The 139,685-nt window shown below is 48.8% G+C and overlaps 6 protein-coding genes and 1 long non-coding RNA gene across 10 annotated transcripts in view; 5 read left to right on the top strand and 2 right to left on the bottom strand.

Moving 5' to 3' along the window:
* The window catches only part of ZNF853 (zinc finger protein 853), a 5,542-nt gene extending 3,241 nt beyond the window's left edge, over positions 1–2,301 (top strand). Inside the window, exon 3 of the mRNA XM_047089534.1 lies at positions 425–2,301. Within this exon, the coding sequence (XP_046945490.1) occupies positions 425–2,301 (1,877 nt within the window). The remainder of the gene's footprint in view (positions 1–424) is intronic.
* Positions 2,302–20,511: 18,210 nt separating this feature from the next.
* ZNF316 (zinc finger protein 316) lies at positions 20,512–37,548 on the top strand. The gene is made up of 5 exons (XM_047089429.1): positions 20,512–24,624; positions 24,837–24,961; positions 25,781–25,907; positions 26,464–26,577; positions 33,649–37,548. Exons 1-5 carry the CDS (start codon positions 24,279–24,281, stop codon positions 35,970–35,972), a joined length of 3,036 nt encoding a protein of 1,011 aa, XP_046945385.1. The 5' UTR covers positions 20,512–24,278; the 3' UTR covers positions 35,973–37,548.
* Positions 37,549–53,058: 15,510 nt separating this feature from the next.
* LOC124519349 (zinc finger protein 25-like) lies at positions 53,059–81,678 on the top strand. Its single transcript, XM_047089533.1, has 8 exons — positions 53,059–53,182; positions 54,852–54,910; positions 65,947–66,088; positions 66,377–66,472; positions 70,590–70,721; positions 70,971–71,210; positions 71,295–72,277; positions 81,529–81,678. The coding sequence occupies exons 1-8, from the start codon at positions 53,059–53,061 to the stop codon at positions 81,676–81,678; spliced, it is 1,926 nt and encodes a 641-aa protein (XP_046945489.1).
* A 1,437-nt stretch (positions 81,679–83,115) lies between these two features.
* Positions 83,116–98,781, bottom strand: ZNF12 (zinc finger protein 12). Of its 2 annotated transcripts, none has more exons than XM_047089095.1 (5): positions 98,352–98,781; positions 97,348–97,412; positions 91,335–91,461; positions 90,989–91,084; positions 83,116–87,246 (listed from the first exon to the last, which is right to left on the bottom strand). In XM_047089095.1, the coding sequence occupies exons 2-5, from the start codon at positions 97,384–97,386 to the stop codon at positions 85,397–85,399; spliced, it is 2,112 nt and encodes a 703-aa protein (XP_046945051.1). In that variant the 5' UTR covers positions 97,387–97,412; positions 98,352–98,781; the 3' UTR covers positions 83,116–85,396. The 2 variants fall into 2 exon arrangements, with proteins under 2 accessions (XP_046945051.1, XP_046945052.1); XM_047089096.1 differs by having other exon boundaries at positions 83,116–87,243.
* A 5,224-nt stretch (positions 98,782–104,005) lies between these two features.
* LOC124519114 (uncharacterized) lies at positions 104,006–112,537 on the top strand. Of its 2 annotated transcripts, XR_006964031.1 has the most exons (4): positions 104,006–104,131; positions 106,763–106,860; positions 108,923–109,396; positions 111,772–112,537. It is a non-coding gene; the product is annotated as an uncharacterized LOC124519114 (long non-coding RNA). The 2 variants fall into 2 exon arrangements; XR_006964030.1 differs by lacking the exon at positions 111,772–112,537 and having other exon boundaries at positions 108,923–110,047.
* Positions 104,034–108,891, bottom strand: LOC124519113 (speedy protein E4-like). Its single transcript, XM_047089098.1, has 6 exons — positions 108,783–108,891; positions 108,098–108,295; positions 107,391–107,449; positions 106,802–106,887; positions 104,254–104,422; positions 104,034–104,093 (listed from the first exon to the last, which is right to left on the bottom strand). Exons 1-6 carry the CDS (start codon positions 108,889–108,891, stop codon positions 104,034–104,036), a joined length of 681 nt encoding a protein of 226 aa, XP_046945054.1.
* A 5,345-nt stretch (positions 112,538–117,882) lies between the features above and the next one.
* On the top strand, positions 117,883–138,043 carry RBAK (RB associated KRAB zinc finger). 2 transcript variants are annotated; one of them, XM_047089094.1, is made up of 5 exons: positions 117,883–118,050; positions 119,237–119,295; positions 130,454–130,580; positions 130,868–130,963; positions 134,412–138,043. In XM_047089094.1, exons 2-5 carry the CDS (start codon positions 119,281–119,283, stop codon positions 136,325–136,327), a joined length of 2,154 nt encoding a protein of 717 aa, XP_046945050.1. In that variant the 5' UTR covers positions 117,883–118,050; positions 119,237–119,280; the 3' UTR covers positions 136,328–138,043. The 2 variants fall into 2 exon arrangements, with proteins under 2 accessions (XP_046945050.1, XP_046945049.1); XM_047089093.1 differs by lacking the exons at positions 117,883–118,050; positions 119,237–119,295 and having other exon boundaries at positions 130,286–130,580.
* Positions 138,044–139,685: the final 1,642 nt, after the last annotated feature.

Raw genomic sequence — 139,685 nt, 5'->3', positions numbered from 1 at the left:
GCTTAGCTGTCCGAACGGCTTGTACGTGGATTCCCACTGGATGGCGGTGAAGCACGAGAGACTTCTCAGGGAACGGTGCTGGGGAGCCCCAGGCACCCAGGCTCTTGTCACTGCCAAGATCTAAGCGTGGAGCCTGGTGTGGAGGGAGGCGCGGGGGAGAGGTGGAACAGCCAGGGTGCAGAAGTGACGTGACCAGCAGTCCTGCGGGCGCATTTCTAAGCCAACCCCACACCTCTGGGCAATTCAGTTCCTGCCACGCTGCCATTGTCAACCGAGCCGGTGCTTTTGGGTCCCTGATGGGAGCTCACAGTGTGTCCTAGCGTGGCTGTCCATGGGGCCGGGTGAGCGGGGAGGTCCAGGGGGTCTGCACCTGAGAGCTGCCCGCAGATTTTTCTCTCCTGGCTTCCTGCCATTTCCACTACAGGTGGCAGCGGTGGGAGTGAGAGTCAGGAGGAAGAAGAGGCTCAGGAGAACGGCAGCCCACCGCGGCCAGCAAGCTCAGCCCCGACGGGGGCCGGTGAAATGGCTGAGGAAGCACAGCAGGGGCAGCCGGAGTTGCAACCACAACAGTCACAACAGCAACCAGCGCTGCAACAACAGCCACGGCAGGAGCGGCGACCGCAAAGCCGAGCCCCAGGACCGCAGCAACAGCGGCAAGCTGACCGAGAATGGCTGCCTCGACAAGAGAAGCACCTGCAGGAAAACCCCCCACCTGCGCCACCTCAGCAGCTGAAAGCACAGCTGCCGCCGATGCCGCCGCAGGAACAATCAGGGGAGCAGCAAGTGCCAGAGCAACACGTGTCGCAGCCACAGCAGAAACCGTTGCAGAAGCAGCAGCCACAGAAGCAGTTAAGGCAGCGGGAACCGTGGCAGCAGGAGCAGCAGCAGCAGGGACAGTCAGGGCAGCAGCAGGAGGAGGAACAATTCCAGCAGCAACAGCAGCAGGAACTGTTACAACAGCAGCACCTGCAGCAGCAACAGTTACAGCAGCAGCAGAAGGCGGAACAGTTACAGCAGCAGCACCTGCAGCAGCAACAGTTACAGCAGCAGGAACAGTTACAGCAGCAGGAACAGTTACAGCAGCAGGAACAGTTACAGCGGCAGCAGCAACAGCAGCAGGAACTGTTACAACAGCAGCACCTGCAGCAGCAACAGTTACAGCAGCAGCAGCAGGAACTGTTACAGCAGCAGCTGTTGCAGCAGCAACAGTTACAGCAGCAGCAGCAGCCGCAACAGCTGCAGCAACAGGAACAGCTACAACAGCAGCAGCAGCCCCCTCTGCTGGAGCCAGACGAGGAGGAAGAGGTAGAGCTGGAGCTCATGCCAGTTGACCTGGGGTCGGATCAGGAACTGGAGAGGCAGCGGCAGGAGCTGGAGAGACAACAGGAACAGCGGCAGCTGCAGCTCAAACTGCAGGAGCAGCTGCAGCAGCTGGAGCAGCAGCTGGAGCAGCAGCAGCAGCAGCTGGAGCAGCAGCAGGAGGTGCGGCTGGAGCTGACCCCGGTGGAGCTGGGAGCCCAGCAGCAGGAGGTGCGGCTGGAGCTGACCCCCGTGCAGCCGGAGCTGCAGCTGGAGCTGGTGCCCGCCGCAGGGGGCGGCGGGGCTTCGGCCCCGGGGGCTCCAGCCGCCGTCGTGGTGGCCCCCCCGGGCTACGTGGTGCTGCAGGAGCTCATGGTGCTGCCGGCCGTGGCGGCGCCGGCGGTGGTGGCCATCCCGGGCCCCGCGGGCAGCGCCGCCCTGACCCCGGCCAGGCAGCGGCGGCGGCGGCGCGCCCGGGACCGGCCGACCATCTGCGGGGAGTGCGGCAAGGGCTTCAGCCGCAGCACGGACCTGGTGCGGCACCAGGCCACGCACACGGGCGAGCGGCCGCACCGCTGCGGCGAGTGCGGGAAGGGCTTCTCGCAGCACTCCAACCTGGTGACGCACCAGCGCATCCACACGGGCGAGAAGCCCTACGCCTGCTCCTACTGCGCCAAGCGCTTCAGCGAGAGCTCGGCGCTCGTGCAGCACCAGCGCACGCACACGGGCGAGCGGCCCTACGCCTGCGGCGACTGCGGCAAGCGCTTCAGCGTCTCGTCCAACCTGCTGCGCCACCGGCGCACGCACTCGGGCGAGCGGCCCTACGTCTGCGAGGACTGCGGCGAGCGCTTCCGGCACAAGGTGCAGATCCGCCGCCACGAGCGCCAGCTGCACGGCGCCGGCCGATCGCGGGGCCTGGGCCTGCTCCGCAGCACGCGCGCGGCCACCGGCGGCCCCGCGCGCCCCGAGCAGGCGGCGGGGGCCGCGGACAAGGCGCCGTGACCGTGGCCGGCGGGGAGGGGGTGGGTGACGGGGGGGGGGGGGAGCCGGGGTCGGTGAGGGCGCAGGTTCTTCCCGCCCTGTCCCGTGGTGTGCGCGCACCTCCTGGAAGCCGGCTGCGGAAGGGCTCCCGGCTCTGTCCCTGGTTAGCTGAGGGTAGGCCACGGTTACGCACGGACCCTCGGAAAGGCTCCTCGAGAAAAGCCGCTGGGGCCAAAGGGCACAGGTGTGGCACGCCAGGACAGACAGCACGCCGCACAAATTCGTTGTTGGGTACCGGTCCGTGAGGAGTCCGCTAGAGCCCTTCCCCCAGAAAACCGGACTTTCTTGAAGTGACAGCCACAGGAAAAAAAAAAAAAAACTGCCAGTGACACGTGTGACAGTTGGTGACATTTGACACGCATCGAACACTAACCCGGGAGTCGGATACCTGTGGCGAAACGCACACGAATAGGATTTGATCCTGGTGAAAATGACTTCGAGGAAAAGAAATGGGGGAGAAAGGAAAGTTATCTGCACTTTGTAGAAGACCATCAAGGCATTAGATCGTCCTCAATGGCGTTTGCCTTGAAAGTACTTTCTAGAATGAAAATTCGTCAGGGTGGATGTAATCCTGATGAAAATGTTTGTGTTCATAAGCACAGGGTCAGAGTGTCCACTGGGTTAGTGCACAAATGCCAGGAAGCCCTTCTCTGGGCGGAAGGTAAAACCTCCCTCCAGGTTAACCCAGGGTTCCAGCAAGCGGCAGCCCTCCATGCTGCCAAGTCCCCATGCCCACGGTGGCCTGTCAGTGACCTCTTGAAGCGGCTGAAGCAGAGGGCATTCTGGGAATGCTCTCCAAGGTCCAGGGGAGTGTTCCCCTTGGGGAAAGAGCTCCAAGGTATCCCCACCCTGACCTCCCTGGGATCCAGCCGCTTTAGGCTTCTCAGATGCTGGCCCAGGGACTGAGGCTATGGGGTTGGGGCCCTGAGACCCAGGGGCAGGGTTTTCCTGGGCCCGGCTATGCAGGGGGCTGGCTCGAGAAGACCCTGCCTCGTGGCTGCAGTGGTGGGGATGGCTGGGGGGGTGGGGGGCAGGGGGAGTCAGAGGGAGAAGTTGGGGGACGAAGTTCGGAAGCAACAGAAGTGCTCTCTACAACGTTTACAAAACCATCTGGGGGTCTGTAAGAGCATCGGCGATGCCTACGCCTGTGGGAAGGCGGACGGTGGAGGCGCCCCACCCCTTCTGCCCCCACGTGCTTCCTGCTCTTGACCACCACCTTCCCCACCCCCATGTGCAGCTGCTTAGATCCCGCACCTCTCTTTGCTCCCTGCTTCTCCTTTACTAACACAGCCTGCTACATTTTACGAATGTGTTGGTAAGTGAGAAACAAAAATTGAAAAATAAATTAAAATGAAGAAATGCATTGTCTCGTCTCTGTTTTCCCTGCTGGATTTTGCATCTGGCCCCCGGTTTCATCTCTACAAAGCATTTTCCTGGTTGCTCTAGAGCAAGGGACGGCTTATTAAGTCCCATACTCAGCGCCCTCACCCCAGACTCTTCTTTCTAACCTGAACCCCTTGGCCTCGGAGGAGCTGATTCCGTATAACCTTGCTGGGAGGGATGGGGGCCAGAGGACAGACGCTCGGGGAGGCCAGTTTTGGCATCTCCTAAGGACAAGCTTCAAATCGATTCAGAAGTGGCCCGTCTCCCCTCGCTCCGCCTCTGTTTACAGTGAGTGATTTCCTCTGTCTTTACACCGACAGACCCATTTCCCCCAGTAACCATTCGCTGAGGGGATGGGGCATTAGATCTTTCAACTGGGGCTCTGACCCCTCCGGGGTGAAGGTCTGAGTCATCCTGTCAGACGGGCCCCCTCGACCAGCAGAGATGCTGAAGGCAAGGGATCTGCGGATAAGAGGCATCAGCTAGGGCCTCAAACCCAACCGCGGCATCAGGGGCGATAAGGTGATACCCCCAGGTCTCTGTCATCCGTGTTCTTTCCCGAGTAGAATCCACGTGGGGGGTGAGTGGATCTGTGTGAGGCAGGGAGAGGCCTGGGCGGATGTTGATTCTCTGCCCACCTGTCCTTGGGCAGATGGTTCTACAGACGTGTGGGCTCCTGCCATCCTGGCTGGCTGGCTTCCCCCACAAGCGCCAGTGGCTCTCCCATCATCCACCGTCTCAGAGAAGGTGAAGTGTCCCCTAAGCCGACTCAGAAGACTTGTGGAAGCCCCGCTCCCTTCCTCACATTTGGACAACGCTGGAGCCCCAGGGGGAGGTGGAAGCTTCCTCGCCTCTGTGGAGCTTTGCCTGAGACCTCTCCTTCCACCCCCCTCCTGTGCTGCTCGCCCGCCACCGGCCTCCCCAGCCCTCTCCTTGAGTGACCACTGGCACATACCTGCTCTTCTGCAGTCGCCTCTGGGGAACGGAAGACCGGGGCCCGAGTGGGAAGACAGGCCAAGCCTGTTGGTAGGCGGAGGCCATGTCTTGGGAGGGGCCTGGTCGGAGTGCAGGACAGGCAGGCACCAGGTGTTGAGAGGCATTGCTGAAGAGCTCACAGCCCAGTAGGAGAGGGACACACACCTAAATGGTCACACATGGGGGGTGAGGGGACAGAGCAACGGACTCCAACATGGGGAGCCAAGTGGCCTCCCAGAAGTCTTGCTGAGTCAGCAGGCATCTGCCCGGACGTGAGGCCTGGAGACACTAGAGGGGAAGGTGGTCAGGATGGAAGTCACACTGCGTGATAGATCAGAGCCAGAGGGGACCTGTTGTGATTAGGAACAGTGAGTCTGGGAATCGCTGGGAGGTAGGTGCTACGGGAGACGGGTGGTGGAATGAGAGAGAGAGCTTAGGGACTGGATTTTGTGGAATCCATTGGCCCCAGACTCCCAGATTCTTCCTGTGTACAGCCTTGACTTCTCCCCAGGACTTTTCAGCACCTCTGTCACCTCTACCTGACTTGTCCATTCCAATAGGCATCTAAGCCCAGCCAAATATAGCTCCTGGAAAGCCCCATGAGTCAGGCCCTGTCCCCCGGGAGGCCTGCCCACCCCAATCCCTGCCCTCATCACCCGGCTCTCCCCCACCTTGCTTTTGCCACCTAACCACAAGCCAGCCCGGTCCCAGTCCTCGCTACCGCCCGCCTCCACCCCTACCAGCAGTCTGAGCAGCAGCGAAAGGAATAGACACCCTCCTCAACGCCCCAGGGGGACAGGAGCCATGGCGCCTGAGCCGTCTCTCACCCCTGTACTTTTACCTGAAACAAATGTCACGCGCAGATCCTCGGTGGGGGCCATGGGCTGGCCTGGTCCGGAAGCAGCGCTGTCCACCCACCCGCCCTACCCAGAATTCCTAGGGCCCCTGGCTGCCACGCCCACTCCAGCGTCCCCACATCCTGAGCCCCTGTCTGTGGAGCTAGGAAGCCACCCTCAGCTCATCCCCATTCACAGCTCCCAGGGCTGCGTCCCACACTTGGATTCCTGTGTCAGGAGTCGGGGGGGGGGGTCCCAGTTGCAGAGACACATGATACGCCAGGGCCCAGGGTTGTATGTAGCAGGGAGGGAGGCTCATCTCCTCGGCCCTGGCAAGGGCTCCCCTCCACCTGCTACCTGTTATTTCTGCCATGTCCATTGGTTCTTCGACTTGAGTCAGTGGTCGCCATATTCACTTTAGCTGGGCCCTCACTCACTGTGGGAGGCTGCTTTTCAGTGTTGAGATCACTCTTCTTCCCTTCTGTGCTGGCAACCAGGTAGGCCTAAGTCACTTGTGTTGGGAGACGTGAAAGGAAAATGCAGAGACATGACCGTGAAGAAAAGAAATTTCTTGGGGCACCTGGGTGGCTCCGTCGGTTAAGCCTCTGATTCTTGATTTCAGCTCAGGTCATGATCTCACGGTTTGTGAAATCGAGCCCGGAGTTAGGCTCTGTGCTGACAGCATGGAGCCTGCTTGGGATTCTCTTTCTCTCTCTCTCCCTCTCTCTCTCTTTGCCCCTCCCCATTGTGCTGTCTCCCTCTCTCTTTCTCTCAACATAAATAAACTTAAAAACAAAAAGAAATTTCTTAATGCATGGGAATCTTGTAAAGGGGTCCAGACTCAAGGCTGGCATATCAAGTGAAAAAACACAATGTGAATTAAAAAAATAAATAAATAAAATAAAACCTCACAAGATTATCAAGAATACGACTAGTTTTCATTTTTCATATGATGACCTTATCTGCAAGGGTTTGCAAAAGGTAGGGATCAGGTTTTTTTTGTGAGGGAGTCAGTAGAGGGCTCCTTGTCTCCTGTATTTTAGGGACTATTGCTAGACAGAGGGACCCTGGTGTGAAATCCTTCCTGTCCCTTTGTGATGTGTTAGTCACAATCACAACAGTACAGCAGGGTGTCATTTTGCGTTTTTAGCAATTAGGTAAATATCTCCTTTGGACTGACCCTTGGGCTATATCTGTGCTATATCAAGAGCTGGAAAGAGAATACTAAGCCCAGAAGTCCCTAAAATGGAAAATCTCCAGGGAATATGATAAAATCAAATGTATAAAACAGAACAGAGCCTGATGCTGATTCTCGGTCTTTGCCTCCTTTGAGTCAGGCATCTTTTACGAAATAGTGATGTTCCTCCAGGGAGGACTTGGGGATTGGAATTCCGGCCACCAATTGCTATGTGACAACTTTCCTTGCCTGTAAGATGAGAGCCAGAGTGTCTATGGTTCTGAGCTATTGTGTGTCCAATACAATAGGCGAGATAATATGTGCAAACAGGCGCAGTGCATGTTAGGCCCCTGGAATATGTTGCATCTAAAGCAAGGAAGATTTGGGGCATCTGGGTGGCTCAGTCTGGTTTCAGCTCAGGTCATGATCTTATGGTTCAGGAGTTCAAGCCCTGTGTCGGACTCTGTGCTGACAGCTCAGAGCCTGGAGTCTGTTTGGGATTGTGTGTCGTTCTCTCTCTCTCTCTTCCCCTCCCCTGCTCACTCTCTGTCTCTGTCTCTGTCTCTCAAAAATAAATAAACATTAATTTAAAAAAAAATAAAGCAAGGAAGATTTGAATGCAAGCTCTTCTCTGGTTGGACGTTCTGTGAGATAAGGCTTTCTAATATTTCAATGTTAAAAAATTTAGACATCGTAGAAATAAAGATTGTGAGGCCCCCAGATGGTAGAAGGGCCTAGTTATGCCCTTAGGATCCTTCCTTGCAGGTGGGATGTGGTAGGGTCCCAGCCAACTCCATCGCAGCCTATAACATTAGTCCCCATGTAGGCATCTCTCTCAGACCTGAGAACCCATTGGTCTCCGAGATTTGGAGCACCAACTACCTGGAGGCATTGAGACACAAACCCGGGAGCCCTTCTAGATGCCCCTTGCTTTTCCTAATGCCCTTTGTTTCAGTTAACTATTGTGCAATATTCCACCCCGAAACAGTGGCTAAAAACAAAAGATGCTTTGTTATTTCTCACAGTTCACAGGTTGCCTGGGCTCAGCTGGGTGCCTCTTCTGTTCTGTATGATGACATCTGATGGCCCAGTGGGGCTGAGGCACAGGTTCATCATGAGGCTGGTGGTTGATACTGGTGATCAGCTGGGAGCTCAGTGGGGCTGTCCCCCGGAGCACCTACACATAACCTCTCCATGTGACCCGGTGTCTCTCAGCAGAGGGTCTGGGTCCCAAGAGACCAGAGCTTGGGATCTACTAGGCTTCTTATGATGGAGCTTAGAAGTTGTGCAATGTTATTTATTGCAGATACCACTCATCAGACCAAGTCTCAATCCCCACCCAGGTCAAGGGGAAGGAAATAGGTCCTGCCACACCATGGGAAGGGCTGCAAACAATTTCCAGCCATCTTTTATCTCCCATACACTCGTTTAATTGTGCACCAAGTTTTGCTTTGAAATTAAGGCCCCAATTTTCATCCCAACTCCTTCCTGGCTTCTTCAGTATTCAAGAATCATTGATAGTTGTGCTAAAAGCAATAACCACAGGCCTCTGCTTCTCTGTGGGTATCTGGGGTCCCTGTCCCACGGCCGCTCCGGTGGGTCAGGCCACACTTCTCACCTCTGTCTGCCACCCATGTGCTGGAACTGCTCATCCACTGATGGTTCCTTCTGGTTGTCTTTGTCCTTGTGGATGTCTATCCTTTCCTCCTCTTCAGGGGCATTCTGGGAGGGAAATGTTATAAATGCATGACGTCAGTCCCCTGTGTTCAATCGGACATACCTGCCTTCAGCTTCTGGCCCCTTCCAATCCATCTTCTCAAACATTGTTGTGACGATGGTCCTAAAATGCTAATCCAATGTTTCCCCCTCTGGTTAAGCCCGGTCTGTGGCCCCTGGACCAATGCTTTGTGACACATGTTTGCCATATGGACCTACTACGTGTACTACCAATTACTTAGCAATTTTCTTTAAATCTGATCACTACATATTTAAAGATGTTATTTTTAAGTAATCTCTACACCCAATGTGGGGCTTGAACTCACAACCCCAAGATCAAGAGTTGCATTCTCTACCGACTGAGCCAGCTAGGAATCCCAAATCTGGTCTCTTTTTAGCTGAAATAAATTTATTTTATTTTATTTTAAAGTTTATTTATTTATTTATTTATTTATTTAGGAGAGGCAGAGAGAAGGAGAGAGAGAGAATCCCAAGTAGGCTCCACACTGTCAGCACAGTGCCTGATGTGGGGCTTGAACTCACAAACTGTGAGATCATGACCTGAGCAGAAACCAAGAGTCGAAGGCATAACTGACTGAGCCACCCAGGTGCCCCAAAATAAATTTATTTTATTTTTTTTTAATGTTTATTTATTTTTGAGACAGAGAGAGACAGAGCATGAATGGGGGAGGGGCAGAGAGAGAGGGAGACACAGAATCGGAAGCAGGCTCCAGGCTCTGAGCCATCAGCCCAGAGCCTGACGTGGGGCTCGAACTCACGAACCGTGAGATCGTGACCTGAGCCGAAGTCGGACGCTCAACCGACTGAGCCACCCAGGCGCCCCCAAAATAAATTTATTTTAAAGGGACTATTGATATCGTTGGATTAATAGCTACTACATTCACTACTGTTTTCTATGTTTTGCCTTTGTTCTTTGAATTTTTTTGTTTCCCACTCTTTTTCTGCACTCACTGGTGTTTACTTAAGCATTTTGTGTTATTTCATTATTTCTCCTCTTTTGGTATATCAAATATACTTAAAAAAATTTTAATGGGTGCCCTGACTTTACAATATAGGCCCATCCAGGTCTATTTTCTTTTTTAACATATTTTTTAATGTTTATTTATTTTAGTGAGAGAGGGGCAGAGCACAAGCCATGGGATGGGGCAGAGAGAGAGGAAGACACAGAGTCCGAAGCAGGTGCCAGGCTCTAAGCTGTCAGCACAGAGCCCAATGTGGGGCTTGAACTCACAAACGGTAAGATCATGAACTGAGCTGGAATTGGACGCTTAACCGACTGAGCCATTCAGGTGCCCCTCCTTTTGATACTTTCTTAGTTTCCATCTGTCTGCTGACATTACTCATCTGTTTTTTAATGTTGGCTACTTTTTCCATTATTGTCCTTAACATATTCACCATAGTTGTCTTAAATTTCTATCCTGATTATTCTAACCTCTCTACTGTATTTGGATCTGCTTCTTCAAACTGTGCTTTTGTTTTGTAGTACGCCTTGTAATTTTGCTGTTGTTGTTAAGAAGTGAACATGATGTCCTAGGTAAAAGGAACTGAGTTAAGTAGGTCTTTGGTGTGAGGCTTTATGCTTAGCTGGCTAGGAGCCAGGCTTTTTTTACTGTTGCCGTTGCTGTAGGCATTAGAGGAGAAAATTTCCTCTGGTCTCCTTGTTTTGTCTCCCCTGTTGTCTTTGGATTTTTCTGGAGACTTCATTTATTTATTTATTTACTTACTTACTTACTAAAAATTTTTTTTGAACATTTATTCATTTTTGAGAGATAGAGAGACAGATCGTGAGCAGGGGAGGGGCAGAAAGAGAGGGAGACACAGAATCTGAAGCAGGCTCCAGGCTCTGAGCTGTTAGCACAGAGCCCGATGTGGGACTGGAACCCAAGGAACCGAACTGTGAGATCATGACCTGAACCTGATGCTCAACTGATTGAGCCACCCAGGCACCCCCTAGAAACTTCTTTTAATTTTTTTAATGTTTATTTATTTTTGAGAGAGAGGGAGAGACAGAGCATGAGCAGGGGAGGGGCAGAGAGACAGGGAGACACAGAATCCGAAACAGGCTCCAGGCTCTGAGCTGTCAGCACAGAGCCCGACACGGGGCTCGAACTCACAAACCGTGAGATCATGACCTGAGCCTAAGTCGGACACTCAGCCGACTGAGCCACCCAAGTGCCCCCTAGAGACTTCTTTTCGAATAAGGTCTGAGACGTGTGGTTCTCCATTGTATTCCCAAGTTATCATAGAGAATCTCTACTGATGTGAAGGTGCGGTGTCAGGGAGAGGAAGTGTTCTATATCCTGACCATTAGGTCGCAGGCTTGTAGTGAACCTGTGCCTGTGGGCTGTGAACTTGACAAACCTCTCTCAGGTTCCCTCTCCTGGAATACAAAGGCTAGAGGAGGCTGGAGTTGGGTATTTTCCTCTTCCACTTGTTTGCTTAGGCTCTAGTAAAATAGTTTCCCTCAAGAGCAGACTCTGTTAAGAAGAACAGAGTGCAAGGCACCTGCATGGCTCTGTCAGTTAGGCACCTGACTTCGGCTCAGGTCATGATCTCACAGTTTGTGAGTTCAAGCCCCACATTAGGCTCCGCGCTGATGGTACGGAACCTGCTTGGGATTCTCTCTCCTTCCCTCTCTCTCTGTCGCTTCTGTGCTCTCTCTCTCTCTCTGTCAGAAATGCCCCAAAAAACCCCAAACAAACAAACAACAACAACAACAAAACAGGGTGCTCTGGATGTATTTAAAAACATCTCCACAGCTCCAGGTGGGTCAGCTCATTGAGAGTCCAACTCTTGATTTCGGCTCAGGTCATGATCCCAGGGTCATGGGATCCAGCCCTGCCTCGGGTTCCTCGCTGAGCCTGGAGCCTGCTTGAGATTCTCTGTCTCTTGCCCCTCTCCCCCACTCCCTCTCTCTCTCTGAAAGAAAAAAAGTAAGACTAAATAAAGTGAGAATAAGTAAATACATAAATAAACATGGCGCCATCTCCCCTCCCCCTGCTGGGAATCTGAGATGTTTCTTTGATCTTCACTGTGAGAACCTGGTCGGGCTCCAGGAGGTAAAGCTTATCTTCTTTTTATTTTTTTATTTTTTATTTTTTTTAAACGTTTATTTATTTTTGAGACAGAGAGAGAGACAGAGCATGAACGGGGGAGAGTCAGAGAGGGAGACACAGAATCTGAAACAGGCTCCAGGCTCTGAGCGGTCAGCACAGAGCCCGACGTGGGTCTCGAACTCCCGGACTGTGAGATCATGACTTGAGCCGAAGTCGGACGCTTAACCGACTGAGCTACCCAGGCTCCCCAAAGCTTATCTTCTAAGAGGACCACCACCACCCCCCTTCCACCTCCGTCCCCCGGGCGGAGGTTTTAAGCATCAGCTGAGCCCTCTTGACCTTCCAGCCATTGATCACGAAGAGTTTAAGTCTCCCTGTCCAGGCGCTGGCTCCAGGGCCGTTTCTGCTCCTGGAAGCTGAGATTTTCTGTGTCTGCCGTCTGTCTCTCTGATTTTAGGGGCAGCAGTTTGAGCTGTGACCTTGATTCTCTGAAGGATCTGAGATGGATCGTTGATTTCCACTTTTTTTCTTGTTGTGAGGACAGAGCAGTGGCCTGCAAGCCCCTTTACAGGCTGGCCCGGAACCCGGAAGTGCGGGTAGTGAATTTTAAAAAGATGAACACCGCAGGCTGAAAGCCTCGTCAGTTTGACACCAGTGGAAAGCAGCCGTCAACATAAATACTGTTGTCACCTTCAGGGGAGACCCCGGTGCCCGGCGGAAGCTGTGAATGGGAGGCCTGCTCTGTCCTTGTTGAAAGGGCGGCGAGCAAGTGCGGGATCTGTGTTGGAGGCCTGCAGCCTGCAGAGAGAACTTCTCGATGCCATCAGAGCACGCGGAGGAGAAGCCGAAGCCGTGGGAAGAGCCACCAGGTAACAACTGCCCAGAACGGATGCGCAGTTACAGGAGGTCCTTCCCCAGCACCCCCTTAAACCACCTCTGTCCCGCGTGACCTACAGGAGCCATGTGAATCCCTTACCTCAGAACAAAAGGCTTTTCACATTCTCTTTGGCCTTTAAAAAAATTTTTTTTTTCAACATTTATTTATTTTTGGGACAGAGAGAGACAGAGCATGAACGGGGGAGGGGCAGAGAGAGAGGGAGACACAGAATCGGAAACAGGCTCCAGGCTCTGAGCCATCAGCCCAGAGCCCGACGCGGGGCTCGAACTCCCGGACCGCGAGATCGTGACCTGGCTGAAGTCGGACGCTTAACCGACTGCGCCACCCAGGCGCCCCCTCTTTGGCCTTTTAAAAAAATCTTTGAGGCTTCTTTCTACCACATTCGGCCAGGCCCTAAAACTTAACTTACCTTCCCAATTTACTCTCAACTTATCTTTGTGTTTTAGGAATACGTAAACGATCAGTGGTGCAATAAATAAACATGTAAAGACAAATCAAATTTGAACAACGCCGTGTAACCTGTGCACTGATGGTTTCTGCCTCTTGCCCCAGCAGCGTGGCTTCAGAGGCTGCTGAGTGGCTCGGTCAGGGCAGGGGAGGGGAGGAACGGGTGGGTGTGGGTGCGGTGAGGGGAGGTTGTCCACGGCCTTGGAGAGCTGCTGGAGGAGCCCTGGAACCGAGGACAGTTAACACCTTGGTGTTGCTTTGGTGGGCTTTCCTGTTACTCATGGCTGAACTCAATCTCGGACAGATTTCCCCAATCCCCCTGGAGAAGTAACTAATTTATTTAAAAAAAGAGAGCGAGCGAGCGAGCGAGGGAGAGAGCATGAGTGGGGGAGGGGCAGAGAGAGGGAGACAGAATCCCAAGCAGGCTCCAGGCTCCAAGCTGTCAGCACAGAGCCTGACGCAGGGCTCGAACTCACAGACTGTTAGATCATGATCTGAGCCGAAGTTGGACGCCACCCAGGCGCCCCAGAAGTCATTCCCTTAAAAACACATAAAAAATGCAAGAAATCAAGTGGTGTCCCTCAAATCATATAGACTTTGGCATTAAAACAGCTTCTGTGTCACTGTTACGCATCTGTGACAGTTTGGGTGCCTGGAAAGATGTAGTCATGAAATCCAGTTTACCAGCGGCCCTCCAAGGGGACGATGGCCTTGAGGAGGCTGTCAGCACCCCCAGTGATTGTCATGAGACTCGTTCTGTGTGTCAGCCTTCCTGTGGCTCACCAGCAGGGGCACAGGCATGCGGGTGCATTTGGAATTCTGTGAGGTCCACAGGCGCTTGGGGCAGGTGCCACCTCTGAACAGACCCACCTATATGCATGCCACTGCCTTCAGGGACTTGTCTGGGCAGAGTTCACTCCCACTGGGCTCTCAGGACATGCCCAAGTGTCTCCCCCTGCGGGAAGCCCTCCTGGGTTCCTCCTGGCAAGGAGCCTGGAACAGAGGGGTGCTGACCAAAGTTCCCACCCAACCCCCACATGCCCATTGTGGGGAGAGAGCACAAGTGCCACCACTAAAAAGAACCAGACCAGACGACAGTTAAAGCAGTAAAACCAGCTTTTATTCAGGGCCCAATGCAATAGGGGAAAAGAGACCTCAGAATAGCACTGGACCAGAATCTGGTTTTAGCAAGGAGGAGGGAAGACTTCACAGCCAAGGAGGGGCTAGGGGGAAGCTGGTGGGCAGAAATTTACGAAGACGGAAGAAACATCAAGGGTGAGGATTCTGGCTAAACTGACGTGACCGGATTCTTCTAAACCTGGGTGACACAGACAGACACGGAAGCTGGAAGTCAGGGCCTGAGCTGAACTCCCACTAAAAGTTTGGTCAAGGAAAGCATCTGTCACCCCCCTCTGCCCTGTCTGCGGTCTAGACCCCACCCTTGCCTGTTCCTTTCTGCTCTGTTGCAGGGGCCTGGATTCAACCCTCTGCCCCTGTTAAGTGGACACTCTTGTCTTCTCTGCCTGCTCCCCCTTTCTGCCCTCCCGGCTGGCCTCAGCACTCTCTAGGTGGGAGGCTAGAAGGGACTCAGAGGACCGACTGGGCAGGAGTGGCATCTGGGGTGGAGGTTGGAGCTGGGGTGGGGAGGGGCTCCCTCTGGAAGGATGATGGGCAGAGTCCTTTATAGTTGGTGTCAAGGATCATCAAAGAACCAGGGAATGTTCCCAGACTGATGGGCTTCCTCCCACACAGCAGAAATCCCTATTTCCACGGCTGGACTCTATCACCTTGTGCTATGAACTAAATAAACATTTGTGTCCCCCACCTCAACACCCCCCCCCACCCCCGCCTCGACTCATATGTTGAAACCTAATCCCCAATGTGATGACATTAGGAGGCAGGGCCTTTGGGCGCAGTAACTAGGTCTTACGGGTGGGGCCCAAACAGGATTGGTGCCCTTATTTAAAAAAAATTTTTTTAATGTTTACTTATTTTTGAAGGGTGTCTGGGTGGCTCAGTTGGTTAAGCATCTGACTCTGATTTTGGCTCAGGTCATGATCACTCGGTTTGTGAGTTCAAGCCCCGCACTGAGCTCTGCACTGACAGTGTGGAGCCTGCTTGGAATTCTCTCTCTCCTCCTCTCTCTCAGAATAAATAAATAAACTTAAAAAAATATTTATTTTGAGAGAGAGAGGGACAGAGCACAAGTGGGGGAGGGGCGGGGAGAGAGGGAGACACAGAATCCAAAACAGGCTCCAGGCTCTGAGATGTCAGCACAGAGCCCGATGCGGGGCTTGAACCCACGAACCTCGAGGTCATGACCTGAGCCAAAGTCAGATGCTTAACTGACTGTGCCACCCAGGTGCCCCTGGATTAGTGCCCTTATAAAAGGGTCCTCAGAGACCTTCCTTGCCCCTTCCACTGAAGAAGGACACAGCCAGGGTACCGGCTATGAACTAGGAAGCAGGTTCTCACCAGACACTGACTCTGCCAACGCCTTGATCTTGAACTTCCAGCTCCCAGAACTGTGAGAAATAAATGTTGTTTCAGCCCCCTGGCCTGTCGTATCTTTGTTAGAAGAGCTCAAGTAGACTAAGACACTTTGTGGACCCCTGCCGTGGCCCCGCATCCATCCTGGTAAGTCATGACCCACCTCCGCCTGCTGCCTTTGGTGGCTGCTCGCCTCCATGCAGGCCCTACCGAGGTATGAGTCTCCAGCCACAGGACGGCCCCCATCCCCCCACTGGCCCCAAACTCCCCACCTCCTCTTGCTCGGGTCAGGTCTCGCCTGCCCCACTGCCTCCCGGCTTCTGGCCGCCTTCCAAGCTTGGCTGAAATGCCACCTGTCCCACCTCCACTTCCCCCAGCACCTGGCCCGTGGCTCGCAGGCTGCACCTCATAGTTGTGACTTGCTCTCCTCTGCGCCTGGAGACTCTGTGTCCCTTACCTCTGTCCCAGAGACCAGTGCAGGTGGCATGGTTCCGGAGAAGCTCAAGCCGAGAGTAGCCCGACGTGTCTGGGAGGGGCTGCTGCTTCCCTGTGCCCAGCTCACCTCCACCAGCCCCTTCCCAGTGACAGTAGGTCAGCCGCTGGTTGGGCTGAGTGGCAACGTCCAATTTGGGTCTCTGCTGCTCTGTTCTTGCTGCTTCCTACTCTTCCAGGGTGCAGGTGCACAGGCCTAGGCAGGCCTTACCCCGGGACGCACTGCCAGCCACCTCTCCCCTCTTTCCTTCCCGCTTTATAAGCAGCTGGGCGGAGGGTGGACCGGCCCCTGATGCAGGCCTGCTTGCTCTCCCGATCCCCGTACCTCTGCAGGCTGACTCACGCTGGCAGAGGCCTTTAGCGGAACTGGGTTCCTTCCTCGGAGGTTCCTTCTATTTCCCGTCAGCTGCCTCTCGCAGACAACTCGCAGGACTTGGGCACGTGTAGACCCCAGCCCATCTTGTCAAAAATGACACCAAGTCTCTCTCGGTTCCCAATTACCTCTGGTATGGAATAGTGACGCCTTGTTTACATTTATACTTGTTTGTGAGGGTTCTCTGTCGCTCCCAGGCAGGATTGCAATTCCGAGTTTTGAGAACCCCAGCAGTAAATGCAAATGGACCTAACTGGCTTCTCCGCGTGGGTGGGGACAGCCCCTTAGCGGAGTCTGGGCACGCTTTAAGCTCTTGCTGGCCCCCACCCCTGCTCATCTCTCCCCACTCAGCCCTGGCACCTCCCATCAGCTTTCACGGCTCAATCCGAGGCCTAACTCTTGGGGCCTGTTGAACCAGGGGCCCGAGTGAAGGCTCCGTCTCCTTGCCCTCCCCACCACCTAGACAGCCGGGCCTGAGTGCTTCAGAGAACAGGCATGAGCACTGGGCCCTGCACTCAGCCACGTGCGGGTGTGTGAGGGAACACCCCATCAGGAATCCCCGCTGAGAATAAGAGAAAAGCAGGGGTGGAAAAACCGTTGGCCTCAGAGCGGTGGTGCCATTGAGGACCCGAGAACCCACAGGAAGAGGTGGCCAGAGAAGGGCAGGGGCCAGGACTTGACCAGGACTGTGAGTTCATAAAACCCAAGCGGCTTTCAAACATCACTGTGTGATGGAGTAAAGGGGAGAGGAGGCAGGGAATCAAGACTGGAGCCTGGGGGTCTGGCTCTCCAGCACCCCTGTGGGGAGAGGCCCGCCTGGCAGGGGCCCCGCCCTAGGTCGTGCCCAGGTTCCGTGCCTACAGGCCCTGGGGCAGCCAGCTCCAAACCCCGGCAGCTCTGGGCTTAGGTGGCTGGAAGGGTCAAGGCCAGGTGACTTCCGGACATGAAGAGTCCCAAGCATGACCTGTTTGGGACAGCCTAGCACTGCTCCTGAGTAGGCACGAAGATGACACGGGGCCCAGAGGAGGGTCATCTGCAGAGGCGTGGCCAGTCTGAGGCGGCTGGCAAGGCCCCCGAGCACCCAGTCTGGATGCAATGGAGAGCTGAGCTGGAAGCAACCAGATCAGGCGAGGTCGTAAGAGCAGGGGATTCTATTTATCTGACTATAAAGTAAGGCTCCCATCAAGGAGCTTAGCTTTTAGTCTCACAGAATAGCGGGCGGTCTGCCTAAGCACACCTTGCTGCTGAAGCCACAGGTGTGGGGCAGAGGGGGAGTACCCTGGGGGGAGCGTCCCAAGCCTAACTTTGACCTCAGACGCGCCGGCTGGGTGGTGGACTGTGGGGCCTTTGTGTGACTGCACCACTTGGTGTCCTGGGACGGACAAGCTTTGGGGGACTCTGCCCATCACAGGGCAGGAGGAAGGAGAGGCTCCTGGGGGTGGGGGGGAGACAGAGCCTCAGAGAGGGGAGGAAACAGAGAGGCCCTGGGGGGTGGGGGGGCAGCAGAGACTCAGGCAGAGCCTGCTGAGTGGGGAGAGTCTGGTGGACTCCATGCCTTTGAAAATCTCTTCAGAGAAGGGAGGGGAAGAAATCAGGTCTTGATTTAGGCCTCAGGTGAGGGGACAGGCCAAGAAAAGTTCTGAGCAGATGCTGAGGTGATACCCGTCCCTGCCTGACAAGGGGGGGGGGTCCTAAGGCAGGGATGGAGCTGTTGGGTCTGTTTTAGCCCCCCACTCTACCCCCATATGCTTTCTGCCCAGCTTTGGGCATCGAACTGTGGCTGCGGTCCCAGGGCCCCCCTTGCACTCCCACAGTACAAGTGGATTTGGCCAATGGGCAGTGCTGGTGGGAAGGGTGGAGTATTCTCCCGCCTCGTCACAGGTGCTGCTCCCACTGGGTGGCCTCATTTGCACTTTCTCCAGCTCTCCACAGGCCGAGAGACACCATCCCTCCCTGCCACCCCCCCCCATGTAGGTCCAGGTGCCAGTCTCTGGGCCTCCATTCCCGCTGCTTCTCTTTCCCTGACCTCCACTGCTCCTGCTCCTTAACCTACATTCAGAGCCTCTCATTGGGACCACCTGGGGGGGGGGGTAGCGTCTACGCTGGGGGTCCAGGGCTCCAAAGGACCAGACGGGAGGTGCCGTGTAGAAGCAGGGGCTGCTGATCACTTCTCAGGGCCCCCTAACAGGTGCCCTGTCAGCCACGGCCTGTGCGTTGGGAGAACTTCTGATTTTTTCCATCTTCTTACAAGAGACTTCCCGTTTTTAAGTGTTATATTAATTTGAAAACAGTTTTAAACCACCAGGAGCCAAAGCCAGTCATTATGAGGAGTTAGGGTGGGCAGCTGGTGCTCTGGGCTCCAGAAGGCAAGAGTTGGGGTTGGGGGAGCTGCACCCCTCCCCTCTTCAGGACACAGGTTTGTGTCCTCTGTAAGCCTGACAAGCTCACCAGCCAGGGGCTGAGGTTTTGGAGGGGAGAAGCTGGTATTTCAGACAGGTTTGAACCTGCCCGAAGCCCAGTTAGGTTGCTGCTCTGTCTGGTGGGTCCAAGGCTGGGGGACCGCTACAGAAAATATAAGAATAATGGTACCTGTGGGGTGGGAGGTAGGGAAGGAGCCGGGCCACACCATTCCTGACTGGGGGCGTGGAGCCAGGCTGAAAAGGGCCCGGACCTCTGTGGGCACAAGAGCTCCGACCGCAGCCTCGCCCCTGGGGGTGGATGCAGACAGGTTTTGGGGAGGACTGCAGGTGGACCCTGAGTCCAGCGACCTCACCTTCTCACAGCTCCTATAGCCACCTATTGTTTGTACCTCCCTCTGCTTGGTAGACCCTTCTGTGCTCAGAGGCTGGCCCTCTTCGTGGTACTGATTTCAAGTCCTTCCACGCAAGGGCTCCAATGCAAGGATTGCAATGCATTCATTCAGCTGCCCTGGCCCCCCACACCTTAAGTCCTCATCGTCATCCATTCTGGATAAATCCCCTACCTTTAGCAGCGCTGGTCCTACAGGCACTAGTGATCCCACAAAGCAGTGCCCGTGAGCAGTGGACACCCGGCCCACCTGCTACAGTCCCTCTTGTCCATCACCTGCAAGGGAGCGCCCCTACCCTCGTCTGGTGTCATGGCACGCCAGCTGGATGGATAGCCTCCGCGAGGCTCCTCCATAGATCATGGCCTGTCTCCACCGACTCTGGACCTAGAGAGGGTCCCAAGGTTGGGGTGGGATGAACTCCGGTCTGGCACTCAGTAGTCATTCCCGAATCTTGGTTGAATTAGGAATCCCTACTGGGCTTGGGGAGGGAGTAGGCTCTCAGGTGAGAGGGATGTCACCGGTGACTCCAGGGAGAGGGCGGGGTTGGGGTGTCCAGGGGCTGGGGTCGAGGTCTCAGAGTTGGGGCTCACGGGGTGTCCGGGGGTGGGGTCTGGGCCTCGGATCTGGGCAGCGGGCGCTGAGGTTCCCAGGACAGGGGGCCCTATCTCCGGTCGGGGCAAAGGGCGCTGGGGTGTCTAGGGGTGGGATGGGGTCTCCGGGCAGGAGTCGCTGGAGTTCCCAGGGGTGGGGCTGGGGTCTCCAGGGATTGGGTCGGGGTCGCGGGATGAGGGCACCGGGATCCCCAGGGGTGGAGCCGGGCTCCAGGGCCCAGAGCGCCCTCCCGCGCACGAGCGGCACCTCCTCTCCCTCCACGCACGCCCCCTCCGGGAGCCGCGCTCGACCCCGCGTGACCGGAAGTGGCCCCCCGTGGGCGCGGGCGGGGCGGGGCCCGGCGGCAGCACTTCCGGTGCCCACGCGCCGCCGCCGCGCAGCTCCGGGGCCGTCACTTTGTGTAGCGCTGGGCGCGCAGGCCCGGCCCGGCCCCGGCGTCCGGCGGCGGCTCGGCCGGCCCGGCGCGCGCGCGGTGAGTGGGCGGCGGCGCGGGCGGCAGGTGCGGGGGCCGGGCGCGAGGGCCGGGCCGGGGGGTCGGGCCGCCCCTCCACGCCGGCGCTGGGAGGCCGCGGGGCCGACGGGGCCTGGCCTGGGCCTGGCGGGGCCGGAGCGGCGCGCCGGCCGGGCTCTCGGCGGCCGCGCCCACGCCCGGCGCCGCCCGCCGACCCCCGCCCGGCCCCGCGCGATGGGGGCGGGCTCCGACCCCCGGGGCGGGCAGAGGCCGGCGGCGCGGAGCAGGCGGGGCTGGGGAGGACACGCGCGGACTCCTCGGGAGGTGCCCGCCGCCGGCTAGGCCCGAGGGGCGGGGGTTGGGCCGTGGCCGCCCCCGGGGACACACCCATCCAGGAGGGGCTGTCACCGCCAGGGCCTCTGCGGGAGACCCGAGCCCGATAAGCCCCCTGGAGGGATGGAAGTGGCTTGGCCAGGCGCCCCGGGAGCTTGCTTAGTGACCTTGGGGGCCTCGTCTGGGTCCTCCCTCTCTGCAAATGGAGGCTCCGGTGGGCTGCTATGCCGTCTTCTACTGCTGGTCGTCCGGTAGGGGAACTCATCCCTGGGGTTGGACAGGGTCTGGGCCGCCCCATGTGGCGGCAGAGGTGGGAGAGGGGCTGAACTTTGATAGAGGACTAGGTGGGTAGGGAGAAGGGGAGGTGTGCAGAGGGTTTAGGCCCCTAGCTGCACCTGTGCGGAGAGATCTTGGTACTTGGTTTGTTTCAACAAGTGTCGGCAGGTCTGGGGAGCTGGCCAGCATAGTGAAGGGCTGGCCCGGGGGAGCTGGGGGAGTAGCCCCATGGATACACCTGCACCAGGAGCAAATCCTGGAGAGTAGGGGAGCCCGGGCCATGGACACACAGTGAGGATCCTAGTTGTCAAGGAAGGAGGGCTTCTTGAAGGAGGCAAAAACCTGGAAAGCCTTGAATAACAGGAGTGTGGTCAGTAAGGCCACCTAGAGGGAAGGAAGGGGCCTAGATATATATGTACCCACACGTTTCTTCCTTTCTAGGTAGGCTTCTTGGATTTGGGACTTTTGTGGAGAGTTCTAACAGTTTCCAAACTTTGCTGCCGCTTTCTGTTCTCATAGAGGGTGTTTTGTCATCCTCAGTTCTGAGTGTCGGCAGTGCTGTGTCCTAGGGTGCAGGGCCCCAAGGGAGGTAAGGGTCTGGGATGCCCTGGGGGCTTATGTTGATGAGGCTGCTTACCTGACCCTCTGTGGCTTCTGACCTGGGATCGGATGCCAGGAAGCGGGCAGAGTGAGTTTCAGTGGGCTGGCAGGCTGGGAAGAGGAGAGAGGAGAGCGTGTGGGTCTGGGGGAGTGTGCCCAGCACCTAGCTGCCTGGTGAGGCAGAAAGAACCTGGTGCCTGAGTGACTGAAGTCTGTTTTCCGGAATGATTCTGTTCTGGATTCTGTGTTGGGGTATGTGGGGTGTCTGTTTGTGCTAGGCTGTGATTCCATCTGCAGAATGACTGCTGACCTCCAGTGCTGCTGAGCCTTTCCCTTCTCTGGTCATCAGCAGGTGCATTTTGGAGGAAAAGGGACTTCAGGTGACAGCCTCTTTGAAGGCAGAGACTCCATAGTGCTTCTGGGATGGGTTCCATTTTGAAGGACCCCAAAGAGTGGTCAGTCTGTTGTGGAACGTGGCAGTGGGGCCAGAATACCGAGGGTTTTGTTTTTTGTTTTTGTTTTTAGTGAGCTCTGTGCGCAACGTAGGGCTTGCACTCAGAACCCCGAGATCGAGAGTCGCATGCTCTACTGACTGAGCCAGCCAGGTGCCCCTGAGTTTTTAAAATCTCATGTTATCATGTTGATTACAGACTTTAGAGCCGTTTCCTTAATAAATATTTGAGTGCTCGCTCTGTGCCTGGCACGGGGTGGGGTGGGGGGAGTGTTCAGAGATGAGCAGAGGGAACTTCGCCTTCCTGCAGTGGACTGTGTGCTTGGGGAGACAGGCACTGAGCAGACAGTTCTGTAAATACATAAAAGTGAGGCGCCGTGAGGGCAGAGTTCAGAGAACTGTGTAAAAGGGGACCCGGGAGGCTACTTCCAGAGGATCAGTGAAGAAGAGGGGAAGTGAGAGCCGGGGAAAGGGAATGGCATGTGCAAAGGTCCGGAGGTGGGACCAGCACGGGGCCACTGTATTCCAAAGCCTTGGGGTTTTCTTCTTTGGTGAGTGTGTCCTCGGGTACAGCAGACTGGCCTGTGGGAGTCTGCTCTGGATGGTCGCCAGGCAGAAGGCAGCTCTGCTGGGCTTGGTGTGGTGTCTGAGTTCAGTGTGGACTTGTAGCCCGAGGCCTGGGTGAGAAAAGCCCTCCTGTGGGCCTGAGGTGGCTGGTGGTTGGGAAACCTTTGCTGAGCACACTCTCAGTGCCCTGAGTGCTGAGGGGGGCTGTGCCCTCCTGGAAGTGGCTGGCGTTACCCACGGCACACGTTTCTACACCTGGGCACCCTCACGTGCCCAAAGAACCATGGAGACCGAGGAGGTTGGTTTGGGGGAGCGTCTGGAGGCTGGGGTGGCCTGTGGAGGCATAGCTCTTCACCTGTGACCTTGGATTCGGTGTCTGTGAATCCGCAATCTAGTCAGCTAGAGGGGAGCGTGAGGGGCAGGACAGAGGTTGGCCTCTGGGTGCCCACACATCCCAGCCCCTGGACCCGGGCCTTGGTCTCTGGAAGGCTCTCATGGGTGCACCGAGGCACCTGCTCTGAAAGTGTGGGCGTGTAAAGCCTCGGCAGCTCCGAGTGGTGCCGAGAACCGGTGCGTGCTGCCTCGTTAGTAGAAAAGCGAGGGGTTGTGGAATGAGAGCTCGTCACTGAGCAGTTTCCCTGTGGATACCTGGTGTTCTGAGCCGCTCTCGTGACCCTGCACGTCTCCATGTGGGGCGCCCCCGTCCCGTTGGAGGGATTCCGCGGCAGATGCTGTCCACTGCTGGAGCCCGATGAGCTGCGCTGGGCCCACCTGCCCCACATGGCCCGATGTTGCAGGATCCTTCTGGTGGTCGTGCCGTCATCCCAGGGTGCTGGGGTTGCTGTGTTTGCAGTGGGCTCAGATCACTTCGGGAGTGGCCCACTTTAGGTCTGAAACGCTGACGGGGCTGGGGGGTGGGCTCCTCAAGTTTTCACTCAAGAAGGAACCCCAGAAACCGACCTGTCAAAACTGTGACTCTGTCCTGCCCTTGGATCTCCACAGGCTGGTGGAGGGTGTGCACCTGGGAGGGAGGCGCGGTCCCGCCCCCCCCCCCCCTCCGCCCTCCCGAGCCCTCGGGTCTGGGCCGTGCCGCCGCGTGGCTCTGTCTCCGGAGCATCTGGGCTGAGGCAGCTGTGACACTGGTGTGAGTGGCACCCTGGAAGCCACTGGGCCTTTGACAGTTCCCTCCTGGGATTCTCTGATCCTTAAACTTGAAGAGCCGTTAAAGGGCATTTTAGGTTGTATCTGCTGGTCCGGCGATGAAGCAAGTCTCCACGAGCTGCTGAACTTTTCCCGAATGCCCTGGATGGAGTGAGGGGCCAGGGAGACGCAGGGGGCAGCACAGACCCACGACGTCTTGTGTCGCTGCCTCTGGCAAATAGGAGCCCGACCGGCCTGCCTTCCAGGCGGTGGCCAATGAGCCCGCCTGTCTTACCTGTCACCCCTGCCCGAGCCCGGGCCTTTCCTCCCGCACCCCTGCTGGCACAGTGTCGGTGTGCAGAGGTGGGTCCCCCGGATGGAGGTGGGCTGTTGCTCACAGGCCGCACTCACCCCTTGCAGCCAGATGTGGGCCACCCTCGGCCGTGTGGCCTGGACCCCCTGCTTCTCACAGGCCCTGAGGATGAAGACCTAGGCTAAATCCCTGATTTACTCCTAGACGGCACAGCAGTTCGTGCCCTGCACAGAATTGCTGGCAAGAAGGAGCTGAGGCTGCATAATGGGGTCACAGAGAGGGGCTCTGTGGTTAGTCTTTCTGGGCACAGAGTGTCCCAGTTGTGCCTCATGAGAGCACGGGAAGAGCCTCGGTCCTTCCTCCTCTGGTGCGTCACTATCTAGTGGGGGAGATAAGTCCTGCCTCCCGGGGGACGGAGGGAGGCCCGAGGAGCAGCGCGTGGGAGCGAGCGGGGGGTGGGGGCGGCTCATCCCCGCTGCCCGTCTGTGTTTCAGGCCGAGCTGAGGCTTTCCTCCGGAGAAGATGGCAGCTCTTCGTACGACCCCGGACTCACCAGCCACGCAGCTGGCGAAGGCGGAGGATGGGTTGGGATGTGGTCCTGCTCAGGAGGAAGAAGAGGAAGAAGAAAAGGGGGAAGAGGTGGAGCTGGAGGAGGAGGAGGAGCTCCTAGCGGAGGACGGGGAGGACCAGGCGGTGGTGGAGGAGGAAGAGGAGGAGGGGGGGCAGGCAGGGCACGTGGAGCAGGTGGAGGTGGAGGTGGAGGCGGACGAGGACGAGGTGGTGGCAGAGGAGCAGAGTCCCACGTTGGGGACCCAGGGACGCCTTCGCCGTGCCGGTGTTGCCAAGTCCCCAGTTCTTCAGGAAAAGGGTAAGAAAAAGGAGCTGGCTTTGGGGGGAGGAGGTGAGGGAGCTTGGGAGGGCAGGTCGGGAGAGCTCTTTGGCCCGATAGGGTGGAGCTGGAGCGTCAGGACCCAGGCTTTGGAACGGAGGAGCGGGGGCTCCCGACCTACTTGCTGTCTGGGCAGGGGTGGCCATGAGGCCTGTTGGCGAGGGCGGGTCCCTAAGAGATCCTCCCCTCAGCCTTGCAGGCCAGCCGGGCTCCAGCCACACCTAGGGATGAGGACCTGGATGAGGATGAGGAGGACGAGGACGAGGAGGACGAGGACGAGGAAGATGATGACGATTCCCTGACAGCTGGGTCTCAGGTGAGCCGCTCTCTCACTTGGAGCTCAGTTAACCAGGCAGGCTTTCCTGAGGGGGAAGCCTGGCACCTGCTGTCCCGGAGAGCCCTGTTGGCAAGGCAGGGGCGCCGTGGTCATCAGGGCGAGCTCAGGCTGTGAGCAGGGACGGGGCAGCAGGACGCGGCTGGGGGTCTCTACCCACAAAGCCATGGGATATGGTTCCACTTCCCGGGGGCCCGAGACTTCCCAGGCCATTGGGATGTCCTGAGTGTGTTGACTGCCACTTACTCAGCTGCTCTGTGCATAGTTATTTCAGGGGACTGGCTCTGTCCCAGGATCGGGCTGTGGTCCCTCACCTGGAGTGCCGCTCGCCTGGCCGGGCTCTGGCTTCCTGCCGAGCCCAGGCAGATTAGTCGATGCCACATACTCACCCGGGCATGGGCCTTCTCATTGCTGATGCGACTACTGGCTTAGGTTGGACGACGACATAGGAGGGAGGATACCGCCTCTTAGCACGGCCGTGGACTTGAGCTGCATTGTCTCCTGGCCTCAGTGTGAGAGTCTTGGCTCTGCCCCACACAAGCTGAGTGCTCACCCCGTCTGAGCCTGGGTTCCTCACCTCTGAATGGACGTGGGGTCCTTGCCTTCCAGGGTGCAGCCAGGCTCAGAAGCCCTCGGTGCCACTGGGGCTTTGGGCTGTTGGGCTGTGTCCCCGTGAGCTCCATGTTGCAGGTCCACGGGCAGCTCTTCCTGAAGTAATTTTCTGTCGCTCTCTTTCTAGGGGCTCCCCTGCCTCTCTCCTAGGGCAGCTTAAGGCAGTGGCCAGGGCTCTTTGTTTTCCAGGGGCTGGTCACCTTTGAAGACGTGGCTGTGTATTTCTCGCTGGAGGAGTGGGAGAGGCTGGACGCAGGCGAGCGGGACCTTTACAAGGATGTCATGCAGGAGAACTATGGGATCCTGGTGTCCTTGGGTAAGCAGGGGGCCTTCCGTCCCCAAGAGGCATTCCTACGTGATGACTGCCAGCAGCTTAGCTGTTTGAGAGAGTGGCTTCTGAAACCCCAGGGTCTAGGAGAAGGGGGTCCTGGATCCAGCCCACCTCTTGGGGGTTCTTAGGGACCACTCTGGCTTCTGGATGGGGCTGTGTTCTGGGGTCTTCACTGTGGTCCAGCCGTGCCGTGAGCCAGGTGGATGTGTTCTGGGAGCCACCGGTCCAGCTGTGGTCTCTGTTCTGTATACTCCCCAGGGGCCTCCAGGGGGGAGGAGTCAGGTGATAGAAGAGAGGGGTGAGGAAGGTGTGGGGGGGCCCTGCAGAAGAGCTGGGGGGTATCAAGGCAAAGTTCTAGAGAAGTGAAGGTGGGCTTTCCCAGAGTGGAGGCTGGGAGGCGGGAGAGCTGGTCCTGGGAAGGAGGGAGAAGAGCGGCGAGAGAGTGAGGAGGGCTTGGGGTGTTGGGATGGCACCACGTGGGGTGCGGGGCGGGCCTGGCCAGAGCGGCCCTGCAGCTGCTGGCTGTCCTTCTCCTGGCCAGGATACCCAATCCCCAAGCCGGATCTGATCTTCCGGCTGGAACAAGGGGAGGAGCCCTGGGTCCCAGATAGCCCCCGTCCTGAGGAAGGAGACATTGTCACTGGCGTCTACACAGGTGAGTATGAGATGGACTCTCGTGCGGTTTCTGCCTCTGTAGCTCCTCAGAGCCCTGCCGACTTTGGCCTTCACCTTAGCTCTCTGCTGCAGCCCTGGTGCTGGCGGTCTGGGCCGTGGACGGGCGCGTGGAGACAGGGAGGCCGTCGTGCGCCAGTCTCTGCCTTTGTGGGTTGGCTTCTCTTGATTCCAGCCTGTGGTCGTCCAAGGCTGGGGAGTCCTTACAGAACCTCGAGCTTCCTCTTAGGAGCCCTTCACACTGTCCCTGTCCCTGCCTTGGAGCGTCTCTTTGGGTTTTGGAGTTGTTTTGGTAAGCGGGGGCCAGTTGTTAAGTCTTTGGCGCAGAGGGACGGGAGTGGGCACGCTCGGTCCTGGCCGTGCCAGAGCCCTTCTGGGTCCCAGACTGGAGCCGGCTCTTTGCCTTCTGCGCCCACTTGGCCATCTCTGAACGAAGGGTCTGGGGGGCCGGCCACAGGCCTGGGCGGGCAGCCGCGCACCTTCCCGGGAGGAGGTTTGGGAGGGATGCGTACGGAAAGTGTTCAGGGTGGCAAATTTCTCCGGGGACTGAGGCGACTCTGGCTCTGTTCCTCTAACCCCCTGAGCTTTGCTTGCTTTACTCACACGGGGAATAAAGAAATTCGAACCGAATCCATAATATCCAGGCTGAGGGCACGGGACTGTCGGTTCTGTGGGGGTGCTTCAGGAGGTGTGTGTTAGGCTTGGTGTTTCAGGGCTCCCTGGGGGCCGTTGCATGGCGGGTGTACTGGCCTTGGTTAGAGTGATGTCACCTTAGGGGCGCTGGATGGCTCATGCCAGTCACGTGCCTGGATAGACTCAGAGCCTCTCCTAAACGTGTTTTCAAATAAAAACAGAGAAACACAGACAATGCTACGCCTACACGTGTACTCTTCAAAGCATTTTCCCATTTACTTTGTATCCTCACGGCACCCCCGTGACATGGCAGGGCAGAGGAGAGCAGCCTCCCTTGCGGATGAGGAAATGGGCTTCTAAAGTGGTGGTTAAGAGCCCGGGCCCCGCTGTCCATGGTGTTGCAGAATGGCCTTCCTGCCCCAGCTGTCCACCCTCTCCGGGACCCTGTCTGGGAGCCGTTCCTGGGCTGCAGACTGGGGAGGGCTTTAGTCGGTGAGACCATGGCAGCTGCTTACAGGATGAGGCTTGGATGTGGGTGATGTTTCTCAGGGGGCCTTAGTGGGGGGTCGGCCCTATTCAGAATAGTCACCTGCAATTAAAGGGGCCACAGACCTCCGTCGGCCTGTCTCTTATCATGTGGTCTAGATGTGGCCCCATTGTCTACGCTTCTTGGGGGGTCCTGGGGTGCAGACTTTCGCAGGTTTCAGCCTGGGTGGTCCCCACAATGTGACCTGTGACCCTGGGTGAGTTTGGCAGCTCCCTGAGGAGGACGGCTAGCCAGGCCACTGCCCCTCTGTCCTCCCCAGTGGCTGGTTGTTGTGTCAGGTAGGGCCGGTGAGCCCAGTGTGCTCCCCTATCCCACCCCTCCTGTCTGGGGAGCCCGAGGTAGGGGCAGGACCGGGCATAGTCTTAGACGTGGCCTTGTGCCCGGGAGGGGATACGGTAGCCAGGGCTGGGGTCAGCTTGGGTGCACTAAATCCACCTAAGGTCCTTCTTAACTAGAACTGTAGTCTGTTTGCTAGACGGCCTCCTTCCCTTTTGTCCCTGTACTCATTTCTGAGCACCTGAGTCCGTTGAGAATTGAGGATTGCTGGGTCTGGGCGGGACAGATGCCGACTGTTCTGAACCCAGCAGAGTTTCTGGATTTCTAGATCGGACTCTGGCAAAACACAAGTGTATTCCTCTCTTGTGCTGCTTGAAAAATTGGGCCAAGAGGTCTGGCACATTGTCCGCCTCCCCCAACTCAGGCACCCCGTGACCTGTCCAGTGCTGACTTGGCGCGTCCTGCTCTGGCTCCCCACCCCGTGGCCACCACCTCCAGCTCCCGGGTGCTGGCTGTCCTCGCCTCTTCTGACCCCACCCCTTTCCCGCACCTGTCTCCTCACCTGGCTTAGATAGCAGCACCTCTCCCTCCTTCGTGATTGCCCCGGTAGTCGCCTGCCAGACCCCTGCCCCTGGCAGCAGCCCGTTCCCTGCCCACACATGCACTGGAGCAGGGATCGTGGCTGGAATACGGCATACCTGTGGGCTGACCCACAGGCCTCCTGAGGACGCCGCCACCACCTTGGCCTGCTGGGCTGGCCTTGTGTCCTTGCTAGGCTGGCTTCTCTGCTCTCTGAGATACGGACCCTCTTGGCCTCAGGACTCCACGTGCCTCGATTTCTCAGCTGCTTTCCCGGCTGCTTCTCCGCCTGCCCTCGCTTGTTTACGAGACCAGGACGGTCCTGCGTCCTCTTCTGTCCTCTCTAGGTGACTGGTGACTGGGACCAGAGCCTCCGGTACCATTTCTATCTCTGCTGCCCATTCTCAGCTGCTTTCTCCAGCCCTGACCTTGTCTGCTTGACATCTCCACTCAGTTATCTGATGGGCGTCCCGCAGTGAATCCCCCCAGCCCCCAGCGTGAAGTGGCCCCGCTGGTCCCCCGCAGGCCCCCCTTGCAGCGTCCTGGGCACCTGAGTGGGCCTGGCTGCCTGCCTGAGTGGTCCTTGTCCCTCTGCCTTCCTTGCACTACCCCATCCCACGCTTCTATGAGGCCATCAGGCACAGGTGTTCCTGAGCTGGCCGTCTGCCTTACTCTCTGGAAGTTTCCCCATGCGCTTGGAATAGCATCTGGGCTCTCTGCTGTGGCCTTGAGACCTGCCGCCCTGCCAGACTCACTTCACACACCCTTGGGTCTTCAGGCTCAGCTCCACAGCCAGCCTTTCTCTTCAGGCTCTCGCCTGCCTCAGGGCCTTTGTGCCTACTGTTTCCCCTGCCCAGAGTGCCCTTTGTGTGGCTGGCTCAGCTCTTAGGTCCCTACTAAGTCGCGTGTTCTCTGACCACATAGACTTCAGGAGCACTCCCTCCTGCCTTCCTCCAGGATGTTTCCTGCACGTACAGCAGACAGTGCTGTCTGAAACGGTCCTGGCTGGATGTTTGCTTCCTCATTTCCTGCCTGCTGCCTCCGGCAGACTCCATAAGAGCTGGCACTGTGTATTGTCCACCCCTGTGCTGTCTCCACGGTACCTGGCGCGGGCCTGGCACCCAGTGGGGCTGGCTGCTGGTCCTGCCCCTCACGTGAAAGTGAAGGACAGACGAGGAGTACAGAACGCAGGGTTAAACCTGCCTGCAGATGATGCAGGAGAGGATAGAACATTTAAAGGCAGTAAGAGGTAAAACACTAAGGTGGGCGAATCCCACGGTGGGTGAGCGCGGGGAGTGGTTCTGGAGAGGAGGAACTCAGAGCGGCTGTGGAGCGGAGGCACAGGCTGGGCGCCAGCCTGCAGGTGGTGTCTACCTCACACAGCCCGTGAGCGCCTGTCTGCCCTTGGGAGAACTGGGGTGGGGGGGGTGTCAGACCTCAGCACGGGCTTTCCCTTTGTCACACCCCCGAGGGGACCCGGGATATCACTGAATCCCCCTTTGTGGTCTGAGCCAGGGAGAAGGCACGGAGGTGCCGTCTTGCCTCAGACCCCGGGGTTCGGTGTCGGCAGAAGGGGAAGGAGCCGGGAAACATTCCAAGTGAGGAGGGGCCCGGCCTCGAGCTCTTGCTAATAACTGGTCCTTGGTATTACAGTTCATGGTACAAATGAGGAGGCTGAGGCCAGCGATGGGGGGCGGGCTCTGCCCTCACGGGAGGACAGTTCGAAGCACAGAAACCTGGCCCTGTCAGGAGCTGTCACACTGGAGTCCAGCCCTGATTACCAAATCCCTGCTCAATGGGGAGGAAAGGCAGCTGGCCGGCAGCCCTGGAGGAAGGAGCCATACGCAGCTTTGAGCACACCAGCCCCTGTCCGCGTCCTCCTTTGGTAACTGTTCCCAGGTGGGGGCCTCTCCCCAAGGCCACCTCGAGGCTCCGGGTCTGGAGGAAGAGGCAGGAGCAGGTGTGGACTTTACTTAGGGGTTGCAGCAGAGAGGTTTTTAGTCAGAGCAGACCCACAGTTGACTCACTGTTGGGCCTGAGGGCAGGCCTCTGGGTCCCTGGACAGGGGCAGAGGCTGCCTGAGGGTGGGAGTCCTAGTAAACGGTGGCACCGTTCTCCGGGCGTTGTGTGTCGGTCATGCGGAGCAGCTCAGGGGTACAGGTGCACCAGGTGTGTGGCCCAGGGGCCCTCCCCTTCCCCAAGGCCCTCCGATGAGCGCCCGGGTAGGGCACTTACTAGAAGTATCTGGGGGGCTGTGCTGAGGCTGCCACTGGTCAGCCCCTGGGATTGTCACTGGGCCTCTGAGGGCTGGTTCCAGCCTAGCTAATCACCCAGGGTCACACTCCTTAGGAGCAATGTCTCTGGGGATGGAACACCGGCTCCCACTCAGGGTCCTCCCCTCTCCCCTCTCCCTGTGGATTCTGGAAGAAGCAACTGTGTTTGACCCCATAGGCCACTGTTGCAAAATGTCCCGTCACCCTCTTTGTCAGAGCAAAACCTCTCTGTCCTGGCTCTCGTGTCACAAGTAGACCTGGTAAGTGCTCACTTGGATCCCAGGTTCCCCCCTGGAAACCCTGTCCCCATTGCAGCCCGGAGTGACCCTTACATGGGACACCCCCACTCCAGGGCCCAACCTCCAGACCTTGGCCCACTTTGGTGACAGGAGGCAAGGGAACAGAGCCCAGCCTAGGGCAGGCTGCTCTTCCTCTGCTCTTTGTCCTGTGGCCCCGTGCCTTCCAGAGGTCCTGTCTTGCGGTGCAGCCAGCTCTGACTGCTAGGGACGTGGCTGCCCTTACCGGCCTTCCCTTGGTGTTAGTGGTGCTCTCCATGACCTGGCTGTGTGTTAAGTGTCGTCTTGTTCTCGGATAAATGGCTGTGCTCGATCCAGGGCTAGTGACCCGGTCCCCCAGGTCCCTCTTATGATCACTCTCTCTGTAGAGCCTTGTTCAGAGGCTCGAGGTAGGGGCAGGGCAAGGGTTCACCCCCCGCCCCGGGGTGCATGGGGGAAACTTTCTGCTGCTCCTGGACCCCAAGGAGGAGGTGTGGTGGGTGAGTCACTGGGACCTGGCCCACCCCTTCCAGTACTGAGTGGCCGAGGTCGCCTGTTGGTGAGCCCTCATTTGGCCTGAGTGGCTGTTTTGGAGCCAGCAAGTGCTGCCCCTAGGCTAGGTCCTGGGGTGCACAGTCACCCCACTAAGACATTGCACTTGTTCCTCAGCTTGAATTCCCCCTGCCTTAGGGAGTCTCATTCAAACTACTCACGACCCTCACCAGAGTCTTGAGTTAAAATTCTTTTTGAGACTCACGGAAAGAATTCCAGTGGATCTATCCGCTCAACTGCCTGACCCTCCCACCGACATCCCATCTCGTGAGGGCACTGCAGTCTCGGCAGTGAGGAGCATGCCCCCTGTGCTGTTGAGGTTGCTGCCACTCCACAGCACCCACTCATGCCCTGGGTGGCACCTGCAGGCAAACTGAGCTTAGTTCAGGGAACTTCTGTCTCTTGCTTAAAGCTTATTTTTACTACAACGGTATATTATTAACTGTAGAAAATTTAAAGGATTGCAATTATGAAAAAATAAAATAACCCATCTCTGTATCCCTTTACATGATGTGTGGTTTTTTTTCACAGCTGAAATCATGCCTGCGTCTGGCTTTATTTCACTCTGCGCTGTGCTGGGTTTGCCCATGTGACCATATCACCATACATGTAGAGTGCCGTACAGAAATACGGGACGAGGGCTGAGCTGGGCGTGGGCAGCCCTGCCGGGCCCGGACCTTCCCTTGGGGGCAGGACTCAGCAATCAGACTCATCCAGCCAGGTGATGCCTGGCACTGGCCACAGTTTTGGTGGCGGACCCAGGTGGGGTAGAAGGGATTCCCACCCTCGGAGCCCGAGCCTTCCAGACGTTAGGGTTCTGAAGTGGGCTACAGCAATGGTGTGCGCCCACTGTGGACACACGTGGGGCAAAGTGTTCACGAGAAAGTAGGCACACAGGTACTTTGGAACACCTGGGGCCACCGTGGGTCAGGCTTTTCCCTTCTGTTCCTTGGGATTCAGTGCCTGCTCCGTAAATAGTAGTTCCCTCCTGGGTGTATCATAATGGCAGCTATATCAGGACTCCATTATATAAAGTAGAAAACCCTGCAGGCCCGAGTCCATATCCATGACCTGCACTGAAGGGAAAGGTCGGGGTGCGGTTTGCTGGGGGAAGTATAGAACTGCAGGACCTTGGAGAGGGGGCTGTCTTTGGCCTTCTGTGATAAGGTGCTTGCAGTCCCCCCAGTCTTAGCCACCTGGGGACTGTTTCCCAGATGCACACTCAGAAAAAGCCCAGCTTTGGGGTGGCTTAGCAGGGGAGCGTGGGCTATACCTGAATAGTTGCTGGTGGCTGTTAGGATGAGTGCAGAGAGCTGGGGCCCAGTGGCCCCTCTGGGTCCCCTCCACTTAAGGTAGCTTTTCTGGTTCTGCTCTTGAGTATGGGAGGGAGACCCATGGCTGCTGGCCAGCCTGAGGCTGGTGAAGAATTCAGAGGTGAAGGGCTGCCCAGCAAAGCTTAGGTGCTTTGGAGGGCAGGTCCTCAGCGGCAGGGGCCCGGGGCTGTGCTGGCACCACAGTTTTGCTGGCCTTGGGCCAAGCAGGGGTGGGGGGTGGAATTCTCTGGAACACAAGGGGCTTTGAGGAAAACAGCTTGGGAATCTTTTTCTGAGCACAAGACCCCTGCCCCCTGTAATATTCTCACAGGAGCCTGCAGGCAAGGTCACCAACTTTGTAGAGCATCCCTGTTCCTCAGCAGGTGGCAGTAATTAGTTGATGCCGTTTGAGAACAGTCCAAGAAGTGAAGGAATCTCGGCTTCCCTAGGAGGGACACCCACGGGGGAGGCGGTGGCTTCACTGAAACGGAGGTGCCCTGTCCCAGACGGGGGATGGTCCCGCCCAAGCTGCGATTTCTCAGGGGGAGGAGCCTGCAAGGAGCTGCCTCTCACCTCTTTCTTCTGGCCTGCCTTTGTCACCTTCAGGGGCCTGGTTCTGGACCGACGATATAGAGGACCACGAGGAGGAGGAGGACGAGGACTTCCTGGCGGAGGTGGCCGAGGAGGAGAACGAGCCCCCGGGGCTCTGGTCAGCAGCTTATGGCGTGGGGGACGTGCCTGGGACATGGGGCCCCGATGACTCGGATTCGGCGCAGACTCCGGAGGGTTGGGGTCCCGACCCCGGGGGCCTCGGGGTTCTGGCCGAGGGGTCCGAGGCGAAGCCTTTCCTGCCGGGCCGGGAGCCTGGCGCGAACCTGCTGGCACCCTGGGCGTTCCCTGCCACCGTGGCTGCTCCGGCAGGGCGGCCCGAGACCACGTGCGACGTGTGCGGCAAAGTGTTCCCGCACCGGTCCCGGCTGGCCAAGCACCAGCGCTACCACGCGGCCGTCAAGCCCTTCGGCTGCGACGAGTGCGGCAAGGGCTTTGTGTACCGCTCGCACCTGGCCATCCACCAGCGCACGCACACCGGAGAGAAGCCCTTCCCGTGCCCGGACTGCGGCAAGCGCTTCGTCTACAAGTCGCACCTGGTCACGCACCGGCGCATCCACACGGGCGAGCGGCCCTACCGCTGCGCCTTCTGCGGTGCGGGCTTCGGGCGCCGCTCCTACCTGGTCACGCACCAGCGCACGCACACCGGAGAGCGGCCCTACCCGTGTCCGCACTGCGGCCGCAGCTTCAGCCAGAGCTCGGCGCTTGCGCGGCACCAGGCGGTGCACACGGCCGACCGGCCGCACTGCTGCCCCGACTGCGGCCAGGCCTTCCGCCTGCGCGCCGACTTCCAGCGCCACCGGCGCGGCGGCGGTTGCACGGAGCCCGGCGGCGAAGGCCCTCGGCGGGAGGCCTGCGACGCGGTCCCTGCGGCGGGGCCCGAGGAGGCCGAGGCCGGGCCTGAGGGGCCGGAGGAGGCCGAGGCCGGCGAAGCGGACGGAGAGGCCGAGGTGGAGGCGAGAGAGGAGGCGGCGGCGGTGGGGCCCACCCCCGGGAGCAAGGAGGACCCCGAGCCGGACAGGCGGTTCCTCGAGGTGGGCAACGGCCTGGGGGAGGGCGAAGGCCCTTCCTCGCACCCCCTCGGCTTCCACTTTCCCGTGCACCCTAAGTCCTGGCTCCACCCGGACGGCTTCCCGATCCTGGGCCTCCCGGACTTCGGGGACCGGCTGCCGGCAGACGGGCGCCCCCTGCCGGGACCCCTGGGGGGCCGGCTCGCCCTGGTGGAGGGCGCGGGGCTGGCCTGCGACCCCTTCGGCGGCAGCGGACCGGGGGGCGGCGGCGGCGGCGGCGGCGGGCTCCGCGCGTTCGCGCCGGCCGTCGGGGGGCTGCTGGCCGAGCCTGCGCCCGCGGCGCTAGCCGAGGAGGAGAGCCCGTGGATCTGCTCCGACTGCGGCAAGACGTTCGGGCGCCGGGCGGCGCTGGCCAAGCACCAGCGCTACCACGCGGGCGAGCGGCCGCACCGCTGCGCGGACTGCGGCAAGAGCTTCGTGTACGGCTCGCACCTGGCGCGCCACCGCCGCACGCACACGGGCGAGCGGCCCTTCCCGTGCCCCGAGTGCGGCGCGCGCTTCGCCCGCGGCTCGCACCTGGCGGCGCACGTGCGCGGCCACACGGGCGAGAAGCCTTTCGTGTGCGGCGTGTGCGGCGCGGGCTTCAGCCGGCGCGCGCACCTGACGGCGCACGGGCGCGCGCACACGGGCGAGCGGCCCTACGCGTGCGGCGAGTGCGGCCGCCGCTTCGGGCAGAGCGCGGCGCTGACGCGGCACCAGTGGGCGCACGCCGAGGAGAAGCCGCACCGCTGCCCCGACTGCGGCAAGGGCTTCGGCCACAGCTCAGACTTCAAGCGGCACCGACGCACGCACACGGGCGAGAAGCCCTTCCGCTGCACGGACTGCGGCCGCGGCTTCGCGCAGCGCTCCAACCTGGCCAAGCACCGGCGCGGCCACACGGGCGAGCGGCCCTTCCCGTGCCCCGAGTGCGGCAAGCGCTTCTCGCAGCGCTCGGTGCTCGTCACGCACCAGCGCACGCACACGGGCGAGCGGCCGTACGCCTGCGCCAACTGCGGCCGCCGCTTCTCGCAGAGCTCGCACCTGCTCACCCACATGAAGACGCACCGCAGCGCGGCCGGCGCCCCCGGCTCGGCGGCCGCGCCCCCCGCGTCCAAGGCCGAGGCGCCCGCCAAGGGGCCGCCGGGCGCGGGCAGCGGGCCCGGGGAGCGCGGCAGCACCCTGCTGGAGTTCGCGGGCGGAACGAGCTTCGGCTCCGAGCCCGCGGCCGCCTTCGCGGGGCCCTCGGGCGCCTACGAGGAGAGCATCCTGTGATGGCCCGAGGCTGACGGAGGCGCAGCCCGCTGGGCCGCCGGCCCCTTGCTCCTCTGTCCTTGGGGTGCTGAGGGCCCCAGTCCTGGTGCGGTGCCTTCCCCTCAGCCCCCGGCGCACCGCCCCGCCCGCCCCCGCCCGGCCTCGGGCGCCCCTCCTGCCCCGCCCCGGGGAAACCGGGCCGCCAAGCCCGTCCGGCCGTACAGGGGGCGCGCGGGGAGAGGAGAGCCGCGCGCGCGGAGGAGGCGAGGGCAGGGGGCGGCCACCCCGACCAAGACTGCGGCATCCCTGGGTCTGTGCTGTGAAGCCAAGCGGTAGGGATGGCGGGCGATGTTATTTATTTCACTCGGATTCCAATTTGGGTGGCCTGGGGTACCCGCGGCCGACGAGTTTGTGAGTGGGTTGTACAGCGAGGGCGGGGATGCCCTCGCGTCAAGGGGAGGGGAGGGTGGTCGAGGGCAGAGCATCCCGCTCCTCCTCCCGTGGGTTCGGCTGACGACTTCTTCCATTCCTCAGTGAGAGACTTCAGGGACCTTCTGGTCATTTGAGTGTGTCCGGGAAGTTTTAGGGACTGCGCGTGGCTAAGGGGAAGCCTTAGGGTTTCCAGAGGACGATGTTCCTCCCTACCCCGGGGGGACAGACATACAGCTAGGAGAGCTTTTATTCTGTCTACTGTGGATATTTATTTCCATCTCTTGTGTGGCCTGAAGAATCTGGGAGGAGAAAACGGCAGAAACCAAATTTGTGGCCCCAGGCTGGTGGGTTGCAGGTGTTTGCAGGGTCCTGAGGGAGTTTGAAGCCTTATTCTGGGGAGAGTCACCCGCTCTCCCCACCCCACTGGAGCACCCGGATCAGCCAGGCACTCGTGTTGCCGGGTGGGTTTCGGTCTCAGCCTCCTCTTCGGGCCCTTCGGTACTCTCACCCCCGACAGCCAGAGGCGGCACACTCAGATCCTTGGGGGCCTCTTGCCCGCTGCTGAGCCAAGGCCCCAGCCTTCAGCTGCCTGGGCTGTCCCCTCCCCTGGGGCAGGTGGACACACAAGGCCCTGCCCTCTGAGCCCAATGCTTCTTTAGATTTAATAACCAACTGTAAAGCAGCAGGTCGGCAGCAGGATCGTTTCTCACAACCCTACGGGCTTGGGGCCCTGTGATGTCTGCAGGTCCCTTTAACTCTGCTTCTGTCACTATTCTGTACTAGAAGCAAGTAGTGTTTCCGTTTAGAATCCCATTTCACAGGATGGACAGTCTGCACGGTGGCAGTCCACCTCTGGGGGTGCGGACTTGAGCCTGTGGCTCAGTGACAAGCCAGGCACCCAGCTATGCAAGGCCCGCACCTGGCGGGCACCCCACCCTCCGGGTTGGGCCATTGGGAGCCACTGGGCAGGCAGCTGAAGTGTGGCTCACGTGAGAGCCCTCTCTTCCCTCATGCCTTTTGGGCCAATGTGAGTGGGGCCAGAAAACAGACTTTGAAACAACTGCATTCCCTTTTAGACCTAGTTCCTTCTGTTTTAGTGTAGGCATGGGCCTTGGGGCCTGAGAGCCAGCAGCCGGGCTCTCCAGCGCTGGGGGCGGGGTAGGAAGTGCAGTAGTTGGTGGGGGGGGGGCGGGGGCGTGGACGGTGGTGGTAAGAATTCGCCTGGCTGGATGAGGTGACGGGGTGGGGTGGGCGACGAGGAGGACAGGGGTCCCGGGAGGCGTCCGCAGTACTGGGCGATGCTTTCCTGCACTCAGTTTCTTTGCTCTCCCTGTGGGCCGGGAACGTCGGGGGCCATGGGCAAGGCGGACTAGCCCTGCACGGCCGGGGTCCGGCTCCGTGCTCCTCCCTCCGTGCACACCCCTCAGAGTACGATCTGACCTTCGGTGCCCCTCCTGGGCCCCAGCTGCTGCTGCCTGGCCGCGGAGCCATCGGCAGGAGGACCTAGCTTTAATAAAGAGTGGAGAAATGAGCTTTCTGACTGCATTCCGTGTTGTTGCCGCTCGGCTCCTCCGTGCCCTCAGGGAGGCTCTCTGTGAGGGCTCAGGCCTTGTTTTTGCAAAAAAGAAAAAGAAGAAAAAAGGGTTTTTGTTGTTGTTGTTGTTTGTTTTTTTAAGGAGTTTCTCCTTTCAGAAACTAAAATTGGCCTCCGAGGAGTCAGCCCACGATGAGCTTTGGCCTGCTGCCTGTGTCCACCATGTCTCTCTGGGAGTCCCCAGCCACACTGCCACATGCTCTTTGTACTACACCCATCCTGGAACCTTACTGTGTTTGGGATTGTTTGCTCCAGCTTTCCCGCGGTCAAAGGAGAGGGGCCAGGTCCCCTTCCTGGGGGTCCAGACACCTGCCGAGTCCCAGACATTTCCTCAGAGGCCCCAGCGCTTCGTGGGCTTATCCGGGCTTACCTGCTCTGTGCCGGGGAGAAGCGCACATCCCAGGACCCCAAACACCTTCCTTTGAGCTGATTTACTGACTATCTGCTCACCACATGATGTCCCCCCAACCAGATCTGACCTCCCACCCTTTCCCCAAGCATTTGGAAAATACAAACTATGAAGTAAATTCTCTTCCAAATGTGATTTCGAAGCATCAGAACCGAGCCCAATATTTCAGTTAAAAAAAAAAAAAAAGGCTTTGAGAGGCAAATGGAGGTTAAGACCTAGTTAAAAATTGATAGCCTTGAGGATCTTGAAGTCTATTCAGAAAAGGTAAATTCTTCCCTGATAGGGCTTACAGACGTCCAGCCAAATTCTTTTTTATTTGGGGGATGGGGGGGGGGGCAATCCTGATGGTCATAGAAAAAAAAAACCCTTCTGGTGTTGAGAGGACTTCTAAATTAATGGAGTCCCTAATCAATTCCCCAAGTATCAGTTTATCAGCTTCGATCATTGCCAAGGAGTGGAAGCCCCCATGAGATGTGACCCATGAAAGGAGGTACTCTGAGAGTTTTGAGGCTCTGAGCATCCCTCTGGCCTCCACCCACCTTTGTCATTTTCCTGTTTGTCTACTGCTTGTATTTCCCCAACCTCCTCCCTGTCTCCTGACCCTTACACTTGATCTCTTCAGACACTTCCTTCTAACTTTTTTTCTTTCTCTAATTGGCTACATATGGAATAAAGTATTTTGAGATTTTTTGGTTATATTTATTAAATAAAGCTTTATGATCCTTGTTCATTATTTAATTTTTTTCCTGATGATAAAGCACATGCTAGTTGTCAAAACTCCCAACAGTAGAAAAGTGTGTTATGTGCATACTTCTCATCTCCTAAAGCGTCACACTGCATCCAGCCATCAGGCACCACAGTTGATGCAGGAGGGCGTGGGGGCACATTTCTTCCACGTACACAGAGATGTTTCACAGCTGGGGATTGCTTTGTGTGCCCCTTGCAACTTTCTCTTTTCATTTAACAACGTACCAGGACATTTCTTTCCTACTGGACAGACCTACCTTACTCATTTTAAATGCTCCGTCATAGCATTTCACTTAATGGGTGTACCATGGTTTATGTACCTATATCTCCAACAATGGGTATTCGGTTGTTTCCAGCTTCTCCTGATTACAAACAATGCTGCAATGTAGGTTCTCGTACATATTTCCGTGCAGTTCTGTAGATGTTCAATTGTCTGTTTGAGAAAAAGTACCAGAGGTGATGTTGCTAGGTCAACAAAAGGCATGTATGTTTAAAATTCTGCATATAGCTAAATTGCCACCAAGAAAGGCTAAGCAGTCCCATGGTATATTCTTCTCCCAGTGCAGTGAGAAAGTGCTGCTGGTCCATGGCCTCACCAACACAGGGCATCCATAATCATTTTCATCTTTGTTCCAAATTTTACAGAGGTGAGTGGCTTGCATTTTTCTATTTCTTTTAAACATGTGAATAGGTTATTAAAAGAAACAACTCATGGCTTTTGCTAAGGTATTTCTGGGCCTGTGGCTATAAACTATCCCCACTCACCCCAAGTTGACAGCCTCCCTATTTTCTGGTATGACAAGATATCTCAGGTTTGCCTTCCAATTTTCCTATCCCAACCCTGTAATCAACCAATTCTCCAAGGAGCCAGGATTCCTTTAGTGTGAAATGATATTTAGGGACCACAATTTGGTGCTGGGGTGCTCAATGCTACTAGGCTGATTTTTTTCCTCTAAGGGAAAAAAAAAAAATTTCCAGCTTAGGATTCTGTATCCAGCCATGGTATTCCAGTGATGAGGACAAATGATATTTTTAGATATGCAAGAATTCAGAAAATCGGCCATCTTCTGACCACTCTTAGGAGGCGTGTCACAGAATGAAAGAGTCAACCAAGAAAGAGGAAGGTTTGGGATGCAGGAAATAGTGGAGCCAGTCCAGGAGAAGGAGCTGTCAGGGACAACAGCTATGCATCGGTCCAATTTGAGCATGAGGATGGACGGCTTCAGGAAGTAGGTCTCTGTGAAATGGGGGAGACCAGCAGAGTCGGAAATATGCCCGAGAAGTTGCACATGGAAGAGCACAGCTGTGGGTGAAAATCAGGCCAGAAGGGAAGAAGGGTCCTCGGCTGGAAAAGCCAGCATGGAGCATCACAGGCCATGAAGTAAACTCTGCAGGCAAGATTTGCGGCGGGGAGGAACCAGGGTCTTGTTTCCACCTGGAGACACATGTTGAGTGCTGATGCTACATCTTCCCATAACTGGCAGCCGCAGAGGCCACTGTGAGGCTCCGTGCAATTTTTGCTTTGTAATTTGTTTTTCAGTTTTGAAGTTATGTCTTTATTTATACCCGACTACCCCGGACATACATATTTAGGTTCTTGTCATATTGTTCCATAAGCTTAATTTGTGTCATGCTTTGATTGGTAAATTTGTCTACTTTTTCTTGGCATTAGATTTCTTCATATTTTGGTAACTTACTTTGCAGGCAGTCTCATCTTGAGGAGGAGGGTTTTTATTTGTTGGTTTCTTTGGCCAGTGTTTGAGTTCCAGTCTCTCTCTCTCTCTCTCTCTCTCCTTGTCCAGGAGTCTACCATTTGTTGGTTATCTCCATGGTAACCAAGAAATGTGCTAACAGTGCCCTGAGCTACTGCTCCATGATGATACCAGGCATGCCGCAGACCCAGGAAAGGAGGCACACGCAGCTGGGCTGGACTCCCGGTCAGGAAGCTGGCTCTCAGTCCTCTTGGCCCACCTCCCTAGGCCCTCAGCTCCCTGTAACCCACAGTCCCCAGCAGCAGGTGGGCAGCCCTGGTTCCCAGCTCTGTTTCACCCAGTGAACCTGCCTGGGGTCCCTTTCTCATAAGGGCTTTCCCCCAGAGCTGAGCCTCCAATGCCTCCTGCTCACTCCCAAACCCATGAGTCCATGAGGCCTTTTCTCTCACCACGCACACTGTTTCTGCTCATTTTTTGGTTCAAAGAGATGTCTGCCCCGCTTTCTGAGCCTGGCTCTGTCTTTTTCATTACCTGTTGACAAATTTTATCTTCCGTCGTTATGTGACCAAAACAAGGAGTGTGGTGAATGCAAATTTGCTGTGCTGTCTCACCCCGATCGATAACACTTTTATTACTTCCCCTTAACTTTATTCCCTTTATCCTCCCTCGTTGTCCACTCTGTATCCATTCTTTCCTTCCTTTGCTCTAAAAGAACCTCTACACAGCTGGGCGTGCCCCAATGACACTTCCCAGCCTCCTCTGTATACAGAAGTGGCCAGTTAAAAGGTAAGGAAAAGATAATTACGTGGGGCTTCCAGGAAAGTTCTTTAAAAGGGCCTGACTTGGGGCGCCTGGGTGGCGCAGTCGGTTAAGCGTCCAACTTCAGCCAGGTCACGATCTCGCGGTCCGTGAGTTCGAGCCCCGCGTCAGGCTCTGGGCTGATGGCTCGGAGCCTGGAGCCTGTTTCCGATTCTGTGTCTCCCTCTCTCTGCCCCTCCCCCGTTCATGCTCTGTCTCTCTCTGTCCCAAAAACAAATAAACGTTGAAAAAAAAAAAAAAAAAAAGGGCCTGACTCGGCCAGAAGGCGTGCCTTTTTGCCCTTTGATTCTCCTTTTCTTGTACCTGAAATGCCGATGTGATGGGTAGAGCTCAGCTGTCATCTTGAGACAATGAAGTCACTTTGAGGGTGGCAGCCACGTGCTGAGAATGGCTGAGCAGAAAAGCAGCAAGTACCTGGGGTCTCCAAGAGCGAGATCAAGGTGGGCTCGGCAGTGGAGACACAGCCAAGGTTCTGCCCCAGGAACTTTCCAGTTGGGATGACCAGCAGCTACAGCTGCTAGAGTAATTTCTCAATAGACCCTCTGTATTCGCATTATTCCCTGAAGATTCAAAGTTCCAGGTGGGAGGAAGTATGTGATTGGCTGAGCTTGGGTCAGGGGCGTTTTCCAGCTGCCAGGAGGTTGAGAATCCCTGGCCCCTTTGGCATCTATAGTGGGACATAGGCACTGCCTCCTACTGAGACCCACACAAAGGATTCCTCCCCGGAGAGTCCAAAAACGATGGGTAACATCCGCTGTGCCCCTGCAGTAACTGATTCACCAGGACGTCTTTGGCCAGGATCCCTCCCCTTGACCAGGTGAGCTGTGGCTCTTTTCTACTCACTACCAGGGTGGATGCAAATGAGAACACAGGGATGGGCTCCCCTCTTGGCAGGCATCCTGCCTTTCCAGGCTTTTCTTAATTCTCCATTGTCTGGTCTCTCTCATGCAAATCCTGGGGAAGCTCTTTTCTTGGATCCTGGCTCACGGCACTCTGGGCTTTATCTCCATCTCATCTTGCCATCTGTCCCTAGCTCCCATCCCAAACCTAGCCCTTTACAATAGCCAATGCACACAGGCCCGGCCGTGGTGTTCATTCAAGGACTTCCTTTCCAAATGGTCAGCCCATTCTTAGAAGGTCTGGGCCAGGTGTCACCCACTTAGTCAGGTGACAACAGTCCTAGCAGTGGCCATGCCTTCCTGAATCACTGTGCCAAGATGCTGATCCTCGTGTCCTGTCCCCTTTAGGTTCTTTCCAGGTAGAGATGGCAACATGAAGGACAGGTGACAAAAATGTGAATTTGCTTTATTTCCACTTTTTTTTTTAATGTTTATTTATTTTGAGAGACAGAGCATAAGCTGGGGAGGAGCAGAGAGAGGAGAGAGAGGATGCCAAGCAGACTCTGAGCTGTCAGCACAGAGCCCAACATGGGGCTGGATCCCACAAACTGAGATCACGACCCGAGCCGAAATCAAGAGTTGGAAGCTTAACTGACTGAGCCACCCAGGTGCCTCTATTTCCAAGTGTTATGCTCATTTATGGATCTGGTGCTGGGCATTGGATGGCCTACAAAAAAAACCAAAAAAACAAAAACAAAACCAAACAAACAAAAGAGACTCACAGTGCTTTTGCTGGCACAATACGCAAAGCATCAGGAAGATGTGCCCTCTTCTCCGTCTGCCAAATCTTACCCAAGTGCATCTAACTGGAGGGCCTAATTTGATTCCAGAACCCTAGAAGCAAGGAAGCCTGGGAAATGCAGGAGTCAGCGTTCCAGCCCCAGCAGGCACACTTAGAAGGAAATGAGAAGGGGTACCCATGCCCACTCACCATATCCTTAACCCCTGCCATCAACAGGGAACCCCACAGGAAGCCACTTGCACACACCAAGATTTGTGGGTTGTCACCGCCTGGTCCCAAGGTTGTAATGTGTCAGCCAGGGACAGATGACAGATGAAGCTACCCACCAAGTTCAGCAAACACCGTGACTTCCATACACAGAAGGTGGTAACTAGATGGTTCTGGACGGTTTTTGCGGGTCATGTCAGGAGACTGCGGGTGCATCATTCCTGTATCTTAGAGTGCCATCGGAGCATTAAGGAACCTTGGTGAACGGGGTCAGAACACATCTGTCCTTCTCCTGCTGGATGTTACTAACTACTTCACCCACAGAGGCCGTTCCTAATGACCTGGGATCCTCGCCGTAGAATCACAGGCACTTTTTTTTTTTTTTAATTGAGGTGAAATGTATGTCACATAAAAGTAACCATTTTGAAGTGTACAGATCAGTGGCACTTAGTACATTTCCAGTGTTGTACAACCAGCACCTCTGTCTAGTTCCCAAACATTTTTGTGTCTCCACAAACAGTCACTCCTGAAGCTCCCTCCCCTGAGCCCCATCCAAGGGTCTTGAGTTACTTATACACAGCAGTTTTCCGTTTTTGGCTTAAGCTCTCTTGGATTGGATTTCTGCACTTGTACCGGAAAGAGTCCTAAAATGGCAAAGCTCCAGCATAACCATCTGCTTGTCAGACAGGTCTTCTGCTCCCCTTACCTAATGTAGATTTCCCTGTTCCACCCTCTTAAGGCAACGCCCAGTTCTCACTTTCAAGGTTCTTAGCACAAATTACAGGATTACTTGTGTTCCTGGTTTAATGACAGTCTCCTCCGTGGGCCACTACCATCCAACAAGGTGGGGACAGCTTATTTTGTTCTCTTCCTCTGACTAGCACAGTGCCTGTAAAAAGAATTCGTGCAATAAACGTGCCTGGGGGAAAGCGAAGGGGGGGAAAGGCGACATCTAGACATAAAGACACCAGGTCTGGAGTGGTCCCTAGCTAGTGACGATTCGCTATTGAGTTGGGGAGCCCCTCTGCCCCCCTTATCTTCCAAAGCCTGGTTCCTCCTCAGCCCCAAAGAAGCAACTACAGACTGCCTTTTTGGAAACAGCTGCTGAGAAAAGGCAAAACAAAAGGGTGAGGAGGATACTAAAATACCGTTGATACAAATGCTTTTATCTGTTTGAAAACTTAATACATATTATACAAATTCAAACATGTCACAAGGCTTTAGATTAGAGGGGGGGGAGGGGGAAAGGTTGATTCTTTTTCTCACACCTACTAGGAGTCACACCCACTTGCTGTTCCCTTCGTGAAAGGCACCTGCTGTTACTAATCTCTTGTGTCCCAGAGAAACTATATACATATTCAAATGCATATATATCCCTACCTTCTTTTTAAACAAATGCTGGAATAACAAACAGGATACTTTTACCCTCTTAACCTTGTATCCTGAAGTCACTTTCTAATCAGTACAAGGGGATCTACCTCTTCATTTTAATGCCAAATAGTTGCATTGTATGAATGCTACATTTATTCACTCACCTCCCCTTGAATGGACATTTTAGATGCTCCCTCTTTTTTGCTACTACAACCAATGCAGGAAGGCATATATGCCCTTTGCACACGCCTGCTAGTATGATTAGTATGATAAATTCCTAGAATGGAATTTCTCTGTCAAAGGGTACATTGATTTTGAGTTTTGCAGAAGTCCTTATAACATTGGACCTCTGGTCAACAACACGGGCCCCTTTTTCCCAACACAATCATCAACAGTATGTGTTAATCAAACCTCTTGATCTTTGGCAACCCGAAGGGTAAAACGGAATGCCCTTGTCTTAACTAAAAATTTTCAAAGAACCCGCGCAGAGAATATACTATAAAATGAACAATCATGAATCTTTCATCCATATCCAGACTTGGTGTTTTTCTTTATCGCTTCAAGAATTTTCATTTTGTTAGAAATAAATGTTACAGGTGCAGTAGAGCTCATCTATGTATTCCTGTGTACTTTCATTCTCTTTCTTCCCCCCGTGGAAGTGACTGTCATTAATTTGATGTTCACTGCTCCCATGCGTTAGAGTTATGCTGCATATTTATGTCTCAAAAACAATATTTTTGAATGTTTTAAAGCTGTATCTATTAGTCATCAAATTCTGTGCATACATAACTGTGTTTAAATTGTATATATCACTATACATAATATACCCCTATGAGTAAATATTATGTATTACAGTCATATATAATTAAACTGTGTACAGTATTCATCAAATTTATATATTGCAATTGATACAGAAAGAACATTAGATAAAGTTCAACTAGAATCAGAAGGGGGCTGTCTTAACCTTGTAAGGGTTATATAGCAAAAGTCTATACAAACATTATATTTAATGAAAAAAACATTAGATAGATTTCTTTTACAATTAGAAACATATGTGCTCACTATCCTTCTACCATTTAGCATAATACTGGAGTTTCCATGCAAGGAAAGAGGGGGTGTAAGAATTACAATGGGATAAATTAAAAATGTTCTAATTCTCAGATAACATGACCATATACCTAGAAAAACATCAGAATCCATTGCTCACAGACTAGAACTTATAGAAAAGTTCATATAAGATCAACCTACAAATATCAACGGTGTTTCTCTACCAGCAATCTAAATAATGGTTGTATCATGCTTTTGGAGGGGACGACTTAATACTACAAAGATTTTCTCCTCCAAATTAATCCATAAATAAGGCAATTTCAATAAAAATTTCAGTTGGGCTTTTTGAGGGCCTTGATAAATTTCTGTGGAAGAAGAAGAGTAAAGAGAGGTTCACTTACCCTACCAATGACAAGAAAGCACAAATTGTTTGGTAGATGAGGTTAGAGAAGCTGGGTGATAATACTGGATCCCTAATTCACATCAGATAAAGAGGTGGATACCTGATGCATTGAAGACCTAAAGACAAAGGTAAAACCACAATATCAGCAGAAGGAAATTTAGGTGAAATCTTTGGGACCTCAGGGTAGGAAAGGACTCAACAAAGCTCCAATATCATAGCCATGAGGCAAATAATTGATGAATTTGATCACTTCAAAATTTATAAATTTTGCACTATGCAGGACTCCAGAGATAAATAAATAGATATCAGAGGAGGGAAATATTTGAAATGTCTAAAATTGACGAGGGACTATCATCTAAAATACTTGATGAACTCCTACAAAAAAAAAAAAAAAAGATAGCAACTTAATGGGAAAGTGGGAACTTTTAAGTTTATCCTGCTCAGAACCTATTTTGTGAACTGGTGTATGAACATATTTCCTAAGTCTGGAAATTCTTAGACAGCAATTTCTAATATTGCCTTTCTATCAGTCTCTCTATTTTCTTCTTCCAAATTCCTATTTGACTACTGGACTAAAACTGTATTTTGATCCACACCTCTCTCAACATACCAGAATTAGCTCAAAGGAGATAACAGACCCAAATGTAAAACCATGAAGCTTTTGAGAAAACACAGGGGAAATTTTATAAATGTTTCGTTAGGCAAAGAATTTTTTGAGATACAACAAGAACCATAAAAGAAAAGAAACCCCTATAAATAGACTTTATTAAAATCAAGAATTTCAAAAGACATTGTAAAGACAATGAAAAGACTGAAAGAAAATAATACAAATCACATACCTGATAAAGGGGTTGTATCCAGAAATACATTAAAAACTCTGAAAGTTCAATAGTAAGAAAACAAAGAACCCCGTTGTTTTTGTGTGTGTGTGTTTGAATGGGCAAAATATTTGGACATCACTAAAGTAGATATATGGGTGGGAACTGAGCACAAGAAAAGAAACTCAGCACCATCAATCTTAAGAAAATACAAATTAAAGCCATGATAGGATACTACTACACAATACACACCTATTTTAAATGACCGTAAATATCTAAACCATACCAAGTGTTGGCAAGCACAGGAAACTACTTAAACTCCCATTTACTGATGGTGGGAATGGAAAATAGTCAACCAGTTTGAAGTTTCTTAAAATGTTACATATATATCTACCCTAGACTCAGCTATTCAACTCCTAGGTATTTACCTAAGAGGAATGAACCTACCTAAATGTCCAGTAATAGGTGAATGGGTAAACAAATAATGGTTTGTTCATGCAATGGACCCCTTGGCAATAAAAAGGAATAGAGTATTGATGCAGTCAACAACAGTAATGGTTCTCAAAATAGTTACGTTGGCCTAAAGAAGCCATTCAAAAAGGAACGAATATAGACTTTTATATAAAAGTCTAAAATTCTAGAACATGCAAACTCGTCTACAGTGATAGAAAGCATATCAGTGATTGCCTGGAAGTTGCGGGGGGGGGGGGTGGCAGGGAGAAGTGGGAGACAGGGATTATAAAGGAGCATGTGAAAACTTTGGAGGGCACAATATGTTAATCATCTTGATTGTGGTGATGGAGTTATGGGTATATTCATACACCAAAACTTATCCAATTCATACATGTTGAATTCACTCTACGTCGCTTATTACCCCAATAAAACTGTGCCTCTGTTATCTCAACACAAGAGCTACCTCCTGGCTCTTGTGCTGAGAATCAGATGAGTGGAAACCCTTAAAACAGCTGCTGACCCTTTAGTGGTAAGTTCTCACGAAGCATCGTTTCTTGCGGTTGTAACAAACACAATGGCTCAGAAGAGAGTTACAAGAAAGCTATTTATCTCCTATAAGCAGGAAATGTTACCTCCTGCGTGGGGTAGGAAAACAGTACAGGAATCAAATGCCTTGCAATTAAAAGTAAATTTTGTTACTTAGTTTTCCTGGATATTTAAAAAAATTCTAATAAAAGAAATGTTTACCTTAAAAAATGCAAGTAGTCAAAAAATCCACTTGATAGCCAAACCAATTCTAATTTCAGGTGTTGACTACTGATGCTTGCATGATAATTTTCTAAATTCTCTAAAATTCTTATTTTGTGATGGTTTAGATCTTTTGGAGAATCCTGGGAGAGTTCCCAGGTGTGTGTATGAGAAAGAACCAGGCGTCCTTCTGGTGGAGACGATATTACTGTTTCACATTAATAATTGAGAACTTACGTTTCCTAAGCCGAGCTCCGTAAACCAAATTTCTGCAACCCCAAAGAAAACTTCCCGCGGACTAATACGGTTTTCTCATAGGGACTTTGGTGGGATGAATGACGTTCTCTAATTGGTTGAAGCTTTTACCCGCTACGCCCCCTGGTGCTTCCGGGATTGGCTGGCGCAGGGGGCTGCTCCCTCAGGATTGGCTAAAGCTGGCTTTCCACGCTCCCTACTCTCTCGCGATTGGCTGAAACTCGCTTTCCGCGTCTGATGATGCTCCCTTGGGATGGGCTAAGTCAGTGACATTCTTCCCGCCTTCAACCGGCTGCCCACCTGTTTCCTTCCTCTTTGTGCTCACGATGCAGCCCCTGGGGGTGTGTGGAGTGGGGTGGATGCTTTTCTTCTGGTTCTGAATTTCTGCCCTTTATAGGGTCCTCAGGACTCCCCCGGGAAGGGCCCCTCACAATTACCGAAACTTTGGGCCGAGACCCAGCTTATTTCATGAATGTGGAGAAGCAGCTTTATCAGGATAGAGGGAGAGAAGGGTCCCTGGGAGTGATCCCAGTGGATTTCCTCCTGGAGTGCCCGCATTTTCCTCTCCTCCTTGAAGATGAGAGAGGGCGAGGGATGCAAATGCAACTGTCTCTAACAGTTTCTGTTCTCATGGCTTAGGTGGAAGAGGAGGGAAGAAAGAAGACGTCACCACTGATGGGCTGTTTCCTTGCCTGACTCAGTTGGCGTGTCCATTCTGGATGGCTGCCTTTCCTCATGGCCTCTTGGATGGCTCTCCCATAAGGTTTGGTGGCAGCACGGGGGAACAAATACTTTTGTGAGTGGTGTTAATCTGGCCTTATGGTTAAGAGCTAAGTCTGAGAAAATGGTTGTGGTTCAGATCTCAACTCCAACATGTACTGATTTTATGACCTCTACAGGTGACTTAACCTCGAAAAATTTCAGTTTTTCCACATGTAGAGGACTGCATAGCTACGTGGTAGGGTTGGTGTTGAGTTACAGGTGGGGAGAGCTTGGTACAATGTCTTAGACTTTGATTCAGTGACAAACGACTGGCCCTAGATTCTGCATAGCGGCACATGACAGGTGTCCATTTCTGTTCTTCATAAGACCTGTGATGTGTGTGGGGACCGGGGAACAGCAGACACCAGGCAGACCGGTCAGGAGGCTCTGCCTTCTTGAACCTGTGCCATCTGGAACACATAGCCTGACAGGATGCTGCAGAACCTGGATGGAGAGAGTGTGAAGTATCACGGGGTCTGCGTTAGTTCAGGCTGTTGTAACAAATTACTGTAGACCGGATGGCTTAAACATCAAACGTTTATTTCCCACAGTTCTGGAGGCTGGAAGCCTGACATGTGCCAGCACGCTTGGATTCTGGTGAGAGCCCTCTTTTGGGTTGCAAACTGACTTCTGCTATTGTCACAACTAGCTCTCTGATCTCTTCTTTTAATTTTTTTTTTAACGTTTATTTATTTTTGAGACAGAGAGAGACAGAGCATGAACGGGGGAGGGTCAGAGAGAGGGAGACACAGAATCTGAAACAGGCTCCAGGCTCTGAGCTGTCAGCCCAGAGCCCGACGCGGGGCTCGAACTCACGGACCGCGAGATCATGATCTGAGCCGAAGTCGGCCGCTCAACCCACTGAGCCACCCAGGCGCCCCTCTGATCTCTTCTTATAAGGGCACCAATCCCATTCATGAGGGCTCCGCCCTCACAACCTAATTACCTCTCAAAAGCCCCACCTCCAAATGCCATCATTGGGATTGGGTTTTCAACATGTGAATTTGGGAGGAACACACACATAACATAATAAAGTTATTATTTTCTTACTCTTTGGTTTGTCTATAACCTTCCTTATTTCAAAGAAACTGGGGTGCCCCCCCACCACCATGGTGCATGTAACTACACTCACACAAGATGACAGTATACATTCAGATGGATTCCTTAGAAACACCTAAAAGCTACCAATGCCTAGAACAGCACCCTGTGCATGTACCCTGATCACTGGCTTATTGGGTGAGAGCTCTGCCAGCCACTGCTGAATCAACTCCTTTGGTCCTTACAAGCCTCTGGTAAGAATGATCATCCCCATTTTACAGGTGAGGAAAGTGAGGCACAGAGAGCCACCCTAAGGTCTCAAGGTCTGGTAGGCTGGAGAATCGCGGTTTGGGCCCAGGCACTGAGATTTTGTAGACCTAGCTCCATCCCTCTGCATAACTGCTTCTCAGACACACTCTTAGGACACATTCGTGCAAATACACACAACCATGTTTTTATCTGCAGTCATAGTCCCACCAACACGATGTCATATAGCCAACTCTATTCCTAAACATCAAGGTGGTGTCTTTCTTTTATCTCATGGTGTTAGGAAATTGCAGATCCCAGATTTCCAAGAGTTTGGGGACTTATGCACAGCTGGAATGGTCAAATCATTGGCTTGTGAAATCTCATAGCTGGAAACTCACTGCATGACCCATCCCATTGCTCTTTATGGGCGGAAGCACTGAAGTCTGGGCATTTGAAGGATCTCGATCAAAGTTATCCACAGCTAGGACCAGGCTGTCCCTGCTTGACGTCATCTTTGCAAATGTGAGCTGACCCCCTTTTTGGGCAGGACTACTGTGCAGTGCTGCCTCTTGCCTTACAATCCCACAGATAAGTAATTATCTTTTCCTTGTGGGGGGAGAAAAATGTAGAGAAACCTGAAGTCATATATACTAAGTGGATCTTAGGTCCACTCCTCCAGAGACATCACTGTTACGAATTAATTGTGCAGACATCCTGACCTTCCCTATGACTTTATATACAAATATAGAGGACACACAGTAGAGTACTGTCATATTTCTATAGGTCTTTTAATCGTGCAGATTTGAGGTAATGGTAATCAAGTACTAATAATCTCATAGTAAGCCCAAATTTTAAAATAATACAGATTTGTTAAATTGTAAATTGAACGTTTACAGGAATTGTAGAATGGTAAAGCTGACATGCTTTGCCAGCATTTCAAGGTAGTGTCCCTTAAATTAATATTCAGATGTTAATTCCATTCTTAGACTCCTGTGAATGAACCATGTCCAGAATGTCTACATTGTTCTATACTGTTTGTGGGTTCGTCTTTGTTTATTTAAAAAAACACAGGGGCACCTGGGTGGCTCAGTTGGTTAAGCGTCTGACTTTGGCCCAGGTGATGGTCTCCTGGTTCGTGAGTTCAAGCCCTACATCGGGCTCTCTGCTGTCAGCACAGAGCCTGCTTCAGATCCTCTGTCCTTCTCTCTCTCTCTGCCCCTCCCCTGCACTATCTTGCTCTGTCTCAAAAGTAAACATTAAAAAAAAAACCCCACATATTTGTTTATATTCTCTACAGCACATAGGCACATTAAAAAAGGACCCTATCTTCTATCTTGGAATCTATCTATCTATCCATCTATCTATCCATGTATCTATCAGAGAGAGAATGTACGTGCACAGGGGAGAGGGGCAGAGGGGCAGAGGGAGAGAGAGAGAATCTCAAGCAGGCTTCACACTCAGCACAGATCCCACGACCCTGGGATCCTGACCTGAGCTGAAATCAAAAGTTGAACACTCAACCCACTGAGCCACCCAGGCGCCCTGTATCTTCAAGTATATTTTGATTCCAAAATGGATCACGAACATTGTTACACGTGAGTTATTTACCTTACATTATAGTTTTGAATGGCTACCCCCTTCCCCAATGTATTTTACATATTCATTGATTAGACACTTAAATTGTCTAAATTTATATTGCTTCCATTATTTTTCTAGTGCAACTAAATTGAACAAGATTCATATATATACATCATTGGAGGTTATTTCATTATTATCCAATTGCTTGGTTGGGCAATTGATTGCAAGGACTAATTTCGTTAAGATTTTCATCTGTATTCTCGAATCTCTCCCTTGTTTGGCGGCTTTGAGGCCCCTCACCTGGCAGGAGAGGTCGCGGAGCCGGGGTTGGGGGGGGAAACATGGGGAACTGGGGGTGACGTGGGGGCGGAATGGGAGAGGGGCGATGTGGGGGAAGGGAAGGATGGGGTGGGAGTTGGGTGACGTGGCGGAGGGGCAGAGCGGGAGTCAGGGTGACGTAGGGGCGGGGTGGGGAGGGAGTCCAGGTGTTGGGGGCGGGGAAAAGGGCGGGCCCGCGCAGGCCACGCCCCCACACGTGGGCGGAGTGTCCCCCGCGGGGTGGGCGGTGCGCGTGGCCGGGCCGGCGTCGTGCTTAGTGCGCAGGCGCGCGTTTCTCCTCAGCGGAGCGTGCAGGCTGTCCCGGGCCGTACTCGCGTGCGGCGGCGCGAAGGCGGACGGTGGGTCCGGGAGGTGCGGACCGTGGTCCGCGCGGACGGCCTGAGGCTGCGGCGTGGGGCGTGGGGAGGGAGGCTTCGGGTTCGCTCGGGGCCCGCTCAGGCCGCCCCTCCTCCCCCGCCACCCCGGCGGGGGCCGAGTCGACACCGAATGGGGGCGCCTCTGGAGGGCCCCGAGCGAACGCGCAGGAAGTGCGGCGTTTTGGGGGGAAGCCGCGCTCGCCGCGGGGTCTCCGTCCTCGTAGGCGCCGAGGCGGCTCGACCGCTTCTCGGAGGTAGGACGGGGACCGGGTGTCGCGCGCTGCCCGCCGTGCACCCGTCGGACCCAAATGTATTGTGGTCACACGCGCACACGCGCGCGCGCCCCGCGGCGGTGTGCATCCCGGGGCTCCTTTCGTGTCTCCCTTGGTCCGTGGAATATGGGTCCCCGGGGAGCCGCGGGAGTCCTGCCCGCCGGGGGCCGGGGGTGCTCCCCAAATCTGCGCTGTCCGGGGGCTGAGGGCGCTTCGCGGCGGCCCGCCTGCCTTTGTCCTCAACCCCCTGCTTTGCGCTCCCTGACAGGCGCTGTGTGTTCTCGGGGAGGCGGGTCCGGGGCCCCTGGTGAAGGTGCCAGCCAGCGGGTGTCTGTCCCCTAGGCTCTGCTGGAACAAAGCAGCTTCACGGAGGCGGGAAGGACAGGGCCGCAGGCGCAGGAATCCCGCCGGGAAGAACGCATCAGAGCCCGTCGGAGCCTCAGAAGAGAAAGACGGAAGAAACGCGGAAAAGAAGCAAAGGGGGGCAGGGCTCCGGGGATTTCACCGCATTCAGATGCTGTGAGTCACTTTGCCGGCAGCTGGGGCCAGGTGGTGGCGAGGGACAGACCGTGGGGAGAAGTGTCGCCTGGTTGGCGGGACGCTAGGAGTTCTACAGCCGGGCAGCTTTTCTTTTCAACCGCCCCCCAAACGCTCTCTTGCCTCCCTTCGTTCTCCACCGATTCTTTCCAGAAGCTGGGCAGCTTTCACCGCGTCGGGCCTGTGGAGGTGCGCTCTCGTGTCCCGATCTTACAGGCTCAAGAGTAGTAGTTCAGGGAAGGTTTGCCAGGATTTTTCCTTTCTTTCTATTTTTGTCTCATCTGGCAGAAGTGGGGGAAAGATCCTGACAGAGGAAACGGCTTATTTAGGATTAACAAGAGGGAATAGAAGCCAGAGTCCCTGACTCCAAGCTTGGTGCTGTCCTCACAGTCCCATCAAAGCAAGTTTACTCCTAAAAGATCCTTTTGAGAAGCATCAGTCCAATTAGAAGAAACACGTTTTTAGAAGACCTGCATTCAACGCACCTGTGCCTTTTTCTAAAGCTTTGAGGATTCTCCTACCCAGGGGGTGAACGTTATCTAGTAAATCAGAGACACAAAACATCCTTTAGGATTTGTTATCCCCTGCAACGTCAGGTTTGTTTATTTTTTATTTTTTATTTATTTATTTTTAAACATTTTTCTTAATGTTTATTTATTTTCGAGACAGCATGAACGGGGGAGGGGCAGAGAGAGAGAGCGAGACACAGAATCCGAAGCAGGCTCCAGGCTCTTAGCTGTCAGCACAGAACCTGATGTGGGGCTCGAACTCATGAACTGTGAGATCATGACCTGAGCTGAAATCCGACGCTCAACCGACTGAGCCACCCAGGGGCCCCAACGACGTCAGGTTTAATGAAGACCTTGTATTTCATTTTTTTGACGTGCCAGAATTTGCTTAACAATAGTTCCGTTTTTAACGTTTCTGTGTTGGGGGGGGGCAGCGTAGTTAAAGCAGTAGGAAACATTGCAGGAGTCACAGACGGACGGATGTCACCTTCCTTCTCTTCTCCACCATCAGAGGTTACCCAGCCTGTGTGCAGAAGTTTGTACAGGAATCCAGATGCTGCAGGGCCAGCCGGCTCTCATTATCCTGTTCCTCTGTCCTCTTACAGGTACGCCTTCCCAGGTTTTGATGCTCTTCCGAGTACAACGGAAAATGAACAAATCCCGGGTGAGTTCTTTTCTTTATTGTTGGTTTCTTTTTCCGGCAGGTTTTGTGGTTTTTGTAAATGTGTTCACATATTATTGTAGAAGAGTGGAAATAGAGGCAAGTACTTCAGGGCCAATGAAGAATGAGTGGGTGGCATCTGTCTAGCAGGCAGCGAGCAGTTGGCTGCAGGTCACGGGACTGACCCTACAGTCATCAAAGGTGACCCACACGTTTATCTTTGAGCTTCCTGATCTACACAGGATTTTCAGTGACCACAAAAAGAGACCAGCCATTTTTTTCCTGGGACAGAGAGACTTAGTGACTCTGCAGTCTGGAAAAAATGTCTTTGAAGTTCTTCAGGTAGTGAAGAACCTTACATTGAGCCCCTGGTTGCCTGTAATCATTTCTCATTGGAAGTGGAGGTCAGAACTCAGGTTTTATCAGGGACTACAGTGGTGTCGGAGTCTGGAGAGCTGTCCGAACGTCCGCTCTGATCTGGGGACAAAACCCGAAGGCTGTCTGGAGGAATGAAAGAAACGGACGACTGGTTCTTTTTTAACTTGTTAAATTGCACAGTTGGACAGCAGATTGTTCAAACTCACAGTCTTTGGCAAATGCTTGTGCACTATCCGTTCACGTTTCTTTTATTTTGGTAAAGTGTATACAACAAAATTCGCCATTTTAACCATTTAACCATAAGCATACAGTTCAGTGGCATTAATTACACTCACAGTGTTGTGCAGCCATCACCATGATTTTCAAAACTTTTTCATCTCCCCAGACACATCTCTGTAATCCTTAAGCAGTAACCCCCGATCTCCCCCCGCCCCCCAGCTAGTGGTACCCAAAACTGCTTTGTTTCTATGAATTTCCCTATTCTAGATATTTTATTTAAGTGCAGTCACACAGTCTTTATTCTTTTGTGTCTTGCTTCTTTCACTTAAAATGTTTTCAGGGTTCATGCATGCTATAGCCTATATCAGAACTTCCTTTTTAAAAAAATTTTTTTTAATGTTTATTTTTGAGAGAGAGACAGAGCATGAGTGGGGGAGGGAGTTGCAGAGAGAGAGGGAGACACAGAATCCGAAGCAGGCTCCAGGTTCTGAGCTGTCAGCACAGAGCTGGCCATGGGGCTCGAACTCATGAACCGTGCCAGGTCATGACCTGAGCTGAAGTCGAACACTTAACCGACTGAGCCACCCAGGTGCCCCATACTCTGCTCTTACTTGGTAACCATCCTACCTGGGAACCCAGCAGGGCCATCCGGGAGAACTAGGGTGTCCTTTCCCTTCCCTGAATGCTGTCTTGGATCATACAAGGTGGAGTTTTGTTGTTGTTGCTTTAAGGATTTGGTTTTTGTTAGAGCAGCGTTAGGTTTCCACCAAAATTGAGTGGAAGGTACAGAGATTTCTCATGTACTCCTACCCCCCACCCCCAGCCTTCCCCATTATCAACATCCCCCCCCCCAGAGAGGTGCATTTGTTGTAATTGATGAACCTACATTAATACATCATAATCATCCAAAGTCCATAGATTACCTTAGGGTTCACTCTTGGTGTTCACACTGTGGGTTTTTGACAAATGTGTAACATGTATACCCAATTACGATATCATACAGCGTACCGTTGACCCTTGAGCGACTTGGGGATTAGGTGCACCAATACCTCGTTCAGTCAGAGATTTACACATAGCTTTTAGCTCTCTCCCCCCACAAACTCAACTATTAATAGACTGGAAGCTTTACTAGTAACATAAACAGTCGATTAACACATATTTTTATGTTACCTGTGTTATATACTATATTCTTACAATATAAATAAGCTAGAGAAAAAGAAACTGTCATTAAAAACTCATAAGGAAGAGAAAACATGTTTGTAGTACTGAATTTATTGAAAAACATCGGGGCACCTGGGTGGCTCACTCAGTTAAGCATCCGACTGTTGATTTTGGCTGAGGTCATGATCTCCCGCTTCAAGAGGTTGAGCCCTGCATTGGGCTCTGCACTGACAGCATGAAGCCTGCTTGGGATTCTCTCTCTCTGTATCTCTCTCTGTCCCTCCCCAGCTCATGTTCTCTCTCTCAAAGTAAATAAAAATTTAAAGAAAAAAAAATCTGAGTATAAGTGGACCCATGCAGTTTAAACCTATGTTCAGAGACCAACTGCATTTTCACTGTGCTTAGAAATCCTCTGTGCTATTCATCCCTCCCTTCTCCCTCCCCCTGGCAACCACTGATATTTTCATTGTCCTCATAGTTTTGCCTTTTCCAGAATGTCATATAGTTGGGATTGTACAGTATGTAGCCTTTTCAGACAGGCTTTTTTTCACTTAGTGGTATGCATTTAAGATTCCTGAAGGGGCACCTGGGTGGCTCAGTCATTTAAGCGTCTGACTTCAACTCAGATCATGATCTCACGGTCCGTGGGTTCGAGCCCCACGTAGGGCTCTGTGCGGACAGCTCAGAGCCCAGAGCCTGCTTTGGATTCTGTGTCTCCCTCTCTCTCTGCCTCTCCCCTGCTCACACCTTGTCTTTCTCTCTCGAAAATAAATAAATAAACATTAAAAAAAAAGATTCCTGTCTGTCTTTTCATAGCTTGATAGCTCATTTCATTTCAGCTCTGAATAATACCCTGCTGTCTGGATGGGCCACAGTGTAGTTATCCATCACCCACTGAAAGACATCTGGGTTGCTTCCAAGTATTGGCAGTAGTGAACAAAGCTGGAATAAATGTCCACGTGCAGGTTTTTGTGTGGACACAAGTGTTAACTTCATGGAGTGAATATCAAGGAGTGTGATTGCTGGATCATATGGTAAGAGTATGTTTAGTTTCATAAGAAACCCATCAAACTTGTCCACGCTAGCTATACCATTTTGCGTTTCCCACCAGAACTGAATGAAAATTCCTGTTGTTTTCCATCCTGACCATCATGTGGTGTTATCAATGTTCTGGATCTGGGTCATACTAATAGGTGTGTGGTGGTATTTTAATTTTCATTTCTCTAATGATATATGGAGCACCTTTTTAAAATTTTTTTATATTTATTTTTGAGAGAGTGAGACAAAGTGAGACTGGGGGAGGGGCAGAGAGAGAGGGAAACACAGGATTGGAAACAGGCTCCAGGCTCTGAGCTGTTAGCACAGAGCCTGACGCGGGGCTTGAACCCACAGACTGTGAGATCATGACCTGAGCCGAAGTCAGCCGCTCAACCGACTGAGCTACCCAGGCGCCCCAGGAGCACCTTTTTATATGCTTATTTGCTATGTGTATGTCTTTGGTGAGGTGTCCCTGAAGGTCTCGGGTTGTTTTTCTTAGTGTGGAGTTTTTATTTTTTAGGTTTATTTATTTTATTTTAATAATCTCAACGTTTATTTATTTTTGGGACAGAGAGAGACAGAGCATGAACGGGGGAGGGGCAGAGAGAGAGGGAGACACAGAATCGGAAACAGGCTCCAGGCTCTGAGCCATCAGCCCAGAGCCTGACGCGGGGCTCGAACTCACGGACTGCGAGATCGTGACCTGGCTGAAGTCGGACGCTTAACCGACTGCGCCACCCAGGCGCCCCTTTATTTTAATAATCTCTATACCTGACGTGGGGCTTGAACTCATGACCCTAAGATTAAGAGTCACATGCTCTTCTGAGTGAGCCAGCCAGGTGCCCCGCTTATTGTTAAGTTTTAAGAGTTCTTCGTATATTTTGGGTAACAGTCCCTTATCAGATATTTCTATTGCAAATATTTTCTTTCAGTCTGTGGCTTGTCTTCTTACTCTCTTGACAATGTCATTCACAGAGTGGAAGTTTTAATTTTAATGAAGTCTGGTTCATCAGTTCTTTGTTTTGTGGATTATGCCTTTGAAGTTGTATATAAAAAGTCCTCTCCAAACCCAAAGTCTAGATTTTCTTCTGTTTTGTCTTCTAGGAATCGTATGGCTTTGTATTTTACATTTAGGTCTGTGACCCATTCTGAGTTAATTTTTGGGAAAGATGTAAGATCTGAATGTAGATTAATTTTTTGGCACGTGGATTTCCAATTATTGCAGGGCTATTTGTTGAAAAGACTGTCTTTGCTCCTTTGTCAAAGATCAGCTGACTGTATTTATGGAGGTCTATTTCTGGGATCTCTGTTTTGTTCCATTGATTTCTTTCACCAGTAGCAGGTGCCTTGATTACTACAGCTTTATATAAGACTTGGGGTGAGGTAGTGTTGGTCTTCCAACTTTGTTCCTTGCTTTCAATATTATATTGGCCACTGTAGGTTTTTGCCTTTATGTATAAACTTTAGAATCTGTTGATATCCACAAAATAACTTGCTGGGATTTTGATTAGGAGGATTAGGATTGATTAGGATTGAAGCTATAGATCAAGTTGGGAAGAACTGATATCTTGACAACATTGAGTCCTCCTGTCCACAAACATGGGCTAACTCTCCACTTATTTAGTTTTGTATTTGTTTCATCAGAGACTTATGATTTTCCTCATACATATTTTGTATATATTTTGTTAGATTTATACCCAAGTACCATTTAAAAAAATTTTTTTAAGTTTATTTTTTTTATGAGAGAGAGAGAACATGAGCAGGGGAGGGGCAGAGAGAGAGAGGGAGACACAGAATTGGAAGCAGGCTCCAGGCTCTGAGCTGTCAGCACAGAGCCTGACGTGGGGCTCAAACCCACAAACTGTGAGATCATGACCTGAGCCGAAGTCGAACCCTTAACCGACTGAGCCACCCAGGTGCCCCCCAAGTATCATTTTTTTCTCGGTGAAAATGTACATGAAATTATGTTTTTAATTTCAAATTCCACTTACTCATTGCCGTTATAAGGGAGAACAGTTGACTGCTGTATATTAACCTTGTATTCTGCAAACTTGCTATAATCACTTAATAGCTTTAGGACTTTTTTTGTTAATTCTTTTGGATTTTCTACATAGATGAACATGTCATCTGTGAACAAAGATACCTTATTTCTTCCTTCCCAATCAGTTCCCAGGCTTCTAGTTCCTCACCATTAAGTATGATGTTAGCTGTAGGTTTTGGTAGGTATTCTTTATCAAGTTGAGGACCTTTCTCTGTATTCCTAGTTTATTGAGAGTTTTTATCGTTTTTCAGATGCTTTGCATCTATGGATGTGGTCATGTGATTTTTCTTCTTTAGTCTGTTGATGAAATGGGTTTACCTTAATTGATTTTAAATATTTAACCAGCCTTGTGTATCTGGGAAAAATACTACTTGGTTGTGATATATAACTCTTTTTATACATTGTTGGACTTGTTTTGCTAATATTTTATTGAGGATTTTGCTTCTACGTTGATGAGAGATATTGGTGTGCAGTTTTCTTGGAATGTCTGTCTTATTTTAATATTAGGGTATTGATGGCCACATAGAATGAAATAGGAACTATTCCACTCTGTTTCTTTTTTCTTTTTTAGAGAGAGAGAAAGAGTGCACATGCATGATGAACCAGCCAGGTGTAGAGGGAGAGGGAGAGAGAGAATCTTAAGCAGACTTCCCCAACTAGCATGGCGCCTGATGCCGGGCTCAATCTCACGACCTGAGACCACGACCTGAGCTGCAATCAAGAGTCAGACACTTAACTGACTGAGCCACCCAGGCGCCCTCTCTGTTTCTATCTTGTAAAGGAGATTGTAGAGAAGTAGTATAATTTCTTCCTTAAGTGTTTGGTAGAATTCACCAGTAAACGCATCTAAGCTTGGTGCTTTCTGTTTTGGGAGATTATTAATTATTGACTCAATTTCTTTGACAGATATAGACTTATTTAGATTGGTGTATTTCTTCTTGTGTGTTTGGCAGATTGTGTCTTTGAATAACTTCATGTAGTTATCAAATTTGTGGACAGAGTTATTCATTGTATTCCTCTATTATTATTTTAACATCCCTAGGATCTTTTAATGTCCCTAGGATATCACTATATCCTCTCTTTGATTTCACATCTTAGTACTGTGTGTCTTCTCTTTTTTTCATAGAAAGCCTAGATGGAGGTTTATTGATTTTTTTTTTTTTCTTGGATCTTTTCAAAGAATCAGCTTTGGGTTTCATTGACTTTTTTTTTTCCTATTGATTTCAATTTTTCAATTTCTTTTGAAATTTCCATTTGATTTCTACTCTAATTTTTATTATTTCTTTTTCTTCTATTCACTTTCGGTTTGTGGCTCTTTTTCCAGTTTCCTAAGGTGGAATCTTAGGTGATTGATTTTAGATCTTTCTTTTCTAACATATGCACTAAATGCTATACATTTCGCTGTATTGCTCTGGCCGCATTGCACAAATATTTGATAAATTGTGTTTTATTTTTCATTTAGTACAAACTATTTTAAATTTCTTTTGAGATTTCTTCTTTCACCCGTGTGTTATTTAGAAGTGCGTTGTTTGATCTTCATGTATTCTGGAGTTTTTCAGTTATCTTTCTGTTATTGCTGTATAGTTTAATTCCACTGTGGTCTGAGGGCAGAAATTGTATGACTTCTATTTCCTCTTAATTAATTAAGGTGTGTTTTATGGCCCAGAATGTGGTCCGTCTTGGTGAATGTTCCAGGTGAACTGGAGAAGAATGTATTCTGCTTCTGTCGGATGGAGTAGTCTATAGATGTTAGATCCAGTTGACCGATGGTGTTGTTGAGTTCAACTCTCTTACTGATTTTTTGCCTGCTGGATCTGTCCATTTCTGGTAGAATAATGTTGAAGTCTCCAGCTATGTAAGGGTGGATTCACCTCTTTCTCCTTGGAGTTCTGTCAGTTTTAACATATTTGGCATTTTGTTGTTAGGCACATACATATTGAGGATTATTATCTTTTCTTGGAGAATTGACCCTTTTATCATCATGAAAGCCTCTCTTTATCCTTGAGAACTTTTATTAAAGTCTGCTGAGCCTGAAAATAATATAGGCCCGCCTGCTTTCTTTTGGTTAGTATTAGCATAGTGTGTCTTTCTCCAGCCATGTACATTTGATGGGGGTTCACTCTTCAATGCAATTTTCCCCAATTTTTTTATTGTGGCATATAAAATTTACCATTCTAATTATTTTTAAGTGGTATTAAATAAATACATTCATAATGTTGTGCAGCCATCTCCACCATCCATCCCCGTAACTCTTTTAATCTTATAAAACTGAAATTCTGTGCCCATTGAACAATAACTGTATTCCTCCCTTCCTCTTGTCTCTGGCAACCACTATTCTCTATGATACTGACTATTCTGATATCTGATATATTTATATATTCATATCTATGTCTGATATTCCTGTATATTTAGCTCATGTAAATGATGTCATACAGTATCAGTCTTTTTGTGGCTGGCTTATTTCACTTAACATAATGTCTTAAAGGTTCATCTATATTATAGCATGTGTCAGAATATCCTTCCTTTTTAAGGATGAATAATATTCTATTTTGTTTATATAACACATTTGCTTATCTGTTCATCTGTTGAGGAATACCTGGGTTGTTTCCACATTATAGCTATTGTGAATAATGCTGCTATAAATACAGGTGTACAAACATTTCTTCACAACCCCGCTTTCAGTTCTTTTGGGTCTATATCCAGAAGCAGAATTTCTGGGTCATGTGGTAATTCTGTTTTTAACTTTTTGGCAGAACTGCCACACCCTTCCATAATGGCTGTACTATTTCACATCCCCACCAACTGTGCACAGGGGATGCCCTATCTCTACATCCTCTCCAGCACTTGGGGGTGTGTGTGTGTGTGTGTGTGTGTATGTGTATTATCATAACCTAATGGGTGCAAGGTGGCATTTCATTGTAGTTTTAATTTGCATTTCTGTAATGATTAGTGATGTTGAGCATCTTCTCGTGTTTATTGGCCATTTGTATATCTTCTTTGGAAAATGCTGAAGTCCTTTGCCCATTTTTGAACTGGATGTTTGTGGTTTGTTGTTGTTTTGCTTTAGGAGTTCTCTATGTATTCTGGGTATTAACACCTTATCAGATATATTACTTGCAAATATTTTGGCCCATTCTGTGGGTTGCATTTTACTCTGTTGAGAGTGTCTTTTGATGCACAGACTTTGTAATTTTCAGGAAGTTCAATTTATCTGTTTTTTCTTTTGTTGCCTGCTCTTTTGTTGTGATGTCCTATCCAGAAAATTATAGCCAGGTATAGTGTCATAAAGATTTTGCCTTAAGTTTTTTTCTAAGAGTTTTATAGTTTTAAATCTTACATTTAGGTCTTTGATCCGCTTTAATTTTTGTCTGTGGTGTTAAATAGGGTTCCAACTTCATTCTTTTGCATGTGGATACCCAGTATTCCCAGTGCCATTTGTTGAAAAAACTGTCTTTTACCCATTTCATGGTCTTGGCACTTTTACAAAAAACTATCTGACCTTGTATGTGAGGTTTTATTTCTGGGCTCTCTGTTCCATTTGTCTATATGTCTGTCTATTGCCTGTGCCACACTGTTCTGATTTCTGTAGCTTTGTAGTGAGTTTTGCAGTCAGGAAATATGAGTCCTCCAGCTCTTCTTTTTCAAGATTGTTTTGGGTTATTTGGGGTCCCTTGAGATTCCATGGGAATTTTAAAAAGAGTTTTTCTATTTTTGTAAAAAAAAAAAAATCATTGGGATTTTGATAGGGATTGCGTTGATTCTGTAGATCGCTTTAGGTAGCATCTTGACATCTTTGCAATGTTATGTCCTCCAGTCCATGAGTGTGGGGTGTGTTCCTATCTAGTTATGTCTTTAATTTCTTTAAGCAGTGTTGTGTAGCTTTTATTGTACAAATTTTCACCTCCTTTGTTAATTCCTAGTATTTTATTCTTTTTGATGTTATTGTAAATGGGATTGTTTTTATAACTTCCATTTCAAATTGTTGTTAGTGTATAGAAATGGAACTGGTTTTTTGTGTGTTGACTTTGTATCCTTCCTGCTACTTTGCTGAATTCTTTTATTAGCTCAGTTTTTTTGTGGACTCTTTAGGGTTTTCTGCATACAAGATCATACTATTTGCAAATAGCTGTAATGTTACTTCTTCCTTTCTGATTTGAATATGTTCTCTCTCTCTCTCTCTCTCTTTTTTTTTTTTTTTTTTGCATAATTGCTCTGGTTAGAATTTCCAGTACTATATTGAATAGAAGTGGCGAAAATTGGGCATCCTTGTCTTGTTCCTGGTCTTAGAGGAAAAACTTTCTTTCACCACTGAATGTGATGTTTTCTTTGGGTTTTCCATGTATTACTTTTATTATGTTGAGGTAGGTTCTTACTATTCACAGTTTATTGAGTGTTTTTTCATGAAGAAGGGGTACTGGATTTTGTCAGATGCTTCTCCATCAGTTGAGATTATCGTATGGTTTTTTTTCCTTCAGTCAATGTGTAGTATATGATGTTGATTGATTTTCATATTTTGAACTATCTTCACATTCCAGGAATAAACTACTTGGTTATGGTATGTAGTACTTTTAATATACTGCTGAATTTGGTTTGCTAGAATTTTGTTGAGGATTTTGCATCTGTACGTAAAGGATAATGGTCTGTAGTTTTCTTGCAGTGTCTTTTTCTGGCTTTGGTATCATGGTGATGCTGGTCTCGTAGAATGAGTTAGGAAGTGTTCAGTCCTCTTCAGTTTTCTGGAAAAGTTTGAGAAGGATTGTAATTTAGCTCTTCTTTGAATTTTTGATAGAATGAAACAGTGAAGCCATGAGGTCCTGGACTTGTATTTGTCCCTATATTCCTCATTTCTGACCCAGTCTCCTTCCTAGTTACAGTTCTGTTCAGATCATCTATTTTCCTCCTGATTTAGTCTTGCTGGGTTTTGTGTTTCTGGTAATCTATCCATTTCCTCTTGGTTTTCCAGTGTTTTGGCACACTGTAGTTCATAGTAATGTCTTATAAGCCTTTTTATTTCTGCAAAATTGGTAGTAATGTCCTTATTCTTCATTTCTGATTTTAGTAATTTGAGACTTCGCTGTTTTTTCTTAGTCCATCTAGGTAAAAGTTTATCCATTTTGTTTATCTCTTTGAAAAACTGACTTTTATTTTCATTTTATCTGTTGTTTTTCTATTTTGTTTATTTCTGTTCTGATTTTATTATTTCTTTCAGCTGGGTTTTGGTTTAATTTCTTCTTTTCCTGGTACCTTAAGTTTTAAAGTCAGGTTTTTGGAAGTTTTTGATTTGAGATCTGTCTTGTATTTCAGTGTAAACATTGCAGCTGTGACAGTGATTGCTTTCAATCCTTACTGGCTCCTCATTATCTTGAGTGTCCTACCTCCTGCCTATAGAGGGCCTAGGATATGCTCCAGTAGGAAGGAACCAGTCAATTGTCTACATTCAACTTTTAGCCAGGGGGAAAAAAAAAAGTTAAATTAAGCCTATCATCATTGCGTGGGTTGACAGGGTGTATATATTATTTATTAATAAATACATTAATTGGAGGTGCTCAAAAATTTATTGCTAGGGTGAGGGTGCAGTATTTTAGAGACACTCAGCTATAGGACTAAGACCCAGACTCACTCTGTAATGTATCCCTGAACACCTTTGCAGATCTTTATCTTCTTAGAGTCCTACACCACGTTCTCCTGTCACACTTCTGGGTGTTTGTCATGCCTCCTTGGCTCTGCTTGTGTAATGGTGTCACATTAACAAAGATCCCCTGCTAGATGAAGCACAACCTGACAATACACAACAGAACCATATTGTCTACCCTTATTTAACACTAACTGTACATGATTCCCATGCACCTCTCATAATACCGTATTACAGGATAAGTGTTTGTAAATGTGATTTGTCTCCTTACTAAGGCTTAAGCTCCTTAAGGGCAGGGGGAAGAAAAGAGGACTGATTTAGCTTTATATTCTTGGCAGGGTAGGACAGTTTCAGAAACACAGTAGGAAGTGTAGTTTTTTTATTTGAATTAATAAGTTAATACACTGGGTTTTCCTGTCATATCAGTTTACCCCACAAAATAAAAACAAAACAAGATACAGAGTAGGCAACATGTATAATATTTGTTGTAAACTCTCAGAGTAAACATGTTAAGAGTTCTCACATATCTGTTTCATGTCACCTAATAACTGATCTCTTTGGCTTGAACAGAAATGCGGTGGTCTGGGATCCGTGTCGTTCAAGGACGTGACTGTGGACTTTACCCGGGATGAGTGGCTACAACTGACAGGCACGCAGAGGACGCTGTACCGGGACGTGATGCTGGAGAACTACAGCCACCTGGTCTCAGTGGGTGAGGGGTGTTCCCTGTGTAATGTCTCATAGCATGCGTTTCTTTTCTTCGTTCTTAGCTGCCAGAGTTTGTGGGCCCTTGAAGGAGTGTTTAGTGATAATGTGTGTACATCTCATGGGTCAAAGATGTTCTCATTGGGCATAGAAAGGATGTGTTCCTGCCTCCCTAATGAAAGGTTCAAATGGGCACCTTTATCATGTGGCTCCTGAAGCTGCACCTTCCTCGTCCTCCACGGGCCCTGATACCCAAGCAGCCCGTGAGGAGTTTTATCCTGTATCCCACTCACAGGGTGTCACCTCACCAAACCAGAGGTGATCTTCAAGTTGGAGCAAGGAGAAGAGCTGTGGCCATCAAGGGGAGAATCCCCAGATCAGGGTGATCAAGGTGAGTTAGTCATTATGGAGAATGAAGCCCACAGAAATCAGGTCCCGGATGGGCTGGTTCTGAGGTTGGTGTGTGTCTCAGTAGTTCTATTTTGGGCCCTGAGGCCTTCGGAAGTAGCTGAACAGTGAGCTAGCAGACCTCCAATCACCCAAATCGCCCTACTTTATCACTTGTAAATACCAGTGCTGTCCTTTTCTGCCTGATACCCAGTATTGAACCCTTGCTTGCGTCATCTTAGCGTCTTCTGTTTCTTTTTCTAGTGTGCATCTTCCTCCATTTTCATGGTGTATTTTTTTTTTTTTTAATTTTTTTTTTCAACGTTTTTATTTATTTTTGGGACAGAGAGAGACAGAGCATGAACGGGGGAGGGGCAGAGAGAGAGGGAGACACAGAATCGGAAACAGGCTCCAGGCTCCGAGCCATCAGCCCAGAGCCTGACGCGGGGCTCGAACTCACGGACTGCGAGATCGTGACCTGGCTGAAGTCGGACGCTTAACCGACTGCGCCACCCAGGCGCCCCCATGGTGTATTTTCTTTTTATGTTCCCCCCTTTACGTGTGCATTCATTCATTCATTCTTCAGATATTTCTACTATGTGCCACTCATGTTCTTGGTGTTGGAGATAAACCAGTAAATGTAACAATCTTCCTGAGCTCTTGGAGCTTACAAGCTAGCAGGAGAAGATAGATATAACTAAAAAATTTACCTATCAAGTGGTGACAAGACCCATGAAGACAATTAAAGCATGCTAAAAGCAGATGGAGTGGGGTGTGCTCTCTGACACCCCATCTGGGCACCTGGGTGGCTCAGTTGGTTAGGCGTCCAACTTCAGCTCAGGTCATGATCTCATGGTTTGTGAGTTTGAGCCCCGTGTCAGGCTCTGTGCTGACAGCTTGGAGCCTGGAGCTACTTCAGATTCTGTGTCTCCCTCTCTGCCCCTCCCCTATTCACACGCTATCGCTCTCTCTCTCAAAAATAACATTGAAAAAATAAAAATTAAAAAAAAAAAGGTGGTCAGAGAATACCTTTTTGATGAGGTCCACCTTAGAGCAGATAATTGAATGTTATGTGGATTCTAGGGGTTCCAGGCACAGTGAATACCTGGGCCGTGCTCTTGTGGCAGGTGTTTGTTGGAAGTGCTCTGGGGGCCACTGTGGCTGCAAGGATGCATTTGAAAGGAACACTGGTAGGGGATGACTTCAGAGAGTCAGCCAGAGCCCAGATGATGTTTTACAGGGCATGGTAAGGGCTTTGACTCCATTTTTGGTGAAATGGGCAGCTGTTAACAGATTTCTGCAAAAGAATATTTTAGAAGAGTTTCCGTGGCCACTACTGTCCAAGAAGATCAGAGATGGGTGTGAGTGTGGTGGTTAAAAGTAGAAACAGAGACTGTATGCAGGGCTGGCCCCACGAGCACACTGCCGGAATCACCCGCCAATATGGCACATTTGAATTTATTGCTCACCCTGACAGTTTCAGTAGTGCCTTGTAGGTGGGTGAACAAAATCAGGTTATTTGTGGGATTTGAGGGTATGGTTTCAGACAGGATCTCGATAACCATTGGGTAAGGATGCTAATGTAATAGTTCAGGATGTGTGAACACAACAAGGATTGAAGAGTCCTGGAGAAAAAGTTTATTATTTATTGGAAAGTTAAGCAGTTTATTTGAAAGGTTTCTGGGAAAGGGTGTTTAGGTGGTCAGTCAGCTGAGCGTCTAACTCTTGATTTAGGCTCAGGTCACAATCATTGTGGGTTGTGGGATCGAGCCCTGCACCGAGCGTGGAGCCAGCTTCAGATTCTCTCCCTCCCTCTGCCCGTCTTCCCTGCTAGCACTCTCTCTCTAAAATAATAATTTGAAAAATTAAAAAAAAAAAGGTTTTGGGGAAGCTTCTGAACTGAACATTAAAATTACTTGCAATCTGTAGCTTCCTGGGCAGGAGTTTCCTGCAGGAGTAAAGTCCTGTCACAAAGACAGCAGAGCACTAGTCAGGTTAGCCTAGATGGTGAGCTGTGTGGGCTGTTGGGTTTCAGTGGGGGAGACATGCTTGCATTGCTTCAGATGAGAAGTGATGGCGGCTTAGAATAAGGAGCTGGTGCACATGGGGAGGCGGGGCTGCGTGTTTAGAGAGGAGGATTGGCTGCTGAGTCAGATGTGGCATGTGATGGGGGGAGGCAAGCGTTCCATCTGAGCAACATGGTGGTGGTGGGAGGTGTTACTGCGCTGGGGGGTTGGGGAGGATCGGTTTGGGGACGTTTATAATTTAACATCGAATAATTCTAAGATCTGAAGTCCTTTATGTTTTCATTCTATTCTCATAGCCAGGCCCCGCTTCCAGGCTTGATTCCCAGTTCAACAAATCAGTCCTCAGAAGCAGTCTCCTGCTGTATTACATTTTACTGTTTCTCCTTTTCCTTTTCCTTTTCCTTTTCCTTTCCCCTTTCCCTTTCCCTTTCCCTTTCCCTTTCCCTTTCCCTTTCCCTTTCCTTTCCTTTCCTTCTTCCCTTCCTTCCTTTGAGAGAGAGAGAGAGAAAGAGCGAGCTGGGGAGGGGCAGAGAGAGAGGCAGAGGGAGAATCCCAAGCACACTTTGTACTGTCAGCACAGAGCCTGACATGGGGCTCAGTCTCACAAACCATGAGATCATGACCTGAGCCGAGGTTGGACGCTTAACTGAGCCACCCAGGCACCCCTACCATTTCTTGATTGAAGTTCATTTTCTAGTAGGTTCTTTAAGAATTCATGAAAACAATATTTACCTGCATTCTTGCATGTTCAGACTCACTGGCGTTACTTCACCTGAGTACCATTTTGTCTACATATGAAACTATTGGGATTTACTTTTAGTCTTGAAGGATTTGTCATTCTTTCTCCATTGCTTTTAGCACTAAATTCTATTATGGTTGTCTTAGATCAGCTTGATTTTTTTTTTTTTCTCACAAATGACTTATTCAAGTTCTGGGGGTGTGATGCACAGCACGGGGACTAAGACGGTAAGAACAGTGGAAAGTTGTTGAGAGTAGATGTTGACCATTCTCACCACACGCACAATCTACTTGTGTTAACTATGTAAGGTGATGGATGTGTTAATTATCTTGATCTTGGTAATCATAGGAAATGTGTTAACATCTTTAAAGTAGACTTAATTTTTCTTATTTATGACCTTATAGACAGAAGCCAGGAAAACCAAGGTAAATGTTTGTGGCGAATTTCACTCATTAACAAAAAATCTCTGACTAAGAAGAGAGATAATGTTTGCAGAAAAACACCCTGTGAGTATGACTCATGTGGAAAGAGTTTGAAAAATGTTTCAGAATCCGTTATTAGTGATAAAAGTCATTCAAGTAAGAACTCTGATGAAATTACTGCTTGTGAGAAATTTCTTTTTGATAATAATCAAGAAAATATTCCTACTGGGAAGAAATCTGACGCACATAGCCAAGACAGGAAATCCCTCAGTCAGACTCAGGACCTTACTGAGCAACACAAAATTCAAACTTTGGGACTACTTTTTGAAGATGATGAATGTGGAGAAACCTTCCTTAATAAGTCAGCCATCATTCCACCTACAAGGGCTCAAACAGAAGAGAAATCCCCTGATTGTACAGAACATGGGGGAAATATCAGTGATGAGTCAGCCCGCCAAGTCCTTCAGGAAACTCACACAAGGAAGAGTCACTCTGAGGTCAAAGAGTGTGAGAAGTCAGCCCTCTTAAAACATCAGAAAGTTAACGTGGAGGAGAAAACCCAAGAATCTAATGAAAATGAGAATAACTTCAGCAAGAAGTCCCATCTCACTCAACCTCCTGCAACTCACAAGGGAGAGAAAACCTTTGAATGTAGTCACTGTGGGAAGTGTTTTTACCAGGAGTCTCACCTGACTCAGCACCAGAAGATACACACAGGAGAGAAACCATGTGAAAGTAATAAATGTGGGAAAACTTTTCAGAAATCACAACCCACAGACCCTCCGGGATCTCACCCAGGAGAGAAGCCTAGTGAGTGTGACACAGCCCCCGTTCAATTGGCCCCTCCTGGTCAGCAGAGGACACAGTCAGAAAGGAGGCTGTATGTGTGCAGTGAGTGCAACAAGTCTTTTCGTCATAACTCCGCCCTCAAAGTCCATCAGAGGATTCACACAGGAGAGAAGCCCTATCAGTGTACCGAGTGTGGGAAATCCTTCTATGCAAAATCAAACTTCAATCATCATCAGAGGACTCACACGGGGGAGAAACCCTATGAGTGTAAGGAATGTGGGAAATCCTTCTGTGTGAAATCGAACTTAACTAAACATCAGAAAACACATACGGGGGGGAAACCTTTCAAATGCAATGAGTGTGGGAAAACGTTCTTACAGAAGTCACAGTTTGCTGACCATCAGAGGACACACACAGGGGAGAGACCCTATGGATGTAATGAATGTGGGAAATCCTTCTACTATAAGTCAGCCCTGCACGTACACCAGGGGAAGCATACAGAAGAGAAACCCTATAAATGTGCAGATTGTGGGAAGTCCTTCTGCTATAAATCAGCCCTGATTATCCATCAAGTATCTCATACAGGGAAGAAACCCTATGAGTGTAAGGAATGTGGGAAAACCTTCTGTGTGAAATCAAACCTCACTAAACATCAGAAAATTCACACCGGTTTGAAACCTTATGAATGTAACGAGTGTGGCAAAGCCTTCTCCATGAATTCCATCCTAATAGTACATCAAAGAACCCACACGGGGGAGAAACCCTATGGATGCAATGAATGCGAGAAGTCCTTCTATAAAAAATCAGCCCTCACTAAACATCAGAAAACGCACACAGGGGAGAAACCACATGAGTGTGACAAATGTGGGAAGGCCTTCCATATGAAGTCAACCCTCATCATACACCAGAGAACGCACACTGGAGAGAAGCCCTTTAAGTGTAATGAATGTGAGAAGTCATTCTATGCGAAGTCACTTCTTAATATTCATCAGAGAAATCACACGGGAAAGAAACCCCACGTATGTAGTGAATGTGGGAAAGCCTTCTCCATGAAGTCCAATCTCACCGATCATCAGAGGACACATTCGGAAGAGAAACCCTATGAATGTAACGAATGTCAGAAGACCTTTCGCCATAAGTCAACTTTAACTGTACACCAGAGGACTCACACGGGGGAGAAACCCTATAAATGTAACGAATGTGGGAAATCCTTCTATATGAAGTCAGCCCTCAGTCAACACCAGAGAATACACACGGGGGAAAAACCTTATGAATGTGAGAAATGTGGGAAAACCTTCTTCCAGAAGTCCCACCTCACTAAACATCAGCGAACACACACAGGGGAGAAACCCTATGAGTGTAAGGACTGTAAAAAAACCTTCTTCCAGAAGTCACACCTCATTGAACACCAGAGAACACACACTGGGGAGAAGCCCCACGAATGTAACAAATGTGGGAAATCTTTCTGTTATAAGTCAGCCTTAACCATACATCAGAGAACTCACACAGAAGAGAAACCTTATAAATGCAATGAATGTGAGAAATCTTTCTGTATGAAATCACACCTCACTGTCCATCAGAGAACTCACACAGGGAAGAACCCCTTTGAATGTAAAGAATGTGGGAAAACTTTTTATGTGAAGTCAAACCTCATTAATCATGAGAGAACTCACACAGGGGAGAAGCCCTATGAGTGTAAGCGATGTGGGAAGTCCTTCTGTATGAAGTCGACGCTCACGGTTCACCAGCGCACACACACGGGGGAGAAGCCCTATGAATGTAGCAAATGTGGGAAGTCCTTCTGCAAGAAATCGACTCTCACAAAGCATCAGGTAATTCACACAAGAGAGATACCCTAAAGATGCAGCAGATATGGAAAACCCTCCTGAGCGAAGTCAAATTTTGTCACGCCAAGAGAACCCAGGAGAAACCTTATGACTTTAATAATGTGGAGACCCTCTCCTGTGGAAATTCAGTCTTTAATTGGCATCAGAAGACAAGGGGGCGGGGGTTTGTGGGCTCTCTCTGGAATGAATGTCAGGGGGGTATCCATGTCATACAGTACTAAATATCAAAGAACTCACGTGGAGAGACAGCCCTAACAATGTCCCGCATATTAGCGTCTACCTATGAATCTAACCTGTGTCTCAGAGAAATCAGTCACAGCGCTAAAATCACAGAGTGCAACAAAAGTATAAAAGCATTTACAGAGTCACAGCTTACTGATCACCAGGTAATTGATGCTGGAGTGGAACTATATAAATGTTTTACATACATGAAAGTGTTCAAAGAAAAAAATCAAACTCTGTAGAAGAAAGGAATTAATATTGAGGGGAATTCTATCAATTTGGAATAGGTGGATACATTGTTTTTTCTAGAGATAATGTAGCACTAGAAGTCATAATCCTGACATGGTACCAGATTTTGAAGATGCTCATTGTGGGAGTATGAGGCCTTTGGAAAAGCACATGGCAGCAGCTGACAGCATGAGACACTTGAGGTGCCCAAGTAAGGACGGCTTTGTACACACATGATGTATGTTTGCTTTATGTAGCAGATGTTGAAGTTGGTGTCGGTAGGAAGTATCTCCCCATGGTTTAGTAATTATCAGGACAGATTTCTCACACTAAATACCCCCAGTGTGTTTTTGTATTTTTATAGTACAATATGCATTATAAGTGATACGTTTGACAAATTTGAAGTACTATACCCCAACAGATTGTTAAGGAAAGGGAAGTACACAACACCATATATCACGCTACATTCAGTGTAAGAGTCGGGAAGTAACATGCACACACACACACACACACACACACTCGCTTATTTTTGCAAAGGGAAGTACTAGAAGGATAAACCGTAAACTAATAAAATGAATTGGAGGCAAGAGTGAACATGCTAGAGTCAGGGATGGAAGCAACATTTCTTTCGTTACACCTTTTTATGAAATTTTGACTTTTGAATTAATGTAAAATTATTTACATATTCAAAAATAGAAAATAAAAGCATTCTGAAATTGAAAACAGAAATCATCTTTATATCAAATTGGTAACCGCACAGAGAAAATAATTTTTACAAGAAACTTGTGAATGCAGAACTATGACTGTATGTTTTCAGTGGGATATGTTTAAGGACAAAGACCTGCAAAAAATTATAAACATGGCTCATTAATTTTATTAGTAATTCTGGTGTTATTTTGGATCCAGTTTTTGTATATTGTAAGATAAGGCAAAAAGAAACCATTGGAGATACCAGAGCCCAAACCCCCAGTTTAAGAGAAGAGGTGACCATAAAAACAAGAATTTGTGTAAACCTTGCCATAATGAGAAATATGAATTGAAAGTATTGCTCATTATTTTTTAGAAGTTGTATATCTCTTAGCTGTGTCCACTGAGGGTCCAGAAGCCATGGCACCCCCCCACAGATGAGCAGATATGGTGCCAGCATTTCCCACACAAGGAACCAGGACTTCCCGGAGAGACAGCTGGTTCTAGACCTGGGCCCTGAAGTGTCCAGGATGAGGCTGGGACCTCTTGTGTCAGAAAACAAGGAAATACTCAAAGATTAATGGGGAGATGTCAGAGGTCCCAGAAGCTAGCCTGCAGGGTTTCTCCTTGGCCAAATTTGAGGTAATTTGATGATCAAACAGACCAACTATGACTGATGGCAACATTCGAATAAACAAAAAAATCTGTCCACAGCAATACAGAAAAAGAGAAAGGGGCTTGAGCTCATTTCCACCATTGGAGACAAATCTTGCCCAAACGCCTTACTCTGTAATTAGAAGGAAAGAATTTCCACCCTGCCCTTTTAGCGAGCACAGTTGTGGAAAGGCTGATTATTACAGAAAAGTGTCCACTAATAAATGTAGGAGGAATGATAGAATTCGAAAAATTGCTAATTTGTAACCCCTAGGGCATCTAGGCAAAGATGATCAGTGGATGCCAGGATCATTTGACACAAAGGAAACTGGGAGTTTGTGCAGTGCGAGAGAATCTCCCACAGACATCTTCCTCACTGACCCTGTAAAAGGTAACCTTTACAATGGAATGATTGTTCACCCCCATTCACCAGGGGTGACATTGTGTGCCTCTTGCTGAGATGCAGTGTGAGGTACGTACGTACGTTGCACTGGGGCATAGTCTTGGCAGGATATTTAATATGGTTTTAATCAAGCGTTTAGTCTTTTAGTTTACAGAAAATACAGAAGAGAGGAACAGCTTCAGTGGAGAAATCAATCAGCGAAATCTGTGGGGCATTCACCAAGGCAACTGGCCTGATCTCTAAAAACCAATGTCATTTTTAAAAAGAGAGAAAGGGTCAGGGGGACTCTTTCAATCCAAAGAGACTAACAAGACATAATCAGATGCAGTGCGTGATCCTTGATCGGATCCCCAAAACGTCCAGCTCAAGAAGACATCCACGTATGTACTTTGGAGGCATTGAGAGGAATTTGAATGTGGAATGGTATTCGGTAATATTACAGAATTAGTTACTCTTCTGAAGTGTGATAATGGTGGTTATGGATGGGAATCTTTCTAGGATGCCATGCAGAACAGAAAGGTAAGCTGTCATGATGTCTGCAGCTTTGAAGTACATAAGTTCAGCTTATGCGTACATAAGTAGATGAAGCAGAAAGTAGCAAGACTTTAGTGAGTGTTGAACATAGTGGTCGGGACACGGGTGTCCACTCTACTTTTCTTAACAGAGCTCTGAGAAATTTCGTTAAACCTTTTGGAGAAGTACCTCACTACTTATCTATTCTCTCACTGTCTTTTTGGCATTTATAAATAGTGATGACCATCGTTACTGATCTGCTCTTTAATAAAGAAGGCAAACAATACCTTAAAAAAAAAAAAGTGTTTGCCTGTCTTGGGTTTAGCTGATTTAATAAAAACACAGTCATTAAGTGTGCAAAGGCAGGGTGCTGCTCTGTTAGCAAAACACAGTGTTTGTTACACTGAAGACAGGCGTGTGTAGAAAATACCCTTCTCTTTCCTGCTCCTGACAGTATTTGGGGTGCCTACAGATGTACAGCGACAGAGTTCTCGTGTGAGGGACCCAGGGGCCACGTGCGTAACAGGACGCCAGAGACAGTGTCCTGTCCTTGTCTCCTTCCTCACTCAGTGTCCACACAGCAGGTCGGCAGCTGCTGAGCCCTTCCTCCTCGTGGCAGTGCCTTGGTGTGGCCTGGTTTTCCTCCCTCACCAGAGGCTGTTTGGGGCTGAGAGTCTGACCAGACACTGGCCAACGGGATGTTTAGGGAAGTATTTGGGGTGATTTCTTCATTGAGGAATCAGGGCAGAATGGCATTGTCCATCTGGATACCTGTTGATTGCGTCTTGTGACTCAGGGCTGGAGGTCAGGGTGGTGAGCTGAGGGAGGGCAGAACTGCAAGCAGGGAGCACACGGATGGTGAATTCACCAGCTCGGAAGCCGCTCTGTACCTGGAAGGTGAAGGTCGTTCACATTCCTTACGCCTGTTGGACTTGAGACTTTTCTGTTCCTTGGAGCTATAAAGCATCCTAATATTGCGGAGGTATACTTTGTTTTCATTTTTATGATGTAATTCACACATGTTAGATACAGGAATTTGGGAGCAAGAATGATTTCTTTTGAGAAAATGATTCAGTGACTGCCCTGTGCCCTATAAATTTCCATGCAACGATGAAGTACTGTTATTTCTTGTCTGAAAGAAATGGAGCACAGGAAAATTCTTTTTGCAACCCAGTTACATACCAAGTATTCTTTCTCTTTATGTGAAACAACCTTTAAAAAATTGTCATTCGTTGATCTTTTCCATGTTTCTTGACAAGATGTGGCTTGATGTGTCTGATTTTTATTTTCCTAATGAACTGCTAGTTGTCTACGCCACTCATCTTTTTGTCCCTAACTCGAAATACTGTCTTTATCATGGATTAAATGATCATTTGCGGTGGTTTTCCTTTTTGTGTGCTCAGTGCTCTTCCCCACATCCTTTTAGAAAGGGAAGCTTATACCCCAGAGCCAGCACATTCCCTGGCAGGCCAGTCACAGCACCCGCCCTGTGAGCCCAGTTTAGTTCCTGGGATGGATGCCTAATCTAAGGCCAGCGAGACTCGACGGGGGCTCCTGCTTGGGCTTTGGTAGACATCGCAGGCCAGCGGTTGGCTGGTTTGGATGATGGAGCTGCTAGCTGCTTGGTTATCTTGGGTTTTCTCCTATTTGCAGTCAGTCCTAACTCATAGCTTGTAAGTACTCTGATTCTGGCTTCTTTGTTTCTGTCTTACAGACCTCTTTTAGAATTGTGATGAGCTAAACCATGTTTTCATTGCTCTGTCTCTGTAATGTTTTGCCACGTATTGAAAAGCACGTCTCTCTTCATTCTGTTTTTCAAATCTCTCTTGGCTTTTCCCGCATTAGTTCTTAGAGACAGCCTCCCGAGTAGACTTAACCAGGCTCTTCTCCCAAGCCTTTGGGGTTCTGCTGGAGTTCGTGTTTAAATGTAGTCTCAAATAGCTGCCCACCAAGAGTGGCACACTCTTGATCCATCCCCAGCGACCAGAGAGGTAGGACTCATGGTGACAGCTTGTTAATTTCTCGTTCCTGTGAGTAGACCATACTTTGTTTCTTTGCACGTTTTACAATTACTTGATGAAAACTGGACATATTTTTTAATGTTCATTTTTGAGCAGGAGCAGATGGGAGGGTCAGAGAGAGACACAGAATCCCAAGCAGGCTCCAGCACAGAGCCAGACGCGGGGGCTCGAGCCCATGAACCGCAAGATCATGACCTGAGCCAAAGTCAGATGCTTAATTGACTGAGCCACCCAGGCACCCCAAAACTGGGCATTTTAAATATAATCAGCAGCTCTGGGAATCAAATTTTCCCCTCACCCCAGAGTTTGTGTTGTTTCTTGTGTGCTCTTTTTATTGACTTTTCCGTATCAGTAGGTATGTATTCCTTGTCATGTGTGGCCACTGTTCTCTGTTCCAGTAACTTAGAAGTTAGGTGTATTTTCTCACTTTGCTTAAAACACCTGCAGCTGATAAAAGAAAAAAAAAAAGAGGTGGGGAGAAAGAAAAAGAGGAAAAACAATGTTGTCCCAGTCTTTGCAGACTGGCTCTTTATCAAGCATGCCTTCACTGCTCAGCCAAGCTGGTTCCGGTTCTGCCTCAGCCTTCACTTCGTTTCTGTTGAACCCGCAGGCCCATCCATGGTGAGAGCCTAGGGACTTCTCGACCTTTTCTAAGCTGTGACCCACCCAGGGCACACGTCATTTCCTGGCATGCACAGAAGCTTCTAGAAGCCCTCATTCCCACACATCTCTCCTTTCTCAACCTCTTCTTTCCCAGGTGTCTCAGTTTGCTGCTCACCTTGACTGTCATTTCTTGCTCCAGCTGACTACAGCCAGGACTCTTCCCTTTATTTATTTGTTTTTATTAAGTTTCTTTATTTTTGAGAGGCAGAGAAAGACAGAGCCAGTGGGGGAGGGGCAGGGAGAGAGGGAGACACAGAATCCGAAGTAGGCTTCAGGCTCTAAGTTGTCAGCACAGAGCCCGATGCAGGGCTCGAACTCACGAACTGTGAGATCATGACCTGAGCTGAAGTCGATGCTCAACCGACTGAGCTACCCAGGCGCCCCTGGACTTGTGCCTTTAAATGCTTTCGGCATGAGCCATCTGGGAAGCTGCCCAGGCCCATGACTGATGTGGGTCCAGGAGACAAGAGGATGCCCCTCGAAACCCTCCTACAGACCTCTGTCCAGCAGGTGAAGCCCACTCTGCAGCTGTTTGAGAACAACCCACTGGCCTGGAATGCAGGCTGTCACCCATTTGGTAGCTGATCTGAGGTGTGGGGGCAGGGGTGGTGGTGGTAGGTGGGCAGGAGAGTCATCTTTCTGGCTGCACAGCTGTGCCCCTGCCTCACCAAGCCTCGCCTGATACTTAGAAATTTTGGACCAAGCTCTAGAGTTCTGCAGAAGATGCCAGCTCATTAGTTGTTCCTACTTGGGGGGCGGGGGGGGGGTGGCGTGGGCAGAGCCCCATTTTCCTCCTCTCTGCCGTATCTTCTGATCAGTTCCTGAGCACTTCCTGTTTACTAGTACAGATAAATGTTCCGTGTTTTTATTTTTCCTGATCAGCTTTGGAGTAAACTGTTACTCTAAAGTGTGATATTTAGAAATCAAGATGTGAGCACACATTTTTCTAAAGATAGAAATACTGCATATTTTATTAGGAACTTAACATTTTAAAACCACATCTTTTATTAGGATTGCTACTGATTGTGCTAGAACTCTTGTTATATTACAGAGGTTTTGAATGGGCTGCCCTTTATTTTCTTCCTGTGACTTACTCTTAAGTCATTAGCATACCACTAGGTTTGGGAAGAACATATATGTTGCAGTTTAGAAGAAATGACTGTGGTTCATTTTTTTGTTGGCTAATTCTGTATCAGTGTTGGATTATTTGGTAAGAGAGAAGATGACGATCTCATGTACAATTCTAAACTACCAGGCAGGCGGTCCAGGGAAATAGGATAGCTCCGGTCCAGGATGTTCTCTAGAGAAAAGGTCCCCTTTATCTTGTTACTTTTCCATCCCCTAAAAAGGAGTTAGCAAGGTACAGTTCATGGGCCACATTTGGCCTGCTGCCTTTTGGTGCATCCCGTAAGCCAAGATTGGGTTTTACATTTGTCAGTTTTTTTGAAAAAATCAAATATTTTATGGCATGTGAAATTCTACAAAATTGAAATTTGTGTCCGTACATAAAGGTTTACTGGGACACAGCCAGGCCATCCCCATTGGCTGTGTAGGTGCTGTCACATGTGGAGGCGGGGCTGAGCAGCTGTGAGGGGCTGTACCCACAAAGCCTGAAGTGTTTCCACCCGGCCCTTCCCAGGCCCAGTTGGCCATGCCCTGTCCTCCGGTATTACCCTTGTCACCATGGTGCTGTCACAGCCCATGGAGGGAGGAGGAGGCAGTGGGGGAACAACAGTCCTCTTCGAATATGACTCAGAAGATGACATATCCCCCAGCTCGAATTCCGTGGACCTAAACTTAGTCACCTGGCCACTGCTGGCTGAAGCCGGGGACTCAGCTCTGCAGGGAGGCGCACAGCTGAAACTGGGTACAAGGGGGCACCGTGGTGCACTGAGCAATGCAGTCTCTCCCACAAAATGACCTCTGCAACGCGGTGCAGATACTCCCAGCTGGGGGCTCCTTCATCCTAGCAAGAACATTTAAAAGTACAGAGTGACAGGGACACCAGCTGCTCAGTAAAGTGTGCAACTCTTGATCTCAGGGTTGTGAGTTCAAGCCCCACGTTGGGCATGGAGTCTACCTAAAAAAAAAAAAAAAGAAAGAAAGTACGGAGGAACCAACAAATGGAGCAGCCACGACAACTTATTGGAAGCTGGGTTGGGTTGAAGTTGCCAGAAAAGACACAGACATCATTTAGGCACCCGAGCCGTGAAACTCTGGCTAAAACTAAACAGCATAAAACGATGAGGAGTTTTACTTCTCAGGTCCTTTAATTCTTGTTTTAATGTTTCTGGAGGAGTCCTGGGGAACAGTGTTAATCATACCACTGGGTTCAAAACATTTATATTCAATGTTGGTTTCTGCATGGAGGCCATTCTGTGCCTGATTTTTCTCTTCATTTCAAACTCTGATTCTGTTCCCTTCTCACAGCCATTCATGCTGGTCGGTTTATGACCTTAACCACATTCCATTGTAACGTATATGGGTGTGTGTGTGTGATGTTAACGGATACAAATATTTAGTTGTGGAAATCCCTTTTCATTTTTAAAGTTCATATCCATGTTTTATCAAATATGTTATGCATGCCAGTGCTTGATCAGCGTTTTATTACCTCTTCTGGTGACCCAGACATCTCAAACATCCTGTTGACAGAATTCCCTGTGTACACATCCACGCGTGTACAGAATTTCTTGGGGATGGATAAATGTCTTAGCACTGCCACTGCATGAGAAGGCACATCCATGAATTTTAAAGATTTTTTATTTTTATTAAATGTTTATTTTGACAGAGAAAGTTCCATAACTTTGTTAGCTGCACACAGAGAGTGTGTGCAAGCGGGAGAGGGGCAGAGAGCGGGAGAGAGAGAATCCCGAGCAGACTCCGTGCTGTCAGTGCAGAGCCCGATGCGGAACTTGAACTCCTGAACCATGAGATCATGAGCTGAGCTGAAATCAAGAGTCGGATGCTCAACTGACTGAGCTGCCCAAGTGCCCCACACACATGAATTTTAAAAGGTATTTCCAGGTCAGTTTACCCACTCCCACGGTATACAAATATTACCAATCACCATTCACATCCTTACCAGTATTTATTATACATCACTGTCATTTTTTCCATTCTGATCAGTGTAACTTGTTTTAACTTGTGCATTCTAATGACTGATGACTCCAAGCACCGTCGTATCCCTTCTTGTGGATGTGCTGCCCTTTTCTTGCCACTTTACTGGATCTCATTTGTTGTAGTTACTGGTCTTGCCTTAGGTTAAGACAGTGTTTTGCTTTACAGACCTGAGATTTTCTGGATGTTTCCCTCTGGCATCACAAAAGCCTCTCTTAATTTCATTCTTTTTTTAATTCTGAGAAACTTTTAATTCATGGGTTTTCTTCCCATCTTGTCTTTTTGAGAACCCCAGGATATGGGTGTTCTACCATCCTCTCTGTTTTATTTTTCACATTGTATCTCTTTCTTCTTTCTGGCGTCAGGGCGAAATCATTTGCCGTTGTCATTCAGCCTACTAACTGGCTTTTTGGCTGCATCCACTCTGCAGTTAAACTCATCTAGTGAAGCATTTACTTCATGCCATTTATTGATGCCCTTTCCCCTTTCCCCCACCTCTTTTGGGATAACTGTTCCTGCTTCATATAACCAATACACTTTTCTCAAGGGATGTCTAGTAAGACCATTTTGAAATCTGGATTTCTACATCCCACTAGTGGTGGAGACATATGGTGTGCTCTTGGCAAACTCCTTGTCTTCTCCCGGCATTTGTTCTTGCTGAGGTGTCTGGAGATCTCGGCTAATGGAAGGAGCTGGGCAAAGGCCTAACCCCTATTGCTGTTCCTCAGGGTGGCCTCAGCAGACGTATGCGTTACAGAAGAGGAAGCCCGCCCCCAGCTAGGAGGAACCCCCTCTTGGCACATTACATGATCACCAGAAGGTCCTCCTTCATCCGGAAAAACGTGCCTACTTATGGTAGTGACATGGCTGTGGAATGAGGAGGGGACGATGCAGCTCACACTGTGTCTGTCTCGTCCACCCCTCATCTCAGCTGGATGGGGCTGACGCACCTGCTTTCGGTCTCACGAAGGACCGTGGTGGGCAGTGATGTGCTTGGGACGCTACAGTGGAGAGCAGTGTCGTGTAGTCCCCGAGTTCCCCTTGGCACCGGCCTCCCTACTGTCTCTGGCTGCTCACACCTCCCTGCCGAGAGCCACATCTGCCCCCAGGGCACCCCTGCAGTCCCTGGACGTGTGAACTGCTTGGGCTTCTCTGGCACCCCAGAGTTGGGCTTGGGAAACAAGTCGGCAGCCCATGCTACTTCGTCAGTTTGGCAGGAATCACGGACTTTGAATTCAGGGAAGGGAAACACCGTTGGTTTGTGATGTCATCTCTGTGAGAAGGAAAAGGAATTTCCTTGTTTTGTTTCACTGCAGACAGCCTGCAAAGCTGGCAGTTAGCTGGGCCACAACCGGTGGACTGTACAGTCTTCTCTGGGGAGCCTGGACGGACAGTGCCACCAAGCTCACTGACCTGGAACAAAGAAGCGGGTGACTCGGGGGCCTCCGAGGGGATAGGGCCTTGGTGTTAAAACTACGTCTTCATTTTGATCCACGTGAGAAGGAGTCAGTAAGCCATCGCTTCACTAACTCGAGGAGGATACAGAATATTGGGGGATCTCACATGTCTACCGCCAGGAAGGGTCTGCCTTCTGCTCAGCCCCTGGAAACCCCTCTCAGAGTTCATGATCTGCTCACACCCCAAATTATGAGGTCACTGGTACAACACCCAGGAGCTCCTGCCCCCCAACTCACCCCCAAGTCTTTCAGTCCCCCCTTCAGTCCTTACTGCAGCACAGGGAGGCTCAAGTCCCTCTAGTGCTTTCTTTATGAATTCGGGCCTGTGTTACCTTACACACTTGCCAGGGACAGTTAAAAACTTTTCATATATTGTATTCCAGCAAGTCTAAAACCATGATTTTACGTTCCTCTAGAGAAGAAAAACAGTGGCATTAAAGAACATGCCACTGGGGCGCCTGGGTGGCGCAGTCGGTTGAGCGTCCGACTTCAGCCAGGTCACGATCTCGCGCTCCGTGAGTTCGAGCCCCGCATCGGGCTCTGGGCTGATGGCTTGGAGCCTGGAGCCTGTTTCCAATTCTGTGTCTCCCTCTCTCTCTGCCCCTCCCCCATTCATGCTCTGTCTCTCTCTGTCCCAAAAATAAATAAAAAACGTTGAAAAAAAAAAAATTAAAAAAAATAAAAATAAAAAAAAAAAGAACATGCCACTGATCTTACTTTCAGAGATGTAATAATATGAGAGCACGGACATGTTTGAAACTGAACAGATCACACTGCTCCATCATCAGAGAGGCAGTCCGGGACCACTTATGTGTACCAGGCTCTTTCATGCGCAGGCACTCGGTAAGAAGAATGTGGTGAACCATTGAAACTTTTTGAGTATTTTACTTAAAATGCATACTGTGTATTTAAAGCTATAATGACAAACTATGGTGGGAATCTTTGTAGGTATCATTTCCACAAATACACCATGAGTATATTTTCCTACACAAAACTATACAACCTACCAGACTTTTCATTCCTGCTATGTAGCATACTCACGATTATCTAGAAGAATGTGGAGGGAAAGTGCTAAGCAACACAAACAGGTGGCACGAGTGATTGAAATACACAGAAAATACGGCATTTCATCTCAGCCGTAAGGGGTCAATTATTCAAATAGAGGCTACTCGGCTAATCACTGGAAAGCAAAGGTCCTTACCCTCCACACCTATGTTGTCAACTCACACTATAGCGATGATCCATGGATAACATAAATTAACCTAAACAAAATTTGTCATGCATTGTAAAAAGGAAGGTATACCTGACACTTTATCAGGCTCTAAAGGTTCTTAGGTCAATGATGTAACAATTCAAGGAAACGTACATTTAATTGTTTCAAGTTGATTTGTAGTGCTCAAACTATTTACATCCAAATTTACAGAAAGTTAAGATAAAGCTCTCTATCAGTACTTACTTCTAAATAGATGATTTACCTAAAGTCCACTTCTCAATTGCATAATTCCTACAAAGGTATAACTTTGTATCTTCAGTTATGGCTAACAGAGCAACCAAAATCAACTGGCATAAAAGTAAATTTAGTCTACTACAGAAGAGACAGTCCAGAGGTGGCCCAGCTACATGGCTGGTTGGTTCAGTGGCTCAACGTCATCATCTAGGTCCCAGGTTCTCCCGATATTTCTGCTCGGCCATGCTTAAATTATAATCCGTATTTGAAAGACACAACCAGGCATCCCATGCAGAGAAGGCAACGTTCGACAGAAGACTACTTCACCCTGCATGATTCATCCCTCGAATCTTTGAAGGAATGTTTTCCAGAGATAACCTGTCAGATCTCTCCTTTGTTCATCTGCACAGAACTGGGTCCTGTGACCACTCTAAACCAATGGCTGGCAATGAGAAAAGGATTACCATTATTAACTGAAACTAGTCAGGATCTATCCCTCATTCCATGAGGAGGAATGGATACCCAAACTCCGCCAGCAAACAGTAAGAAGTGAGTGACGAGGGTGGTTCACCAACATCTGCCACAAACCCGTATGAAGAGTTCTTCATTCATTCAGGAAGGAGTAGAGCACAATATTTAAAAACATTATTATATCAAGTAAAAATACGGATAATTACTAAGTTACACAGTATGTGTGCTCTGCACACTTACACATATGTAGGCATCCGAACTAAAAACATAAACAGATCGAAAAAAAAATTAGTACAAATGGAAATACTTTAAGTCTTTCTGTTTAACTGTAGAGAATGCAACGAGTGCTATAGGAAACTTACTACTGGAAGCTTCTGGCGTTAACAAAATTATCTATATGGTTTTCTATTTTATGCATAGATTTCTATCTCTTGCTGACTCAGGTAAAGTTGAACACATTACAAAAACATTAGCTTCTTTATAGACGATTTAGTTCATTGACAGGGAAGAGTGGGAGAAGCAGTGTACTTCATACACGATCAGATACGAGTTCAGTGACAGGGTACTAACGTGGTGGAGCAGTTTCAAATGGATAATCTTACCATGTCTTACAAATTATTCTACTAAGGTTACAATGGCTTTTCAAACATGATTCAAATGAACATACAATTCCTGTAATGGAGCATTCTAAAAACAAGTGGACAAACTTAAAAACTCCTCAAAAACGTAAGTCCTACATTCCCAGGAACACTCATGTACGAGTGTCAGTTGCGATGCTACAGTCTTGATCACTACCTGCTGATTTGACAGCTTCTGTTTGCACAAGTATCTTTACTCACAACAGTTATTCAAGTTCCAAGAAGCTTGTTACTACATCACAAACATTTAATATTAATAATTTCCAAAGGAGTATGTTTTCCACCTTCGATAAATTGAGAGATTTTCCCTTGGTATGAATTCCCTGACATGTAAAACAGTTTGAGTCCACGGTGAAGTTCATACACATCCTACATATTTATAAACGTTTACTTCCGTACAGTCTGGTATCCGACGAGTCCTTGTTACAACTGTGGTCTTGTTACAACTGTGGTCTCTACCCTGTGAACTCTCAGATTTCAAGTCTGACTAACACAAAGGCTCATTCGTGTGCATCACCCGTGTGAACTCTGAGGGACGATGGCAGGAGCTGCCCGCTCACCATGCTGAGAGGGTTCTCGGACTTCAGAGAAGCCTTCCCACATCCAGTACGTTCACACTCCCTCTCCTGTGAATTCTCTGATGGCTATTGAAGGCTGACTTGTGGTAGAATTTTTTCCCACACTCGTTACATTCGTAGGGCTTCTCTCCAGAATGAGTCCTGTAGTGCACGGTGAGGTAGGACATCCGAGAGAAGGCTTTTCCACATTCGTTACATTCAAAGGGCTTCTCTCCCGAGTGGATGCGATGGTGGATGGTGAGATAGGACATCTGGGAGAAGAACTTCCCACATTCGTAACACTCATAGGCTTTCTCTCCCGTGTGTGTCCTCTGATGTCTATTAAGGGCTGAATTCTGGCAGAAGGTTTTCCCACACTCATTACATTCATACGGTTTCTCTCCTGAATGGATCCGATGGTGGATGGTGAGGTACGACATCTGAGAGAAGAACTTCCCACATATGTAACACTCATAGGGCTTCTCTCCTTTATGGATTCTCCGGTGCCTGCAAAGGGCCGAGTTCTGGTAGAAGGTCTTCCCACACTCGTTACATTCGTAGGGCTTCACTCCTGAATGAGTCCTGTGGTGGATGGTGAGGTACGACAGCTGAGAGAAGAGCTTCCCGCACTCGTTACATTCGTAGGGCTTCTCCCCGGTGTGCACTCGTTGATGCCGCATGAGGGCGGAGTTCAGGTAAAAGGTCTTCCCGCACTCATTACATTCGTAGGGCTTCTCTCCTGAGTGAGTCCTGTAGTGCACGGTGAGATAGGACAGCCGAGAGAAGAACTTCCCGCACTCGTTACATTCGTAGGGCTTCTCCCCGGTGTGCGTGCGCTGGTGTGTGGTGAGAGTAGACTTGCGGCAGAAGCACTTCCCGCACTCGTTACACTTATAGAGTTTCACGCCTGTGTGGATCTTCTGGTGGTCGTTCAGTGCTGACTTCTGGGAGAAGGTTTTCCCACAGTCGTGACAGACGTAGGGTCTCTCTCCTGAATGTGTTCTCTGGTGCTGTGTGAGGTGGGTCTTCTGGCAGAAGGATTTCCCACAGTAACTACATTCGTAGGGCTTCTCTCCTGAGTGAGTTCTCTGATGCTGAATGAGGTGCAACTTCTGGTAGAAGGTTTTCCCACATTCGTTACATTCGTAGGGCTTCTCCCCTGTGTGTGTGCGCTGATGGACGGTGAGGGTTCCCTTCTGGCAGAAGGATTTCCCACACTGATTACATTCATAAGGTTTCTCTCCTGTGTGAGTCCTCTGGTGTATGATAAACTTTGACTTTTTACAGAAGGATTTCCCACATGCACTGCATTCGTAGGGCTTCATTTCCATGTGAGACCTCTGGTGTACACTGAGGTTGGACATTTGAAGAAAGGCTATTTCGGATTCATTCCACTTATAGGGCTTCTCCTCCATATGATTAGCAAAACCTGGATCCTTCTGAAAGGCTTTCTGGCATTCAATATATTCGAAGGGTTTCCCCAAAATATGAATGTTCTGATAAATACTTTCTTCGTTTAGACTATAAGCTCCCCCACTCTGATTAAATTCGTAAGATTGGTCTCCTGGATGAGTTTTCTCAAGCTTCACACGGGGAAACGGTTTCCCACACGCACCACATTCGTCAGGCTTCCTTCTTGCATAGCTGCCATCACTACTGATATATTCTGAAATGGACTTCAAACTCTTTTCACATGAGCCACACTTATAGGACATTTTCCTTGAAGGAATGGGGTTCGTTTCCACATTTAAAGTCTTACCGAGAACATTACCTCTCTCTTCAGTCGGGGTTTTGTTGACGGACACAGCTTGCCTTGAATGTTTGCCTTCATTCTCCTGGACCCTTTCAACCAGGTCATCGGCTTTCCAGACTTCTTCTAAAAAGAGGCAAAATTAACAACATTTCGTGTATCTCCTACATTAAGACAAGGAATGTGACTTACATGCAAGCATTTCATCATGGTGTAGATGCCAGCTCCATGGGCAGATGTAAATATTTCCAAGTGTACTTCTTTTCCCTACCCTCATGGTTTGGGGTAAACACATGCATGCATGCGCACATACACACATACCTCTGAGGTCAGGAAAGGGGAAAAGCTCAAGTACCTTTGATCTTTGCTGCTTTATAAGGTATTGTTCAAAACTGGGTAGAGAAGGTGAAATGTAAACACAGAGCAGGGATGGGAAGACAAAGGATGGTGGATGAGCAGCTGACAGGCAGATATGAAAGGACTCACAGCAAACGGGGATGAATGAGGAGTGCTACCAGGCAAGCTGGGGTGCACAGATGCCTCAGGAAGCAGGGGGGAGGGGAGGAGCCCAGCACTTTGTGCCACACCGTTTCCCATCAAGTTGGGGGAGATGCTCAGGCACCATCGCTTTTTACTGAGATTTCTGTGACAGCATTTTGACCAGCCTAGATCCTTCCACACTACTTTCCTTCGTTTCAGCTTCCGCACAGTGGGGCCAAATCAGCGTGCACCCAAACCTCCTTGTGTTTAGAGTAACATCCCTCTGGTTCTGTTTCACATTTAAAGGCGAGTCCCAGGAACTCGGAGCATGCCAGCCCTTCAGAAGTTTAAGATTTCGTAAACACTCTATTGATACTATGATTTACACTGAACTGATTCTGACCATGAACCTCTATTTGTTCTTATTTGGATGGTGCAGCATGCACTGTGGCTGGGTGACCAGCAAGTACTTAAGTCACCTATGATTCAGGATCATCCAGGGGTGAGACGGAGACAACGGTACCTACTTTATCAGGCTGCCGTGAGATTACATACATAAACTCATAAAGTGCTCAGAACAGCATCTGGCACAAAACACATGCTCTGTGAGTTTCGCAACTATTTTTCCCATTTTCAGACTCCTGGTGATTCCCTTAAACTAGTCTTGCCTCTGACATACCACACTGTCCCTTAATTCTGAATGTGAATAGGCTTCGCCACTCGTGACTTTCATTTGGTTTCATTTACAAACCTTAAAAATCAGATTCCCCAAACTGTTCCTAAAACAGTGATCTTTATTTTTACTTATCTTAACAAGTTTTTGGATGAACTTGACGGCCGTGCTTGCTGTCATCTACATCAGATGAAACCGTACCAGCCTTGTCCTCCAAAACCTACAATTCCCTGAGTGCACTGCCAAAACATCAACAGGTAAAACGAGGGAAAAAGTCTGACAGAGAATACTTTTTGCCTGGATTCACAGTGTGATTCCACCCTGGGTTTATACCAGCCTACAAAGAAGAATTTCTGCCCCAGGGAAACCAAGCTATTTGCTAGACAAGAGGTGGCAGATGACCCATCCCAGGGCGGTTAGGTGTGGGGGAGGGGGCCTGACCCTCCGTCCCAGGCACCATGTGCTTCTGAGACAGCTATGGTGTGCCAACAGTGCCCAGCTCCTTTCAACCACAAGTCTCAGCTTCTATTGCTTTATTCAGTCTGCTTGGCTTGCAGCCTTGATCTACTCAAGACCTGTCTTTCAGAGAGTTCCATGCTTTAAAAAAACAAACAACAGGGCGCCTGGGTGGCTCAGTCGGTTAAGCATCTGACTTCAGCTCAGGTCATGATCTCGTGGTTGGTGGGTTCGAGCCCCACGTCGGGCTCTGTGCTGACAGCTCAGAGCCTGGAGCCTGCTTCCGATTCTGTGTCTCCCTCTCTCTGACCCTCTGTCGCTCAGGCCGTCTCTGTCTCTCAAAAATGAATAAACATTAAAAAAAATTTTTTTAATAAAACAAACAAAATCTTCTCAAGTCCTTTCTCACCTCAATTAGATCCATTTCCCCTTAAAGTTGAAAATAACTACTCCCCATAGAAGGGCTTAAGCACGGTGGTTCAGCCTGGAACATCAACATTCCACGTGAAATGCTGAGGGTCTCTTTGTTTCTTTTAAGTAGGCTCTGTGCCCAGTGTGGGGCTTGAACTCATGAACCTGAGATTAAGAGTAGTGTGCTCTACCGACTGAGTCAGCCAAGCGCCCCTGAAATGCTGAGTTGTAAATTATACCACGCAACTCTCTTCTCTTCTTAACCAAATCCTGTCTCTTAGAAAGTATGACTACTCACTATTTCCTTTGAACCCCTGAACTGAAATCAGAGCTGTTGCTTTTGATCTGAAACCTCTGAGTATCTTTCAAGCACCTGCAGAATAAATGGGGATGTGACCCAGGTATGAATATTTAGCACCGCTTATCAATTACTTCTCAATAGATGGACAAGAAAGTTCTTTCACCTACTGGACTCCACACATACTCAATGTGGACTACATGTTACATACTTTGGCAAGGAGAACATTCCCTTTTCTTTATAGGATTATAATTTGGGAAAGAAAGAAGTCAAGCAAAATATATATAATATCAAGTAAGATTACTTGAGGCAGAGTCACCTTGAGACAAGGAAGAGACCGAAATAATAATAAGAGCTGGAAGGAAAAGCTTCAAGGAGGGGCAGAAAACCTGGGCCCTGTGCTCAGTTATCTGGAAGAATGTGCTGTTATCTGGCAAACAGAGCACTCCCCTCCAAATTAAAGCAAAAGGGACAATAACCACATGAACAGAAGACATTTAGGAGGACCCAGTGGATTTAGCAAGAGTTCTGGGAAACGACAGAAAATTAATTTTCCAGGCACCACAGGGAAGACGAGGAATTTACACTTCCTTTCAGTAGCAGCAGGGAAACCCCTGAAGGCTCATCCTGGAAGACCAGTGATAAGATCAACTGGAAATTTCCAGGAATGCATCTTGCAAGTGCACGTAGCACGAGGGACCACTGGGCTGCTACCACAGGACATTGGACAGGAGGACAGGGATGGTAAAGCATAAAACAAACAGGCAAACAACAACCCTAATGGCAGGAGGAGAAGCCCTTTGAAGAACTCAGGAAGCAGAACCCAGCAAAGGGGGAAGCAGAGCCTTCAGAGACATTTCTGGAGCGTGGAGGGAAAGGAATCATAACTCATTCCCGTGCACCACACTCAGTGAGCACCCACTAGGACAGGACAGCACGTGAGTAAGGGACAAGATGGACATGTGTGTCTGGGGCAGGCAGGAGGCCCAGACACTGCTGTCACCCAGCTCAAGAAGGGTTGGATCTCGGGACAGATGAGCAGCACACAGGCGCACCAATGGCACAGGTGCACCAAAGTCACTGGCTCAGGCACAGGATGGGGGTTTGGAATCTGACCTCAGTAAAGGGAGACACGAAACTGGGGACAGAGACCTGTCTGAGGCATCTCACAGAAAAGAGGAAGAAGTAAGGAAGGTGGCAAGAAACCTACGAGTCCTGTCAGTTACTTTTTCATGACAGACACGAATGCCTAAAACCTGAAAGAAGCCATGATAACAGGCGACTGCAAATGCCATGGAGCAAGCAAGACCCAAGGCTCAGCAGGGAGAAGGGAGCCGCGGGGTCTGGGCTCCGGGGAGAGGCAAAGCACGGAAAAGCTCTGCAAACACAAGTTCTCACGGGGAAGGAGGAAGGCTCCGGGAGTGAGGCTTGGGTAGCTAGAGCACACACACAACTGTCTGTAGTCCCTTCTACAGGCTCAGGACCATGAGAGATTCCTGGGGAAAAACACTTCCGAGTTACCAGTCTCCGCACTGCCTGCACTAACACACCTGGGTAACTGTGTGGTAGGAATTCTCCTTCTACTATCCATGGCTCTTCTCCTTGTTCCAACTTGATGATAACTTCCGGTTTGATAATGTGACAGCCTGTTAATAGAAATGAGAGAGAACTTGAGCCTCACTGCTGGGCTGCCGGGTCTCTCATCGTCTGAGAACGGTGCTGCCTTATGAGCTGCACCACAATCAGAGCCTTGCACTGGGGAGGTGAAGACCAAAGGCCCTGCCTGGTGCCCAAAACAGACCACTCACATTTGTCCCATCAAATTCAAAGTTACAGTCGGTACATCTGAGGGAAATCCCATGTATCTTAGCAATCGAGAGAGCGGGCTCTCCTCACCCACAGAGACGAGGTGGCTGTAGTTCTCCAGCATCACATCCCGGTAGGTGGTCTTCTGCTCAGGGTCCAGATACTGCCACTCCTCCTGGGTGAAGTCCACGGCCACATCCCTGAATGACACTGGCCCCTGTAATGGTACCGTGATCGGAACCAGATGAGGTAGAGAAGGCACACGGGGATGAGAGCTTACCAAACTCACTGGTCAAGTGAACTACAAACACTGTTATCTCCTTTATCATGGAAAGAAAATAAATCAGAAATACACTAGGATGAACTCATTCGGTAGTCACCAAAAAAAGAAAATACCATCTTGCACTGTGAGCCATGGACAGTCCTGGCTGCTGGGGACATGAAGACCAGCAGACACAGCCCCTGTGCCAAGGGGCACAGGCCTGAGAGGCACTCAGAGAAATGCAGGGTGCGCTTTGCTCCTCCTTTTTGCTTCCAGAACATTACTGATGTTGGCTCTCCTTTGACCTCCCCTGCTGACTCCCTTCTGTCTCCTTTGCTGGCTCCCCTGTTCTCCAAGACATCCTGAAGTTAGAGGGCCTGGGGCTCCGTTTTTGGTCTTTTACACTTTGCTATCTGCAACCTGCTGTGAGTATGTCAGCGTTTCGCAAACCTTTACCACCAGTCCAGACCTCTCTCCTAAACTCCAGACACGTGTCCCAGATCCAAACTCAACAGCCTGAAATTCAAGCACTGTTCTCAGTCAACCTGATCCTCCTGTGCATGGAAGGAGCTGATCTGTGATATTTGCCACAACTGGCAAAGGAAGAAGCCAGGCAACACACATCCTTGTTGTGTGGTTGTTTTTTTTTTTTAAATGTTTTTTATTTATTTTGAGAGAGAGACAGAGAAAGTAAGTGAACAGGGGAAGGGGAGAGGGAGAGGGAGAGAGAATCCCAAGCAGGCTCCACGTTGTCAGCGCAGAGCCCGACGTGGGGCTCAATCTCACAAACTGTGAGATCCTGACCTGAGCCGAAATCAAGAGTCAGACGCTCAACCAACTGAGCGTCGCAGGCACCCTGTGAGTTGTGTATTTTATCGCAAGGTATGTCTAGCAGGCCTGACCATGGCTGCCACGTAAACTGTCAGTGATAGCTTGTTCAATTGTCCCTAATTCCTAGCTGGGAAGCTCGGAAGGAATCCCCTTTCTGCCCATTTACACATTCCAGGGGAGCCGGAGCTTGGTCCCAAGGAGGGGCAAACAGACCCAGAGACTGCCCAAGCCAAACCTTTAAATATGGATCTTCTGAATAAACTGTTCCCACTCAAATACACCAGTCATTACAACCATCCCTCAGTATCACTAATTCTGAAATAAAGGTAACAATGGTACCTGTCAAGTATCATAATACCAGTATCAAAAGGGCTAATCCATGGAAAGCCCTGAACTAAGTTCTCTGGACATAATGACACCTCAGGTTACTGTTGATTATCCATTATGTATCTTATCGCTCTTTCCAAATAAGGACAAAAATTAACCAGAAAACACAGAAATAAATTTAAACAACTAAAGCCAATGAGGCTGTCAGATTTATGCAGTTGCCAAGGAGGGATTATAAAACAGTGCCAGTACATTAAAAGCAAAAAGGCTTCAGTGATCTGACAAGGCATGTAAGGAGTGGTGTGGAAGGAGAAGGCTGTGTCCTGCTCAGGGGCCATTTGAGAGAATGACAAACTCCTGACATTGACTGAAAATCTAAAATATTTAACATGTAACGATCAAAGAGTGCAGGACGCATCCTGTTGGCAAGATTCCCTGAGACACCTGGTCACCTGAACCTGTTATTCTCCCAGGCTCCAGGTACGGGGACACCAGGGACCAGGTAAAGGTGTTCAGGTCCGAGCACCAACTGCTGACAGGGCACTGGGTGCTGTAAGAGGTGGTTCCCACCCAGGCCAGACTAATCTGTGTGCAGAACTGCCCAGGCCTGGTCTGTGAGGAGACAGTCCTGGAGATACAGTAAAGAGGTATTCCAGAAGCTCTGCCCGGCCTTCATTCAGACACCTCCAGCCACAACTGCAGCCGCCCTCATGAAGATCGGCATCCAGAAGTTCACGTGTCAAAAGTTATTACCAAAAGCAAAAGAGCAAGGGATTGAAACAGGACGTAGTTTCATTTCAATGAATACATAGAACAATGTACATCTTATTCTAACTTCTGGCTTTGCACGTGTAATTTCACAAAATGTGCAATTTGCGCGGACTTTTTTAACGCTTGCATTTTGGTCTTATTAGGGGGGGAAGCACACTAAGAAAAAAATTACAATTTTTGTTGTTTGTGATGCACGTAAAATAACTGCAGTGATGCTCCTTAAAAAGAGCATTATCGTGAATGTTCCAAACTGAATTTTTTCTTTGTGACGGGTTTGAGTAGTTTGCCCAAGTTCACGTTTATGTGCAAAGGGAGAAAACTACACTGTTCTTTCCCCAGCTTCAAACAAGCAGCTTTATAAAAGCACTTTAAACTCAAGGAAAATGGGTTTCAGAAAACCTGGTTAACAAATTAAGAAACCAGTCAGAACTGCATTTAGGGATTTTAGGTCAGTTTCAAAAGGGAACAACCTTTGCTGTCTTAACACTCAGTACAGCTCATATTCCAGAGATGGCTTTGTAATCAAGAATGCAGGGCTGGCTACAGAGTTTCACACAAGCCAGACCGTCAGACATGAGGGTAAGAACACCCTGTGAACATCTCAAGCTGCCATGTTGTCAGAAGGTTTCTGATGCAGACAGCGCTGCTCTCTCCCCTGGTGTGGGGGAGGGAGAACAGGTTTTCTTTACCTTTCTGAGACTCCTTTCCGCAGTGGCTAGAAGGGCACAGCACTGGCATTCCATCAGTAAAGACTGACAGAGAAAGAGACCCCCTCAGAGGATTGCAGACAAAGACCCAAGTGCAAAATGACTTTACAAGGGGCCCTTGTGTGTCACAGCCACCTCCGCGTGTCACAGAGCTCACGTGCCTTGCTGGGGCCCAAACAACAGAGAACAGCGAGAGCCTACTGGGGCGGGAAGACTGCAGTCCAAGGGTCCCTACTGAGCCAGACTCCTCTTGAACATCCAGGAAAAAGAAAGACATTCTCAGACATGTGAGGCCTGCAGAGTCAGGAAGTCAGTACACCAGTCCGCGGCCCGTCCAAGGACAGCAACTGCGGCCGTCATCCAGAGCCAGGAGAGGAAAACCAAGAACGCACAGAAATAAGAGGGAAACACCATGAAGTCCTCCCCACTCACCACCGTGGACCGTCTACTAATGAAGTGGCAGCTCCAGTGCTGACTGCTGAGGGCGCTCTGGAACTAGGAGTCCTACCCACACAAATTTTGAGAAATTTAAAAAATGTACAGTATTCAACTCGTCAAAATGAAAACATTACAGGACTATATAGTAAGGCTGGAAAATAAAGTAAAAAGACAAATAAGCTCGGAAGAAAATGTTTACTAACATGATCCAAACAGACAAAATGTGAAACAATTAAGACTCCTTTGTAAGTCAAGAAGAAAAGCACAACAAACAAGATAGTATAGGGACAGAGAGACTAGCAGTGGATGTGAACAGGCATTTCACATAAAACCAGAAACAGGCCAGTCTGAAAAAGCTACAGGCTGTATGACTCCCAACAGTAGCTGACCACTGAATGATGCGGGGGTGAGGGACACTGACCACCCCCCCCCCACAGTTGAAAGTCCACATATAACTTTGGACTTCTGCCAAACTAACTACTAATGGCATGCTGCTGACCAGAAGCCTTACTGATAACCTCAACAGTCGATTAACACGTGTTTTTTACATTATGTGAATGCCAGACTGCATTTTTACAACGAAAAAATACAGAAAATATCAAGAAAATCATGAGAAAGATACCTTTATGGTCCCATGCTGTATCTATTGAAAAATATCCATGGATAAGCAAACCCAAACAGTTCAGACCCGTGTTGTGCAAAGGTCACCTGTATGTGAAATCCTGAGAAGGGCAAAACCATACACACAGCGTAGAGGCTCATAATTGCCAGAGACTGGGGGAGGAAAGAATGAACATGTGGTGCCCAGGGAACTTTCAGGGCAGTAAACCTGTTCTGTATATCGTCACAGTGGACATACGCCATCTTACAGACGTCAAAACCTGAACCATACAAGGAGCAAACTAACATCAACTCTGGACTTCAGATAATAATGTATCAACACTGGCCCATCCGCTGAAACAGTGTACCACACTAATGTAAGATGTTAATAACAAGGGAATCTGAGACATGGAGGAGTGATGGGATCTCTGTACTGTCTGCTTAATTTTCAGATGAACCTAAACTGCTCTAAAAATGACCTACTGTGGGACGCCTGGTGGCTCACTTGGTTGAGCGTCCGACTCTTGATTTCAGCTCAGGTCATGACCCCAGGGTTATGGGATTAAGCCCCATGTCGGGGCTCAACGTGGAGCCTGCTAGACCTTCTCTCTCTCTCTTTCTCTCTCTCTCTCTTTACCCCTCTCCCCTGCTAGAGCTCCCTCGCTCTCTCTCTCTCTCTCTCTCTCTCTCTCTAAAACAAACAAAAAAAGAATATAACAAGAATATGAACAAGCAAATGTGGTAACAGAGAATGAAGAAAGAGATTAGAAAGAATCCCATTTTTCTGGATTCAGTGACAGGCTGCTCGGTAGAACAAAGAGCCGACAGGGACGAGAGCAGAAGGCATAGGTGGGGGCTACAAATAATTACTATTAACCTGAGGTGTCCTTTGGACAACCTCCATGGAAACGCTGGTAGGTGGCTGGGCAGAGGCATCTGGTCCATGTGGAAGAATGGACAGAGTGGGCAGTTCAGAGCACAGGAGGGTAAGTCAGACAGGTATAAAGGTCGTGAGCCAGGGATGGAAAAAACAGCACATGAACAGGGCAGATCAGTCAGGAAGAGAGCAGAAGAGGTTTGTCATAGAACCAACAGAGCAGACCTTGAAGACGGAAAGCCAGCAGAGCAGTCCAAGGCAAGGACTGGCAAATCGCTGGCTTTGTACATTAGCTCATGGGTAACCTTTACTGGGGCAGGTTCTGGGGACAGGCAGGGACAGAACCAAGACTGCAGGAGAAAACATGAATAGGAACTAAGCAATCTTTGACAGAGACATGACAGCACAGTCTGAGATGCACACCAGATAGGCTAGCATAGAAAAATATTTAGCGAGACTTACTGGAGGGTGAGAAGGCCATTCCTCCAGAGTATCCTCATTTTACCCCTGGATCAAGCAGTATAAACAATGTATCTATGGAATGATGTTGTAGTTTCCAGAAAAATTATATGCACTAGGTGATCCCTGGACCAGTATGTCTCAGCTTACAGGAGGCACAAGTAAGGCACCAACAGCCGTGGTTTAGGGGCTGCCATTTAGGGAGCCTGGTCACAATTAAAGTGAGATGGTCAGGGGCGCCTGGGTGGCGCAGTCGGTTAAGCGTCCGACTTCAGCCAGGTCACGATCTCGCGGTCCGTGAGTTCGAGCCCCGCGTCGGGCTCTGGGCTGATGGCTCAGAGCCTGGAGCCTGTTTCCGATTCTGTGTCTCCCTCTCTCTCTGCCCCTCCCCCGTTCATGCTCTGTCTCTCTCTGTCCCAAAAATAAATAAACGTTGAAAAAAAAAAAATTTTTAAAAAAATAAAAAAATAAAAAAAAAAAAAAAAAAAAAAAAAGTGAGATGGTCAAAGAAACTGCAAAACCCTTGAGAAAACAAACCTGTTTCTCAACAGGTCAGTGTCAGTCCAGTAACGAATGGCATTTGTCATTTTTTTCAATGAATGTCAAGCAGACCAAGGAGGCCCTGCACTTTGGCTTTCAAGGCTCTGAAGGATCGTGCTATCTACACATGTGAACACGACAGAAATGCTTGCTGCCACTCTGGTACTCCGTGTCTGACCAATCATATCTCTTTTCTATCTCTACCTTCCCCTTTAAAGTCTAAACTATTCATCTCCTAGGGGATATTACAAAAGGAAGTGGGGAATAAATACATTAAACAGAAACACTTACCACAGATCTACTCATCTTCTGCTCCTCTTGTAAAAACATGGGCAACAGTGAAAGTAGGGGCAGACCTGGGGAAAGAAAAGAGAAGCGATGAAGGTGTATGTGATCTCCACTGCCAAGAAAGTGCTCTCCTGGAAAGTTCCATGGAAGAAACCTGTGGGGGAACTGTCCCTTTAAATCTTCAGAAGTTAAATGGAAGAATAAGGAGGGAGCACCCACCTGTCTGCAACTGGCACCTGACTATATGGTCACTGAGTGGATGTGTTTCTCATTAGAGAATGAACACTGTATCCTATTGAGATAAACCTCCATCATTCAAAAGAAGATACAAAAAGAAATTCTGTTATAGTCATCTATTTTCTAGCCATGCTTTTAACTACTTAAGATCAGAACAGGATGCAGGATGGTCTGAGTAAAAAGATGTGCACCCCCATGGCTGTCTTTAAATCATTTGTAGACACTTGAACGTGCTACTCAAAAGGATCTTTTGTTAAGAAACTTACTTTGACTTAAAATGTAACAGAGTAGAAGCACATTGGCGCAGGAGTTGAGTCGCATCCACAATCCCACCCATAGACTCGGTCACCCTGCAAGAGCCACCTCCCTTCTCAGGCCCAACCTCCTCCTCTGTCACCCCAGCGGCCGCGGCGGCAGCAGCAGCAAACCCTCGCAGGCTTGTCCTGCACTACACTGGCGGATGCCACAGGGCAGAGCCCAGCGCGGTCGGCACACACTTAGAGCACACAGCACAGGTGCTCAGGGACGCTTAGAGACCCGCTTGGAAGCCGGAGAGGGCGGCACGCGGAGCAAGGGGTATCGGGACTGGAGAACGGAGCGGACACAGAACGTCCGCAGCCCACCCGGGGACCCCCTGCGCTCCCAGGAAACCTGGGCCCCACGAGTCCCGGGGAGAGCCCATCCCTCCCTGGCCGCCGCTCGCGCCCTCGGTTGGCGGCGCGGCCCACAAGATGCACAACCGCCTGGAGACCCGAAAGCCCACGACCTACCTCGTCGGGACCTGCCGAGCTGCCCCGAGGCTCCCGAGGGCTCCGGAGCTGGCGCGGCGCCTCCCGGGGCCGCCGTTCCGGAGGAGCCGGATCTGGGCCTCCGGGACAAGTTCACTTCGGGCCGAAGACCCTCTCGGGGCCCAAATCGGCCGCCTGGGGCCTCGCCGTACCGCGAGCCTCGGCCGGGCCGCCGCGGGTGCAAACGGGCCGGGCCCGATCCCAACGCTGTGCGCCGCCGCCGCCGCCCGCCCGGCCACTCCGGCCCAGCCCGCGGGCTCCGGGGCTCGCGCTTGGGGGTCTCCGCTCGAGACTCCGCCCGGCCCGCACAGCTCTGCGCCCGCTGGGTGCCGGCCCGGACGGACGGCGCGCAGCCCCGCAGGCCCAGGGTTCCTTGCCCGCCTGAGGCCGAAGCCTGGGAAGCACGGCCAGCGGTGACCTGGGCACGGACAGGAAGCGAGAGCGGCGCGGCGGAACTGCGCGTGCGCGAACACGCACACTGGACGAGCTGCACATGCGCAGGACGACGCCGGCGGTGCGCCTGACAGAGCCCACCTCGGGAGCGGGACCAATCCCCGGACTCTGTTTCCCGTAAGTCTAAGCGCCCACACGTTAGGGGACGTCTCAGAAATCCCCACCTCATCTAGCATGCAAGTCGCTGTAAAGGATATGTGGCTGCATGTTACCGGAAAAGCTGAGAGGATGGGAGTAGCTGAAGAGACAGGGGCCCTTGAGTTGCCTGCTGGACCCTCCCTGTGTCACTCCTACCTTTTTCTTTTATAGTTTTCTCAGTGTTTTGTCTTTACAAAGCGACCACCCCTTGTTTGTCACTGAGTCAGTCCTTTCAGAGCCCGGAGACAGTTCCTTTTGCCACAGCCACCGTAGCCTAGCTGCTCTGACTCTTCTTTGTTCTTCTTTTTCTACCTGTTCCTGACTTTCCCACCATTGAGAGCCACACATCCTTGTGACATCAGCTCACATTTCCGAAGCAGCTCCCAGATTCTTAGTCCTTCTCAGCCTTCGGTTGCCTCCAGCATCTCCCACTTTCTCAGCTGGTCCACCTCTTTGTCCTCCAAATTTCTTAAGCCTCACCCCCTTCTCAGCGGCGTTGCCCCTCCCACCCCCCCACCCCTCTTCAACTGGATCAGTCCTGATCCCAGGTTCTTTAGGTGTCTTGGCTGAAACCATGGTGCTCTGCACCATGCTGTTTCCCAAACACTCCCGAATCTCACCCTGTCATCAGTTACCTGACCATCTGTTTTCTTGCCTGTTTGTTATTGCTTTATTGTTTGAATCCATTGTCCTGTTTCTTGTGTCTCTTCATTCAGCTGTTTCATTTTAGCGATTTCCTAATCTGCCCTCACCTACCATTCTGCAGAGACCTAGAGCTTCTTAAATATATGTTTTAATTCCTAGGTGTCTCATAAGTTATATATGTTTCCAAGCTGTTCCTGTCAGACTGTTTCTCCTCTTTGTTTCCATGTCTGGTGAATATAGTCTTTCTGCTGCCCTCAGTCCATCAACTGCATCCGATGTCTGAATGCTGTCCCTCTCCTAGAGCTTCTGTAATCTGATGCTGTTGTTCTTGTGGCTCTTCTTGCCTTGGTGGTTTCAGTTTCTGAAATTGCTCCATGCTTATTAGCTGACCTCATTTACCAGCACTGCACCCCCACCCCACACATTTTTTTCTTTGGCCTCTCTTTATTCAGTTGCTCACTGTCATTAGCTGCTTCCATATAGACAACTACATTCATCTCCTAATTTCTCATGTCTCCTAAGATATCCCAAATCCCTGTGAGTACCCCATTATTTCAATCCTTATTTCTTCAGTGTCTCAAATATCTCCCATGATATATCTGTCCTAAAATGTTTACCTTCCCTGACCACCTGAGTTCTGCCAGACCCCTGACCATGGCCAGCGTGTTGTATAAAGAACTTATCTGGTGAACACAAGGGAAGGGAAGCAAAAATAATATAAAAACAGGGAGGGGGAAAAAACATAAGAGACTCTTACATATGGAGAACAAACAGAGGGTTACTGGAGGGCTTGTGGGAGGGGGGATGGACTAAATGGGCAAGGGGCATTAAGGAATCTGCTCCTGAAGTCATTGTTGCATTATATGCTAATAACGTGGATGTAAATTTAAAAATTAAAAATAAAAAAAAAGAATTTATCTTGTCCCTGTCCCTGGTTCCTGGGAGAGAGCCTCTAAATCTTTGGAATTTCCTGAATGCTAGCAGTGTCTGTTACTCATCATGGGCCTCTTGGACCAAAACTGAGTTTATGCTTACAAGGTGACTCAGGATAGGAGCCAGCCATGCCAGGAAGACCAACAGGGTTGGGGCTTTGAACCACATGATATCAGCTCAGTCTCTGGAGGAAGGCAGGGGGCTGGAGATTGAGTTCAATGTATGGCCAGTGATAGAATTAATCATACTTTGCATAATGAAACCCCAATACAAACTCTGGTCACCAAGGCTCAGGTGAACTTCCTGACTGGTGATATACATCTATGTGCCAGGAGGGTGGTGTGCCCTGGGGACACTGAAGCTTGGTATTTTGGACAGTCCCAGTATTCTCTGGTGCTACCACATCCCTAGATGGTTTCCTCCAATATTCAGGATTCATGTTATTAGCTCTTTCTTCTCCATGCCTATCTGATTTGTCAGCTTTAGCCCCTCTTACCTTCTCGTGCTTCTCAGAAAGTTCTCCAAAACTTTCACTTCTTTCCAGTTGTTCCTTTTTCATCACAAAGGATCTTCCTTCTACCACAGTAAACTGGAATTGGAAGTTGTGAAAAGGACTCCCCTTATGATTAAAATAATGAACACTGTGTGTGTTCCCTTGCACCTGTGGGTGTGTTTGCCATGGACCATCTCTGGGAATGCATATCTTGCTGAGTCACCTTGCCTTCATTGTGACTTTCAGATCTAGGTCCCCATAGTACTTTCTTCCTTCTTTCTTCCCCATTTCCTCCCTCAGTATCTTCTCCTTGTTTTCCGGCTTTAGAACTCTAGCTCAGGATTTGCCTTGTCTTCTATTGCTTTTTTCCATGTGAAAAATAACTCAGAATTATTTTTCAGAGTTATGAAATGTGGTTGAGTGATCACAACCCCATTAAGCAACATTATCATTTGACAGCAAACAGGTAGGGCAGACTTGGGATGACTATGAACATCATGAAGGTAAGAAGACTTTTTATCTTTATTATGTTTCCCCAAGATACACGCTGTGGTATCCTCTTTAATAATCTAAAATAACATATAAATGTGTCATCAAGGCAAGTTAAAAAATTACAACTGAATTCTCACAATTGAATAATGAAGAGTAAATGTCAATTAAAAATGTAGTTATAAGAACTTGAGAGAACTATCCATCTGCTTATAATTGATATATTATATAAATATAATAACATAAAACCTATCCTGAAAATGTAAACAAAATTATATTTACATATATGTAACACCTGTAATCTCATCACAAACTTTGTAGGAACAGCATGTTTTGAAAAGTATGACTATTTCAGAACTATTTAAAATAAATACATAAACATAGAGTATAAAAATAAATATAATCATTCTAAGAGCAAGACTTTCAAAATAAACCAATGAAATTTATGGCATATTGTTAGGCTATCTATCACAAACAATCCTTTGGCTCTAATTTTACATTTTTGAAGTACTTCCCTCCTAATCTGTGTCCCAGTGCATAAAAAACGGGCCCTCCAACTTCTACCTCAGAGGAGATTTGAATTAATCTGAAATATTTGGTGGTGCCCTGGGAAGGGACAGACCCTGAACAAAACCCTGGTTTCTCATTGTCCTTCCATGGACTCCTAGACGTGCCCCCAACTCCTAGGAGTACAGTGTGATAACTCTATTCAGCTCATTCTAGAAGGTTCTAGGTTCTTCCAGATTATCTGTACAAGAGACTCCTCTCTTCCTTCCTCAGCCCTGTCATTAGCATCCGGATGGACTTCCTGCTGAAAACCTGCATCTCCCCTGGGCTCTGAAATTGAGAGAAAGCGAGGATGTCCGATTGATTGCAAGGAGGCAAGTCTCCAGTTAGAAAAGATTATTCACATTCCCAGTCAATTGTAATCAGAGTTTAGGCTGATTTATAAATCCATTTTTATCTTTAATCCTTCATTCTAAACCTCAGTTCATTTTCAATTTTGATCCTTGGTCTTTGGGGACCCTGCCTCCAAAAATGTCTTACTATGGTGAAGGTCAGGCCCAGTTATCTACATGCGCTGTAGCCAGGACTCTAGGTGATTCTTCTCAGGGAGTAATACAAACAGGAGAGAATATTGCTTTAGACTCAATGCTCACCTTGGTCCTTTTGTGCTTCTTACGGTCTGAATTAATAACCATACTACAAACATCACCAACACAACAACATCATGAACCATGAGACCAGATGCCTAACCTCCCATTTGAACCCTGAATCCTAATGTTTAACCAAAGCAGTTAGTCCTAAATTTGGTCAGTGCTATATGGCCCGAGTGCCTGTGTCCACCCCCCCCCCAAATTAACATGTTGAGATCCTAACCCAAAAGGTGATGGTGTTAGAACGTGGCACCTTTGGGAGATGATTAGGTGATGAGTGGAGGCCTCATAAATGAGATTAGTGCCCTGATAAAAGAGACCCCAGTGAGCTAGCTCTCCCTTTCCGCTGTGTGAAGACGCAGCGAGAAAGTGGTGAGGACACAGCGAGAAGGTGGCAGTCTGCAGCCCAGAAAACAGTCTGGCATCTTGCTCTCAGCCTCCCAGTGTCCCAACTGTGAGAAAGAAATGTCTGCTGTTCGTAAGTCTGTGGCACTTTGTTATAGGAGCCTGAACAGACTAAGAGAGCCAGTTCGCACAATTCAGACCACATCTTTACTTAATCCTCTGCCCGAATCTGTCACTATGTGTCGATCACAATAAGCCATGCTGAAACTGGTATTCCTTAACCTTTACTCGTTCTGACAAACTTCTTTGACCATAAACCTGAGGGGAAACGTGTGATTGAACAAGATAAGAGACTGTTCTGGAAGTGGGCCAGGTGAGGTGAAGAACGCATATGTGGTCTGGCCATAAGCAACTTGCTCGAAAACAAATTTGGATGAAGACATAGCTAGTCATAATTTATCTTTTATTACTGGACAGGTAGGCTGTTTCCATCAAATATCATATTGTTAGACATTTATTTTGTTGTAAGTAAATCCCTAGAGTTAATAGTCTCTCAGGGATTAAAGGCCAAAAATGAGTTAAAACAAGAAAGTCAAAACACAATATACGGAAATATTAGAAACTTTCCTATTTCACACAAAAAATCAACATGTCATCAAAACTCTCATCCAGGCCCAATTGCTTTGGATGCAGTTATTTCAGCCAAGTCCGTGCCTCTGTGACAAACTGGTTTTCCTGAGGTCTGGCACCCACAGATTTCCCTGAGGTCATGCCTGGTGTGTGGTTGTCAGCTCGTGGCTGGGACATGAGTCAGCGTCTGGCTGTGTGCCGCCCCCACTTCACAGTGTGTGGAAGGCTGATGTGTGGGATGGGGGGCAATGAGCATGCGTCCAGCAATTAGACTCCTCCGAGTTCCTAAGTGGACAATAAATTATTCTGCCTGTACCCTTGATGACACAGACCTACCTTCTCTCAGGCCGATGACCTCAGGCCTCCGTGGTCCCGGGAACTCTAGGGCATGAGGGTGCGATCTCGCCCCCACACCCACAGCTCTGGATCAAAAGCCTGGATCTGGAAGACAGACGGCCCCCTGAGCAGACAGCCTCCAGGTAGGCCCCCCTCCCTGCCACCGTCCAGGCTTTCATTCTTTCTCATCCCGAATCCTGTGTCCCTCCATATTCCCCTCTCTCTCCCACTGGGCACCCCCCCCAAGTCCCCACAGCCCACCCACCTCCTCACACTCTTCCCGGGACACCCTGGTCTTCCAGCCCATGGATCGGATGAATTGAAACCGCAGTTTGTGAAACAAGGGACGCTGGGAGCGGTTCTTCCCGTACAGGAATGAAAAGATGGCCTGTTTGGGGGCCTGGTTATCTTCTTCCATATCATTGGCCAGGTAGCTGGAGAGAGATGTTAGGTTGCTGGTCAGGAGCAGGACAGGCAGGACCCCCCCACACACACACCCCAGCTCAGCTTCCCAGAAAGGACACAGGCTGCTCACTACCCAGTGTCTCCAGATGCCACCCAGTCACCAAGAAGGCACTGCCGGGCAGAGACGTCTCCCACCGTGATGACAAGACAGAACTGAGCAGGGAAGCCGGTGGGCATGTCCTGCCCTGTGTTCCCAACCCCATGCCCGCCCCTTGCCCTTCACCGTGTCTGTGCACACACCTGTCTCCCTGTGTGGACTGGGGACATACACAGTTCCTGCGGCCAAGAGCTGAGTCCACTCTATTTCTGCAGAAAGTGGCTTTCCTACCAAATGACTAATGTAGGACTTGGTTCATGTGGATGCATTAGTTCAACATGCATTCTCCCCATCCTTCTTCTCATCGCCTCATGGTCCTTGGCATATAAGATATACTTGGGGAGTTTTTGTTCAGTGAATGAATGAGTGAATGAATGAATGCTTTCTCTCATGGTCAAGGGCAATACTGATTACCTCATAGGTTCAAAATAACTTAAACATTTGCAGAATGGAAGGGATTGTGTTGAGTGTTTGGAGAGGAGAGTGTGGAGGTATTTTGACAAGACCTGCCTTCAACAGGTGTCTAGTCTAATGGGACTGGGGAAGGGGGTGTAGGGGCTGGATAAGAAATAACTATAGTCCAGGGGCACCTGGGTGGCTCAGTCAGTTAAGCGTCAGACTTTGGCTCAGGTCACGATCTCACAGCTCACCTTGTGAGGTAGAGCCCCGCGTCAGGCTCTGTGCTGACAGCTCAGAGCCTGGAACCTGTTTCAGATTCTGCCTCTGTCTCTCTCTGCCCCTCCCCTGCTCATGCTCTGTCTCTCTCTCTCTCCCTCTCTCTCTCAAAAATAAACATTAAATATATTTTTTAAATAAGTATAGTCCAAAATATCCATAAGACTAGGATTATTTTTTGAAAGTGTTTTTTAATGTGTATTTTTGAGAGAGAGAGAGACAGACAGAGGGCGGGGAGAGAGAGAGAGAATGAGTGGGGGAGGGGCAGAGGGAGAGGGAGACATGGAATCCGAAGGAGGCTGCAGGCTCCAGGCTCTGAGCTGTCAGCACAGAGCATGACATGGGTCTTGAACTCACATACTACGAGATCATGACCTGAGCTGAAGTCGGACGCTTAACCAACTGAGCCACACAAGCTCCCTGAAAATGTTTTTTTAATGTTCATTTATTTCTGAGAGAGAGAGAAAAAGAAAATGTGAGTGGGGCAAGGGCAGAGAGATGGGGGTACAGAGGATCCCAAGCAGGCTCTGTGAGGACAGCACAGAGCCGGATGTGGGGCTCAAACTCCTGAACCATGAGATCATGACCTGAGCCAAATGCTCAACTGACTGAGTCACCTCAGTGCCCTATGAGGCTAAGATTTTAACAGAAGCGCTACTCAGGTACAAAAGTCAGAGAGGTCAGGGGAGCATCTGAAGATTTGGGAGTTGGAATCAACCTTGAGGACAGGTCATTTTCTTCAGGTGCATGTGTAAAATCAGCTAGACAGAAAACGCAATATAGAAACAGAGGGAAAGGTACTTGGCAGGTTGGGTGGAGAGGGTTGGATCCAAACTGGGAGCTCTGGCCTTGCCCAAGAGCGCCACTGGCCGGCGAAGTTGGAAGATGAAGCAAGGGAAGGGTGCTTTGGAAGGACTTTAGGCACATAACACCCGCTGGCTTGGGGACAGCCTTGTAAGACACCAGCAGGAGTATTTACAGTAGGTCTGTGCTGAGTGCCGAGGGCCTGAACTGAAGCATTTGTGCAGGGAATGCGGAGAGGAAGACAATGATGGATGTCACTTGGGCTTCTCTCTTGGCTTGGGGCAGGGCAGTACACTTCCTTCCTTCTCTCCTCTTCGGATGGTTTTATGTTTTCTATTCTTCAGTCTCTTAACTGATGTCAGGGTTATTTGTGTTTAGAAAGAACAGTATAAAAAACGCTATGCTATAATCCTATCGTTTTCATACACAGATTCAACAGTTTAAAAAAAACAGGTTAAAAAATAATCAGTTACAAACAGGTTTAAAAAAAATAGGCGAGGGGCGCCTGGGTGGCTCAGTCAGTTAAGCATCTGACTCTTGATTTTGGCTCAGGTCGTGATCTCGTGGTTTGTGAGTTTGTGCCCCGTGATGGGCTCTGTGCCCACAGCGTGGAGCCTGCTTGGGGTTCTCTCTCTCCCCCTCCCTCTCTGGCTCTCCCCCCTCAAAATAAATAAATAAGCTCGAAAACAACAGATGAAGGCCAGAGTCCCACTTCTCCCCTCCATTGTCACAGGGTATTGAGTACCACTGATGGCTGAGGCAAAATACTCACAGTGCTAGGAAGAAGTGGATTCGTCGGAACTGCCAGGAGAAGAGGCCAGCACGGCTAAAGTAAGCTATGACCATAGACAGGAGATACTGATGGGGAGAGGAAAAAAGCCATAAGACAGGGTTCACACCCTAGGGGAAGGAGAAAAGTGGGGGCAGGGCGTGGGAGGCCTCAGCAGGTGCTCATGCTCCCACATGTCGGCTGAACCTGCTTATTTGGTATCAGAAGGTTGGCTGCAAACCCAGGAAGTCAAGGGGAGAGTTTCTGGTGCTCCCAGGGTGGCTCGCTCTGCTGTTTGGGGGGCTTGTCTTTAGGATAGCCAGCTTCAGGAGGGTCTTTGATAAGCTGGAGCAAAGGGGAGCCCCCAGGAGCTGAGAGGAGAGGGGACTTAAGGTGACAACAGCCAGAGAGCCACAACGAGGGTTCAGATCCCAGAGGATCTGCAAGAAACCATGAGGCGCCTGAAGGGAAGTGTAGGCAGCATCATGTTGGAGAGAGAAGGAGAGCTGAGGGTTCAGAAGGCATCCGCCTGCCCCGGGACAGACGTTGGAGCGAGCGGGAGTACATCTTAGTGGAGAGTGACAGATGATACCTTGTCAGATACCCTCAGGTTTTTGTCCCAGGCCAGGAATCTTTTAACGACAGGATCTTCTGTGAGAAGAAGGCATGTGTTAGGTTGGGAACCAGAACTGGGTTAGTGTGGGAACATTCCAGAGTGAAGAGGAGAATGATGCTTCCCCCTGAAGAGGAGAAAGAGCTTGTAGGATGTGGCCAAGGGTGAGGCTGATGGGCAGAGGTGAGAGGAGACCACTCCCTGGCCAAGAAAATATGGTGGTATCCTTGCGGGGTGGCCAAGAGAGAGCTAGGATTCGGATCTTCAGTAAACAGTGGTGCTCTGTCATTATCACGTACTGCTGCAGGGGCCACAGAGACCATAGAGTCATTCACCATCATTTTCTCATTTGACAGTGACCTCAGGGTACAAAGATGGCCTGTCATCCCCCTTCACACAGATGACGGCATTTAGTTTCAAAAGGCCTCTAAGAGCTGAGATGTCCCAGGGGCATGACCAAAACCAAGGTTTCTTGTCCCAAAGACAGACCTTTCTCCAAGTGTCACCTAATCCTCTGTCGTTTTTAAGTGTCCCTGATGAGGATCAATATGGGGTCCTCCAAGGATGGAGAGAGAGCTCAGCAGCTAGCAGAGAATTCTTTTCCATTGGAAAAGTGTAGGCGTTGGAAGTTTCTTGTTTTTTAAGGAAAAAAAAGAAAGGATAGGATTGGAGGGTGCTCTGCCTACCCAGCAGCCTGTTGAAAACCTCATGGTGCTCAGGCAGCACTGAAGACAACCGCTGTCTCTTCAACTTCATCTTGAGTCCACACAGCGTCTCCACGACCCAGACATCCTCGGCCCCTGGGGCTGTCTCCTCCTCTGACTCCTCCCTTCTCCTCTTCCAGCCACAGGAGGGAGGCGGGGGATGGGGGTCTACCCGGGGGGCTGAGTGAACAAACCAGGCTCCAATATAAAGCTTCTGTCTTTGGGATTCAGCCATTGGTCACCCAAGCCCCTCCGCAACCCAAACCTCTCCTCTTTCTCTCTGACCTCGGAGACTATTGGCCTCTCCCAAACCATCTTTCCATCTTTCTGCCTTGTTGATATCCACCTGCCCCCATTCATCTTTGCCACTGTTCCATCCCCCTGTCCTCGAAACTCTTCCTCATTATAGTTAATCTCTCCCATTGGAATAATGGAATAGTGGAATAATTTCCTCTCCTCCTTTATCTCATTTGAGGATCTCATCTCCTGACCCTCCTTCCTTGCCCCCCAGGTTTTCCTTCCATGGGGATATCCTTGTCCTTAGGTCCTGGCTCTCTGAATCTCTCCTGTCACACAAACCCAACTCACATGCTCCTTTCTGACTTCTGTACCCCTTCCTCCTTCCTAGTCAACACTCTCAAGTCCCTTCTTCCTCCTGCTTCCTCACCTGATGGTCCTGGGCTTTCTTCACCCATTACTGCCTGGAGGGGGTGCCCTGAGGAGCTGGGCTGTGGGCTCTGGTCCTCAGACCGGGAACACGGTTGACAACCGGCCATGATTTCTCCCAAACTCTTTCTTCCCTTCCAGAAAACTTAGATTGTGTTCTGCTCAAACTCCTCTTCTGGATTCTGGCTGAACACAAGCCCGTTATCACTTCTCCAAGCTGGAGACAAGCTGGAAGTGAAGAAAAGCTCTGAGAAGATGCTGTTGTCCACCTCCGCTGCTAAGCACTATGGAGTTTGATCCTTCCAATCAGGAAGGTCAGAAGCCTCTGATGTCATCGGTCATTCCAGCCTGGCAACCAGTTTGAAGGAAAACACGCGTAACTGCCAGACAGGTGTCCACTGTGGAGATCGGGGTAAAGGATATCTCCTGCCGCCAACCCAGCCTTGGACCGTCCTCCAGAACTGTCCTCCAGAGTCTGGACCACTCTCCAGCAGATGCCAGGCTCCCTCCATGCTGAACTTGAACCATGTCAGACTCTCTCCACCCCTCTACTCCTATTTCAAGGCGCAGTCTGGCGGGAGAGGGAGGAAGCCAACAAGGAAATTTAGCAGGAAGGTAAGACCTTGTGAGAGTGAAATCAGTGTGTAAAGAAGGTCCCAGGGACATTGATTTGTTGGGTTAAAAGCTAGTTCAAAATGCTGAATTTGACAGAGCTCCTGTGCTCGATGTTTACTGACACTATGTTTACTGATGCGATTCTGGGCTGGAGGGACACTCATGCTCTACTGAGCCCGAGAGACTTTTTGGGGAGACTGTTTGAAGCGTGCTCACACACGCCTCAAATGGTGTCTACAGTTTCTGAAGTCTATGGGTCGCTCCAAACCTGCCCGTCAGTTGCCATTAATCAGCTCCGGTCTGCAGATAAAGTTTGTGAGCCTGTGTATCACTCCTGACCCAGAAATTTCACTACCATTTGTGTATCCTAAGAAGAAAATGGCACATGCACAAAGAGACTAAATGGAAAAATCGCCAGGACAGAATCTGTTTTATTGAGGTGGGGAGACACATGAAAGTATGGATGTAGTAATGCGGATGACCAACTGGTTGTCCCTGTGGTATCAGAGGAAGCGTCGTCTGAACCTCCTTCCTCCTACCTACCTCCTACCTCTGCTTCTCACCCGGGCATCTGAGACTTGCCCTTTCTTCCTTTCCTTTCCTTTCCTTTCCTTTCCTTTCCTTTCCTTTCCTTTCCTTTCCCTTCCCTTCCCTCCCCTCCCCTCCCCTCCCCTCCCCTCCCCTCCCCTCCCCTCCCCTCTCTCACTTACCCTCTCTCCCCTCTCCTTCCCTCCTGTCCCTTCCCTTTCCTTCCTTTTCCTTCCTTCCTTCCTTCCTTCCTTCCTTCCTTCCTTCCTTCCTTTTCTTTCTTTCTTTCTTTCTTTCTTTCTTTCTTTCTTTCTTTCTTTCTTCTTTCTTTCTTTCTTTCTTTCTTTCTTTCTTTCTTTCTTTCTTTTCTTTCTTCCTTCCCTCCCTCCCTCCCTTCCTTCCTTCCTTCCTTTTTCTTTCTTTCTTTCTTTCTTTCTTTCTTTCTTTCTTTGGTAAAATAACATAACATAAAATTTATCATTTTAACCATTTTTAACGGTATAATTCAGTGGCATGAGGCACACATGCATTATTGTGCTATTGCGTGGCCCTCAGCACCATCCATCTCCAGAACTTTTTTTATCTTGCCTGAAGCTGCAACTCTGCACCCAGTAAGGACCACCTCCCCACCTTCCCCCACCCCGCCCCAGCCCCTGGCAACCACCGTCCTACTTTCTGTCTCTATGGACACGGCCACTTCCAGGTACCCCCCATCATGGAAGCATGCAGTGTTTGTCCATTCGTTTCTGACTGACTTCATTCAGCAAAATGTCCTCAAGCCTCATCCATGTTATAGCATGTCACAGTTCCTTTCCTTTTAAGGATGCGTAATAGCCATCGTGTGTCTACATGTTTTTGCATGTTCCTTTCATAATAATATAATAACAATATGATACACGTATGTATTTACATACCACATTTAGTTCATCCATCTGTTGATGGACACCTGGGTCGTTTCCACATTTTGGCTCTGAGTCCTGCTTTCCATCCGCTGTGTGAACTTTGGTGAGAAGCACATCTGTTATTCAGGATGGGCCTAGAGTTTTATTTTGTATTTTCATCACTTACGTATTTCTAATTAGCCCCACCCAGGCATAAGTGAAGTCAAATCAGTTCACCCAGAAAACAATGTGGAGGGTTCTCAAAACAGAACTACCGTATGATCCCACAACCCCACTTCTGGGTATATACCGAGAGAAAATGAAAGCAGGATATTAAAGAGATGTCTGCCCTCCTGTGTTCACTGCGGCATTATTCACAATAGCCAAGATAACCTGTGTCCATCAACGGATGGATGGCTAAAGAAGATGTAAGGTACACGCTTGGAGATCTGAGGGATATCCTGCCATTTGTGATAACACGGATGGACCTCGAGGGCATTGCGCTGAGTGAAATAAGCTAGACAGAGAAAGAGAAATACTGTGTGGTATCCTTTATGTGTGGAACCTTAAAAAAAAAAAAAAAGGTCAAACTCATAGAAACAGAAGGTAAGAGAGAGGTTTGCCAGGGTGCAGACTTTCAGTGATAACATGAATGAGGTCTAAGGATCGCAAATAAAACCTGGGAACCACAGTTGATAACACTGTGTTGTATAAGTGAAATTTGCTAAGAACTTAAGTGTTCTAACCCCAAAAAAGGTGAGCATGTGAGGTGATCGATATGTTAATTAACTGGATGGGAAGAATCCTTTCATGGTGGATACATATATCAAATCACCTGGATGCACGCTTTAAATATCTTTCCATTTTTTGTCGGTTTTACCTGAATAAAGCCGAGATCGTTAGAAAGTAGTTGATCCAAGGCACAGGGACTGAGCGTCTCCTTTGTTTGCAGTCGTCAACTTTCAGACTCGGACGAGGTCTCAGAGAGCATGCAAGACAGCCTTGGGGTTCCTGCACAGTATCCTTGGGCCCGGGGCCCTCCCACAGGTCCCCACTGGTGGAAGAGGCGCTGCTGTGTGAAGGACACATGACTCATCCCTGGAGAAGTTCAACTCCTAGGAAGCCAGTTTGCACTTAAATTTCACTCATGATGCTTTCAGCCATCATAGCTGGTTGGGTCCTTCCATAACAAAATGGAAGGCCACTCTTCCTCCTGATGAAGCTAGCTTCCCAATACTAGGAGGCAGATACTCTGTCCCTATTCAAGTTTCTCTTCTGTGCCATGAAAGCCTGGATTACTTTGAAGAAGGGGCTTCTTCAAGACAGTTTGCGTAGTCCTTTCTCCCCCACCACCTTGTCTGGATGTTCCACAGTTAGGCAGGGCCCATCCTAAGATACACTGTTGGTACATTGCCCAAAAATGGGCTAAACAGCTCAGACGGGGAAGAGCAAACTGTTACTTCTTCTCTGTCTCTTCCCCCCGTGGAGGCAGTTTAATATAACAGTGGCTGTAGCTACTGCAGAAATATTGGCAGGATGAAACAGAAGTGCTTTGCAAATGCAGTCCTTCTGGCGTGAGGACCACGTGGGGAAAGTAACTGAGATACAGATACCGGATCCAGCCTCATTGGTTCTAGTTCAACAGAACTGGGGTAGGGCCCACTTTAACTTATTTTTTTTTATTTTACTTTTTAAAGTTTATTTATTTATTTTGAGAGAGAAGGAGCAAGCTGGGGAGGGGCAGAGAGGGAGGAAGAAACAGGATCCCAAGCAGGCTCCACACCATCAGTACAGAGCCCCAGTACAGGGCTCAAACTCACGAACCTTGAGATCATGACCTGAGCTGAAATCAAGAGTCAGTCACTTAACTGACTCAGCCATCCAGGTGCCCCTAACTTATTTACTGATGCACATTCAGATTTGGAAATCTCTCTGTGGGACATGCCACCCAGGTCAGGGTAATAGGGATCCTTTTTTTTTTTTTAAGTTTGTTTATTTTGAGAGTGAGAGTGAGTGGGGGAGGGGCAGACAAAGAGAGAATCTCAAGCAGACTCCACGCTCAGCACAGAGCCCAACATGGGGCTTGATCCCGTGACAGTGAGATCGCAATATCCAGAGTCAGATGTTTAACCGACTGAGCCACCCAGGCGCCCAGGGCAATGGGGGTCCTAAAGAAAGCAAAGCCACACTTGCATGAAATAAGCCATGATCTATACCTGACATGCCAAGACCATGGCCAGGCCTTGAGTCCAAGGCTGAGGGGTCCTTTGGAACCAGCCTGCAATCCTCTGGCCAGTTTATTGGTGACAACCTGTCCAGCAGCCTGGGTGCCGATTTGGATACACAGACCCATGAGCAGAGTTTATCCTGAGCGACTGTGCATGTACTGGTGAAAAACTGCTCTCTCCACTAGGAAGTCCTGTCTCGCCAGGGGCTGCTCACCCTGGCCTGTCATTCTCTAGTGAGTGATGGTCTCTGTACTTCCCTCCTGTGACCTGTAAGACCTAGGGAAACCCCTAGGAAGACGACACAGAGTGTCTGGGATGGGGAGATGGGATGAGGTTCTTGATACTGACCTCTAAGATCTGGTGTCAGAAGCTAATCATTAAAGTCTTTAACTTTTTTTTTTTTAACAATTACATGTCAAGTTTTAAACACTGTGTTAAATTTCTTTACAGATTTTTAATGTTTATGTATTTTTGAGAGAGAGAGACAGAGTGCAAGTGGGAGAGGGTCAGAGAGAGAGAGGGAGACACAGATCTGAAGCTGAACTGTCAGCACAGAGCCTGATGCAGGGCTCGAACCCATGAACCGGGAGATCATAACCTGAGCCAAAGTCAGACACTCAACTGACTGAGCCACCCAGGCGCCCCTTGGTCTTTAACTTTTATGCTCCCCTCCACCATGTCTGACACACTCTCAGTGGGTCCTAAAATCATGTTAGTTGTAGTCTGATATTATTGCCTCTCTTAAGTGCTATAAAATGTTATCTCCACACCAATGTGCCCATTTATGGTTTCAAATCTTGTTTTGAGATAGTTATCCTTTATAAGGCATTTTCAGGAGGATTGTCTCATTTTCTTTGTTGAGTTGAGAAAACAGGGTGCTGGGATTTGTCCTTTTTTAAAAACTAATTTATTTGAGAGAGAAAGAGACAGACAGACATTGGGGGAGGGGCAGAGAGAGAGGAGAAAGAGAATACTCAGCAGGCTTCATGCTGTCAGCACAGAGCCCAACACAGGGCTCGAACTCACAAACCATGAGATCATGACCTGAGCTGAAATCAAGAGTCGGATGCTTAACCAGCTGAGCCACCCAGGCGCCCCTGAGTTTTGTCTTTGAGAAACAAAGGATGTGAAACTCAAAAGACTGAAGCAGGATCCCAGGTTTCACCTCGACTGCTCTGATTCAAGTCCTATATCCCATTCATCCCATTCTCTTCTCCATCTGCCCAGACAATCTGGAAGACATAAGCTAGTTAGTATGATGTGCCTATCAAAAGATGGAGGTGGGGGTGGGGAATGGGAAAGTAGTGGTTCTATTATAAACTAGTATATGCCCTTGGGCAAATCCTTCCTCCTTCCAAGCCCCCATTTCTTCATCTATAAAATAAAAGGTGTAGATAAGATGATCTTTAAGGGCCTTTCCCACAGCATAAGCAAAGCAGTGAGAAAGCACTTGTAGTGAATTTGATGTGACCGGGTACACGAATGCTGTGGGTGAATTGTGTGCCCCTATCCCCATCACCCTGTTCATGTGTTGAAGTCCTAACCCCCTAGTACCTCAGAATGTGATCTTATTTGGTGGTTAGGTCTTTACGGAGGAAATCAAGTCTAAAAAAAATGAGGCCATTAAGATGGGCACTAATTCAGTATGGGTGGCGTCCTTATAAAAAGGGGAAATTTGGACGCAGAGACACTGAAGTAGAGGGAAGACAATGTGATGACACATGGAGAGAAGATGGTCACCTACAAGCCAAGGAAAGAAGATGGAGCACACCCGCCCCCACCGCCCTCAGAGGGAACCAGCCCTGTCCACGCCTGGATCTCAGACTCCCAGCCTCCAGAACCGGAGACAATGCACTTCTGTGGTTAAAGCCACCTGGTTGGTCTTACTTCATTACAGCTTCCCTGTAAACTGATCCAACCAGTATTTTGAATAAGAGGGAATTCAGATTTGACAGTTACTGTCCTGACACTTCTGGCGACCATTCCATTAAAGCAAGGCATGTCCCGAGGCTCCAGAGAAGAACCAGTTCTTTCAAACAAATGAGAAACTTGAACTTTTTTCTTAGCCTCTCACATCGCCTGGTCACCGTGAATATGTTAGTTTCGGGGAAAAATGGGTGAAAGACTTCAAGAATGGTTTGCAGATCTTGAAGATGGGTGCTGGTATCTTAATAAAATTGACACATTACAGAGAAAAGAAAACAAACAGGAGCAAACACAGGCCACAACTTAGAAAATTAAGGGTGGGAAAGGCTTCTTCAAGTACAATGTCAACACATGAGAAATGTGAGGAGAGCCTGAATGATTTGAACACAAAAAATAATGTCCGTGTGATAGAAAATGAAAGTAAAAGATTAAGTTAGGAAGATTGATGATGAATTGGGAAAATATTTGTATTTTATACAAATACAGAAAGAGAAGTCTTTATTTTTTTTGATGTTTATTTATTTTGAGAGAGAGAATGTGTGAAGGGCAGAGAGAGAGGGAGAGAGAGCGAATCCGAAGCAGGCTGCGCACTGTCAGCACAGAGCCCCACGTGGGGCTTGATCCCATGAACTGTGAGATCATGACCTGAGCCGAAATCAAGAGTCGGACACTTAACCAACTGAGCCACCCAGGTGTCTCCACCCCAAAATAGAAAGCTTTATATTGTCAACACTAATAAGTGAAGCCACATTGAAAGGCAGGCCTCTGCTGCTTCTGGCCCAGGTGGAAACATAGGGTCCAGATTTGCCCTCCCAGCTTAAATACGTTTTTAGAAGGCGGAAATATATGATATATGAAATGACAGGTTTTAGCCATTTGGAGAGAGGGGTGAGCCTTGAGAGTGTCCAGTTTGCCACCCAGAGAGTGTCCAGGCCAAGGTACAGGGGAGGGGGAGTGGGGGAGCCCAGTGGGTCTCTGAGTTGCAGGGACAGAGTTGCGTGTTGGGGCGCCCATGGCAGCCAGGGTTCACAGGCAGAGAACCAGAGTGGGGAGAGGCAGGAGGGCATCCCAGTCTTCGGCTGAAGACTGAGCCAGTCAGTACGTGTAGGGGAGGCAAGAGCTGGAGGCTGGGCCAGGTGGATGGGCACTCTGCCTGTCTTCTCCAAGAAGCTCAGCGAAGCTTCCATCCTTTACCTGGTGAAAGTGGAAAAGAACATGGAAGAAATGTGCCTGGAGGTTCTCCTGGCTCAGGCCCAGGTGAGGTGTGGTCACCTCACTCAAATTCCAGCATTCAGTTCGTGAGAATTCAGGCACAGGCCACATTTAATAGCAACAAGAGCTGGGAAAGACTGTCCCTGGTTAAGTAGTCACTGCCAAGAGAAGCTTTGGGAGAAGCACGCATTTTGTGCGGGATTAGTTTGATGCAACAGCTCAGCTAGAGAAATCAGGAATGGGTTATGTGACCACTCATTTGCATGCATCAGTACCTATTACTACCATTTAAAAGAGCAATGCCTTGAGAAAACTTGAAATATAAATACTTCCTCTGTCGATTGCATATGTATCTAAATATCTGTAGAAGCTAAATAATTATCTTGCCAGCATTACAACCCAGGAAGGTTTTTCTTAAGGACCTGCGAGCCATCTCTTTGAAATGTAAACCTCTAGGAAGATATTGTCCCTCTCTGTCACCACAGGGGGCAGGGAGGTCATTAAGCATGGGCTCTAGGCACCTTGCTTTGAGCTGTAACTACCTTGTTGTTGGAGAAATGTGAATAGTTTGCTTTATCCTTTGAACAGAGACAACTAGCACGGATGGGCACCCAGATCACCAGGTGAATTTAGGATGAACTATGAAAGCATTAAGAAACAACTGGCCAAGAACATGGTTATATAATTTCACCAAAAAAAAATAATAATAATGATAAATCATCGTCCTTATCCCATTTTTGAAAAATGACGTTTTAACCTAACATAAACTTAATTCTCTTTGACAGGTAAGATCTCAGGTATCTGTCTTCTTTTTTTTTTTTTCGGTTTGTGTGTATTTCCTGATTGTTTTACAGTCTTTACGCATTAGTTGTGCAATCTGGACAAGCTACATCTTCTATTTCCTTCTCCCTCTTGGAAAAACCATGTGCCCATAGATACTATTACTTTATGTCATGGCTGGGTATTAATTGTATCCCAGCGTTTCAGTGAAACTTCTAATATTTCAGTGACGTGCACATGGTACACCCTTTCCTTGTCCCCTCCTGTTCGTGGGGAATCTCAGTGCCAACACGAAAGATCTCAGGGCAAGCAAAGGACCAGGGATCCAGGACGTAAACACAGCCCGCTACTCTAGGCTACACCTTCCCTTAATCCCTAACAGAAGCGAAGACAAATGGAAAATTGGGTCCCAGGTCCAGGCGGTCAATCCCCTCCACACAGCGCCCTCTTAAGCACCAGATAGGGTGGAGACATTCGAGACGTCCCCTAACATGTGGGCGCTTAGACTTATGGGAAACAGAGTCCGGGTATTGGTCCCGCTCCCGAGGCGGACTCCCGTCAGGAGCACCGCCGGCGTCGTCTTGCGCATGTGCAGCTCGCCCTGTGTGCGTGTTCGCGCACGCGCAGTGCCGCCGCGCCGCTCTCGCTTCCTGTCCGTGCCCAGGTCACCGCTGGCCGTGCTTCCCAGGCTTCGGCCTCAGGCGGGCAAGGGCCCCAGGGCCTGCGGGGCTGCGCGCCGTCCGTCCGGGCCGGCACCCAGCGGGCGCAGAACTGTGCGGGCCGGGCGGAGTCTCGAGCGGAGACCCCCAGCGCGAGCCCCGGAGCCCGCGGGCTGGGCCGGAGTGGCCGGGCGGCGGCACCGGCGGCGCAGGGCGGCGGGGCCCGGGCCCGGCCCGTTTGCACCCGCGGCGGCCCGGCCGAGGCTTGCGGGACGGCGAGGTCCCAGGCGGCCGATTTGGGCCCTGGGACGGTCGTCTGCCCGAAGTGAATTTGTCCCGGAGGCCCAGATCCGGCTCCTCCGGAACGGCGGCCCCGGGAGGCGCCGCGCCAGCTCCGGAGCCCTCGGGAGCCTCGGGGCAGCTCGGCAGGTCCCGACGAGGTAGGTCGTGGGCTTTCGGGTCTCCAGGCGGTTGTGCATCTTGTGGGCCGCGCCGCAAACCGAGGGCGCGAGCGGCGGCCAGGGAGGGATGGGCTCTCCCCGGGACTCGTGGGGCCCAGGTTTCCTGGGAGCGCAGGGGGTCCCCGGGTGGGCTGCGGACGTTCTGTGTCCGCTCGGTTCTCCAGTCCCGATACCCCTTGCTCCGCGTGCCGCCCTCTCCGGCTTCCAAGCGGGTCTCTAAGCGTCCCTGAGCACCTGTGCTGTGTGCTCTAAGTGTGTGCCGACCGCGCTGGGCTCTGCCCTGTGGCATCCGCCAGTGTAGTGCAGGACAAGCCTGCGAGGGTTTGCTGCTGCTGCCGCCGCGGCCGCTGGGGTGACAGAGGAGGAGGTTGGGCCTGAGAAGGGAGGTGGCTCTTGCAGGGTGACCGAGTCTATGGGTGGGATTGTGGATGCGACTCAACTCCTGCGCCAATGTGCTTCCACTCTGTTAAAGTTTTCTTCTTACGTGCAATGATAACCTAGTTAAGTTAGATAACATAAAAACAAAATCGTGCCTTGATGATGCCCATCTGTCTCGTTTTGGAGAGCTAATATTCTTTTTCCCTCTGGATACTTTGATTTTAAACAGTTTGAAGACACAGTAAGAAAATTTGTAAACGGTGTAAGGGAAGATTTTTTTTTTTTGGCAACATTAATTTAATGAAGGCAAACTATTTAAAAAAGGAGTGAATGTTTATATTAACCAACGAGGGTAACCCATCTAAACATCTCCTGTGGGGCGCCTGGGTGGCTCCATTGGTTAAGGGTCCAACTTCAACTCAAATCTTGATCTCATGGTCAGTGAATCCGAGCCCTGCATCAGCGTCTGTGCTGACAGCTCGGAGCCTGGAGCCTGCTTTGGATTCTGTGTTTCCCTCTCTCTCTCTGCACCCCCCCCCCCCCCCCCCCGCTCACGCTCTGTCTCTCAAAAATAAACAAACATTAAAAAACTTAAAACCAAATATCTCCTGATATGTGGGAGTAACAGGTATGCTTTGTGTTCCACCTTTATCACATCTTTAGCTCCTTGTAAGTGTTCACAGGGTGTCATTTTATGAGCTTTTCTTTGGCGGTTACTACGCAGGATGCTCCTGCCTGGGCAGGCCAGACTACCCATGACTTCTGTTATTTCTTTCTCCTTCCCTAGGTCCACCGTTAACAGTCTGTACGCATTTCCAAGAGCAGTAGAAAATGAATGAGTCCCAGGTGAGCTTTCCTTTGTCTGTATATGTTCTCTTACTTGTTTATTTTTTAATGCATTTTAGGAGGTTTATATGGTTCCAGGTTTTACAGTGGGAATGTAGAAATAAATAAAAGACATCATCGTGTAAAATAAAATTGTTAGGATTTGGATCGGCACCCAGAGTCCTTGTTGAGTTTATGTCTGTAGGTAGTGGGCTACTTCAGGGCTGTGGGGGTAGAGCTACAAATATTTTTTTAATTTTTTTTTTAACGTTTACTTTTGAGAGAGAGAGACAGAGCTTGAGCAGTGGAAGGGCAGAGAAGGAGATAGAGAATCCAAAGTAGGCCCCAGGCTCCATGTTGTCAGCACAGAGCCCGACATGGCGCTCGAACCCACGAATGGCGAGATCGGGGAGATGATGACCTGAGCGGAAGAGGCTTAACTGACTGGACTGCCCACGTGCCCCTATAGCTACAAATGTAACTGATGTTCCTGACAGTTACAGAAAAGGAAGAGTACCGCCCATTACGTGATTTGTATTGACTGTAAGAAGAACCCAGTCTGTTACTTGTGGGTTTTAAAGATTTCCCAAGACTTGAAAAAAATTTTCTTGTTAAAATTGAAATAACCAGGGATGGCTTTCCCGGTAACAACCTTTAATGTCATTGCAACACGTGGCTTATACTTGTAGCTTATCTGAGCTGAGGGCCTGCCCAGGGAGAAATGACATGCACCAAATGCTGTGATCCAGCCAGACATATTTTCCCTGCTACTGTTTAATACAGGGGTAAAAGCGACGTCCTGAGGAAATGGCCTGTTCATCCTTCAGATGCTTCTGTTACTGTTTATTCGGGTTGGCCATAAATGGTACAGGAAGGTATTCTCTAGTAAATGTGTCCTCACGTCTGTTTGCCTTTCAATCCTCAGCGTTTGGGTTTTGTCCTCACCGCTCTCCTGAATGTGGTGGTAAAGATTAGCATTGACCTCATTACAGTTAAATCCGTTGGGCGTTTTCTAGCCCTTACCTCACATCACCATGTGTTTGCTGTTGACCTGTTACTTACAAGTGGATACTTTCTCCTGGGGTCTCTTGGTTCTTGGCCTCTAAAACAAGTCACCTGAAGTATTTCTGTAAATATCTTGAGCTGATGAGGAGTCTTTGAAAGAGGGGGTGGGGATAGCCCACATTATCTCTCTTTTTTAATATATAATATCTGGTGTTCAGAGGTTCACAGTTTTCTGAATGTTTTGGGTTTGTTCTTTTCAATCAGGATACGCGTAAGAGTCCACATGTGGCTGGCCGATAAGTCTTTTAAATTTTTTTTTAAATGTTTATTTATTTTTGACAGGGAGAGAGACACGAGTGTGAGCGGGGAGGGGCAGAGAGAGGGGTGGGGGGAGAGAGAGAATCCCAAGCAGGCTCCATGCTGTCATTGTAGAGCCCCACGTGGGACTCGATTTCACAAGATCCCACGATCGAGATGGTGACCTGAGCCAAGACCAGGAGTCAGACATTCAACTGACAGAGCCACCCAGGCGCCCTGTCTTTTAAATCTTTTAATAGTAGCTCCCCCTGTGTGTCTCTTGTGTTACTTTGTAATTTATGTTTTGAAGAAATTGGGTTTATCCTTAGTTTCCCATGGTCTGTATCACATTGCTGTCATTTTAACTTTCACACTTTTTTTTTTTTTTAATTCCCAGTAAGTCTTGTAAAATTGGTAGTTAGCTTGGGAAGTTTACCCATTTACGTTCAGTTCTTTTGGCAAGACTTTGTTCCTCATGACCCTTGTCTACTTTCTCCTGGAGGCCGTGTTCTAATCCTGTCTTTTTTTGTGTGTGATGTTAACTTCCATTGGCTGATGTTCATTGCCAGTTCTTCAGGGGAGACAAAGTGATACATGCTGCTTTACCATTGCTTCTTCATTTACTAGCTAGAATACTTTTCTAAAGGAAAGCATCCCTCAAATCGTTCTGTGGTTCACACAGAAAAGATAATTTCCACAATATTGAGTAGGCTCCTGTGCAGCAGGAATTTTGTTTGCGTGTTTCGTTTTGTTATCATTAGCTCACGGGTTTAGACACGTTTTACGTTTTTCAGTACACTGAAGTTGTCACTCTATTTGGTGTCTAGGTGGATCTGTCTTTGACCAGAGGAATCTCTTCAGATTGGTTTCTGAGTCTTTTGAAACATCCCCTATATATTCGATAGCTTTCGTTTTTATTCAGCATTTTATTTTGAAAAAACTTCAAATTGCACAACAGTTGCAAGGATCGTACAAAGAACTCCCGTGTTCCTTTTGCCCAGATACTCCAGATTTTGACATGTTCCCACATTTGCTTTATTATCTTTGTGTATATATGTATTTTTTTCTGAACCATTTGAGAGTGGATGTCATCTGTCATGTCCCTTTTCAGATTGTACCTCCTGAGATCAAAGATACTGAATTCAGGAAATGTAACTTTGATATAATATTTTTATCGAATCTATAGTTCACCTTCTGATTTAACAGGTTTTCTCAGTAATTTCCTTTATAGCAATTTTTTATTTCCAGTTAAGCATCTGCTCTTGATTTTGGCTCAGGTCGTGATCTTGCAGTTTCTGAATTTGAGCCCCCTGTCTGGCTCTGTGATGACAGTGTGGAACCTGCTTGGGATTCTCTCCCTCTCTCTCTCTCTCTCTCTCTCTCTCTCTGTCCCTCCACTGCTCATGCACACATACTCCCTCTCTCAAAATAAATAAATAAACATCTTTTTAATAAGTGCATTTCCTGTAGACAGCACATAATGGGGTCTTGCTTTTTTTTTTTTTTTTTTTTTTTTAATCCAGTCTGACAGTTTCTAATAATTGGGCTGCTTCGGCCATTTACACCTAATACAATTATTGGCATAACTGGTTAGGTTGTAGTCCATTGTCTTTGATTTCTAGTTGTCCCATCAGCTTTGTCTCCTCTTTCTTCCTTGTTTTCCTTCCTTTGGACTAATTGCATTTTTTTTTATGATTCCATTTCACATCCTTTGTGGGGTTGTTAGCTATAGCACGGTTGTTATTTCAGTGGGTGCTTTAGGGTTTGTAGTATGCAGCTTTAATTCATCACAGTTTCTCTTGAAGTGATGTTCTCTTTTGCTTAGCACGCAGGAAGGTTATGGTCCCTTCCATTTGTCCCTTCTGGGTCCTTAAACTGTTATTGCATTTTGCTTTTACAGGCAGGATCAACCCTGCAGTACATTGTGATTGTTATGTAAACAGTTATCTTTTAAAGAATAAGGGAGAATAGCATTGTTACTATTTTTTCTGAAAAAATCCAGATTCTTATTTTCTGTCATTTTCCTTCTGCCTGAAGGACTTCCGTCACCTCTTCTTCTAGTTGATGATGATTTCCTTCAGGCCTTGTATGTCTGAAAACGCCTTTATTTTTGCGTTCGCTTTTATGTCAAGGGAGCTATGCTGGTTTTTCTCCTGTGCTTCAAATCTGTTCCTCTGCTGTCTTCTCGCCTACATTGTTTCCAAGAGAAATATGATGTCCTCTTCACCTTCCTTCTCTGTATATAACCTGGTTTTTATTTTTCTTCCTCTTGCTGCGTTTAAGTTTTTAAGTTTTTATTTACTTATTTTCAGAGTAGGGGGTGGAAGGGGCAGAGAGAGAGAGGAAGAAACAGGATCCCAAGCAGGCTCTACACTGTCAGCACAGAGCCCGAGGCGGGGTTCGAACTCACGAACTGGGAGATCATGACCTGAGCTGAGATCAAGAGTCAGACGCTTAACTGACTGAGTCACCCAGGCACCCCTAAACTTTTCTCTTTGTTTCTGGTTTTGAGCAGTTTGATTGTGAGAGGTCTTGGTATTGTTTTCTTCATGTCTCTGTGCTTGGAGATCTCCTTGAACTTCTCGGATCTGTGTGTTTACGATTTGCGGCAACTGTGAGAAATTTTTGATCGTATTTCTTCAGCTATGCCCCCCGTCTCCCCATCCATCCGCCCTGCATGGATTCCTCTTACCTGTATGTTCCGCCACTTGAAGTTGTCCCACAGCTCACTGACACTCTTCATTCTCTTCAAACTCTGTTCTCTCTGGGTGCTTCATCTTATATAAGCTTCTGTTGCTGTGCTTTGAGTTGACTGATCTTTTTTTCCGGCAGTGTGTTCATCTAGTCTGCTGTACTTTTCATCTCAGACACTGTAGCTTTTATGTGCAGAAGTTCAGTCTGAGTCTTTGCTTATATCCTCCCTGTTCCTACTCAGATATTTTGAACATAAGGAATCCCGTTATAAACTGTTTCCTTGTGCTCTGGCGCTTATAACATCTGTGTCCGCTCTGGGCCCGCTTTGGTCGATTGATGATTTTCTGTACGGGCTATACTTTCCTACCTGTTTCCCCAGTGTGTCAACCGTCCTCACCTCTGTTTGGGTTCTCCCTCCCTGCTGCAGGGCTGGAAACTCTCAAGGCAGTAACCACAGGCCTCACCTTGTTTATTTTCTGTCTCTGATTACTGTCCATGATCGTTGCTTCAAGATCAGCATCTTGGAGACCACAGCTTTGTATATTCTGTTTTTTGGTGTCCTTTCAGGAGGGAGGGTAAATCCAGTCCTTCTTCATCTTGGCTGAAAGCAGTCCCAATATCTTGAGTCATAGTTAGAAACCTTTCCCCGCACTGGTTATGGGGAAATTCACCCATAGTTTGTGTTTGTTTGTTTTCTGTGTTGCTGAATATTTTACATTTAGATCACTGATCAGTTGGACTTTTTTCTTTTATGGTGTAAGATACGGATGCTGTTTTGTCCATGCCCAAATGACTACCGTTACTCCAACACTGTTTATTGCAATCAGTTCCGTGGATTATTGTAAAGTCTGTTTTTAGGCTTGGTGCTCTACGTCACAGACACGTCTCCATTCTCGTGCCGAACCAAACCATTTCATTCATAAAGGTTGGGGTCTTTTTTTTTTTTTTTAATGTTTATTTAAGTAATGTGGGGCTTGGACTCACAACCCCAAGATCAAGAGTCTCATGCTCTTCTGACTGAGCCAGCCAGGCGCCCCATGAAGGTTGTGTTTTAAAACTGGTAGGATTAGGCCCCCTAAACTGCTGCTTTCTTTGGAGATTTTCCTAATTGTTCTTGATTTCTTCCCCTCATATGAACTTTAGTGCCAGCTTGCCTAGTTCCAGGCAAAAGCAAAAGCTTTTTTTTTTTTTTTAATGTTTATTTTTGAGAGAATGCAAGTTGGGGAAGTTCAGAGTGAGGCAGACAGAGGATCAGAAGTGGGCTCTGTGCTGACAGCATAGAGCCCAATTCAGGGCTCGAAAACACGAGCCGAGCCGCAAGATCATGACCTCAGTAGAAGTTAGACACTCAACCGACTGAGCCACCCAGGCCCCCCACGAAAAAAGTTTTTTGATCTTTTTGTTGGGATCACACATCTGTAAAGTAATTGGGGGTAACTTGCATCTTTGTGTTACTGAGTTGACCTGTGCAGGAACAAAGCGTCATGCCATTTGTTCAAGTGTACCTCTGTGTCTTTCGGGACTGTTTTTAAAGTTTTCCTGCTATAGATTTTACACATTTTGTTTTTTAATATATGAAATTTATTGTCAAATTGGTTTCCATACAACACCCAGCGCTCATCCCAACAGGTGCCCTCCTCAATGCCCATCACCCACTTTCCCCTTTCCCCCATCCCCCGCCGACCTTCAGTTTATTCTCAGTTTTTAAGAATTTCTTATAGTTCGCCTCCCTCCCTAACTTTTTTTTTCCCCCATGGTCTTCTGTTAAGTTTCTCAGGATCCACATAAGAGTGAAAACATATGGTATCTGTCTTTCTCTGTATGACTTATTTCACTTAGCATAACACTCTACACATTTCTTATTAACAGTTTTATCTTTTCTGTTGTTCTGTAAACTGTACGCTTCTTTTTACGTAACGAGGGTTTTTGGCTTTGTTTTGTTTTTTTAAGATTTTTTTTCTTTCTTTTTTTTTTTTCTTTTTTAAGTTTATTTAACTAATCCTTACACCCAGCCTGGGGCTCAAACTCACAACCCCGAGATCAAGAGTCGCCAGCTCCTCCCATGGAGCCAGCCAGGCACCCTGAGGGCTGTTGCTTTCTGTGTGTTGATTTTATATCCTGTCATCTAACAATTCTTTCATTGAGTTGGTTTTGTTTTTGACTCTCTGAGTTTTCTAGGTGTAGTGTATCACCTGCAAATAACAGTTTCACTTTTTCTCTGTTGATTGTTATGCCTCTGATTGTTTTTCTCCAATCGGAGGTAGCACTTTGCCCCGTTCCCGATCTTACGGAGAATGAGTCTAGTGTTTGTCCATTAAGTAAAACCCCGATTTTAGAACTGAGAAGTCTCCATAAATACACATGTGCGTGCGTGTCCTCATCTGTATAAACTTAAAAAGCATACATGTGCTTGTGTGTGATTGAGATGGGTATGTGTATGCACGTATCACACGTACTTTGCGTCTCAGGGTACAAGAGTGTGTGCGTGTATGCAAGTCCGTGCTAGTGAAGTATCCATTTCTGTTTTCGTGAGGAATTTTTTAATCACGCGTGTAGTTCAAATATTGTCAGGTGTTTGCAGCATCTTTGTGGAGATCAGTCTTTTCTTAGCTGTATTATAATGGCATGTTATGTCAGTGGATTTTCAAAGATTAAACAGGTCTGTATTTTTGGAGTAAGTGCCGCTTAGATATTATATGTTACCGTTTCAGTCTGGTGTTGTTTTCTGTTTGCTGATATTTCGTTGTGGATATTTGTGTTGATGTAAGAGATACCGTGTAATTTTATCTATCCTATTTATTGATCGATCGGTCTTCTAATCCTGCTACTCCTTGCCGTGTGGACTGAGAACCCAGAAGGTTCTTACTCTCCATGGCAGTTCACAGGCTCACTCGGCCTGGACCAGCTGGGACGCCCTGCTCTGGGTGGCCAGTCAGCTCAACTCTGCAGTCTTGGGCAGTCTCAGCCGTGGCATCCGGATCAGTGGTATGAACCCTTGTTGATGCAGACTTTGTAAGTGATAAATACCCCTTGTTGATGAGGACTTTGTAAGTAGCAGGGCCATGGGGCACATTTGCTGAGCGCTTCTCTTCTGAAATACGAGTTCAGTGTTCGCGGTCGCCCGAACTACTCCTGGCAGCAACTCTGGAAACCTTCTTGCCTCCTCCGCTGGGGCTTCTGTACCCCCTGTTCGGGCTGGGGTGGAAGGGTATCTCGAGTGTTTGAAGGAAAAGTGTTCCCTTTGATAAATCAGTTGTCCTGCTTCGCTGCAAATACCTTTACAATGTCTGCACGCCTCAGTGATAGCTTGGCTTCATATACGGTTCTGGGTTCGAAATCCTTTTTCCTTCGCAAGCAGTGGGCAGTTCTCTGTGGGTTTTTCTCAGGTGAGAAGTAGAATGGCAGTTCCCAGGGGTACCTAAGGGTATTTTTTCCACCCTTGTAACTTTTTAGGATTTTTTTTCCTTAATTTTTCCGCTTTGGGTATTTTGTCAGGAAATTTCTAGATCTGTATTTTCCTCCCAGTAGTCCTGTTTGCGAATTGGATGGCCCCTTTTGATGCGAGGGCTTACTTGATTCTTCAGCTCAGGTATCGTTTTCAGTTTTGTTTTGTTTTTTTTTTCTCGTTCGTTGTGAAAATGTCAAATCTGTCAGATTTGGCTTTCATATCTCAAGCTTTATCTCATCATTTCAATTTCTAGTTATCTGAGAGATTTCCTAGATTATATATGTTGTGTCCCATTTGTTATTTAAGCCTGTTCCTTGGGGATTTTAAAAAATTCAACAATTTGGTCTTTAATCTCTAAGCATTTTGTGATGGCTGTTTTTAGGAGAATGTTCTCATGTTATGGAAGCAATATCCTGCTTAATTTGTTAAAAAATATAAATCAGTGGAAAAATTGTAAGTTGTTTCCTTTATGAAATTGATTCCATTATTGCTGACCATCTCACCTTGATGCTTAGCTTTTACTTACTCGCTTTTCCTCAATTGGTGAGAATTCTTGATTTTTTTAGTTTCAATTTTTGAGAGAAAAATTACTAATAGCTAACGTGAATATATTCACCTAATGACCCCATTTTGCGCTTTCCCTTGTGGAGGGGAAAGTTAGTGGATTAGCTCTAGAAGTTAGTGGATTAGCGATATGTGTTTTAGGTAGATATCACTTCATTTTTTTCTTCCAGTGTTTTTATTGTGGTAAATTACACATGACATGAAATTCATTCACTGTTTTAACCATTTTAAGATACCCAGTTCGTTGGCATTAAGTACATTCACCTTGTTAGGCAACCATCACCATCAACCATCTCAAGAATACTTCTCATCTTGCAAAACTGAAACTCTGTTCCGCATCAGATAATAACTCCCCTTCTCTCCCAGCCCCTGCAGCCATTCTCCTTTCTGTCTCTGAGTGTGATTGCTCATTTAAGTAGATTCGCACACTGTTCATCGTTTTGTAACTGGTTTATTTTCAACGAGCATAGTGTCCTCAGAGTTCGTCCATGTTGGAGCAGGTGCCAGGATTTCCTTTTCTTTTTAAGGCTGAGGGTGACTCCGTTGTACATATGGACCACATCTTGCTTATCTCTTCACCTGTTGGTGGACGCTTGGGTTACTTGTATGTTTTAGCGATGGTACGTAATGCTGCTGTGAACATATAAGTAGCTCTTTGAAGGCCCTGCTTTCAGTTCTTACAAGCGTACACTCAGAAGAATTGCTGGATCCTATGGTAATTCTATTTGTTTAGTTAATTTTGAGAGAGAGAGTTGGAGGGGCAGAGAGAGAATCCCAAGCAGGCTCCACACTGTCAGCTCAGAGCCCGACATGGGGCTTGAGTTCACAAACTCTGACATCATGACCTGAGCCAAGATCAAGAGTTGGATACTTAGCCAACTGAGCCACCCAGGCGCCCCTAGTAATGCTATTTAGAAAAGAATTTTTTTTTTTAATGTTTCATTTTTGAGAGAGAGAGAGGCAGAGAAAGAGAGAAACACAGGATCAGAAGCAGGCTCCAGGCCGCGCCTTCCCTGCATCAGGCTCTGTGCCGACAGACACCACCCTCAGGAAAATCATCCGTGTCCAACACGGATGGAGCTCATGTATGTCCTGGTTTGCCTGAGACCGTCTTGTTGCACCTGTATTCCTTCTGGTTTAACATCTACCCCACACGGAAGTTTTTGGTTTGGACGGTGAGCGTGTGGCCACCCTAATTACAGAGGCTCTGAATGTGTGGCCACAGTGCCCGTGGCCAGAGCGTTCTTACCATCCGACCCTCATCGGGCTGCTGTGTGCACTGAAAACCGGGAGCCACCCAGGCTGCTCAGGTAGGCCTGTGGTTCATTTCCCTTCACTTCCGCTGCCGACAGGGAACCCCGGGCCCTCCCGATGGGCCCGGGGATGCTCCAGGGCTCCATTAGAGTCCGCCGTCCTCTCTTGCGGTGCCCAGCGTGTGCCCTGCGTGCAGCTCTGTGTTCCGCAGCCCTCAGTTCTCCTCTTCTCGACCCCACATCTCCGGAGTCTCCTCAGAGACGCCTGCTCTAGGTAACAGTCTCTGTTTTTATATCGCTTTGATTCGGACTATGAGAGGATTTCGTTTTCTTTTCGAGGCTGGAAAGTGACTGTACCTTCGGGGTCCTCTCCTGAATTGGAATCAACTCTTATTGTCAGAAAGCTGTCCTTGGGGCCCCCGAGTGGCTCAGTCGGTTAAGTGTCTGACTTTTGATCTCGGCTCAGTTCATGACCTCATGGTTTGTGAGTTCGAGCCCCGTGTCGGGCCTTGTGCTGTGTGGAGCCTGCTTGGAATTCTCTCTCTCTCCCTCTCTCTGTGTGCCTCCCCTGCTTGCATTTTCTCTCAAAATAAATAAATGAACATTAAAAAAAGAAAAGTGGTCCTGGAGAAGGGTCTTGGTCTCTGTTCCCTGTTCTTCCCTGCCAACCTGTTCAATACTGATGCTGTCTGTTTTCAGCCATTGGTCCTTTTTCATGTCCGCATCTTTCCCACTGAACCCCGGGCAGTACCCTGCCACACCTGTGACGCCAAGCCTGGCAGCATAACATTCAAAGTTTGTTGTTGTTGTTGTTTTAATTTTTTTTAAACATTTATTTATTTTTGAGACAGAGAGACAGAGTATGAACAGGGGAGGGGAAGAGAGAGAGGGAGACACAGAATCCGAAGCAGGGTCCAGGCTCTGAGCTGTCAGCACAGAGCCCCACGCGGGGCTCGAACTCACGGACCACGAGATCATGACCTGAGCTGAAGTTGGCCGCTTAACTGACTGAGCCACCCAGGTGCCCCAACATCCAAAGTATGTTAAGGCACTCTCCCTGCGATAGACCTCACCCTGACGTCTCGGGCGTTCGTCAGCGCAACCAACCATGTCGCTGTAAGAGAGGGGTATTTGAGATGCGCTGTTTGGACCAACACAGGGAGGAAGTAGAACACTTAGCCACACAGGTGGCCCCAGGTAGCTAGCCCCCGTGAGGGTCAAAGTCCAAGATGAAAGAGCTGAAGCAGGAGGTGCGTCAGGCAGGAAGGAGGAGACCGTGGATGGGCCCTACGCGCACCCTGTGAAGAGGGGGCCGGAGGCCCTGCTAGGAAAGGTGGCCAGAGAGAAGGCCAGGGAATCCGATGCTTGTCCATTTGTGTGGTGTTGCCCTGGCAGGAGCTTTACTCACCTCACGTCCCCCAAAACTCAGCCCACTGGCAGAACGGGAACTCCGTTGGTTTTCTGGTTTGGGGGTTTGGTTTTTAGGGGGGCAGTTAAAGGAACCAAAGACAGGGGCACCTGGGTGGCTCAGTCGGCTAAGCGTCTGACTTCAGCTCAGGTCATGATCTCACGGTCCGTGGATTCAAGCCCCAAGTTAGGCTCTGTGCTGACAGCTTGGAGCCTGGACCCTGCTTCGGATTCTGTGTCTCCTTCTCTCTGTCCCTCCCCCGCTTGTTCTCTCTCTCTCTCTCTCTCCCTCTCCCTCTCCCTGTCTCTCTCTCACTCTCAAAAATAAATAAACACTTAATAAAAAGGACCCAAAGGCAGTGTATTTTCATTATGGTTTGTTTGATTGTACAATCCGTGACGTAAAGTCAGATTTTCAGTGTTCATAGTTCATTTTACCGGCGAACTTGGTCAGCTCCTGTGCCCACACATCTCCTCCATGTTACCGGTTTCGATCACCGTGCCATTACAGGGACCAGTGTCATTCAGGGATGTGGCCGTGGACTTCACCCAGGAGGAGTGGCAGCAGCTGGAGCCGGAGGAGAAGACCACCTACCGGGACGTGATGCTGGAGAACTACAGCCACCTTGTCTCCGTGGGTGAGGAGAGCCTGCTGTCCGGTTGCTGCTTTGGGGGGCAGGGTCGGGGGCCTGCCAATTTAGTGATTTTCTTCCCTCGAGTTTGAAGAAATAAACGATAGGACCATTTAACTCTCTTTGGGCTCCCGGTAGGCTATTGGTCTGTTTAATCCTCCATCGAAACGTCTGGATTTTGCTAAGGTGCAAAACCGGGCACTCGATCAGGCAGCCTCCGAGGCAGCATCTTGGACTCAGAGACCTGAAAGGTGTGCAGCCGGTCCCAGCCTGCCTCCATTCCTCACTCACAGGGTACGACAGCACCAAACCGAAAGTGATCCTCAAGCTGGAGCAGGGAGAGGAGCCGTGGGTCGTGGAAGGTGACCTGCCGTGTCGGAGTCGTCCAGGTATGTCAGGAGCACGTGACGGTTTTAAACATGGTGGCCCCAGACCCCTGGGAGTCACTGAAGGCAGCTCTGAGCCCAGGCGCCCGTGCGGGCTGCTTTCCTTTTGCATTTGATTTGCACTTGTGGGGAACCTCCGCGTGAGCCTGTGCTGAGGACCCGGTGCCTTCCTCCTACCCCCGTCTCCCCCCTGGTAACTTAGCCTCCCCCCAGTAGCACAGAATTCCTTTGTTTTCTGGCGTTCAGAAGTCTAAGAGAAAAATTAACTTGAGACTCTCACGTTCATTCTTTTTGTCTTTCCTTCCTTGCTATGAAATGCCTTGGGCTGGTTTTCTGCCCATTTCACTCCCTCCTCTGTGCACTCAGCCACCAAAACCTGTCCCCTCCCTGAGCTGCTCCGCCGAGGGTGCACCTGTGCTCTGTTTGGTGGTGCTGAATGCAGGCCCTAAATTGTTGAAAACGGACCTCTGTGCTTTGCAGCCAAAATACAACGCAGACACAGAGTTCGGGGTAAAGAGGAACAGTAGCTGCGTCGCTTTGCCGGCCAAAGGAGGCTGCAGCACGCTGTGGCCTTCAAGACTCCAAGCCCGCCAGGACGAGGGCACTGGCGGTTTTATGGGGAAATACAGGATCTAGCGGGTCTCGACAGAACTGTACATGCCGCCAGCATCGCTAGTCTTCAGGGGGGTGACGGGTTCCTGAATGGGCTGAGAAGAAAGGAGAGGAAGACAGGAAGAAGCTTACTTTAAAATTGAGCTTCAGGGGGTGGCTCAGTTGGTTGAGCATCTGACTTCGGCTCAGGTCGTGATCTCACAGTTTGTGAGTTCAAATCCCACATCAGACTCTGTGCTGACAGCTCAGAGCCTGGAGCCTCCTTCAGATTCTGTGTCTCCCTCTCTCTCTCTGCTCCTCCCCTGCTCACTCTCTGTCTTTCCTTCAAAAACAAGTAAACATTAAAAAAAAAAATTAATGGGGTGTCTGGTTGGCTCAGTCGGTTAAGTGTCCAACTTCAGCTTAGGTCATGATCTCGTGGTCTGTGAGTTCGAGCCCCGCGTCGGGCTGTGTGCTGAAGCTCAAGGCCCGGAGCCTGTTTCGGATTCTGTGTCTTCCTCTCTCTCTGACCCTCCCCCATTCATGCTCTGTCTCTCTCTGTCTCAAAAATAAATAAATGTTAAAAAAATAAAATAAAAAAAAAATTAAAATCAAGCTTCAGGGCACCTGGCTGGCTCAGTCAGAGGAGCACACAACTCTTGATCTCAGGGTTGTGGGTTTGAGCCCCACACTGGGTATAGAAATCACTTAAAAATAAAATCTAAAAAAAAAAAAAAAAAATTGAGCTTCATGGAAGCATTACTGCAGCCATTTTGATCTTTGTTCAACTTTATACTTATTATTTGTTTTGAGAGGGAGAGAGAAAGCACAGGTGAGGGAGGGGCAGAAAGAGGGAGAAAGAAACCCACCCAGGCCCCACACTGTCCACACAGAGCCCGACGTGGGGCTTGAACCCACAAACTGTGAGATATGACCTGAGCTGAAGTCAGACACTTAAACTGACTGAGCCACCAGGTGCCCCAAGATTTAATACATATTTTAGAGCTTCCCCTGAAGTATAGATAGGTTTTGAGTGTAGCCAGTGCTGGAAGCCACATCGAATGAACAAGGGCATGAGCACAGGCTGGTGGTTGGGAATAAGTGGGCATAGCCTGGCTTCCTGGAGCAGGAGGTATTTTTGGAAGACTAGCAAATGGCTACTTTGAGTATATTTGTGAATCCAGGTAATTGAAAAATCTTCCTGGTGAATGGTAAATTCTCTGTTTTTTCCTATTGGTATTTGGGGCTTTGGGGCCAGGGATGGTGTAGATTTCTGAGCACAGAACTGTCGGCCATTGCACTGATTGTGGATGAGAGCAGCTAATGATAATAGCTCAGAGGCTCCAAAAACTTGTAAGATACACAGAAATAAAAGTTAATACTCTGGGGGCCACTTTAGAAATCTGACATTCAAGGTTTTGTACAAAATGAAACCTGCATGTATGGAAACTCTTTGTTCTCGGGATTCATTTGGTGTTACGTCAGGGACATGACTGGTTTTAGGAAACTGAGGTCAGCAAGTTGAAAGAAATTGATGGATATTTGTTTCATATCCTATACTATTCTGAGCGATTTGCATGCACTAAGTTGGTCCTTTCCAAGCCTGGTGGTCTGGGCATATTTCAGCTGTGTGAAGCTGCATCACAGTTAAATACCTTGCTCAAGTCCCAGCCAGTAGTGGTGGATTTGAATCAAGGTAGCTTCATCTCTGTCCTCTTAGCCGCCACGCTCTGTTGTGCAAATAAGTGCAGTTAGGCTTATGTAAGCCCGTCAGAACACTTCACAGAGCCGATCTGAGCGGCCGGGTCTCTTGCCATCGGGTCCATCTTGCATTTCTTTCAGACAGTTATGTGCCTGGAAGGAACTCTCCTTCCAGGTGAAGGTGAACCAGGACTGGGGAGTTGGAGATTCCCAGGGGAGAGGGACTGGGGGACAGGGGTGGGGGACTGTCTCTAAAGATGAGGAGATTGGGGCGCCTGGGTGGCGCAGTCGGTTAAGCGTCCGACTTCAGTCAGGTCACGATCTCGCACTCCGTGAGTTCGAGCCCCGCGTCAGGCTCTGGGCTGATGGCTCAGAGCCTGTTTCTGATTCTGTGTCTCCCTCTCTCTCTGCACCTCCCCAGTTCATGCTCTGTCTCTCTCTGTCCCAAAAATAAATAAACATTGAAAAAATAAAATAAAAAAAAAATAAAGATGAGGAGATTGGAATTTTTAGAATGATTATTTGGATTTATGTACAGAGTAGAAAGGCAAAAATTTTGGAAGGGTCTGGGCTAGTGAGAACGTCACCATGGTAATCTAAGTGTGAAGCAGTATATTACAGTTTAACGTAAATGGTGATCTCTTGCTTCCAAACGTAGGCCATACTTGATTATTTTCTTTGAATGTTCGTACATCAATTACTCTTCTACCGCCTGACCGATGTGCTCCAGATTCCCCCCATGTCTGCCTTAATCTAGTGCTCTTTCAGTGACATTGCCCTCTGCTCATCAAATGTCAGTGAAAGGTTTATTTCACCTTTTCTACCAAAGTTTTGAACATAGTTTGTGAAGTAATAAAGGTACTTTATTCGGTGTGAACTTATTCTCCCTTTTGTCTATAGTTCTCAGTCCTATCCCACTTGTCCCTTTCCTGTGTCTACCCCATCCCCATATGTGTGTGTATTTGTGTGTGTGTGTGTATGTGTGTGTGTGTGTGTCTGTCTGTCTGTCTGTCTGTCTGTCTTGTAGGACAAAGGGGAACAGACGATTGTACACTTGTGACTATTTTATTGCAGAGATTGGCCATACAGCCAGAGTCAGCCCATTCTGTACCTGTTGTGTTCAGATTCACAAGGTTTGTTTAATTTTATTCCTTTTTAGAAGTCTGGAAAGTTGATGACCTGATAGAGAGAATCCCAGAAAATGGAGATGACATTTCAAGGCAGGCTGTTTCTACCAACAGCAAAACCCCAAATGAGGAGAGAGAGGATGCATTTGATACAACACATAATGTGGAAATAAGCCTTGTTCCTTCGAGCGTCCTATCTCACACTTGTGTCTCATGTGGAAAGAATTTAGAATCGACTTCAGAATTAATCATCAGTGACGGCAGCTATGCGAGAAAGAAACCCAGTGAATGTAGCAAGTGCGGAAAGACGGACCACGGAGGCAAATCCTATGAGTGTAACCAAAATGGGGAAGGCTATTCTCAAAACGCAGAGAGTATTCTTCAGAACGTTAATCTTTTGGAGAAACCCTTTGAATACAGTCAATGCATGGAAGCCTTAGACAACGAAGCTGTTTTCCTTACTCATAAGAGAGCTTATATGGGGGAGAAGCCCTACGAATGGAATGACTCCGGGTCAGACTTCATCCAGATGTCAAATTTTAATGTTTACCAGAGATCACAGATGGACTTGAAGCCCTTTGAGTGCAGCGAGTGTGGGAAATCCTTCTGTAAAAAGTCAAAGTTAATCATACATCAGAGGGCCCACACAGGAGAGAAACCTTATGAATGTAATGTATGTGGGAAGTCCTTCAGCCAAAAGGGAACCCTCACCGTCCATCGGAGATCCCACTTGGAGGAGAAGCCCTATAAATGCAATGAGTGTGGGAAAACCTTCTGTCAGAAGCTACATCTCACCCAACACCTGAGGACTCATTCAGGCGAGAAGCCCTATGAATGTAATGAATGTGGGAAAACCTTCTGCCAAAAGACCCATCTGACCCTGCACCAGAGGAATCATTCAGGAGAGAGACCCTACCCCTGTAATGAATGTGGGAAATCCTTCTCCCGCAAGTCTGCCCTCAGTGACCACCAGAGAACACATACGGGAGAGAAACTTTACAAATGTAACGAGTGTGGGAAATCCTACTACCGAAAATCTACACTCATTACCCATCAGAGGACACACACAGGAGAGAAACCCTATCAGTGCAGTGAGTGTGGCAAGTTCTTCTCTCGGGTGTCGTACCTCACCATCCATTACAGAAGTCATTTAGAAGAGAAACCCTATGAATGTAATGAGTGTGGCAAAACCTTCAATTTAAATTCAGCCTTCATTAGGCATCGGAAGGTACACACAGATGAGAAACCCCACGAATGTAGTGAATGCGGAAAGTTCTCTCAGTTCTCCTATCTCACCGACCATCCTCCGGCTCCTTTAGGAGAGAAACCCTATGAATGTAATGAATGTGGGAAAATCTTCCTTGACGGTTCAGCCTTCAGTGGGCATCAGTCACTTCCGAAAGGGGAAAAATCCTATGAATGTAACATATGTGGGAAATTGTTCTCTGAGTTGTCCTACTACACTATACATTATAGAAGTCATTCGGAAGAGAAACCCTATGGTTGTAGCGAATGTGGGAAAACCTTCTCCCATAACTCCTCCCTCTTTAGACATCAAAGAGTGCACACGGGCGAGAAGCCCTATGAGTGTTATGAATGTGGGAAGTTCTTCTCCCAGAAGTCCTATCTCACTATCCACCATCGGATCCACTCGGGAGAGAAGCCCTATGAATGTAGTAAATGTGGGAAAGTCTTCTCTCGGATGTCGAACCTCACTGTACACTATAGAAGCCATTCGGGAGAGAAGCCCTACGAATGTAACGAATGTGGAAAAGTCTTTTCTCAGAAGTCCTACCTCACCGTGCACTACAGGACTCATTCCGGAGAGAAGCCCTACGAATGTAACGAGTGTGGGAAAAAATTCCACCACAGGTCAGCCTTCAATAGCCATCAGAGAATTCACAGGAGAGGGAGTGTGAACGTACTGGCTGTGGGGGATCTCCTGTGAAGTCAGAGCCCTCTGAGTATATCGAGATCCAACAAGGAGTCCAATATCGGTGTCTGAGAGTTCGTGCTTTTGAATGGGGAAAATTCTTCAGGCATTGGATTCATCTTCACCTAATGTTTTTCACAGAGGAGAGTCCCTAAGGATGCAAGAAGAAACAGAGCCTTCAAAGCAAGACCCTACAACTCATTGGACACTAGATAATTTATACAGGCGTGAAACTTGATAACTATTTAATATTTATTTTGGAATTCAAATTGTATTTACATATCAGGGAATCACACCAAGGCGAGATCTGTCTAAGTAATGAATGTGGGAAAATCTGTTGTCTTGGAAATTGTTATACTGAAAGCCATATTTCTGATGTAAATTCACATGTTTATAGGGAAGATACCAGAAGCTATCAGCTCTGAATAAACCATTGTATAAAATCATCAGGAGTTTATAATGAGGACAGTACATATATGGCAGTTTCTATCATGTTTTAAAAATGTGTTCTATCAGTAATTCTATGCAAACTTGGATTTGAATTATTTGGGAAAAGGCAGTATTCTAATTTGAGTATTAAGGTGGCAAAATGTACTAACATGGGATTATATATTGTTGGTGAAACATTTGATAAGTACCAGATAGTTAAATACATAATTTTCTATTTGTTTGAAGGTATTTACAAATGGGTTTTTCATGAATGCCCCATCAATAAATTGTAAGCCCGTGGTTTTTATAACGTTTTCAACTACGTTTGAGCAAAAAAAGTTTAAAGTACTATTTTCATAAACTATGCATAGATGATTTGGAGTTAAGTCTGTGTCAGTGAAAAAGGGCCTTGCACTGTGTAGTCTGTAAGATACACACAAGTCTCATGCCATCCTGCATGGGTTTGAGCGAGCCATGTGCCGATACCACGTGATTCAGAAATTTCATCTCTGTTTTGATTTGAATACTATGCCATTCTTCTCTGCACTGCTTATTCCCAGTATTTTGGGACAAATGCAGGTTTCTGTCAGACAGCTTTAGTTGATGAACTCAGTGTCCTTTCTCCCCTCATTCCTTGCTGGAAGAGTTTGGGTATCTGCCGTTTCTTCACATGACATAGAGTGTGAATCCAGATTCGTGTAAACCAATCACGAGAACTCTATTCGGACCGCCAGTAACTTGTTTATAGTGGTCACATGACCCAGTTCTGGGCCAACAGAATAGATGGATGTTGGCAAAAGGATAAGACATCGATCAATGGGTTTTACTACTCCAGGAACACAAGGGGGGTCATTTAATAATCAAAAATTAATTCCTGGACTACATCACATGGAAAGAAGTAATCTAGGATGCAGAAAAGTCATGTGGTGGTAAAGTCAACATTCGTTTATGTGCTTCACAAACTATGGATTTGAGAGGAACTTCCTTCCTTGGATGAAGAGTGTCTAAAACCACAAAACGGCAGCATGCCTAGTGCTGAAATATGCGAAGTTTTCTCCCAAGATTCAAAAAAAAAAAAAAAAAAAGACAAGGTTATTTCCTGTCACTAATTGTATTCAGTATTCTGCAGAAAGACCTAGCCAGGAGAGTAAGGGAAGAAAAGTAATCAGAGAGAATAAGGATTAGAAAGAATTAACGCTTTTATTTGCAGATGACGTAATTCTGTACATGGAAAATTCTGCGGAAACACATGAGTAAGTTTAGCAGGGTCCGTGCATACAAGGTCATGATGCAAAAAATGTTTTAATATACCAGCAGTGAACATAAAAAGTGAAAAACTTAAAAGCAATACCACTCAACAATAGCATCAAAAATCCTCAAGTGCCTAGAGGGAAAATTACCCAACACCATATTTTCAAAAACTGTATCCAGGAAAAAAAAAAAAAAAAAAAGACAAAACTTGAGAGGGACTTATACGATTCATGGATTCCAGGACAGCCTTAAAAAGGTCTCAATTATCCCCAAATTAATTCATAAGTTCAATGCAATCTTAAAAGTCCTAGTAAATTTTTTTTATCAAAATTAAACTAATTCTCAAATTCAAATGAAAATTCAGAAGGCCAGTAATAGTCAAGGATATCTTCTGGAATAGATGGAACAGAAGAACTTACATTGCTTGATATCAAAGAAGACCTGTCATAAAGCCATAGAGATTATATTATAATTGTGTGGTATTGGCACAAACATAAACAAATTGACCATTGGGACAATAAAGGCTCCAGAAACACCCATACATAATACAGTCACTTGGTTTTTGATGAAAATGATAATCCAGTGTAATGGGAGAGATGGTCTTTCTAATAAATGTGTTGCCATTGCGTTTAATAATTTAATAGAAAATAGAAATGTGGATTGAGGTGGATTGCAGATCTAAATATGAAATGTAAAATAATAAAGCTCTAAGAAGAAAACTTAGTAGACTATATGTAACCTTATAGCAAGCAAAATTTTTCTTACGATCTCAAAGTCACTGGGGATGCCTGGATGGCTCAGTTGGTTAAACGTCTGACTTTGGCTCAGGTCATGATCTCACGGCTCGTGAGTTCGAGCCCCGCGTCCGGCTCTGTGCTGACAGCTCAGAGCCTGGATTCTGCTTCTGATTCTGTGTCTCCCTCTCTCTCTCTGCCCCTCTCCTACTTGTGCTCTCTCTCAAAAATAAACATTAAAAAAACTTTTTTTAGAAAGAAGATCCCAAAGTCACTGAACTGTAAATATAAAATAAAATCAGTTAATTTGGATATATTAATTTTTTGAAACTTCTGTTTATCAAAAGGACCCCACTAAGAAAGCAAATAGGCAAGAAACAGAGGGAAAAGATACTTATAACTTATGTATACAACATACGACAGCAGACTTGAGCATACGGGAGGGGTTGGTGAACGTTTTTGGAAGCGGCCAGATAATAAGTACTTGGGGCTTTGTGGGCTGGACAGCCTCTGTGAACATGTCTGTGTCCCAATAATACTTTGTTCAAAAGCACGTGCAACAGCCCGGATTTGGCCTGCAGGCCATAGTTTCCAGCTGTGGATCTGTAACTTAAAAAGAGCGTTTACGGGGACTCCTGGGTGGCTCAGTTGGTTGAGCATTCTTGTCTCAATTTTGGCTCAGGTAATGATCTTGTGTTTGGTGAGTTCGAGCCCTGCATAGGGCACCATGCTGATAGTGCGGGCAGTGCTTGAGATTCTCTCTCTTTGTCCCTCCCACATTCTCTCAAAATAAATAAAACTTAAAAAAAAAAAAGTTTAAAAGGAGCGTTTACAAATCAAGAAAAAAATAGAAAATGGGCAAAAAGATTGGGGACATCAGTTAAGAGGATATCCAGATGATAATCATGAACAGTTACATTATTAGTAATCAGGAAAACGCACATTTAAAATGCCATGTG

Source organism: Lynx rufus, unplaced genomic scaffold (assembly GCF_022079265.1).
Source record: "Lynx rufus isolate CCGP_SWC_20201006 ecotype Redwood Valley unplaced genomic scaffold, mLynRuf1.p SCAF_27, whole genome shotgun sequence".
In the NCBI taxonomy this organism is placed as follows: Eukaryota; Metazoa; Chordata; class Mammalia; order Carnivora; family Felidae; genus Lynx; species Lynx rufus.
Note: the sequence above shows the minus strand (reverse complement) of the source record. Positions and strands in the feature narration are given on the sequence as shown.

What these genes read in the sequence shown, in the direction of transcription:
- LOC124519113 (XM_047089098.1), bottom strand. Translation starts at nt 108,891, where the DNA reads ATGGCCGGTTGTCAACCGTGTTCCCGGTCTGAGGACCAGAGCCCACAG. An exon ending in ACCTGAGGGTATCTGACAAG is followed by an intron (nt 106,888 to 107,390) that starts GTATCATCTGTC and finishes TCTCCCCATCAG; the next exon opens with TATCTCCTGTCTATGGTCAT. An exon ending in ATCCACTTCTTCCTAGCACT is followed by an intron (nt 104,423 to 106,801) that starts GTGAGTATTTTG and finishes ATCTCTCTCCAG; the next exon opens with CTACCTGGCCAATGATATGG.
- LOC124519349 (XM_047089533.1), top strand. Translation starts at nt 53,059, where the DNA reads ATGGGGGCGCCTCTGGAGGGCCCCGAGCGAACGCGCAGGAAGTGCGGC. An exon ending in CCCAGATCAGGGTGATCAAG is followed by an intron (nt 66,473 to 70,589) that starts GTGAGTTAGTCA and finishes CCGCCCTCAAAG; the next exon opens with TCCATCAGAGGATTCACACA. An exon ending in CCACACGGGGGAGAAACCCT is followed by an intron (nt 71,211 to 71,294) that starts ATGGATGCAATG and finishes GGGAGAAACCAC; the next exon opens with ATGAGTGTGACAAATGTGGG.
- ZNF316 (XM_047089429.1), top strand. Translation starts at nt 24,279, where the DNA reads ATGGCAGCTCTTCGTACGACCCCGGACTCACCAGCCACGCAGCTGGCG. An exon ending in CCCTGACAGCTGGGTCTCAG is followed by an intron (nt 24,962 to 25,780) that starts GTGAGCCGCTCT and finishes TTTGTTTTCCAG; the next exon opens with GGGCTGGTCACCTTTGAAGA. An exon ending in TGGGATCCTGGTGTCCTTGG is followed by an intron (nt 25,908 to 26,463) that starts GTAAGCAGGGGG and finishes TCTCCTGGCCAG; the next exon opens with GATACCCAATCCCCAAGCCG.
- ZNF12 (XM_047089095.1), bottom strand. Translation starts at nt 97,386, where the DNA reads ATGTTTTTACAAGAGGAGCAGAAGATGAGTAGATCTGTG. An exon ending in AGAAGATGAGTAGATCTGTG is followed by an intron (nt 91,462 to 97,347) that starts GTAAGTGTTTCT and finishes GTACCATTACAG; the next exon opens with GGGCCAGTGTCATTCAGGGA. An exon ending in CAGCCACCTCGTCTCTGTGG is followed by an intron (nt 91,085 to 91,334) that starts GTGAGGAGAGCC and finishes TTCTATTAACAG; the next exon opens with GCTGTCACATTATCAAACCG.
- RBAK (XM_047089093.1), top strand. Translation starts at nt 130,421, where the DNA reads ATGTTACCGGTTTCGATCACCGTGCCATTACAGGGACCAGTGTCATTC. An exon ending in CAGCCACCTTGTCTCCGTGG is followed by an intron (nt 130,581 to 130,867) that starts GTGAGGAGAGCC and finishes CCTCACTCACAG; the next exon opens with GGTACGACAGCACCAAACCG. An exon ending in GCCGTGTCGGAGTCGTCCAG is followed by an intron (nt 130,964 to 134,411) that starts GTATGTCAGGAG and finishes ATTCCTTTTTAG; the next exon opens with AAGTCTGGAAAGTTGATGAC.